This window comes from Cyprinodon tularosa, unplaced genomic scaffold, assembly GCF_016077235.1.
Source record: "Cyprinodon tularosa strain WSP-4 unplaced genomic scaffold, ASM1607723v1 ctg100, whole genome shotgun sequence".
NCBI classification, from domain to species: domain Eukaryota; kingdom Metazoa; phylum Chordata; class Actinopteri; order Cyprinodontiformes; family Cyprinodontidae; genus Cyprinodon; species Cyprinodon tularosa.
In genome coordinates, this window is record NW_024037783.1 from 378,195 (window position 1) to 500,697 (window position 122,503).

Consider the following 122,503-nt stretch of genomic DNA (forward strand, 5'->3'; position numbering starts at 1 on the left):
TTATCATTCCTAGCTGGGAGCTGACCCCTGAGAAATAGGAATGCTTATTTTAGCGTCCATAGACTTTGGCTAGTCTGGCCTTTGGGGGCTGTAGACCACCAGAGAGAAACCCATATCTCTTGGCCCACAGAAACAGCAACCCACCATTGGTGGACACCCCTGTCACCAAGGACAGACAGGATATAGTCCATCCAGAAGACCTGCGTCCTTCCTAGTCTCCTCCCATTGGGACGTCAAAAACTTCCAAAACAAGGTTTTAGGGAGTTAAACCTTCCCCCATACAGTGTTTTTTCTCAAACAGATTATTTGCTTTACTTTTTATCACAATTACATCAATGTAAAAAAAATCTACTCTATTATTGGAGAAAGGAAAAACTGAGAAAATATAAATGGTTAATTTCAGACGATGATTTTATTGATCAATGCTAAGTGGTTTGGGCACAAATCCTAAGCATTTATTTTCTGTTTGTAAATCAGAATGGGTATTACACAAGTTACACATTCTTAGCAAAGTTTAGTTTAATTAGTTTAATGATGTTTACAGATACTTAGTGCAGATCTATGTGTAACCTTATAAATCCAAAGATAATGGCTGCATTACAGCAAAACAGTTACAGTAAAGCTTTACAAACAGTTTTTAGTAAAGTCAAAATAGTATTCTTATATGGCTAAAAGCTGAACTTTTACAACTGCAGCTATTAATTACAAAATCAAGCAAAGTTTTAAACAGCATGGTTACCATAACATTAAAATAAATTAAGTTACCATACTTAATTTAATTTAGATGGTGTAGTTCCCTTTCAAGCTTACATAGTTTGTCTACATCTTTACTAAAGTTCATTTGAAGAAACAAAATACATTTTGAAATAAGATAAATGAAAATAATCCATTAAATTCTATTGAGGGGAGTATTGGCCTAGTGGTTAGAGCAGTGCGCTTGTGCTCTGAGAAAGGTGCAAGTACACGGTTTGCTCCGCACAGCCTCCACTCTGGGTCTCTGAGCATGACACTGCACAATGGTAGCCCAATGCTCCCCAAGGGAATGGGGTTAAATGAAGAGCTACATTTCTACAGTGTTAGATCAATCAAGTTAAACTACCGGTATTACTATTATCATTAAACTATTGTTTCTTTATTCATAGATGAAAATATTAATAGAAGCAAACATTTGACTGCCTGGAGAGCCTATCTATAGGTAGCCTTTCTGATGTGATGACAACAATGACATTAAGCCTTGAAACTGTAACAAAGGAAGTTTTTAGGCTCTGAACAGTGTCTGGCCTCTACACTGCCAGTGCTGGTTTTTGATAATGCACCACAGTGCTGCTCCTGGGTTGGACATTGAGGCATCTCAATGTTTGATGTGTTTCCCCCATTCACCCACAGCCATTCATCACCCAGGAAACGTAGACCGGTCCACACCTGCGAGAACAAATAATATCATTAGGAGTTTTATCTTAAGATCAAAAAAAAGAAGAAAAAAAAAGATAAAGAAGATCTGACATTTGGTTTGTTTACCCTTTCAAAACATACACGTCAACAAGTTTCAGTAACACTTATGAAACACATTTTGTTGACATCCGTCAGTGCTTTGGAGAGCAGTGACCACTCCTAAGATCCCAACTAACAGGTTTGAAATCCCAACACAAGTATCTCCCCTCCAACTGGACCCCAACAAGCCCTCCACAGCACCAAGCTGAATCTGTCCATTCAACATAACCTCAAACTGTACGAGAAAACCGCAGGGTTTAAAATTTCACAGCTCAAGATGTGTTCTTACACTGTGCTATGCTTAGACCTAGACCTAGACTTAGACAAACTTTATTGTAATTTTATATACACAGAGTGTATACAAAATGAAATTTTGATGCATACTGCTTACAACATTGAATAAGCAGCTTACAACAGTTAAATAAAATGAACATTACCATTTATAAAGTTCAGCAGTGATTAAAGAATGTTAACAGTGTAGGAGAAAAGGAAACCGGTTTAAAAGTCATGGTGCAAAAGGCATTGAAATTGAAAGATTTAGTGCAATGCATAAATATGGTGCAAAATGCAGTAGAATGTTGTGATGGGTTTTTTTGTTAAGTGATTATACAGCCAGATGCTTTGATCCGATCAAACTGCTCACAGTGAATGTCCAAAAACCACATGTCAGACTAAGCAGCGTGGAATTGCAATGGTTAGACTTGTTTGCACATGTACAGGGTGCAAGGTTCAGGTATAAATCAGCTCATAGACACTCGTAGCTCTTTTTCAAGAGTTGGATTTGCTCATAAACACCTCACGAGGGTTTACTGTATTTCAAACATGCTTGTTTTTCTCCCGACCTTACGATTCCCGATCGGGAGGTGGTCATGAGAGTCTAATCGGCCCTCTTTACCCACTGTATACTACACGACACAGGATGCACGATGAGGCCAAAAGTAGATGGCTAGATGAAAATAATTAGATGTCAATTTTATTGGAGATCACATCTCCAAATAAAAATTTTCTCCATCAGAGCAGACTGTATAAAAAAGGATGATGACTCATTACTCTGTTTAATGATTCACTAAAGGGTAAGAAAAGTGATCCTCTGTGACTTTGAATCTTCTGTATTCTGGCTATCCAAGTACAAGGCCCTGTTCAAGTAGGGTGACCAAACGTCCGTATTTCCCGGGACATATCCGTATTTCACGTCCTGTCCCGGGCTTCCTGGTTTTTTTTTTAGAAAGTGAGGAAATGTCCTGATTTCACTGCGCACGACGCTCCATGTGACCGAATCCCTGAGCCGCGTCAGTGCGGGCAAACCTGTTCTTAATCAGGGGCTCTGTTCGAAAACCTGGGCTGCATCCTCCAAGGACGCGGTCTACCTAGACTGGATCCTTCGAAGTCCTTGAAAATAAGGAGACCGGAAGAGTTTTGGCTGTAAATTCGAACAGGTCCACCCTTCGGCGGGTTTTACCGCCGTATGCTCTGTTGCTTAGCAACCATGAAAGTTGACACACAAAGCAGGAAAAGAATGAATACCGAGGTTTTCAAAACTGTTTGTTTATTTATTTATTTTTTTAAAAGTTAAAGTGAACAAAGACTACACTCACAAGAATCCAGAGTGGAATAAAGATTCCAACCACCGGGAGCAGGAACAAATAGAATCAAATGTAATGATAGAAACCTTAGTCAGTTAAATAACATGCTGCTGTCATTTTGCACATCTCTGATGTTGCTGCTATTTTCAAATATCCATTACTGTAAAAATGTCCATAGCTGCATATTGGTTATTAATTCTCCAGTTTTATATTGTTAAAACACTTTACAGAATTTTATTTTTTATATTTTAACTCTTCCCTATTATGTTATTCTTATACATTTTTCTAAGGTCCTCATTTGTGTGACCATTTTCAATAATCTTTCTGCTGCTGTAAATCTGCCCATTGTGGGACAATAAAGGGATTTTCTATTCTATAAAAGGGTTAGAAATTTATAAGTAAATCTAAACAATGTATCTACAAAATATATCTGCAAAATCTCTAATATTCAACAACAAAAAATACTTAGTTAAGCATATTGTGCAAAACAACAATAAAAAAATTAAACTCCTAGATTTATAGTCCCCACTCTGCAGATATATTAGAATCTGTCCTTAAATTACATCCAAACTCATTTACAAAGTAACAGATAAAAACCTTTAGATAAATCAAACATTACCGCCACATATCTGACTCAATAACCATTAAAACAACTATTTTCATTCATTTCAGACGGAACTATTCACAGAGTTGTATTATATTAAACCGAACTTCCCATTTTCACCACTGTTCTGTGACAAGTAACATTTCCTCTGATCACGGAGCAAATCCCGATGATGAGACATTTGTTCTTTCAATCCACCCCCCACCCCCCGCTCCAAGGTGTCCTGGTTTTCCCTAATGAAAACATGGTCACCCTAGCTCAAGCAATTTCTTTGAAAGTTTATGAGCCTCTGGAGTCCAAAAAAAACTTCTTTAAGGAGTTCTATGAACTTTTATCTGTGATAGTATTGTACATGACAACTTAATTATTGTGGGGGACGATAATTTACTTGTTAATAGCCCTGAAGACGGGCGTGCAAAATAAATGTGTGATATACTTAAAGGATTTGGTTTGACTCGACATGTTAAACACAATCAAGGACATATTTTAGACCTGGTCATAAGTAAAGGTCTAAATATTTCTAATGTTTTTGTAATTGGTGTTGCCATATCAGACCCTTTTTATATTTATTTTGAAACCATCTTTCAATTTATCTAATAATAAAAAAAAATGTTATAAGAAAGCCGGTTATCATGTAAAAATGTATAACTGTACCCAGGCTTACCATTTTGCTTCCACTTTCCACCGTGTATCCTAAGAAAAGCTGAATGAAGATGACAAAGAATGGACTCAAGGTTCCCTTTGAAATCCATAAAGAGAAATTTTACAGATATAATTTACTACTAAAAGATGCAAGAGAATCTTTCTTCTCTGAGATTATCAACAAAAACATCAACAATGCTCATGCCTTATTTGCTACAGTCGACAGGTTAAAAAACCCTCCTATCTCCCTGGCTGATTAAATCCAATCAAAAATGCCTGCAATGATTTTGCAAAGATTTTTAAGCAGTCAGCACATCAACACCAACTCCAGTACCAGTAATCTCCAGTTAGAATAAACTGTTGGTGTGAGGGATTAGAATAAACTCTTAGAGTAAACTGAATAAACTAGAATAAACTCTTACAATGCCCCAATGTTGCCAAAAAATAGCAAAACTGTTCAGTAGCTAAGCTCTTCTTCCTGTTGTCTTAATGTTTCACCCACAGGTTTTATTGAGAGTTTTACCTGTTTTAGAGTCTGATTTGATTCAAACAATAAGTCTATCCCTTATGTCAATTGTTTTTTTCCCCAGGCCTTAAAAGCAGCACTCATCAAATTATTGTTAAAAAAGTGAAGCTTGGACAAATTGTTCCTTCACAAGGCCCATCTCAAACCTCCCCTTCATAAGTATAGACTGGTTTTCACACAGAAACTAGGTCGTCTGCGTGTGTGTCGCAGATATACCACTGCCCCTTCCACAGACACTTCCACAGCAAATTTACATCTGCTCTACACTATGCATATTTCCTGTTTAGTACCTTACCGGCTTGGTTTGTTTGTATGACCACCATTGTGGAACACAACTCTTAAAGATGGACCAGCCAGAAGAGCAAGGTGTGCGAGAACGCTGGGACACTTTTTCCACCTGGATCCCCGCTCTTTTTCACCTTGATGGCCATTGTTGTTTAATCCTCCTCCTGCCGGAGGGTGGAGCTCCCCTTGAGCCTCGGGTCCCTGGGGCCCATGACCACTTCGGGGTGGCTGGCTGCCGGCGGAGCCCGCGGACTCATCGCTGCGGCTCCCGGGAGCTCCTGAGTTGTGGTGGCTGGGGGATTTCCTCGGGGTCGTCTCTCCTCCTCTCTTGGTGGGGGGTTGGATTTCCTGGCTTGACCCCTCCTTGTCACCTTTGCTCTTGGGGTCCCTTGGGGCGTCTGGGACTTTGAGTTCCTCGCCTCCGTGCTCTGGAGGGGCGCATCTTCAGCTCTTCACAACCACTATTGCGCATTTTTCCTTAGGATAAACTTTACATGCACAAGTTCACTCTCTCAAACAACTACAGGTGCTTTGGCTCCAGGTACTTAAAGATTCACTTGCATGCAGAACACCCATATTCTGATCTTCAGCTACCACAGTATACATGTCAGATTCAATAATACTACTTATACTTCAGCGATAGTATCAAGGTGTTACTTTATAGTATCTCTTATACTATATACGTTGGTTGTGCTGTTCTTTTTATATCTCTTTGTTTTGTCTTTATCTCCCCTTTTATCTCCTCTTTCTTTCATCTCTTCTTTTTAATTTTTTTCTGTTTTTCCTTTCCTGTTCTACTTACATTGTAGTGTCCATATAATCTGTAATACTTCCTGCATGAATTATAATAAAGCTATTTATATGCATAAATCAAGCGGAAGACTGTGGCGATAGCCCCACAGCTCCACTTGAAGGCAAAACCTGTTGGGCTCTTTTTGGCATCAAGACAATTATTCTTATTGCCACATTGCCAAACAGGACACTGTAAAGAAAAAGTAAAAAGAACTGAAATTGCTGTGTTTACAGTTTGTGATCACAGGTGGGGTCATACTTTATTATTTACAGGTCTATGTGGTCCCGGGTTTTAAATGAGAATAATGCTGATAATGGGCCGAATCTCGGTTCTGAACTCTACGGGTGCAGGCTGATACATTTTTTAAAAATCTCACCAATGCAGGACCATCTTTAGCCTTCACAGCTTCATGAAAATCAAAAAATCCTACTCCTATTGCGTCCACCTCAGAACAACCTGGTAAAGCAGCATCAAATTACAAGTTTGTATTATTTATTTTTAATTTTGACTTTATTATCTAATTTAATTGGTTTCAATGTTATTTCAATCTGTTTTCATTTTTCTTCATTATATAAAAAAAAAAGTCAAAGACAATCCTATTTATTTATTTTTTTGTGTGTTATTATATAAACTGGTATTACTGTAATGCAGGGAGGGCACAAACTAAATCTTGCCTAGGACCTCAAATTGGTTAGGGCTGGCCTTGCCTTTAGGTGTGCAAAACTGATGAAGACTTATCCAAAAAGTCTTACCGCTAAAATTGCATTTGAAAGGTGCCTCTCTAAGGTGTTTGTACAAATGTGGACTTTACTACTTAAATGTGACTTTATATGTATTACTGATTTTTTATGTGTAATTCCCTAAGCCTTGATTTAAATTTTGCACAATGATAAAATGCAGATGCAGGTTACGTTGCATTGCAGACAGCTGCAACCCCCCCTGACGGATTCAGCCAAAGAAGGAGTTTGAGCCTAACAAAGGACACCCTGAGACCTCCTACTGTGCTTGCTGTATAGACTTGCAGTCTACACTTCAATTCTTCTTTCCATGGACCAGGTAGAGATTGCAACGTTAGGTAGATCTCACAAGGGTTGTTCCTGGAGGCTGGGGAAAGAACTTGTAATACTTTTCAAAGTTAAGTACGTTAAGCTACTTGTAGAACCAGGTTGCTGCAAAATATTTTGTCTGCAACATTCTCTCCTTGTTTACAGGAATAACTTAAAGCTTGGAGTTGTTGTAGCTGTGTCCAACTTTTTTTAAAGAGCGAAAAAATTTAAAAGCTTATTTGATGTGTTTCCATGAGGTTTAACGGGGATTAACCAAGCACTGCAAAGTCTGATGTCATTATATGCCATACTCCACATAACGTCATCACACATGACTGTAATAAACAGGAAGTAGTGTCATGATCTTGGCACCATAGGCTGGGTTACTCTTCCTCCTCTCTCTGCTTTGCTCCTCCCCGGCCTAATTATCTCTTATCAGATCCACCTGTTTCTTCTGCTATTTATGCCACTGGTTCCCAGCCCATGGTGCCAGAATATTCTAGCTTCGAGCTAGACTAATTTGAGCGTTTCTCTGTATAGGTTTTTTCCGCCTGATGTTGACCTGTTTCTGCCCCTGGACTTCTGAGTTTTGAACGCCCTTGTTCTGAATTTTACCTGTTGCCGACCTTGAACCTGTCTTTTGACCACGGCTTGGATAATCCATCCTGGATCCCTCGTTTTCTCTGTGTGCTCTGGCTGCTGCTGATCGCTACTCCTCTCTGGTACAGGCTCAGTTTCAGGATTTCCACTCCTCTGGACGTGACTTCTTCTGGGCACAGACTGAACTTTGCCAGGTTGTTGACTTTCAGCTCATTGTTGTTTCCCATTTGAGCTTCATAAGGAACTGATCTGAGTCTACATCCCCACAGCGTATCCAGTGTTCCCACCCCAGCTGATGAGCAGCCGCACACAGCTTTTTTCAATAAACGCCTTTGAAGTTATCACTGTCTGTCTCGTCTGAATTCTGGGTCCAATCCTCTGAGCTCCTGACAAGTAGAGGCTGCAATCCAGGTGAGCATAAATATTTTTCGTGAATTTGAGTGAGAACAGTGGCGCATGAGTAGCACTGCTTGATTTTCTGATTGGATACTTAAAATGCGCATTACAAAAAGCTTATGGAAACGAACCTATTTACACTGCGTTGAAGTTAATTTTAAGTTGGACAGACATTTGCTATGGTTAAATCTTTTCTTCGCTATATTTGACACCCAGTGCAATAGCTATATATATAAATATTAATATGCATCCATATGAATATCCACGTAAACACTCTGTGCAATGATGCGGTATAATGATCCTACTGTTAAAAAAAAAAACTTATATGTATACATCCCATTAGGGTTAGGAATTGATAAGATTTTCACGATTCCGATTCTCTTATCGATTCTGTGAAACAATGAACTTGGTAACTGCATGGTGACATTCGTCTACTTTCGCCTGGGACATTCTATTTCTGCCTGCCTCGGTGAAAACAGAAGGCAGTGAACGGGAGCTGCCAGCCTCTGAGCCAGCCAGGCTACCTGTCTCGTCACAGTCATCTAAATCTAATGGAGAAGGCATCCTTTTAATAAAAAAGCATTACTGTACAATTTCGGGAAATAAACTCATCTCCAATCGGTTTTAAATAAACAAGCGTCACCTTTCTCTCGCTCCCTGAACTGCGGAGCAACTTCGTAACATGTTTAATAACCCCAAAGAGAGGTAGGAAATTGGTTTATTTCCAGAAATGGCATATGATTTACAAGGAACCACATTAAGCACAGCCAGTGATATAAAACTAGCTACTTACTACTTACCAGAGTTGCCTTCCATGCTGGTCGTAACTTTAGCTTCTGTCCGGAAGCAATTTGCAATTATTGGAAAGAGCCTTGTTGCCATCTTTCTCTTCCTTAAAATGAAGCCAAACTTTCGATTGCTTTACCCCATGGGACAACATTTTTTCTGTTTCGCTTTTCTAGACTTACACCTGGACACATCATACTTGCTTACCAAATGCCGTGCGGGTAACTTGAGTTACAAACATGACGTAAGTCGTGCTGCCCAGCGCTAGGCTCTGGTGCTGCCTAGAACCGTTAAGAATCGTTAAGCGAGCTGCCAAAAGTTGCCATGGAATTGGAACACACGGAACTGGTTTTCGATTCCCATCCCTATATCTCATGCACCTTTTTCTTCCTTTGGCACATCCTTCTTCTTTGACAATTTGAGCTGACGTAACAAGTACATTTCTCCACTGTGAGATCAATAAAGTCAATCAATCCATATCTAAGGAAAACCAGTTGATTGCATCGACTCATTGACTCAAGGCACCAAGCTTGAAGCGACAGTGAAGAAGAAAAACTCCCTTTTAACAGGAAAAACCTCAGAAAGAAACCAGCTCAGGGTGAGTGGCCATCTGTAGAGACCGACTGGGGTTTAAAGAAAAAAAAGCATAGACATAGACAGAAAAAGCAGCAGAGATAAAAAGGCAACTGTAAAGCAGGTCCACAGGCGGGCCCATGAAGCATTAGATAAACAGGACTACAATTGATTTTGTAAGAGAATGATTGATCAGTTAAATCCTTGACACTAATCAAGAATGTGATATTTCTCAGCTGCTGCTGCTGCTGTGATTGACTAAAAACTTGACATGGGAGGCAGGTACCCAATCTGCTTGAAGAATTTTACTAAATTTTCGTCAATATTGTGAACATGTTCTACAGGAGGCTTCCCAGATTGATACCATGCAGGATTCAATCTACATGTATCAATCTTGCTCAGCATTTGTCCTTGGCCTGTGTTTTGGTGGTTCCATTTTGGTCTCATTTATTTGCTTGCTCGTTTTTTTTTATTTGCTAGTCTAATTTATGAGTTTGCATGATCGTTTAATGTTCATTTCAAGTAAGTTGCTCATTCACTGTTGAAAAGATATGAGCATCAAAATTTCGTTCTGTATACACCCTTTGTATAAAACATGACAATAAAGGTTGTCTAAGTATAAACTTGCTGGGAAATCATGTATACACATCCTGTTTGCACCCCTTGGCCACCCCATTTTTTCCCTACTAAACTCACTTCATCTGTGTTGGCTTCCATGACCTTGCTCATCATGTTCGCATAATCGTCTTCAGACTCCACACTGACTAAATCGAACTGAAGTCCAATATCATTCAGGCTGCGGCAGTGTTCCAGGGCCTCCTCCCAGCTCTTCTTCTCCTTTACCAGTAGAAAATTTTTATTTCCATTCCAGAAACAGATGAAGGGAAGACGAGTGTCACATTTCTTTGTATCCATCAGCTTGGTCAGTGAGGAGATGGTCACACAATCACCTTCTCCACTTGGCCCAGTTTCCGTCCAGTTTACATAGTATGCATTTAAGCTCGAATCTAAAACAGAAAGAAAAGCTTAAGCTCACTAAGAAGCTGATGGTCTGTGTCTAATGTAATGAAAGGAAATATATCCATGCTATCCTATTTATGTGCCTCATGATTAATGATAAAATGGAAAATATTTAAAGAAAAGAAAAAACTAATGAATTCCAAAGCTTGCTGTAGTTTTAGAGTTCTGGATCCTTCCACAGATGCATATTATTGGGCAGTACATCGGATGAATATGGTGTGACTGTCAATAGCATTAAGGGTGAGCATCATCTGTCTCATCTGGTAGAATAGTTATAAACAGATTTTGAGTGAGTGGTTTTGGTTCACATCACCTAAAGTTGTTGAAGAAAAACTTTAACTTTGCTACTTTAAAAATTCTTAAAAATGGCTTAAAATTGAAGGAAAAATGAGTGTGCCTCACATCTCCAGCCTATTAGAGCTTCTATCTCTCTCTCTCTCTCTCTCTCCCTCCCTCCCACAACTCTGGAATGGCCTCCGAGAGTCCCTTAGGGCCCCACAAAGTGTGGAGGCGTTCAAGAAAGGCCTCAAGACATTTTTATTTAAAATGGCCTTTGAACATTAGTTAGTACTTTATCTGTGTGATTTTATGGTTATTTTACTGTTTTGTTTTTACTACGTATGTTATTTTATTGCAATGTCTCGTTTTAACTATGTTTGCTGTTTTTATTGTACGGTTTTGTTTTAACTATGAATTTTGTAGCACTTTGAGATTTTGTTGAAATGTAAAGTGCAATACAAATAAAATGTATTATTATTATTATTATTATTATTATTATTATTTCTATCTATCTATCTATCTATCTATCTATCTATCTATCTATCTATCTATCTATCTATCTATCTATCTATCTATCTATCGATCTATCTATCTATCTTACAGGCAAGTAAGTGCACATTACTGGGTGAAAGGAGAAGAGAATGTATCTTTTACAATACTGCTAAGCATGTTAAAAATTAACTTTATTTTTTTTGTGCTTTCTCTGAATAGCATTAGGGGCTAGACTCATCTGTCTCATCTAGTAGAGTAGTTTTAAACAGATTTTGAGTGGGTGGTTTTGGTTCACATGACCTAAAGCTAATGAAGAAAACAGTAATTTTGCTATTTTAAAAATTCCTAAAAACAATATGAGAAGGCTTAAAATGGAAGAAAAAACGAGTGTGCCTTATATGTCCAACGTAGTAGAGCCATTTCCAACAGATTTTGGGTCAGTGGTTCACATTACATAGAGCTATTGAGAAAAGAAATCTGAATTTTGACAAATAAATTAAATTTAGATTTGTTTCGATTGTTCATAAGATAAGAAATATATTTATTTTTATTTCTTATGAGTGTTTGGTTCGTAAATTTGTTGACGGTTCTATAATAGAACCACCAACGGTGAGAAGAGGAAGCAACAGAGTGCAGCTGGCCAAAGTCTGAGCTCCGGAATCGCATTGACGGTGAGATAGGTGCTGCTTACTCAGCAGAGCTTGAATTTCCGGTTCAAACTAACTTTCCCACAGCAATTGACCACAGATTTTTGAAGCAGTCTTCGAGTTCACAAAGTTCGTGCTCTCCGCACATCCCATAGTGTTAAGTTCTTTCTATATTGTGCTTGTGTTTTAAAGCAACTTTTTCGAGAAGAGCCAATGCCCAGAATTCTGAAGGCACATGTTTTGACAGCTTAGTGACAGCACTAGGTGGCTATTTCATAATTTGGATATCTAAATAGTAATATTGACGAGTCAGAATTAAATTTGAGATATTTTGATTATAATTCCGAATATGTGACACTTTTGTGTGACACACATTGCAGGTACCATACCTGAATCTTCCCTGCTGCAGCAGGTTATTAGAGAATAAGGGAAATAAACTAAATTCATTTTTTCTCATTTCAATATTGTATTGGGGTGACAAGGTGGACTCTGTGGTGATAAATGATAAATAAATGAGTAAACAAATAGAAAAATATACAAATTAATAAATAAGTGATTAAATAAAAAAATGCAATTAAAACAATATGAGGCATTAATTTGTTTCTGAATTTAATCTTTATTATGTTAGTTTTTGCCGTTCAAAATATCTCAGCATAAACCTCGCACAAAATATTTCATATTTTTTCAATATTCTGGAAATTAATTTAACCTGGTTAATATGGGATGTTAATGACAAGTCTAGATGCCAATTTAATGCCATTAAGACCTAGTGACTGACAGAGCAGCTCCTTATTAAAAAAAAACTCTGGTCTAAACAAAATATATCTGTCTTGAGTTATTTAAAAAAGCAAAACATTTATAGCAATCAAGGTTTTTTATATCTTCAAAACATGCCTGTATTCTATTTAATAGGTCAGCTTCATCGGAATTTCTTGACAAATAAGATTTAAACCAACCTAGTGCTGTTCCCTTAATTCCTATAGTATTTTTAAGCCTTTCTTAAGGCATATTGTGATTGACTGTATCATATGGAGCACTGAGTGCTAATACTTGTATCTCTTTATTATTTCTTCAGGATTTGGCCAAATGTCAGCACAAGGTACACCGGCACATTCTGGACAACGGTTGTTGAGTCTTAGCTTTAAAGTCTTCATTTAAGTTATCGACTTCTAATCTAGTCCCCCTCTATGTTACCTGATATACAATCTTTTGCCCATTGAAGAGCTGGTTATCTTCTTCTAGTCTGTAGGAGAGTCACATGTCCATTCTATATGTGTGCCATATCATTAAAGCACAAAATATGTTTAAAAGTGAGGCAACCAGACCTCTGCTTGTTTTTGTTTTGTTTTGTTTTTTTCTAAACACCTGTCAAACCTATTCAAGACTATTTGTCAATTATGTTGGCACAATCCGTGGTTGGAAGAGGATGGCTTTAAGCACTTGGAGATGCAAGATGCAAATCAATGACCCATCTTAACCCTGTGTTAGGTTTTTCTAGTCCCACGTGAGTGACAAATACATTAACATCACTTAAAATAGGTAAATTTCCCACAGAAAGTTGCAAATAAACAACAAATTTGGATAAGTTTCCATTTAAAACCTATACAGAAGTTAACAACCAAAGTCCTTCTCAGATAAAACAATTGTCTAAAGTCCGACCTATTATGAGCTGAAGACTTAAACCCTGTACCCTCTCAGTTGTGTCCTTGGGCAGGACACATCAAATGTCAGTCTGCCCGAGGTCAGTCGGGGCCAAAACGAAGCTTACCACTGTCAGTTTATGAAAATGTGCATGAATGAACTAATTAGTGAATTAAGCTAATCCTGTATAAATCTTGGAACATCTTATTCCAGTACAGTCCTTTGCAGGACCACCTTGGACTAGATCGGGACTCAAAACCAGTTGTAGTTCTGCTAGACAAGTGACCCTTAAATGTTTATTAATTCATATCTGTGTTTTAATTTATGCTTTCATACCAGTTTATCTGTGACATTAAGATGTGTGAAGTACTGCTATTACCAATTCTCTTATTTCCTATGCAATGTACATGAACATGAAACATGTACTGGCAGGGGGACCAGGAGGGTGACAAAGAGGGTCTCTTGCCCACAGTTCAAACTTAAGCAGGGTTTATACAGGAATGAGGAACTCTAATTTAATGCTTTTTAATGCTCTTAGATTAGATTATTTCTAAATTAAGGCCAATTAAGGCATTCATTTAGAAATAATAATTTAATTATTTTTAGTGAACCACGGAAACACTGCATTCTTCTCACTCATGGTTCAAATTTTTGCCAGATTAGTGATAGGTCTTTAAGTAAATATGTTTAACCATATGTGGTGACATCATATTAGCAATAATCATTTTAATCATTATGGGTTGTAACTATGGTCATTACCTTGTTTTTGCATTCCAATCCAGATGGGAAAGTCGAACTCGGTGAAAATGTCATTCATTTCGTCCTTTGTGAAAGTGGCCAAATCATCATAGTGATCGCGGCAGTAGTCTAATGCCTGATCCCAAGTCTTTCCTTCCTTTACGAACGTATTGGTAGTTGTATTCCGACACACAGACATCAGATAAGTTTCACAACTTAGGGGATAAACTCTTTAGAGAAAACAAAGAAAAAAAATAATATAACACTAATCTTTATACACCAAAGTAGATTATCAATGTACAAAAAAGTATATACTCAATAGGATTTCAGCACATTGGCATTACAAATGTGACTTTTTCTTTCGGTAAAAGTTTGGTGGATGGTTTAAATCATCTGCAATTTATTGACATCTGTCTCCTTTTTTAGATTGGAAAGAAACAACCATATTACAGCTAAACCACTAATGACATTATATTACAATGATAATACATTGAGCATTATCTGCTTTTTTTTACCAGCTACATCATTTTCTGTAGAAAACTGGATGGAGAATTTAAATTTAAAAAGTAAGATTTTATCAGAAACAAGTTTTGTGTTAAATCTTAAATGTCAAATTAATGCACATTTCATAGAGTCTTCATAGTCTTCCTAAAGTTGGATAATAACAATTACATAAAAAGAAATAATGTTTTTTATTCTTAGATTGTAAGGATCTTTCCTGCAACAATAAAAAAAAATAGAGATTCAGAAAAATTAAAACCCAATAAGAGTAACTGGGTGTTGATAGATGGCAACCTAAATAACAGCATTTTAACTAAAATCTAAGTTATTCAAAGCTCATATTGTCTGGGAAAAGCTCTCACATTACTTTTTGTTATTAAACTGGATGGCAGCACAACCTCCCCACCAATTTCGATTGCTCCAGTCCCAGTTTATGGAACGATAGACTCCGTCAGACCAACCCCACTTCCAGTATCTGTAAAGGCCAATCCACACCAGATATGGCTTCAAGTCAATACTGTCCACATCGGACTTGGTGATAAAGGAGGCCAGGTCGGTGTAATGGCTTTTAAGAAAAGAAAACAAGTTTAATTTGGTAGATTTGCAGTACATTGACAAAAGGGGCGGCAACTTATCTACTTTTGTACACTGAAAAAAGTTACTTTTTGGTGCAGTAAACTCTATTAGAGTATTCGTCATAATCTCTACTCTGTATTTTCAAGCTTCAGTAAAAACTAGAGTTTCTGAAGTAAAATTAAACCTTTTTTTAATGTATAAATGAATTTTTGGGAAAGAGTAAGTTTTACTTAGATTTCCTTAAACTATTCAAATGTGTAATTCAATTCAATTCAGTTTATTTCTATAGTGCCAATTCACAACACATGTCATCTGAAGGCACTTTACAGTGCACCAGATCATACAGTCAAATTCAAAGTTTTCTATCTAAAGAAACCCAGTTGATCGCATCGACTTATTGACTCAAATGCAATCCCTCACACTAAGCATGCTTGTAGCGACAGTGGAGAGGAAAAATTCCCTTTTAACAGGAAGAATATTCAAGCAGAACCAGGCTCAGTGTGAGCGGCCATCTGCTGAAGCCGACTGGGGTTCAAGGCAGTGGCAGCTGGTGAAAAATATTTTTGGTGGGGCTGATATAGCCTAGTGTATGTCTCCAACTAATCCGGAATAAGGATTCAAATAAACAATTGGACAATACATACAATTTAACAGTAATGATTTAATTTACTATAAAATAAGAGTGACAGTGACGATTTGGGTCACTGTGACGGGGTTCTTTGGCCTCCAAGAATCCAGGCTCAGTCGGGTTACCTGTGTTGGTGATTTATTGTGCTCAAAAACTCAAAACAGGGTGCAAAAGAAACTAAACATATACAAGATACTCTGGGCCTCAGCCTCCCTCCAGTTACCAGCAATGTAACAAAGAAACAGAAAACAGAAATGTTCGCTCTTCTTCCCACAGCCCTCATTAAATAGTTTAAGCCCCTCACCTCAGGCTCTCTTATTTCTGATTTCTTCTCATAAATCTGTTTTGTCCATATATTACCTCCACAAACAATTGATGTACAAAAACAAATAATTTTTACAACTTAATTCTTTTACACAGATTCATTGACTTATTCAATTACAGTACACCAAACTGGGTTTGAACCCAGCAAAGACGCAGCCAGACTGAAGATGACAAGTCCCCGTAGCATAAACACGTACACACACACACACACACACACACACACACACACACACACACACACCCACACACACACACACACACACGGATAACCCCACTGAAATATTAAGTGTGCACCCTCAATACTCCAGCAGGTAACCAGGAACAGCTTGTGTGTTTTAAGTTAATGGAGCTATTGGGCTCAGCGCGAGTGTATTGGTCCTCACAAACACAGTATAACAGGAATGTGTGTGTGGCACGCAAAGTTTTAAGCGACGAGGTGGATTCGTCACAGTCACAATAACCATGGCATGAAATTTTCCTACCCTACAACAGGGATGTTCTTCTGGCAAACGGGTAGATAAATAAGCATCTCACGGAATTTGGTGGAAGCTGCATCTCGCTCGTTACGCTCGCCATCTTCCATCTAATTGTCTGCACCTGCGCTTGGGTGCAGATGCCTGTTAAAGCGCAGTATTTTCAGAGCCCCAAGACCATAAAGTTCTGGGACGCTGATTGGCCATTAAATTCACCTAGCAATAGTACATGATTGACAGATTCTCTGCAAATGTGGGGCTGTCTGATCAGCGCCCCCAGAACAGAGACGGTAGGAGCCTGTCTGTGGAAATCCACAAATGAATGACAGTAGATAGGGAAATGTAGTTTATATAATTTGTTTTGCTTATAGGTACACACTCTAGAGAGTAAAACTGACATTTATGAGTTAATTTCAAAAAATATATTTTACTTTTCTCTCTTCTTATCAGGGAGGGCGGTGCCCCAGCGCCCCCTATGGGCCGGCCGCCACTGGTTCAAGGAGACAGAAGCAGAGACACAAAAAGCAGCTGTAAAAGGCGGCCCCGTCCAGGAAACACACAGCCAGGCAGACAAGCTCCGAGCCTGCTCCCAGGTCAGAGGATTAATAGCAGTATGCACATAAACCTAAAAGTACTACATAAACTTTACTCTAATAACGTAGCGTGTTGAAATGCACGCACAGAGCAAAGACACTTTAGCTCACAGCAGAACTGATGTTGCTCCGAGTCTGTAATACAGTCTGTAGTACAACATAATGCATTTTTACTAATAATACTATATTTGTACATGCTTTTTTCATTTAAATAGAGGAATACATAATATTTACACCACTGTTCAAAGTTTAAGTGGCTGTTTCTTTACTGACCCTCACCTAGAAGTTGTTTTGAGCATGCTTGTGTAAGTTAAATATTCTTGATCTGACATATGAGTATATTTCTGTAACAAATGTTGAAACTCTCAGTTTCAGAGGGTTGTACAATTTTTATTGTGTATTGAAAAAGTACGATTCCAGTTAGAGGGCTGCACAGTTTGTAGCACTCCCGCTTTGCAGCAAGAAGGTTCTGTGTTTGATTCCCTGGGTCTTTCTGCATGGAGTTTGCATGTTCTCCCTCTGCATGCATGAGTTCTCTATTCCATATTCCTCCCACAGTCCAAAAACATGATTGCTTGGTTAAATGGCTTCCCTTATTTCTCCTTAGGTGTGAGTGTGTGCGTGAATGGTTGTTTGTTTTTGTGTTGCTTTAAGATTTTGAGTAAAATTATGTTTGTGCCTATGAAAAACAGTTCATTTTACTTCATTTGTTTAAATAAATCTAACTTAAATCTTCGATGTAATTAAGTAAATGCTATTTAATATCCTCACAACTGTTTTGACTTATGGAAAGTGAAGTAAAATTCACTTGATACTGGCAAGTGAGTGTTACTTGACATTGCAGCATTAAATTTTACTCAAATCCTTTGTATGCAAATACTTACAATATATTTTTTTAAGTAAATCTAATGAGCTGTTTTTTTCAGTGTACTGAAACGTCACTATTTAGTTGCTTATGACGACAAGTAGCCAGAGATGGCAAAAGTACTCACTTTCCATACTTAAGTAAAAGTACAGATACTTGTGTTAAAAAATACTCTGGTAAAAGTGGAAGTACTGATTAAACTTCTTTACTCAAGTAAAAGTAACAAAGTACAGGCTTGTAAATTTACTTAAAGTATAAAAGTAAAAGTAGAATCCACTTTTTTCATGCCGTTGCCTACATTTTAAATGGATGTCTGCCAATAGGACTAAATCTCAATTGTGTTCATTTTCAATCATCTCGTTGTCCATAATACTATGCTAACGCCACCGCCACCAAGCTGCAATGATTTGCCGCGAATGAATACTGCCGAATCTGTCGATTCATCTTGTAGTGGTGCGTCAAATGCAACGTAGATTCCCATCCAATTAGACTGAATTTGGTATTTGTGAGAAAACGGCTCGCCAGCTCCCATCTCACATCAGAGGAGGAGTAAGCAGATGACTTGCAAAAAGGTGGTAAGAACCAGCGGACAACAAAATTCCAGTTCAAAAGCGTGTAGCGGTTTATTTACTGGTGCAACGGTGAAGACAAAAAAAACAAAACAAACAAAATACTTACAAATAAAGAAAACAAAACCGGCCATTGCAGGCAATACAAAACACTGACAGCCTCACAGCAAGCTGACTTTAAATATAGTCTCTCTAAGCAGACCTTCAAAAGCAGTTTCTCCAACCAGTCTCTCCAAGCAGCCCCCTAAGCCATTGGGAGTGTGCTCATTAAATAGACCCACCAATAATCAGCCAATTGGGACAGCCCAACTAAACAGGAAGGCAAATCGCTAATAAAGCACAGTTAACATTGTAGAAAAATAAGTACAGACAATAGCATCATTCATACAAAAACATACATATTTATGAAATAATTTAACCATACTAACATTACCATTTCACCTACTTATTACCATGCAAACAATTATTACATACATTGAAATCCCACTTAACACCCCTGCCCCCTAATAGTCTTTTCCAATGCCCTGGGACAATGGATAAGAGACTGGCTCCGATGCGGTACGTGTTTCCACACGGACCAGTATGCTGACGGACTAAGGGAAGAGAATGTGTAATTTGACTGGTAAGTTTTATTGCCGACTACGGAATGTATATTAAAGCTGTCGCAGTGGTTACCTTCAGAGTTTGCTACGCTGGTGAGTAAGTAAAGTGTTGAATGAAAGGTGACGTTGTAATTTCGGAACTAGTGTAAATTACCGGGTGAATTGTTTGGAACTGCCGCCGCTATGACGGCCGGTCTGTGGTGCATGCTGGGAAATGTAGTGAAGGATGTGACGCTGTGTGTGATAGACGGCGGCTACACTTTGGGAACAGAGGGGGAAAACTGCTCCGTTTTCACAGTATTGATGACGTGAAAAATAATAACGGTAACTCCATTGAAATGATTCAAAACTAAAGTAACGAGCCAATTTTTTAAAATGTAAGGAGTAGAAAGTACAGATATTTGTGTAAAAATGTAAGGAGTAGAAGTAAAAAGTCGCCATAAAAATAAGTAGTAAAGTAAAGTAAAAATATCAGAAAAATCTACTTGAGTACAGTAACGAAGTATTTGTACTTCGTTACTTCCCATCTCTGCAAGTAGCTACAGTCAGACCCAAATATCAGAACAAGCTTGTTTCTTTTTTCAGTTTCTTGTTCTATATTAACTGAAGATAAGAAATTATAAAGACAAGAAAACCAAGGTTATCTAATTAATTCTTCCATTAGATAACACTGCTAGGTAAAATAATACATTTTACATCTAAATTGTTTCACCTTTGTTCTTCTAGCTGTTCTTTCCTAGCTGGCTCATTGTTTTGTTTTAGTTTCTAAACTCCCATAATGATTTTCTTTTATCAAAGCAACATTAAACTATCTTTCTTTTTTTTCGTTTTTTATTTACAATTTTTAACCAAATGTACATATTGATAATTAATCCATTCATACTTTCACCGAACAAGGTTAAACATCTTACCTCTGACAGTAGAGTTTTGCTTCGTTCCATTTCAACCCATGGTTGAAGACAAAGTATTGTCTCGACCCAGATGCCATTATGCTTATGAAGGCGAGTAGAATAAGTTGTCCAAGGAGGCTATTCTTCATTTTTAAAGAGCTTTTGTTTTCTTTTTCTTTTTACAACCAAAATAATATTTTAGATCTTGTGGGAAAAGTAATTTAGTTTATTTATGTGCTTTCAGGTTTCTTTTGCTAAAGAGCAAAAACACAAATAACTGACATGAGCAGAGAGTAAACACCAAACATTAATTTCCATTCTATGTGGTAAAATGAGTATGCAGTTAAAGTACCTGTCTTGAAACGCTGCTTTTTTAAATCTTCAAGTATTGTGGATCATTGATAAGCTGACAAAGTCCAAGTAGACAGCTGGTTATTTTAAGTCCTATGTTTCAGTGTAATTTTTGCCTTTGAAAAAGACTCAAGATCAACAATCACGCCCATCTCATCATTGCTTTTCCATAAGACATTTGACTGCTGGCAAATCAGTTGAAAGATTTACCTACATGAAGTACATGAAAATATTCTTCCTGAGGAAAACTAGTCAGGTTACCTAACCCTTACTGCTCCCTCTCCCAAGAACATCTCAAGTCTCAGCCCATTCCCGCCGTGCGTCTCGAGCGCCCCCGCCTGTCCTGGGGATCCAGCATTGCAGTGGCTGGGGGGTTTTCCTCAGGGCCGTCTCTCCTCCTCCCTTGGTGGGGGGTCGGATTTCCTGGGTTGGCCCCACCACTATTGAGCATTTTTCCATATCCTTTACATGCACAAGTGCACTCTCACAAACAACTACATATGCTTGGCTCCAGGTATTTAGAGATTCACTTCCATACAGAAAGCCCATATTCTTATTTTCAGCTACCACAGTATACATGTCAGATTAAATAATACTACTTATGCTTCAGTGATAGTATTAAGGTGTTACTTTATTGTATATCTTATACTACAGCCGTTGGTTGTGCTGTCCTTTTTACATCTCTTTGCAGGTGATGAAGCAGACTGAAGATGTTTTATCTTTATCTCTCTTTTATTCCTCTTTTATCTCCTCTTTCTTTCATATTTTCTCCTTTTTGTTCCTTTCCTGTTCTACTTACATTGCAGTGTCCAAAAATTATGTAATACTCCCCGCCTTAATTATAATAAAGCTATTTATTTGCATACATCACGCGGAACACTGTGGCAATAAGCTGTACTGCTCCACTTGTGAAAGCAAAATCTGTTGGGCTCTCTTTGGCATCATGACAATTATTCTTATTGCCACATTGCCAGACAGGACACTGTAAAAAAAAAAAAAAAGAGGTATACCAAAAATCATTCAAATATATACTTAGTTATCACACCAGTATATTTATATGAATGCCAACAACAAAAAACATTATAAAAATAATTTATAAGAACAAAACATAATTCCATGTACAGGTTTAGGTTTTGTATATAAATCTTGCCCTTTTGAGGCTTTCTTTCTGTTTTTTTGTATGATCCAATATGAACACTGTTTTGTATGGAGCAGAATACAGTGTTAGTCTCGCTCCATGCAGTTAGTCAAGCCTTGTAGCTTAACCAGGTCCTGAAAAAAGACAGAGGATGTTTTTCAATATGTGTTCTTGTGTGCTCTCATGTGCTCGTCTACTCCAAAAACCATCATCAGTCTCAGCCCTAGTATTGTTCCAATTCACAAGAACAAGAAGACAGAGAATGAACAAAGTCCCTGGATGTTGTTCTCGCCCCTCCCTCTTTACAGACTATTCATTAGAGCAGACTTGTCCATTCTCGAGATTGACAGCTGACAGCGGCAGCAGCAGCTCCCAGGTCAGCGCTTACAGAACTTAGAGTATTAAGTTGAAAGTGCTCTTTTCTGTTGTTCTATAAAAGTACGTTTTAAAATAATTTAAGGCAAGGACATTATACTTTTAAGCTTCACTATATGGCCCATTTAGTGGATAATTTAAAAAAAGATCTGATGTTGAGAGGACCACGGCAACCAGCAGGTTTTGTACGCAATGGAGATCCATTTTAGTAAAAAGCTTTTCTCCCAGAATCTGGTCAATAGCAGAGTTGATTAGAGGAGTAGTGTAACAGTTCTTAACCGTGATATCATTGAAACATTTATAATCTATGCAGGGTCTCTGAGACCCTGCATAGATTATAATTGTCCCTGTATAAGTCTAAGAGAACCATCCTTCTTGCCTACAAAAAAGAAACCTGCATGCCTAATTTGAGCTGAGATATACTTTCTTCTATCCCCGAATGGCACTGTCTGTCTGCTGATGGGTCCATGTTTGGCCAGATTATTCTGTCAGGGCTCAGAACAGAGGGCACAGTAATTAAGGCAGACAGGCAGTTAGATTTATTAAAAAAGTGTTTATTGAAAAACAGTGGATCTACAGTGACTGCAAGGAAGTCTAAGTCAGGAATCTGTGGAGGGGGAAAACTCAGGTTAGTGACCACGTAAATCTGACAGAGGATGATCACGAACATGTGAATCACAGAGGTTCAGAGGCAGAACAGGTCAGGATCAAGCAATCAGAAGACAATCCGGTACGCTAGAGAATTCTCACCAAAGGCTCAAATAGTTATGAACTGATGATTGATAGCAGGCAGGTTAAACAGAAATGGTGGCAGGTGACAGAGATGAATGGTGATGAGAAACTGGATGGAACTAGACAGGTAAATGAAATGAATAATCAAGCCAGTTATCAGCGCTAAGATCATTACATTATTAGCTTTATTGATCTTTCCATAGCTCCACTCTCTTTCTTCAGCCTTTAAAACCTAACTAGATCATTTCTAAGTTACTTATGGAATGAATTTCAACTATATTAAGTCCTAATTTTCAAGTGTCTCTGGGTAGCACACAAATAAATACAGGAGAAAATATGGATTAAAGAAAATTGTGGATTTCCTTCCAAACTGATGAAACATTTCCAATTCATACGAAGATCTAACGGACATAAGCCACACTAATACATGTAGTTGAATTTTACTCCAAAGAATCATCTGGAAAGGCTCCTGTGGAAAGTGTTAAAACAAAAGATATAGAGTTTCAATTCTTCTAGCAGATTGGGTAAATAACCAAGTGGCACCTGCCTCCAATAAGTAGAGCTTTTAGCTAATTACAGCAGCAGTAGAAGCTGTAATTGGCCGTTATCACATTGTTGATTTGATTTGCAACTAGCAGAATTAATTGATGTTGAATCCCAAAGCACCCCCTAAGTACTAACCCTTAACTATCAAGTGTGACTCCCAGGGAAGTCTCACTTACAGCTGTGGAAGGCACCTCGATTGAAAGTGTGGGGTATAAACAAGAATTGGAATGGGATGGCTTCCTCCCTCCAGTGGAAAAGCAAAGCAGTTATGGCAAAACAGTGACTCCACATGAGCGTGGCTGTAGCTCTGTGGCACAGGTTGACAAGCAAACATGTGCCCAATTCTTAAATAAATCAAGAGGAACTTCCCTTTTAATATTAATGATTTGTTTTTTAATTTTTCCCAACTTGTGATTTTCTGTCAGTGTGACAAAGATGAAACTTATTTGCTGGATTTTTTTATTTTCTTAGTTGCATAAAAAAATAAGAGCTTTATAATTTGAAAAAGTCTGCAAAAAGATTAATTTTCATTTGTTTTTAAAGAACTCCTTATGTCTGCCAAACTCCAAGTAGACAGCTGGCTATTTTAAGTCCTAAGTTTCAATGTAATGATTTGCCTTTGAAATAGACTCAAGATCAACAATCACGCCCATCTCGTCATTGCTTTTCCATAAGACATTTGACTGCTGGCAAATCAGTTGAAAGATTTACCTACATGAAGTAAATGAAAATATTCTTCCTGAGGAAAACTAGGAACACAGAAATGAAATACATGTAATTACTTTACTCTTTAGCAGTTGGGGCTGGTGGAGTTTTCTCCAGGGGGGGCTATCAATTCAAAATAGAGGTATACCTCTATTTCTGGAGGATCTGGTTGGGTGGCCTCCGCGGGACATGTTGGCCCTGTCCCCGGGGGGCTTTAACTGGGGGTCGTCAGGGCTGATTGCGGGTTAGGGGGCCGTGACCAAAGCATGAACTAGATGGGTTAGTGTGGCTGTGACACCACTCCCCTCCCCTCTATCTGGATTTTATGTTCACCTATTTGGTCATCCGGTAATCCCGGGACCAGCCACCGGCACCGCCGGGTCCTCGGTCCTGGGATTATTGGATGTGAGTGTTATGTGTGAATGTGCGTCTGCAATTTATTTATTCACGTCACAGAGACGAGTGGGGGCACTGCTTTGTTTATATATATATATACATATATTAGTGCTGTCAAAATTATCGCGTTATTATCGCGTTAACGCGAGGCCATTTTAACGGCGATAATTTTTTTAACGTGAGATTAACGCTATGTGGTTTTATGGTACAATTTTCCAAGAACATCCCGCTGCAGCCTGCGGGAAGGCGGGGCTATTTTCGCCCAGTCTATGCATTTCTCATAGGCTTCGAGAGCGGAGCGCCTCAAGGTAAAAAGACGCTCATACACTGGATAGCGCTAGTGCCTTTTCTTTAAGCCCCACCACCAACAAACAAGTTGAGTGTCTGGTGCCTGGTAGCAACCTGAAATATGCTGAGAAAACAGATTACTGAGGTGAAATGGAATCTGCTATGGCACTCTTGCTGTCTGTGTACGCCACAGGTCAGTATCGTGTGTGTGTGTGTTCTCATTTTTGTTAAGAGGCTGAAAAGTAACTTTCTAGAGCATAGACTACCTCCATCTAGTGATGTCGGTCTATTGATTTTGATGTATTGATTGAAAATTGTTCATTATTATCTTGGTTAATTAACATCTAATGTTAACTCTACTACATTTTATAGCAGTAGGGTAAAATGCTTGTCTTTGTTCAAAAGACTGTATTAACTGTAAAGACTGTCTTTTACATCAGCCTGTTTTCAGGGCCTTTTTTTTGGCTACATATTTGTTATTTTTGCTACATGCCTCCCCATCTTCTTGCCATATGTTTCTATGGCATAAATCAGTGTCTGTGACCTGTTTTCATTTAAAAAAAAGAACATTGGCACAAACCTAGCCTGTATGTATTTTTTGTATGTCATCGAGAGTATTTAAATGATTTTCAATCAGAAAAAAAATGTGCGATTAAAATTCAATTCAATTCAGTTTATTTATATAGCGCCAAATTCACAACACATGTCATCTCAAGGCACTTTACAGTTCAACCAGATCAAATTGATACAAAGTTTTCTATCTAAGGAAAACCAGTTGATTGCATTGACTCATTGACTCAAATACAATCCCCCAAACTAAGCATGCTTGTAGCGACAGTGGAGAGGAAAAACTCCCTTTTAACAGGAAGAAACCTCCAGCAGAACCAGGCTCAGTGTGAGCGGCCATCTGCCGAGGCCGACTGGGGTTCAAGGAGACAGAAGCAGAGATACAAAAAGCAGCTGTAAAAGGCGGCCCCGTCCAGGAAACACACAGCCAGGCAGACGAGCTCCGAGGCAGCTCCCATGCCAGAGGACGAAGAGAGCACATCCACTCAGTCACGGTCAGAGAAACAGGACCACACTGGAAAACAGGCCGATCTCCAACATCTATTAACAAGGGTGTTGATAGAAGCAGCACAGCTGATATTTTTTTCCAGGATGACGTCACAGCCAAACAGGAACAGACGAGGCAAAGCTACTCTGAGGAAAAGCAGAGAGAGCAGAAGGTTAGAGATTGAACTAACAGATTCTGCAGAATAGGAGAACAGAGAGAGAATGAAGCAGAATGATGAAATGGGGGTCCCTATGTCCTCCAAAAGTCTAAGCCTATAGCAGCATAACTATAGAGATAGCTCAGGATAACCTGAGCCACCCTAACTATAAGCTTTATCAAAAATGAAAGTTTTAAGCCTAGACTTAAAAGTAGACAGGGTGTCTGCCTCACGGACTAAAACTGGTAGTTGGTTCCACAGGAGAGGAGCCTGATAACTAAAAGATCTGCCTCCCATTCTACTTTTAGAAATTCTAGGAACCACTAGTAAACCTGCAGATTGAGAGCGAAGTGCTCTGTTAGGAACATAAGGAACAATCAGATCTCTGATATAAGATGGAGCTTGGCCATTTAAGGCTTTATATGTGAGAAGGAGGATTTTAAATTCTATTCTTGATTTAACAGGAAGCCAATGAAGAGAAGCCAGGATAGGCGAGATATGATCTCTCTTTTTAATTTTCATTAGAACTCTGGCTGCAGCATTTTGGATCAGCTGAAGGCTTTTAACTACAGTTTGTGGACTTCCTGATAGTAAAGAATTACAATAGTCCAGCCTTGAAGTAACAAATGCATGGACTAGTTTCTCAGCATCACCCCTGGACAGGATATTTCTAATTTTTGCAATGTTCCTCAGATGAAAGAAGGAAATTCTAGAAACCTCTTTGATGTGGGATTTAAATGACAGGTCCTGATCAAAAACAACACCAAGATTTTTTACTTTATTATCTGAAATCAGTTTAATCCCATCCAAATGAAGTGACTGGCTAATCAGTTTCTTTTTCAGAGACTCTGGTCCAAAGACTATAACTTCTGTTTTGTCTGCATTCAGAAGCAGAAAGTTAAGAGTCATCCAGGTTTTTATGTCTTCAAGACATGCCTGTAATCTATGTAATGGGTTAGCTTCATCTGGATTTATAGACAGATATAGCTGGGTATCATCAGCATAACAGTGGAAATTAATCCCATGCTGTCTAATAATTCTACCAATTGGGAGCATGTATAAAGTAAAGAGAATTGGTCCTAGCACTGATCCCTGTGGTACTCCACAGGTAACCTTTGAGCGTGTTGAAGATCTATCATTAACATGAACAAACTGAATTCGATCAGATAGATAAGATTTAAACCAGTCTAGTGCTGTTCCTTTAATTCCAACAAAATATTCAAGTCTTTCTAAAAGAATATTATGGTCAACTGTATCAAATGCAGCACTAAGATCCAACAGGACGAGCACAGATACAAGTCCATTATCTGAGGCCATGAGAATATCATTAGTGACTTTCACCAGAGCTGTTTCAGTGCTATGATGAGCTCTAAAGCCAGACTGAAACTCTTCAAAAAGTTCATTATGGTGGAAGTGATCGCAAACTTGTTTGGCAACTACTTTCTCAAGAATTTTGGATAAGAAAGGAAGATTGGATATAGGTCTATAATTGACCAAGTCATCTGGGTCAAGAGACGGTTTCTTAAGCAGAGGTTTAATTACAGCAACCTTAAAAGCTTTAGGTACATATCCCTGTAACAGAGATAGATTAATCACATCTAAAATGGAGGAGGAGATCAAAGGGAATACCTCCTTAAATAACCTGGTTGGAACTGGATCTAACATACAAGTTGAAGGCTTAGATGAAGACAATAATTTTGCTAATTCAGAGAGTTCAACTGGATCAAAGCAGTCTAAACCCAGTTCAGATTCCATGACTACCTCAGGTACAATCGCGGATAGAGGAGTGCTTATGATCTTATTTTTAATAAGATCAATCTTATTTATAAAGAATCCCATAAAGTCATTGCTGCTAAGAGCAGGTGGAATGGACGGTTCAACAGAGCTATGGCTCTGGGTGAGTTTGGCAACTGTATTAAAAAGAAATCTAGGATTATTCTTATTCTCCTCTATTAATGAGGAGAAGTATGCTGCTCTTGCTTTACAAAGGGTCCTCTTATACAGCAGTAAACCATTTTTCCAGACTAGGAAGGACTCTCGCAGGCCTGTGGAGCGATATTTTCTCTCCAGTTTCCTAGCATTTTGCTTCAAAGTACGCAGCTCTGCATTAAACCAAGGAGCAAGCTTTCTATTTTTAACGGTTTTCATTTTCAAAGGAGCTGCGTTGTCTAAGGCAATACGCAGAGAACTAGCAACCCCATCAACAAAATCATCAACCTGGGAAGGGGAATAAGCTAAACTTTTGCACTCTGCAGCACTGCTCAGTGACACAGAGGAGAGAGAAAGTGAAGCAGATTCTTTAAAATTTATAACTGCACTATCTGATAAAGATCTACTAAAATTGAACCTTCTTTTGGGGGAGGAGAACTCTGTTAAAGTAATCCTGAAGGTTATTAGAAAGTGGTCAGAGAGGACAGGGTTGTGAGGAAATACTGTTATTTCTTCACATTCTATGCCGTATGTCAGCACAAGATCCAAAGTATGAAGATGAGAATGCGTGGGACTATTCTCATTTTGAACAAAGCCAATAGTGTCTAAGATAGCATTAAAGGCTGCTCTTAAGCTATCGCCTTCAATGTCAGCATGGATGTTAAAATCTCCCACTATGATGACCCTGTCAGTATTTAATACCAAATCAGAAAGGAACTCTGAAAACTCATCTAAAAATTCAGAGTAAGGACCTGGTGGACGATACAAAGTTACAAAAAGAAGAGGTTTTCTTGCCTTGAAATTTGGATCAGGGAAATTAAGGGTTAAATGTTCAAAAGAGTTGTAGGTATTAACTGTTTTGGGAGTAATCAGTAAGTCAGACTGGAAGATTGTTGCTACTCCTCCTCCTCGCCCAGAACATCTGGGGATGTGAAAATTTAAATAGCTTGAAGGAGTTGCCTCATTTATGCTCACATAATCCTCTTGCTGCAGCCAGGTTTCTGTAAGGCAAAACAAGTCAATGTGATTATCACAAATCAAGTCATTAACTAGTAGACTTTTAGAGGAAAGCGATCTTATGTTAAACAGACCGCATTTAATTGTTTTAACTTTTTCCCCAATGCGATTAATCGCGAGTTAACTCAGGCATTGATGCGATTAATCGCGATTAAAAAAATGTAATCGATTGACAGCACTAATATATATATATATATATATATATATATATATATATATATATATATATATATATATATATATATATATATTATATATATATATATATATATATTACTTTTTTTTTTTTTCACTTGTCAGGTTCAGGTCTGAACTGTTCCCTCTCCCAAGCACATTTCAAGTCTGCGCTAATTGCGTAGCCCTGGGGTGCTTGGTGTTTGGGGGTGGAATTGGAATGGGATGGCTTCTTCCCTCCAGTGTAGGTTCCTGCGATGCAACTGTTAACCCATATGCTAAACCCAATGTTTTTCTAAGAAAATATACAGCTTCAAAACAATGGCCGGTTTTGCAATTTTCTGCAGGCTATAGGTGGTTGTTGCCGAGCCTCTCAGACTTTAGATGATAATTAAGTGTTGTAGCTGTAACAGAGGAAGTTTTTTCTCTCTGAACAGTCTCTGGCCTCCAAAGTGCCAGTATTATTCTTTGATAAGGCCCCACAGTGCTGCCTTTGGCTGGGACACTGTGGCAGGTCAGTGTACAGCATATCTGCTCCATTCATCCACAGCCATTCATCACCCAGGAAATGCAGGGCAGTCCACACCTACAGGAACAAATAAAATGGACCTCAGAGATTTGAGAAAAAACACATTTCTTGATTCTTTGTAATGTAAGCATAACTTTCTAAAGCAATATTAACATATCACAGAATTTTCTTTTGGCATTCAATATCTTTTATCTTTAAATGATATAACATTCGACAAATTACATGGATTGAAATGCAATTCTAAGAAAAGAAAAATCTACTTCCACGTATTGAAAAAAAATGTTTTTGCTTCTGTCATGTAAATATAAAGAAATAAAAGGTGATTTAGAGATGTTTTAATCTTTATTGCAAACAGTTTTTCTACTCTTCATCTATGAAATTTGCATTTTAATTTCCTACTCCCAACTTATTCGTTCCTGTGTACTCTACACAGGTAATGTCAATAATCTATGCAAAAGTTACTACTTATAAAGACATTAACATTTCCATAGTGGATGAACCTATTAATGGTGAAAAAAGAAATCCTACGGTATCGCAACTGTGAAGGCCACTATTCAGAAATTAAGAAAACATGGAACAGTGCTAATGAACCTTTTCAGAAGTAACTGGTCTATTAAAATTATTAAGAGCACACAAACAACTCTTACAGGAATTCCCAAAAGAACCCAAAACAACCTTTAAATTACTACTAGTCATCATAAGCCAGTGAACACCAGCTATGTTTCAAATATCAAAACTTATTTCATGCCCTAAACATCTAATTGTGATAAAAAATTAAACTGTGTGAATAACATTTACATGGCAACAAACAGATTTACATGGCTCAACAGATTGAAGTGAAGATTGCTGTCAGAAGATGATCCAAGGCTGCGGCAGTGTTCAAAGGCCTCCTCCCAGCTCCTTTTTTCCTTTACCAGGACTATATTTTCTGTTATGCAGAGGAATGGAAGCACAGTCTTGCAATCGTTGGCAGCCAGCTTATTACTCAAAGAAGAGATGGTTACACAGTTGGTGGGATTACTCAGAATATCGAAATTCTGCATATTGTCCACTTCAAGATCTGAATCAAAGTTCCATGATCCACCTGCAGAAAGCAAAGAAAAAGTGGTCCATCTTACCACTGGGCTTAAAAATAAAAAGTTTAACTAACTTTTAAATTAAAACTAACAGCATTATCTGTTAAATTTCTGGCCGATCAGCATTTTTCAAACCTCTGCAAGTATCCAGGTGCAAATCAAAGGTGCAGCGTGTTTAGGATGTTACAAAAAAATTTATTTTCCCCAGCCTGCCTTACCTGGCAGGCGGGGGTTGGTGTTGAATAAATTAGTTACTGTTCTGCTGCCTGTGTCCCTCCTCAAATTCTAATGGCCAAAGTAGCCTGGTCTGTCCCTTTCTCTGACATGCGTGCTGCCGCTGCACCGGCAGTCTTAAAAAAAAACAAAAAAAAAAAACAAAAGAGAGAGAAAAAGGGAGAGAGAGAGATGCAGGCTAGCGGGCCAATCCCAGGCCTGCGCTTCGGTAATGATCCCGATTCTCCCTATGGCCTGTCCGGGTATATGGGTCACATTTACCTGCAAAGTTAATGTATCCTTAGAAACAGCTAAAAAAAAGAACAACTGCTATCACTGTGCCCAAGTGGTGCTAAAAGACCCATTTTTCCTTTAAACGCAGAGCAGAAATTGTCTGGGATGTAAGGAACTTTGCCTAACATCCCAGTACCTGATTTTAGAAAGAGGACATGCTGTTCACTGGGCAAATGTGCCACATTCAAGGTAAGGGGGAGCAGGTAATCCCTGCTCTACGTAGACTTGTCTTGGCCGCTATTTTTTTTCCAGGACAGAGGAGCACTGCTGCTCAGCGAAAAGAATTTGTGACTCTAACAAGTAATAGTATTACAGCAATGTGGAAAGCTAGGAAAAAAAAGTTGAACTTTGCATAATATAAGACCTTTAACCTGAAATCTAATAGACTAATATGATTAATCTGGTTCACTATCAATCATTTTTAAACAGCAACTAGAAGCATTTTTCTTACCATTTTCTAGAAGCTTGATCCAGATGGGAAAGTCCTGCTTATTAAATGATTCCATTTGCTCCTTTGTAAAACGTGCCAAACCATTATAGTTATAATTCCTGCAGTAATTCTCTGCCTGATCCCTACTCATCATCTTGTGTATGATAGGGAAGGCTGTGAGGTTTTTAGGCTGACATGCGACAAACAGATTTTCTTGACAAAATTTTCTCTCAACCCTTAAAGGAAACATAAATCAAAGATTAAAAAAAGTTAATGTTGTAAACCATCATGTGAACATTTACAAAAGCATTGTAGTTACCTGTGATAGAAAAATCATATTAGGATGGCTCTATAAAAACTAAACACATTTTACAAGCTCTAAATCCTCTTTACCTGAAAATATTATGATATCATTCTATCATATGTATGTATGATATGCAAAAATACTAAGGGAATCTCTATACGGTGCAATAAATTTTATGTTGATCCTGTCTGAAGGATGGAACAGATATTGATTCATCAGCTACTGTTTTTTTTTTACATATTTTTGTTTGTTCTTATAATTTGTTTCAAGACAGATGTGCTAAATTCTTCTTCTAGCTGTGGGCTCAGCTATTAATTCAATAGCTAACACAGTTATCACACAAGTAAATAAAGTGTATTGTAACCTACTAAAACTAACACCACAACACATTCTCAAGCTATATAGAGACAATCTGGATTTTTGAACATTTTCTTCTTTACCAAATTACTGTCAAAGAAAGCACATTAATAATAGATGAAGGCAATTACAATAATGGGAAAGATTTCTAACTCCTATTTGTTGGTTGGATAACTGAGCGTTACAACACTGCTTAATATCTAAAGCTAAGTGCAAATATCAATTTATATTTAACTTGGGAATTATTTATATCACATGGGTCATTGGTCAGACATCATGTGGCAGACAAATGCAATGTAGTTAAAAGTTTAAAGTGAAAATAAAATAAAACAGTTTTATTAAATAAAAGCGAGTGTAAAATCATAAAATATACACACCCCAAAAAAATTTGCAGGTTGTAACTGTTGGTAATGTCTTGTAGCCACATTATTTAGGGTTTGAATCCTGGCCTGGGGTCTTATTTACTTAAAGCTGAAGTCTGTAAGTTTTTAAAAATCACTTTTTTGTCATATTGGCTAAAACTGTCCCTATGCTCAGACAGCAGTACATGTGATATGTAACCTGTGAAAAAAACTGCTTCAATTGGTCCCGCATACTGCCTGTATTTCAATCTGGAAAGAATAATTCGGGACGAGTCAAAACAACCAATCACAGCCAGAGGAGCGTCTGATGGAGTGTCAATCACAGCTCACACACGCTGAATCCCGCCCCCCCCTCTCACCGCTTAACCTGCCGCTGCTGCCCGGCTGCCGCAGTCAGGAGGACGCGCGTGGAAGTCATGGCGGAGCGACAGCCACCAGCGAAAGAGAAACTGCCCTTACTGCCCCTGCCGACAACTGCTTACACGGCAAACTTCGGTATAACCAGCATCTTCTATCTAGCTGCTTGGAGGTGAGTGTTATCGCTCCTACCGGTTCACACTCCATGCCGCGTATGCTGCTTGGACGCTTCTGGTCGCATGCGGTAGCTGCGCAGATGCTGTGAGAGGGGTGGAGCTTGGAGGTGGGGCATGAGTGAAGCAGAGAGGGTGGGGGAGTGGCGTGAAACCTGTTTTTCTTCAAATTTTCAGTCGAAGTCTGCTCTCTTCTCAATGTTACAGACTGCAGCTTTAAGCATAGTGTGGAATCCATGCTTAAAGTGTACATAAGCTAAACACCCGAAAGAAATGCCATTTATAAAACTATCTGTTTACACAAAACCATGCAAATGTCCTTTATAAAGCACAGCGGCTTTGTTCAAGCCTCCAACTCGTGTTTTGGCCTTTTCCCGTCCAACATTCAACCATAAAAGGTCCATGAATTTCACTGGGTATTTAAATAAGAAAGAAAGATGATTAAGAATATTCAATGGTTAACAAAGGTAACCGCAGCCATGTCAGTGGAAAAAATTTTTTTTTAAGCCAGATGATTATGTTTGTGTGAGTCAGATAAATATATTTGGTAGCAACAGTATACTGTTATAGTTATTTTAAATTACACCTTCTCTCTCCGGAATGTGCACATCATTATGGATGTTGATCTTAAGTTTCATCTATACATTACGTGTGCAGATACAACATTTTCATTTTGTGATACAATACTGATACAGTAGTAGCCCTTGGCTGGTCCCCAACAATTCCTTTTTAAACATCAATGTTAGACTAAAGTATTCTTTCTGTCATTGTTTGTAGCATTAAGATCTGAAGAGAAGCACCATCTCCTGGACAGATCCTGTCATCCATTGAAAGGGTGGAGTCAGAGTCAAGTAAATATGAACGCCCAAGAGAAGGATGGGGTCACTCCGGTGGCTGGTGCGGGGAAGTGGGCTGCCATTTGGCTGGCGTTTGACTGGGAAGAGCAATTTTGAAAGGCTGCTTCTGTATTACAGCTTTGATAATTGACCAATACTCGTATTGAAACGATATCGCATTAGCATTATTCATACATGCTTTTATAAAATATTTTCTAGTGCAAAATGTCAGAAATGGCTTTATCAAGTGATGGTCACCAAAAATACTTATGAGAATACTTGACCCATTTAAAATTGAGCAATGGTTGCAGTAACAGAAGCAGGGTGTTTCTTTTGCCATGTCAATATTGGAGATTTAAGTTACAGGCCGCTATAATCCAATATTAGATTTCTGGCTAATACTGGACTGATATGCAATATAAATATTGGATTAGGACAACCCTAGTTTCACCCTATCACTTCTGTGTTTTGGCCACATGTACCTATACCCCAATGGAAGAAGCAGGAATTTACCATCCTAGGGGTGGCTCTGATTCCCCAGGATGGAAAGGGCTTTGCTAAGAATTCTGAACTGGTAAAGAGCAGGGAGGTTAATACCAGCAATTTTATTTGTACTATGGCTTGCAGTCTATTTTTGTTCCTGCAGGAAATAAAGCTGAACAAATTAACAAAATGAAATAAAAGTATGGATTTAATGAAACAAGAATAAAACATTCTCATAAAACTGCTGTCAATATTAAAGCAATAAAACCCAAGAAGCTGTGGATAATATATATTACAAACCCTCCACTGCTGAAAAATTCCTGTAATTACAGGAAATTGGATTATCTCTGTTATAAAACCTTACATATTGCCCATCAAACAAAGAACAATAAACACCCCAACACACACACACAAATGAAAAATGTTTTCGTAAGAATAAAACAAACTCTGCCACCAAGGCGATCTGGACTCATTAATGTTTTCTACTTGCACTGTTCATTCAGCAATGATCAGGAATTGGCCAATTTTTAAGTGATCAGTCCCAATTGGCAACCGGCTGGTTATTATGAAGATGACTTATTTCAAGTGCTGGTCATTGCGTTTTTTGATTCGATTTTTCTTTCAGCGGAAACGCATCTCTCTCCTACGTTTGGTCCATGTTTGTGAGAGAGCACCAGAACTGGGACAAGGCGGCCTACCGCCACCATTATTTCCAAAGGTGTCAAAAAGAGAAGTTAAAGTGATTGACATGTTCATGGTGACAAAAAGGGGTGCCAGAAATTTAAACAAAACAAAGACACATACAGTAAAAGTTTTCATAAATAGAGATAACGTTTTTAATTTTCAAAACTGAAGAATATTCTCACATTACCTTCTCACGTTGTAGTTTACGTAGTGAATTGCAGCACATTCTCTATCGTCATCATTTTCCAAATGGAACTCAACATTTTCTTCATCAGTCCAGACCCACTCCCTACTTGTTGGTTTTCTGTGCAGATCGATCCAGGCAACATAGCTTTTCAAGTCTATATTCTTTGCATCTTCCTTGCTGTAGATCGTGGCCAAGTCGTTGTGATGCCTATAAACACAAAGTGTCAGATGTGGTTTTTGTATTATCTTTTGACAAATACCTGAAATTTATTAGTTTAGGGGTTTTCCCAATTTTTTGTATTTCTTTTTGAATAAACTATTCTAACGAATTAATATTTGTTAACCCAGTTAAAATGGAATAGAAAGTTATATTACTGCAAATTACAATCAGAAGACAGAAGGAATATTCCTTGCATGAAACTAAATATAGTGCAATGAATTTCAGAAAAGAAAAAAAAATGGCTGCATTTCAGTTCAAGACATAACAATTTGTTATCTTTGCAGTTGGTAACCAAAATTTTGTTGACATAAGAAAAGCTTGGAGATCAACCAAAAAAAAAAGGATGAACTAATCAGCATTAGAGATTTTTTCCTTGACAATATAGATATTCTTTTAAACTAAATTAAAGCTATGACCTATATGATTAGAAACTCAACCAAAAAACATCTGGTTCAAGATTTTGAGAAGACTGAAGGGATTTTTAAAAATCTAATTGAATGATGGCTGATTTTTGTTCCATCAATAATAATTATTACAGAATAAAGCCATTAATACAAAAATTACCTTCTACAGTAACGTAGTGCATTTTCCCAGGTGTGACCATCTTTTCTAAGTACATATGTTTTGTCCAGCACTGATCCAAGTCCTGTTGTGCTGGGGAAGAAGAGGAAAATCAACAGTCCAAAGAGGCCTCTCTTCATCTTCAAACCCCCTTTAGCTTTTTCTCCTTTTCAGAATTTTTAATTTTTTTTTTAAACATCAATTTAAAAGCACACTGGCAGATTTTTTGATATTTTTCAGGCTCAACGAACTATAACTGTCTCCTGTTTTTTTATGGCTGCGTTTATTAGGTAGCATACTCTGTCTTATGCTGTAAATGTGACAGATTCCACCACAAAACCGCCTTTAATGTCATTTGCATAGCCAACACCAACGATAGGCCAATCTTCACATCCTTTTGTTGAAAGCCTCTCCCGGAAATATTTTCCTGAAGGAAAATAAAGCCATGATTTACCTACTGTTTTACCAACCAAACAGCAGGCCGGGTGTTCCAGGCAGGGAAACTGAGTCATCCTTTTGAACTACTTTTATCCCATCGACTAAATCTCATATATGGTTGAATCTTTTTCTTTCTATTTGGCTCTTGGCCATGCATGAACAGCAAACCTATGAACCATGAAATCTCAACCTTAACCTTTCCATTTGCCTCACAGTCAGTGTGAGGTCATGTTGAATATATTAGTCTGGGAGTTCTGTGTACAACTACTATGTGGGAAGCTTGACCAAATGAACTTGTGTTTCTTCAACTGTATCACTGTAGTGAATGAGAAAATGGAAAAACAGTCACCCATCAGGTCGTTAAATAAAATGAAAATATTTTATAAATTACTCTGGCAGGGGCAGACAGCTTTTTACTAATGCCACTGCAAGTCTTGTAAAATGAAACACCAACATTTTTTCCGCTTTTTAAATAACTTTAAAGCTTTCCACATCCCCAAATCAGTGTGCGTTCTTTAACATCATTCTATAAATCAACCTGCGTTCTGAAACAAGGACTTATCCCGGAAAAACAGTTTTCTTTTTCCTCCAAAAGGCTCAGACTTTTCAAATTCGGTTGGAATGGCTTCCCTGTGCCTCATCTTGACGTCACTCATCATGAATCCATTCCCTCATCTTTCTGGATCAAATCCACAGAGACTGATATCTTGCATGAGACGCTGTCTTTATGGCACAGCTGGCAGCACTTAATGGGTTTTGAGTCTCTGTGCTGACACCTAGAGCCAGGAACTGAGCTGAACCATCAAGACAAACTCAGATGGATTTGTTTTAACCTGTTTGGTAAACTTTTATGTACCTCAGTTTAAATTGAAGTTTAAAGAGGTTATAAAAAGCAAGGTGTCCTTGTGAAGACAGAAAAAAACATTGAGCAGATAATTACATATTAAACTAGCCTGATTACAAAGAAAGAAGTAAGAAAAGTCAACAAAAGTTGAATGAGGTTCAGTTAAGGTGAAATAATTCACCTGCATACACTAAAAACCTTTCACTGAAGTCACTGCACGTGACACCAAAGGGGATTTTGAGTTATAACATCTGGTCTTCATCTGCCTGCCTGTCTGTCTGTCTGTCTGTCTGTCTGTCTGTCTGTCTATTTATCTTAACAAAATTTTCATGATAACAAAAGAAAAGTACACCTTTAATGCCTCCATAGGATTGGAGCTGCAAATCAAAAGCATAAAATGTTTGTAGCTGCGTATGCACCATGATTGCTTTAAATGAGGACTATATTTGTTTGCTGGTCATTTGTCCCCCTGAGACATACACGCATGTACACTAAAAGCCATTTTTACAACTTTTGCTCTGTTATTTTATAGATTTTTTATTTTTTTTTTGCAGTGGGAAACACTTAAGACATTTAAATGACATTAAATATTTTTATATGACAAACATAAAAAAAAACAATGTAGCCAACAACAACAAAAAAAGCGTATTCAATGTTTGTCTGTTGCAGGGGATTATGTAAGCTGTTAATTATCAGGGTCTACCTGGTATTTCCATGTCTCTATTCACTCTAAAGTTTAGGTTGGATTTTGAACCTCTGACTGATGTTTCTGGCTAGATTGTTGAACTTGATGATCCGTCCACCATAGTCTACTTCACTGTTTCAACACAAGCTCTGTGTTGAGAGCTGTGGGAGTGCTGCCATGGCAACCATTTTGTGAAGTGTTTTAGGCTCCTTCGAGATTTTGGGGAGGGAATGCAAAAAGCAGCTTGTGTATGTATGTGCCTTAGTGTGGAAATCAGTGTTGGCTGGAAGTGCCTGGGTGACCTCATGCACATCTGTGTGTGCTCCACTAATCAGCGGAGAGTTTTTACTGGGAAAAAGTTCCTCTTATATCACATGCTGGAACAGACTATTAAGCTTTTAAAGCTTTTAAGCTGAAAATGGTAAAAAAAAAAAAAAAAAAAAAAAAAAAAAAGGAAATAAAAAAAAGAATTATAAAACAAGAGTCTTAAATGTCATCAATTGTTTGACTGGGATCAGCTTGCTGACTCCAGCAGCTGCTCCTGTTCCTAGTTGCCATATCTTATTCATAATCTGCAGAACAGTAACTAGATCCAACAAACTCATTTGACTGCCACGGTTGTTTCTCGGCTGCCGCTCATATGTGAGTTTGTTCATGAGTTCTGCTGAATTACTCAGAGATACTTGTTGCTATTATTATACTTGTGAAGAATCAAATATTACTTTAAGTGAGTGAAGCATCATTTCTATCACACTTTTAAAGCCCAACCCAAAGTACAACAGAAAATGAAACTATAAAAAAAAATCAACAGAGTGATACAAACAATGCAAACAGGAAGTATCAAAGCATAGTTTAAAAGCTTTCAAAAAGTCTTTTGAAACTGTCAATACAATTTGTTTTGAGTCTGGATTGGGTTTTTTATTTGAAGTGTAATTTACAGATCATCAGTGTAAGAGCTTAGCAGGTCTGCTTTTATAAAAACTCAAACGTTTTACTGATCAGCTATCATCTTGGTGCCATGAAACAGAGGTTGAGTGGCGACTAAATATCTGTAATAACTTAAAATAGCTAGACTTTCAACACATTTGGTTAACAAATGTTAGCATGCTATAATTTTAGTATATTATTTTAAACTAATAATTAAAATATAAAATTTAAATGTAGATACCAGAATGCATAGTAAAGGTTGTCCAATGATACAGAATTTAAAATACATAGATTTAAATTTGATCAGTCTTAGCTTTTAACTTAATCATGGTGTTTATTCCTTCTGTCTAAGATTTGTATCATTTAAAAGCTCTGAGGCAAAATACCATGAAATTATTTATATCTCAAAAGTAGGCTCCACAAAAAGCCCAAAACTTTTATTGGAAAATTGTCTCATTTCTTTATTTTCATCATTCCTTTTTTACACTTTTTTTATTTTTTCCAGAGTCTGTAACTCAATAGCACATCTATTGTGCAAAGAAACATAGCCCTTCCATTGGTTTCCTTCTGAATGTTTTTCTTTCTACATATTTATTTGAGAGTAGAAACAATTTTATGACATCCATTAAAGGCAATGAGTTCATATACTTACTAGACATTTCATCGCTGTGTGTAAAAACTTATGCAGAACATATCAAGCAAGCATGTTAAAGAATGTTTACATCTCCTAGGGGGCATACAAAAATATAACATGTTAAGAATATCATCCAGCCTTACTTAGATAATCAAATGTGTGTGTGAAGAAATACATAAAAAGTATATTTTTGCACAGATTAAGCAAAATAGTTCAAAAGCTCCTCATATGGGTAATAGAGGTATTTATACTTCTTGAATGTTTAGAACTTGCAGAGGTATAATAATTTTTAATCCGCCAAAAAGTTTATTCCTAAAGGAAAGCAAGACAATTTCTGACTAACAATGAAAAAAGTTCATAAATATGCATGTTTGTGTTTATTTTTATTGTATTTCTAAACATATTTTTTCTCTCCTGCATCATCACTGGAAATTTTTTAGGTCTGTTAAACCTTTCCTATCGCTGCTATTTTCCCACTGGTGTTTTCCTTTTTAGTGAACTTCAGGTCTTTCAAGGTGAAAGGAAATCTTTCAATCACTTTAATTTGTATCTGCCTCAACAGCTTATCATATACAAGTTTGGTCTCCTGCAGGGCCCCTTTTAAGTGCCAAAGTTAGTGTTGTATCAAAGAAAGATTTTGTCAGAGAAAATATTTTTAAACCTCTATCTGTTAGCTGTATAAATAATTTTGGTTTTAATGCATACGGCTTTCTTAAGCTTTATGTTTATTTATAAATACTTCAGCAACCAATGTCTCACAAATTTACAACAATCAAACAAGGAAAAGTTAAGGACCTATTTATTCCAATAGGACTATATACAGAAAATTCTAATGAGTTTTTGTGAAATCTGATTCTTTTGCATGGTTGTTTACATTTCCAAATATATGCGACTTGTACAGTATGTGATGAGCTGCATTCATTCTACAACTTAAGGTGTCATTAGTAGCGAGCTTGTTCTGTGTTTATGAAAGTAGACATTGATTGTAGTACCAGAACACATCTAGCAGTCTTTTATTCATCTTCCAACCAGCATTAACAATATAATATTTTAAAAAAGATCAAAAAGAAATACCATCTCCACAATATCATCCTCCATGGCTGTTTGCCCCCTTCTCCTACATTGCAATACGCATAATAGAGACCTTATTTGAGTATTAATTACATTCAGATCAGATTAATGCAACCTGGCCCTTCGGACACATGTTGGATTATGAAAGATCAGATTTGTATCAGATTTGGGTCACTTCAGGCTGCTGTGAGCCCATATGTGACCTGTATCTGATCTTTTCTAACATTCTGGACAACATAGATCAGATTTTTTCCAATGTGTCCCAGGCCACTTGGTAATGTGCTCTGGAGAGCAGTCTGTTTTTCAACAAATATTGTGTTGTTAATCTACTGGCTGAGGTTGAGAAAGAAATGAAAGATTGCATGATGCGCTCCAGCACTACCATCTATGTTTAGTCTGGATTGGATTTCTCAAAAAAAATTTAATTGAGGATTAAGGCCTGCAGTGTGAACATAGCATTAATCATGCAACAAAAAAATTTTTACTCAGACATAGTAAAACAATGTACCTTTTGTGTCTATCACCCCAATATAGACACACCATTCAAAATGGTGGATTATCATAAATGAAACACATAAATCCTAGACACTGAAGCACCAAGTGTTTTACAAAATATCGGTATGTGCCCTTTTTTCATCTTTATAGCTATGTAAAATATGTTGTTAGATTTACCAGCGTGGTTTATTTTACGTGTTTTTTTTTTATCATCTCGTGAAATTCATGAAACAATTCATGAAAAGAATTGTTCATGTAAAGTAAAATGAAGAATAAAAAAGCCTTTTTATGAAAGTTTCAATTGAATTTGAAGAGCATGTATGAAACTGTAAAAAAAAAAAAAAGAAAAGCTCTGTGTTTACCCCTTTAAATTTTCTCTCTTCGATTCTTTCCTGAGAAGAGATCACCCAGGACAAAGTCTTTAAACAACATCTCATAATGTATATGTGTTAAATAATCATGAGACATGACAACAGATTTTGACAGAAATTGTAATCTCACTCAGACCAGAGAAATTGCTAAGGGTTGCAGGAGGCATCGCTTACCAACTGGCAGAGATGGGAAGTAATGAAGTACAAATACTTCGTTACTGTACTCAAGTAGATTTTTCTGATATTTTTACTTTACTTTACTACTTATTTTTATGGCGACTTTTTACTTCTACTCTTTACATTTTTACACAAATATCTGTACTTTCTACTCCTTACATTTTAAAAAATTGGCTCGTTACTTTAGTTTTGAATCATTTCAATGGAGTTAGCGTTATTATTTTTCACGTCATCAATACCAAATAAAATCTAATTGGATGGGAATATACGTTGCATTTGACGCACCACTACAAGATGAATCGACAGATTCGGCGGTATTCATTCGCGGCAAATCATTGCAGCTTGGTGGCGGTGGCGTTAGCATAGTAGTATGGACGATGAGATGATTGAAAATGAACACAACGGAGATCTAGTCCTATTGGCAGACATCCATTTAAAATTTAGGCAACGGCATAAAAAAAGTGGTTTCTACTTTTACTTTTATACTTTTAAGTAAAATTACAAGCCTGTACTTTGTGACTTTTACTTGAGTAAAAGTATCTGTACTTTTACTCAAGTACGGAAAGTGAGTACTTTTGCCATCTCTGCCAACTGGGTTCACTTTTCCAAACAGTTGGCCCCTGAATCACATTTAAAGAAGCATTTTATACAACTCCAGTATGCCACATGGTCACATCATTACATCATAACATCATACATGTTTGTAAATAGGAGACATTCCTTGCTCCAGCCATATCAAAATAAAAGTGTTTTTAGATCAAGGCTATTCTGAATGCCCTGTGAGAAATAGCTTGGTGTGAAGAGTCTTCCACTCTGTCTTTATACTCTCATTCAATTTTCAAATCGCTGTTATGAACATGATAACTGTATATCCTGAAAGAGCAACTGTCCTAACTAGATATATAACTTTTGAATACATTAGTTTAGACACATAAAGGGCAGGTATTATTAGGGGTAAACAGACTCACATGTAATTGATCAAAAAAACAAAAACAAAACATTTCCTTCATTAAGATTAAAAACATAAATATAAACATAAATATTTGTAGTTGCCTCATTAACAGGTGATCCAGCATGGTGTATATGGCATTCATTGCTTCTGCAGCAAGAACACCAAGGGTCAACTTGAACTTCAAAACTTGCTGAATTTTTTTTTTTCTTTTTTGAGCACAAAACTTGAAGTTATTTGATTGGAAAACTTTTGGAGTTCCCCATTTTAAATTCAGAAAAAGGACTTTTTTATTTTTGCTTTCAAACCGAATCTTCAAAAAGTCACAAGATGTCAAAATGTAGAAAGAAAGCAGCTTCAGCAGAAGAGCCACGTTTTCCTCCATAATTATTCTTCCCTCTGGAATTACAATATACACATGCACAACAGTGTGCACATATCCAATGTTATGATATCATCTTACTATCCCCTTGGGAGAGTCACGTGACTTCTGTTAAGATGGGGGGTGGAGGGTCAAAGTGTTTCAATGAAAACCACATGTAGGGAGGGGAGAGCTGTGACTAAGTTGAGAGGGATAACCCAACATGAGCAATAGAGCAGAAAACTGGGGAAAGGAGAACAGGAGCAAGGAAGCACTAGAGTGAGGTACCAGGACCAAGATCAGAATTGGAGCCACGGACCAGTTGCAACCCCTGCCAACATGTCAGAGTCAATCAAGAGGAGAAACTCGAGTAAGCAGCTACTGCAAAACCTCATCAGGTGAGACACCATGCCTGATAACTATGGATCATCACCTACAGGATTAGGCAATAACTTAACAAAATAGACATTTGGGATTTTTAAAATGTACTCCAGGAAAACATCAACAATCAGAAAAAAAAGTTTGCTTGTTTAACCAGCTAAGAGAGAAAAAAAGGACATGGTCATAAGAGCATGGTTTTTCCGAATTATCTTTGTACAGTAGCCCTTTGTGTATAAAAGTAAACAACTTATTATTTACATAGGAAACCAAACCCTGAGAGTTTGGTTTTAGACTTTAAAAACAAATGTATTTTTTAAGGTCCCAGAACAACTAAATAAATCTTTATGTATTCGGGTGCCGGTATGATTAGAATGCATCAAATGAAATCTAATGACAAACATTTTCAAAGAAATACAAAAAAGGAAAATTTTACTATTTTCTTTGTTATATAAAGAAAGTATATATATTGTTCCATCTATGGTAGGTCAGATATACCGAAATTATTAGAAGATAGACATAGAAAAATTTGAAAATAAAAAGGCTTAAAGAAAAGTTGGATCCTAAAGCTGCACTCTGTAGTGAGACACTCATATCCCACTTCATTTTCACACAGACACACCCCCATACACACCCCTCCCCAGATATACACAATACAGATTGCACACAAACACATCTGCTGAGAAATAATCATGAACTTTGGTTATGATTTAAACTAAAATTTCCAAGTTACAATAACTGATTATCAGAAATAAATGGCTAAACAATGCTCATTTCTCTTTTTCTTAAAATAAGTGCATTTGTTCATGGATTGAGGAGGTAAAAGAGACATTTTGCCAGTGGAACAAGACAATTTGCACTTAAAATAAGAAAAAAACAATCACATTGTTGTATTTCAAGTGCATATCATCTATTTATCTTATTTTAAGAGTAGAAATACTCATTCCATTGACAAACTATCTCATTTACCCACTCAAATCAAGCGTAAATACACTTAATTTAAGATTTTTTTTACTTATTTCTAGATCGTTTTTTACAGCGTACATGATGGAGTGAATTTCCACACATGGTTCTCAGCCAACCATAACTGGACACCTTTGGCAGTGTGGACTGGGTGCAACTTTATATTTCCAATGTAGATGACTGCGTTCATTTTGATTATGACAAAACATACTCACAGAATCCAAGCAGATCATTCCAATCCATTTTCCCCAACATCTCAACACAGTTCTGATGTTTTGACATTTTCTGAAAACATCTGTGTAAATTCGCTTTTGAAGCTCTAGGTCCAGCTGCAGTGAATCACCCCAAAACTCTTAGATACACTTTTTTTCTAACTTTTAATACTTTAACAGCTCTATCCTTGTTGAAACTTTTCACACAGCATATTTCCTTACTCCAAACTCTCTATCAGTATTCCGGATTGAATACTGTAATCATCAAGCTTTTTTATCAGAGACTCATTATGACTTATCCTCATTTCTATGACTTTATGCTGAAATATTGCCAGCTGCAGGTCAGGGGGATTTTCCATGATTATTAACTTTCGTAACAAAAAAGTTGTAGCATTTTGCTTTATTTTGCTGTGAAAGTGTTTGAGAACTAGTAATTTAGTTTTTTTTCTATTGGTTATGAGAGTAAAAGCATAAAAGAATAAAAAAGAAAATCAGAAATGATCGTTTAGGATTACTCAAATAAACATTTTGAATCTTAGCTTTTGATTATATTCTTAGTGATTTAACCTTTTAACAGTGGAAGACCAGTTTTTTAAAGGAATTCTACTGAATTTATACAGAAATTGAATAGATAAACAAAACAAAATTTTTGTATAGAAACGTTTTAGGTGTTATTATCAGGGTGTCTACTCTAATCCAAATATGGTCACTTCCTGTTCCAAAACAGACCAACCAGTTGTTGACTAGATGCATTAAAGATCTTAAACTCTATTAAGGAAACCATTTAGATTTGTTGGAGAAAATTGGTCAAATGTAATCAAAACAGCTTGAATAAAACTTTTACTTGCCTTTTTAACTGTAAAATGTTTTACCATTAAAAAAAGACATTCAACTGTCAAAAACTGTCATTCGGTGCACATTGACAAAGCATTATTCTATCAATTTTATTCAAAGAGAATTTAAAGTAACAGTCCGTAACTTTTGACTAAAGTATTAATCTAGTTTTACTTAAACTGTTCTCTGTGTATTGTTACTTCCAGTCAACCCTCATCATTGTTACTTATCTAGCTGTTGAGGACAATTACTAGATAACTATAATGAAAATGACACACAACTCTCCATTCAATGGTTTCCTTTGTAATTTGCGTCCTCCTTAACAGCCATGACATCATCTGGCTGGGTCCAGAACCCCCTTCTGTTAACACACACACAAAGAGAAGGCCGTTCCCAAAGACTTCATTGCCTCATTGTTGAGGTGGTGGAAAATGTGATGTTTGTCGAACAGATCTCCTCTATAATTTGCTTTCTGCACATAACAGCTCCACATCATCATGTTAAATGTCCCAGAATACCTTAGGGACAACTGGCAGGCCAGACTGCCATGCACTGTGATTGTTGCTACATGTGCCCTGCAGCCCTGCATTTTTTATAAATGACAACGTTAAATAAAAGAGACAATAAACTGAGCACAAACTGCCAGTTTTATAGAACAGATGTTTTATTATACATTAGCCCATACAGTGTGCAGGTAATTTACAAGGTGCAAACACGTAGGTTGGTGTCACATTAAGTATGTAGCTTGTCTACAGATAAAGTGTTATCAACCACAAATCTTTGCCACAAGAAGAAGTCCTATTTGAGATTATTTTAAAGTTTAATATGACTTAGTCTTCATTTCTCCTTAACTGTTAAATAGGCTTCTGCTATTCTTTATGTTCCATCAGCTTCTTTCAAAAAAATTAATAAATTTGACAACATCTGTGTTTGCTGCAACCGCCACTACATCATTGAATATTGTTTTATGTTCAAATGTTATGAATTTGGATGTTATGCTAATTATTTAGGAACTATTATGTAAAAACAAATTTGAATTTCCATTGCTGTGAAAAGCTAATGAATAACTAAAACACCAAACTAACAAGAATTCATCGTATTTTAAAAAAATTACTACAAATATAGAACTTTAAACAGTGTCTCAGCATATTTTCCATTGACCATATCCATATCCGGAGATCTATTAAATGACACCTGACCAAAGACTATGTTGTTCAGAAGTTTTTAATCATTATTTGCTCAGTATGTAATTTGATAATGTGTAAAAACTAAAGCACAGATTCAGGTGCTATTAAAAATGTTTTCCTGGGGAAGGTTTATTGTGAAGTGATGTTGTGAACAGATTTAGAGACACAGCTAGTAACCTAAGAACAAGTATTGAGACAGAAGTGAATAAGTTAAGGGAGAAAAGAGCCAAATGGTAAGTTAGATCTGACACAGGCAGTAAACACAGCTGGTAGTCTGAAGGTAGCAGGTCAGACAAGTGATGCGGGATTTCTCATACCATAGCTTTGCCTTTAAATTAAAAAAGATGAAACTAGTATAAAGTTATCACACAATGGAAACAAAGCAATTTCCATACAAATTTTGAATAAGACATTTCATGACATATGGTCTGTTTCTGTCATTATGAAAACTAATTGAATATCTGGTGATAAAACCAATGGTTTCTATTGGATCTGATTAGCCACATTATTAAAGAGTATATTTAAATAAACTAAAGGCTGTGTTTCTAGACACAGAGCAACAATATGCAACTAGTCATTTAAGAGTTACAAAACTGAAGTAGATACAGAAGCAAAGAAAGGAAATCATAGAGGTGGTTCCAATCAATAGAAAAACAGAACCGCTGTTATTCTGGAAAATGAGGCATTATCCCCAAAGATTGTTATCCTTTTCATGTCTACAACTTGTTCCAGACTTCTTTAGACTGAAATAAACCAGTAGGGGAAAATCATTATAAAAAATCCTTTCTTGGAGTGGTTGGGCATGGAGTGCGTTAGGTTGTATGTTTAGTCACTCATCTTTTGATGTAGGAAAGAATGCATCCTAAAGAGAGATTGTTAAGAATACTCAGAACTTTAACTTTTAACCTGCCTGCCTACTGTTGCCATCTGTGAGAGACATGATACTTTTCCAACCAAGCCTAAATTATATTCTAAAAACTTTTTTCTTGAACATTTCAATTTTGGACACACATTTTTTAATTCTTTACATTATCTTCACTCTGTATCCTGCAAGAAAATAGATAAATATTACTGCTAAAATGACTTTCTTTGCAAATACTTTGAAATACATGAATTTGATCCCTAAGAACCTTTGTCATGCTTTGCAGACATGCCTTATGTCTTATAAGTGACTATAAATCGTAGTGACTGGGTTAAAATGTGAAACCAATCAATATGTGCTTCATGCTTCCATCCCTTGGAGATTATTTCTGTCAGCTGTGAAGAGAAACAGACCAAACTTTATCCCCAGTTGACCCACTAACTCCCACAAAATGGGCAATGCAGCCCTCTTACATCAGATTCATTTAGTACGGTTTTAGTGCCATAATAATATAACATAACAGCCAAACCACAAGTTAAATTTTCTTACCCATTTTGTCCCATGAAATCTCCTCATCAGTGACCATGTAAGCTAGCAGGTCTCACGTGGTGCTAAGCTACAGAGATTTTCTTAATTATGTTTCAAGCCATTTAAGATGCTTTTCATAATACTTGTTTTCCACACCAAAGTGTAATAGAGCCCAACACCATCCTGCTTCTACACAATTACCTAAGGTACCACTCCTTGTCCAGTTCCTGCATTGCTTTCTCACAAGGTTCAGATTAAGTGAAACTGCTCAGCAGCTGAATCAAGTTTATCCAGATGTGCTTGAACAATGAAGGCTGTTATTGTTGTTTAATTTCTCCCAGGAAACCAACACCAAAAGAAATGTGATGATTTTTCTCTTAAAACAAAATGTCGTCTTCTCACCTTTTAACTAATGGAAAAGATTTTCAAACAAAAACTTTTCCACTAATGCATTTGTTACCCAACAGAATAGAAAACAGATATTTTTTAGGATATCGTTTTATTTTATATCTTAATTTATAAATAGTTTCTGAGTGTGAGTACTTGAGAATCAGACTTTTTTTTGCATAATCTTTAGCTCTATCCAAAGGTAAGCAAGTTAGTTTTGGCTTTCATTATTTATATTTATTTAATTGCAGCTTTGGGTCAATATAAATCTGCCTCTAATCAAATTACATCACCTAAACAAATCCTAAATTTCTGTTGATTTTAGTTCTGACTACTCTTAATCAGTCTGGTATACAGCTTCCTGCTGTGGGGCTCTATGTAACTTTCTAGCTTATCCAGAGTCGCCATATCCTCACTCATTATCCTTACTGGATTTCTGATGCTTTCTTTGTTCTATCTTTAAATTAGCATATCTCCTTTTGCAAGTGATCAAAGTAGTTCTCACCAACTGGACGATTCATCATTGCTTTTGACCTAATAAAAGTGTTTGTTTTAATGCTCAAAGTGGGGAAGATGGGTGCATGAATATCTGTGGGCAGACTGTAGACATATTATGGACAAACTGTAGAAATACGTCTTAAAAAGTTGATAACAGCACCACTAGTTGCATGGGTCCAATTTGCCCCTATGATAACCTGTTTTCCTCAAACATGAGATGTTGTCAGACTTGGCATGTGCAATAGTTTTTTGTTAGAGAGAAGTATTTAATTTATAAAAGTACAGTTTTTACCATAAAACTGATCAGTACATGTCTGTTGGTGGTTGCTTTTGTCCTTGCTGGCTGTAGGGTGACAGCGCAGCGAAGCCAGGAGGATGCAGAGGAGATTGAACGAGAGCGAAGAAGGAAAGCCAGGGAGAAGCAGAGAGAAGAAGGGATCCTCTGTTTCCCAGAGCCCCAGCAACATGGAAATATTACTCACAACGAAGAGTGAGTATAACAGAACTGTACTTGTTTGAGTCCTCCAACTGTCATAGATTCATAAGCAAAAGATTGTGACAAAAAATTCAAAGACATTTCTATCATTTCAGAAACATTTTACAAAGAAAACGTTACAAATCTAAGCCTCTGTGTCTTAACATATGCTACTAAAAGCCATATTTTAAGATAGAAAACATTACTTTCTTCTTATTATTATTATTATTCAAATAACCCAATTGAACGCTTGTTCATTTCCCTTTTTTTAAGGGGTCAGGGGAGCTTTTTTACCTTTTTAATTTCCTCACTAGATAGAAATAAGGATATTTGTTGAGATTCATCGCCTTTTAGTCTACAAGCTTTTTATCCTGACACCTTTATGGTTATTAGACATTTGGGGGTCCTTTACTTTGTATGTTTGTTTTATGATCGGGTCGTTTAATTTCTTTGCCATCTTCTGCCTTTGTACAATTTTACTCATCTGCTGCAGGACTTTTCATAGTGACCATGCATCAATCTGCATCTAGCTGTCTCGATCTTAAGAAAATGTTAAATTCATACTTACAGTTGTACCGGTATATGTGACATCTCCCAGCAGGTGGCAGGCTTGAATTATTCTGGTGTGATTAGAGCACATTGATATTTGACAAAAGCTAGCTGGCTCAAATGGACTCGGTACCTAAACACATGATCGTAAGGCCTTATAAAGCTTCCTTCATAATTATTATTATTCTTTTTTTCATCTATGGTATGGGTTCTGAGATGAGGCTTTATGCTCAACAATGGTTTTAGTCTTTGAACTGATGCATGCTCCCATTTCTGCTCTTTCTCTTTCTTATGGCAAAGTCAGGAACACAGACCATAACTGAGAACTGTGGATCTTTTATGACCTCTTAGATGCAGGGATGGTTCTAGAGGGGTGTCCAGGGGGGGCATAGCCATCCTAGCCAATCATTGGCCACCCCTGTGGCTACCAGTACCAGGCTCAACCTTCCAGGTTGTTGTTCCCCCTGGGATGTAATAAGATAATCCTGGAACAAGCAGGTCTCGTATAAGCCTGATGGTGGCAGCAGTGATACCATCATAAAGAATTTCCTTTTTTGACATTTTAACGCTGGTATATTAACCAATAACTGAATAAAAAAATGTAGCAAAAAATTATTCAAAATGACAACAATTAAAGAGAACTAACACAGAATGTTTGCCCTTTTATGAATTAGTTTTTAGGTTTCATAGGGTAGAGTTTGTCTCCTACTGTAGAAGTCTTCTTTAAAGATGAAAAACATTACTCAAACCATTTAAATTATATATTATGTACAACCATAAATTAACCTAAATGGCACCAATGTGCAAATAAATTTATCAGCAGGGACCTAATTAAATTCTGGTCTCTCTTCAGTTATTTATTTAGAAAATGCCCTTAATCAGTATATATTAACTGTAAGAGGTTTTTGGTGCCTATCAGTTTTCTGCCCCCATTCAGTGCACCTTAGCCCTTACCTAACCACCCCTATATTCATGAACCATCACTACTCATATCAGTTTGCACTGCTCTCTTGTTGTAAATTTAGTAACCTGACCACTCCTGGGAAGCTTCACCACGTTCACTGTTGTCGTCATTAATTAATAATGACCTTTCAGTGGTTTGCTGGAGTCCCAAAGCTTTAGAAATGGCATTGTAACCCTTTCCATATTGATAGATCTAAATTACTTACATTTTTTACTTGTTCCTGAATTTCTTTGTATCACTACAATTATGTTTAGTTTTTTGAGGATCTTTTAGTGTACTTCCCTTTGTAAGGCAGGTCTTATTTGGGGTTTGCTGATTGTGAAAATGAACTCAGATGTGATAAATTAAAAGTAACGTTTTTACACATTGCCATGTGAGGTTTTTTTCATCTTAATTATAATAACTATTCTTCCCTAATATAATCACTACTGTTACTAATATGCTTTAAGATGTTAGTAAAAAATCAAATGTTTCTACATTTATTTACTAATGTATGGGTCAGTTACAGACAAAGAAAATTAAAAAGATTCAGCCAACTTGAATTAAACCAAATACCAGTTTTCATTATCATTATCAGTAGAGGCACAACAAAATGAAGGGTGTTCACACTGGGCCACAATGCAACATAGAAATAGAAACTGTCGTTAAAGTGCCAAAAAAAAAGAATATCTGTCAATATATGTGAATCTAAGGGATTAACTGTTCTGAAAGGAGGTAAGCTACATTTCCAACTTGCCGTCTGATATTGAAACCTTAAACTGCCAACTGTTTGCTTCTCTTTTTCATGTTTCCATGGTTACTGTCTCTGTTGATCGCACAGGCCCTGTCTACCATCTGCATTTCCTCTTTCAGCTCCTTCACAACCTTTGTGCAACATTAGAAAGCCTTGGATCTGTGATTAAGACATTAAGCAATGGCAGGAGCAAGTAAACATTTAGACAGTTGAAATTACTCTCATTATTTGTTCAGCTTTAACATGAAATTCTTCAAAAACAGGAAAGAGAATAGTGGATATGGAATTAAAGAAAGAGCTGTTACCATTTTATTTCAAATGTCTTTAATAAACGCTATTCAATACAAATGAAAATAATAAAAATGGAGCAAATGAAAATAAAAAATGTCACTGATAAAAACACACTTCCTCCTCCAATCAGCTCTCTGGGTAGAGTTTAAAGCACAAATTTAAGCCTATTGTCTAAGTAGCTTTAGCCTACATCTTTGTGTTTTTATTTAGTTGAAACAGTAGCTTTTCAGTGCGTGTTTATTTTATCAGAGTCTTGAGTAATTGTAATCCAATGGCTGATGTAATTGAACCCAATCCGTGAGGTTTGTTGTCATTAATCCTGCAGGTGAAAAGGCAGTTTGGTTCCTCAAGGATGATTTTAGTTTTGTTAGAAAACATCATTGTTTAGTTTTTAGTAGCATCTTAGCTCCTTTTTGGGTGCACGCTGCTGTGCATTTGATTATCTTTCAATAATCTGGCTTCATACTACATACCAAAAACATGGCTGTAGGGTTAACTGGACTCTCTGAATTGCCCTTAGGTATTATTCTGCTGACAGAATTTCTGTCAAGGCTATACTCTCTCTTAATAAGAGCTGGAGCTTTTACCTCTAAGAACAAGCAGGTAAGTGGATGGAATTGATGAGCATTAGGTGCATCATCACCACCTTGTGGTAGCAATCATTAATCACATTAAGCTGATGGAAAAAACAAGATGGTCATTAGTAAAACATACAACATCAATCTATGTTCTTAATTAATTATTAAATTAATTATTATTGATTAATTATTCATTAAAGTCACGGCCCATACCTGAAAATACCCTTACCTTGCAGGTGATAATTAACGATTTTGCAAAGAGAATCGGGGTAAAATCCTTTATAACCAGTTATCAGAAATGCTTAATGGCAATTTTGTTTCCAAGGATGGAGCTAAAATCACTGAGAAAAATTACATTTTTAAACTTTACCAGATTAATTAAGATCAAATACTTTTATTTATTTTTTTAGATTTTAGGTTAATCTGATATTAGATGAGATTTATCTAAAAATTGTGAGACAAATGCAAACTTACTTTCTGGTGGTATACTGTTCAAGAGAAAGAACCATAACATATTGAGAAACTTAGTGTGCAGCGGTAATTCTTATTTTCTAAGTTGACATGCCTACTTACATTATAAATCCCCAGGGAATCCTGTAGGTAATGGGCTTATTGAGTTTTCTGCAGTTAGTTGCTTTTACCTGAAGGGAAAACAGAACCTAACCGCCCAACACTTTTGCTCTATTTTTAGGTCTGATGAGGAGCTGAAACCCTCCTATTTCGTCCTGGAGGAGGACGAAGGTTTCAGCGACTGGAGCCAGAGGTTGGAAAACCGTAATGAGCAGTATGCGCTAGATAACTTCAGGACGAAGGAAGTGAAACCCACTGCAGCATCAGTTCCTGGGGACTATAAGCATGAACATAATGAAGAGGAGGGCAAAGGGGAGCATGGAGGAAGGGAAACTGAGGACGCTTCAACACAACGTTCAGAAACGGTTTACCTTTTCTTCATGTTGGCCTTATTAAATGATCCCCTTACAGTTGGATGAATGCAAATTTAACCTTTTTTTGAGATATAAATTTTAAAAAGCACCTCTAAGAATAAATGCAGCTGAGATAAGATCAGTTAGTGCAGAACTAATTAAAGCTGAGTTTGATCACAAAGAAATGCTGGTGAAGGTTCTCAGTCATCCAGGTCATCACAAAGAATCACAAAGAAATTTAGCTTAATATGTTCACCATTAGTTTCCAAGAAAAAGCCAACAAATCACTGAGTCTGTCAAAACTCAGCAGTCCTCTCAAAACTTGCTTTTGTACATTATTGAATTTTAGTTTATGAATTACCAAATTACAAAATTATCTTCATTGCCTCTTTGGTGTATTCCAGATATTCAGCTCTAAAACTCCAGCCAGGACATCATACAGCTCCTCTGTCTTCCTGTCACAGGATACAAGGCAACACCTTGCTGCAGGACACTCTGCAGACAGGACGTCATACCTGGCAGCAGGGACGATGAAGACACGGTCAGGACTAATCACAGTCTAACCTCTTGTTAAATGTCTGCAACTTTTCTTCTGGGGCTTCTCATTATAATTGTTAACATACTCTGTACATAAAAGCAGATAATAACCTGAAGTAACTGCTGCAGACTGTGTATTTCAACTGTGGTAGGTAGACTTAGAGACATGAAAATTAATGTTGTGTTTAAACATTTAATCAACTGACTAAAGTACGACAGCTCCATCTAAGTTTGGTGAAATAACATAAGGAACTCAAATCCTTTTCAAACCACTTAGTAAAAGTGCATATAATATTTATTTTGTTATTTTTAATTTAATTTCTATCTCAGGAACTTGGACCAAGGTGGTGGACCCAGCAGGCTGGAAGAGGAGCAGATGAGGAAGGATGAGGATAATGAAGAGAATGTAAAGCTGACACTGCAGATGGAGCGACAGAGCTCAAACGAAAAAGTGCAGGAGCAAAAAGAACTGATCTGCACAGTTGAAGAAAAGGAAGACATCAGAACAGAACAGGCGCACTGGGCAGCAGAGAAGGAGCAGGAGGAATATTATGCACTGAAAAACAAGGTTTGCAATACCTACGTCTGAACTAATCCTGATTATATTAGTTTCTCCAGATGCAAAGACCATTGGCATATCATGTATTGCATATGCATTTTCCTACAGTAGATTTATGTTACTCAAATATCTTAAGGCAGGAATGTATACTGTAGATACTCAATGTATAGATATTCAATGTCAATGTTCAACAACCAACACCAAAAAGGTGTTGGAATTATTGGGTTTTTCACCCATTCCGTACATTTTTCACATGTTTTTATTTTTTTAAATATGACCTTTACAGGTACTTTAGAGTAGCCTCTAAAATAGTTAACTATAAAAAAAGGATTCAGTTTATGCTAAAACAGAATTCCCATTACAGCTTTAACCTTAACAAAACTGTTATGAACCAACTTACAGTACTGATCTTGTCTCTCATGAAGCCACGCAGTCACAAAGCAGCAGTGAAGGAAGCAGCTAAAAGTTTCCCTTTCCTAAGTGTAATCATAAAACAATCATGTATTTCTCATAACTGTCACTTGCTCTGCAGTGATGTGCTTAAACTCATTCTGTCTACTAAAAGCTGTTTTTTTGGTTTGGTTTAACCCTAAAACTTATTTTAACCTAAAACTGAATATGAGATCAATGAAAAGAGAGAAGATAAGAAATTGCAATTAGATGGCATCTGCAGGTTTACTTTTACAAAAAGATATTTTTAAATCGCTTGGAAAACATGATTTGTGAATAATTTTAAATTACAACTATCAAGAGATCCCCATTCCTACAACGTATATAGTTAAAAAAAAATTTAAATATGTAAAAAAATAGGTTTCTGTTTGAACTTCACTTGTGTAGAAATATATACTTTAGAAGTCAAGTGAAACATTTAATGAGCTACCCTCTTTTCTCTCCTGTGTTTCATAAATGACTTAAACACATGTGGACCTGTTGTAACATGCCCAAGTCTGGCTTCAAACTTGAAAGTAATAAAATCGAAAGAATGCCGCTTTGGCTCACGGAAAGCCATGGATAATGAAATGTTACCTGACAAACTCAACAATGATGTAAGATCCTGGAGCAAATTCCAGTATTTTTTCTTAACCACCAGCTTGCTTCCTGTTATTCATTAGTCTTGTGCCCCTAAACCCAACAGTGCACATAAGCCAAATGAACACATCTGCAAAGCTGCTTGTTTTATGCCATACTCTGGCTTTCATGAGGTTTGAATTTGGTTTCAAATAATCATGGATGAGGCCTTCTCACAAAAAAAACAACGAAATACCAACAGTTAAGAATCAACTCTTTGTTTCAGAGATGTGAGGAGAGCCAAAGAAGATGGAGTGAGGAGATGTGCAGTGGGCTGGCAGGGTTCAATGATGGCGAGGAGCCATTAAACTGCTACGGCCCCATGAGTCCCACATTCAAGGTAACCAGTTAAACCAAAGGTTGATTATTGCAACATCACCTGAACAGAAACTGATCTGAGACCAATTGATTTGTTCAAAAGAGCTTAAACCTCTTTTCTTTATTTTTATACATTGTTGCCCTGTTTATTCTGCAGAAACTCCTCGTACAGTTCTACCCAGTAAGTACCAATTAAGTGTAAATAAAACACAAATCTGCAAATAAATGTTACTCTGACTAAAGTATATCTATCTATCTATCTATCTATCTATCTATCTATCTATCTATCTATCTATCTATCTATCTATCTATCTATCTATCTATCTATCTATCTATCTATCTATCTATCTATCTATCTATCTATCTATCTATCTATCCCTATATATATATCTATATATATATATATATATATAGAGAGAGATCTATATATATATGTACATGTGTCTGTAAAGCCATATAGAAATCAACTTTAAATCAAAGTTGGTAAAAGAAGTTTTGGTTTGTTTTTCCTTTCAAGGATTCGTCTGTATTTTGCATGTTTGCCTGTGTCCTTTAACTCTTAAAAATATAAGCAAAACAATAAAATCCATGCGAAACAATGTGTGTTCGAACACAGGTTTGATCCGCAACTGAAAATTTGTATCTCACAATCCAAAAAGACCCATGAAAGACTAGACACGAGACCTGGGACATACTTGTACATCAATCCCTCATCTATACTATAAATTAGAGAGATTTGTTTGAGAGGTTCAATGAACAAAATAGTGGAAGATTATATCACTGCAAGGTTATGCAATATGTCAAAGAGCAAATCAGACTGACATAAAAAAGAAATCCCTATAAAGATGGACTGGTAATGAACTAAAAAAAAGAAAGAATAAAAGTCTGAATTAAAGAAAAACTACAAAACCATCTGAGTTTCTGAAGAACAAAAAACTAAATCAATTGGGGACAATGCCAGACAGGGAGTTCTTTATGGGGAAGCTTTAGAGAACATGCAGCATTACTGTTGCATCTCAGCTCTTTGTGTCTCTTAACAGGATGAGGTGAACAGTCGAGTTTCACCAGATGGAAAATGTAAGGTGAGTGCTGCTTGGTTGATGTTATTCTGAACTGATAGAAAAAAACAACTCTTGAGTCTCTGAGCAACTACCGTAATTAAAACATTTACTAAATGTAGATTGTCAAGATCTCCACCTAAGTGGTATTTTTTTTTCTGCCAGCTGCAGTTTTAGGCTTCTAGAAATCTGAATAGCAGTACATTTTAGATAAACCCTAGAGTATTATCTCTTCTTTATTTCTCCTTAGATAACAGAAAGGACAGAGTCTCTCAGGAGAAGGTAAGTTAAACTTTGAAAATACTGAATAATAGACAAAAAAGTCAAGCATTGATTAATTTTAGTTGTCTTTTCAAGTGCTGTTAGAATTACCAGGGCAAGGGAAGGAACGTCTATATAGCACAATTTACAGTACTACAAAGACTATTCTAAGTACTATACTGTATATGAATTACCAATTCATTTCTTTAGAGAGCAAATGTTTCAAATGCTTCAACTGGTTTTGTGGTAGTTTACAGATGATTACCAATCATTACATGTGTTGTTTGTTGTTGTTTATTAATTAATTTTTTTAACATTCTTCCCTGTAAAGCACCAGCACCATAAAGAAGACATTGCCACCTATATCTGTTTCTAAAATCGATAAAAGACTGGAAGAATACACACATGCTCTCGAGGTAAATTAAAATTCTGGGGAACAACACATGCGTTTTTGATTCAAATGAACTAGTTTTAAATTAATATGAATTTAGAAACCATAACTACAAGCCTGAAATGTATTTTTATCCATATAGTCATAGGAAACTTAAGAACTTATTAACACCTTGTTGCACCAACTCTGAGGAAGGGCTTTTGTCTATATTTTCACATTGTTGTTGAAAGATATTTGGCCTCCATAATTGTGGTTTGGTTCATGTGTGTTTGCCTATATCTCCTTTGGTCTCATCCCTTGATTCTAATCAGGTTTAGATATAGACTTTGAACTGGCCTTCGCAACACCTCCATAAATTTGCCTCAAATTCCAGTTTGGGTTTCAGATGAGTTTGTGGTTAACCCATTGAATAGTATCTCCTATGGTTGTAAGACACCAAGATCATAATCTCATCACCACTATGCTCAGTTTCTAATTTGACCATATCTATGTGCTGTTCAACAAGTAAACCCTCCATTCTTTGTCTTCTGCATATCAGAGGCCAAACCAACAGCGGACCAATGTAAATTGTTCCAGGTGATAATGCTCCTCTAATTATATTGAGTGAGCCCCAAAAACATGGTCCATCTTGTGGCTTTATAAATAAGGGGAAACAACACAGTCAGACTTTTAACCTGTAAGATTGTCTTCTTTACTGACCGCTTTCTTCACCACAACAGACTGGAGTAGAGTCTGAATAACCTTTAAAAAATGTCCTAATCCTTTAATAAATCTCAGTCTATTCTTCCAAAACTACAACCTACCAAGTTTGAACAGAAAACAAAAAATGACTCAAAAACAAGATGACCCCTGACCTTAAGGTAACAGTATACCACGCAATGGCTGAAAACCTTGGCCTGGGAGTGCCAAGCATTGCCTCATCCTGGTGGTTTTAGATATAACTGAGTCAATCTGAAGCTCATGTTCTGAAAATTTTAACAGAACCCAAACTTCAGCAAAAAGCAAGAATGATATTGTAAAGCTCTACACCAAATGGTCTCCTTTTCCAGCTACCTCTTTAAATCCTGTCAATAAAACACCACAGAGAGATTCTGTGGAACCATCCTCGGGAAGGTTTAGAGGTACTATTTCCCGATTTAAAAGATTTGACCAGCTTCGCTACTCCACAGTTGGTACATCAATTTTCTGCATAACACTGGAGATTGAAAATTACTCACAAAGGCCCAATACCTTTTGCTTCTGAAAATGAAGATTGGCCACTTCTAACACCCTGCTAAAGGGAGCTTTATGTGTTTACAAAACACCTTCCACAATGGCCTTCTAAGTAAGTGGAATCAAAACAATAATATAAAAGAAAAGGTAATCAGGCTCCCATACACATCATTTCCAGTATTTTTGTAGAGCTTTACAAATATGAAGTTGTCAGAGTCTAGGTTCAATGTCTTTTCTGAAATCACTATAGATCTCCTGAGAACATTCCACATTGCATGGATATCTCTACATCTTCAATGTTTTCTTGCATTTTTGAAGGTCGCTTCAAAGGAAGGAAGATCAAGTTTCCAGGTTCTAGCAGACCTTACAAGCCCCCCTGAACCAGTAGCATCAAAGAAGAACCTGTTTGAAGCTGGGGAAGCCTGGAACCAAAACATCATCTCAGTCACATCGTGCAAGGTCAGGAGGAAAACAATGTGATGCTGAACATTTATTATATACAGTAAAGAAAGACATGGTGGACAAGTTTTCTAGAGATTTACTGTTTGCAGCTTAATCTTTTTACATGAAGTTGATTATGCAGAAAACTAACTCCTCATTTATATTCTAGGATGCAGATGGTTTAAAGGTTGGTGTGGCCGATCTTATCAACCAGTGGGTAAAAGGAGGCGAAGATGGTAGCAGGAGCAGCTCACCGTCAAAGACAGCAGTAAGCTAGAACTTCCATTTATTTGAACCATAAAGTCAGTTTTTTTTTTGCCATAATTTTTCTCGCATTTAATAAAAAACAGAAGTTAATATTTAAAGACCAGAAAGAAAAGGGAAGGAGTTTCCCTCTGTATTCTCAATAAGAAAGTTGGGGCCTGATGATGGATTGATATTGGAAAGAAAACCCTTTTCAATGGAAAAAATACTTTTTCATTAGTTGCTGCATTCGTTTTCAAGAAAGGGAACTACTGTAAGAAGCATCCCCCTTTTTATTCTACAATTTAACAGAAGGTAGGATATAAACCCTCAAGTAAGGAAATGTACTGTAGCTACACAAACATTTGAATGAAAAACTTTGAACTGAAATATTTAGAGTAAGAGTGTCATTTAAAAAAAAAAGGTCCTACAGCAAAAGATACACGAGTGGAAGTGGGCAAAAATCAATACTTAGAAAAGAAAATCTAGATTTTTGAGGTCATAATTAAGAAAGCTGTACATAACATCTAACATAAATTAAAAGGTTTTACTGCAAGTTTGCAAAGATACGAAAATACCAATGCTGTTTGAAAACATCCTTTTCCCAATAAACTATGAATGGTTTTTCTGAGCTATGGAGAAATGAGGAAGCTCTAATGTCATGTAATGTTATGAAATTTTTTCAGATTATTAAATGCAGTGTATTTTTCGAAATGTCATCTGTTATGGCAATCTGGTCTTGATCAAACTACACATTATGATCTGTTCTTGTAGGGGTTTTCTTTAATGTCGGGGGATAAGAGCTCTTTCTCTCTTAGCCTGCTGCTTTCATGTTTAAAAATGATGACAGCTGGATGATATAACGTCGAGGTGAAGCCATTTCCTGAAACGTTGCTCATCATAGTCTAAACATTAGAGAAATTTCAAATAATTAAATTCCCTTTCAAGTGGATAGGTGCGCATAATCATTGGAAAAAACAGCACAGTTTCCAACTTGCTACAAGCATAAGCATAACAAGTTTATGGGCATTTCCCTGCTTGAGCTCAAGTTTTCCAAGTTTATAGTTTCAATATGAGGAATTCATTTTAATGTGCCCTTTGTCAACCATAAACACACTGACAACACTCTGCTTCAGATGTTCAGCATCTGCAGTAACTTGAGGCACAGGAGGTTGTTTATCTTACTCAAAGTACCTAGACTGGAAGCATGTAGCCTCTTTTGCCAAAACAAATATAAATAAAAAATTGAAACAGCTCCATCTTTAAACCCTCATGTCATATTGATTTATCTGGAGGTTGCTCTAAGCCATCATTGCTTTGTTACTCACTGCCTCGTTCCTCCACATCTGGCGTAAATCAGTCTCAGAACAGAACTGTTGGAGGAAGCTTATCTTCCAATGGCAGAAAGTTCACATTCAGTTGAGCAGTTTAGTTAACTTTCAGTTCATTTAGGCAAGGAGGACCAAACCTCAGCCTTTTATTCTCCTTTATATTTAGGAAATAAGACCTGGTGGGGTTTTAAGCAAGAAGAATTTATGGGAAGGCCTCAGTGACACTTTAACTTCAACAAAAGATGGAAAGGTACAATCAAATCTCCAATACTTAATTTCTATATAAACAAGATTAATTTACTTTTGTGTTACCAAATCTACTTCCACAGTGTTACGAAAAAAGGTTTAGTTTGATATATCTGTTCATTATATTATTCATATTCCATTTTCTACTGGCTGATATGAATGACTAATATGAATGATGATTTATAATTTTTTTTTTCCCTAAAGTTTAACTCTGCCTCTACGATAATTCAAATCCAAGACATTTAATCTGGAAATGTTATGATAAGTACAGAACATACTTCATTTGAGGAATCTGTGTAAGCCAAAAATTTTGGCTGTTAACTATACAATTCAGTCATATACAAAGACAGTTTAGCTATTTTTTCAGCTGAACAAAACATACAAAGCACATGTTTTTAACTCCTGGTAAGGCACTGTTTTACATTTCCTCAGTAAAGCATTGTTAAGAGTATAGTGTTATATTTGCAAACATTTGCAGCTTACACAACTTAAATTTATTTGATTTAGATTTATTTGCACATACAAAATATATTAACATAACAATTTACAGCAGCACAAAAAGTCAAGTCAGTTCATCAATATATTAAATATACAAATATAGTACTATTTGTAATTAACATAACAAACCCTTGGTTCCAAAATGCACTTAAGTAATCTGGTTTGTATTCTTAATGTTTTTTATTTAAATCTTTAGAGGAAATATTTAACATATAGTATAGATGTGTATGAAAATTTAGCTTGTCACTTTTTTTTCCTCTTAATTTAGGAAAACTCCACCAAAAGATATAAATATGTGGTGACGGGTCACGGCAAATATGCAAAAGTTCCAGGTCACGGCTGCAATGAAGATCTAAACTGCCAGGCAGGTAAGACAGGTTCTTAAATACCAACCATGTTTGATAGGAAATCATATATTGACTTTAAATATTTACTGGTCAAAAGTTTATCTGTATTTTATACTTTTATGATTCTTCAAAATCTGTTCATACTGATTTGGATTATTTTAGCAAGTGTAGCTAAAAAGAAATGGCAAATGGCATGTACCTATATAGCGCCTTTTTTCAAGTCAGGTAACTTGACCAAGGCGCTTTACACTACATTCATTCACCCATTCACACACACACTGATGGTGGCAAGCTACATTGTAGCCACAGCTTCTCACTGACAGAAGCGGGGCTGCCATACACTGGCGCCACCGGGCCCTCTGACCACCATCAGTAGACAATGCAGGTGAAGTGTCTTGCCCAAGGACACAACGACAATGAGTCAGAGCTGGGGCTTGAACCATCAACCCTTCGATTTCAGGGCAAACTCCTACATCCAACGCCACTGTCGCCCCACTGTCGCCCTCACTGTAGCTAACTCAACAGCAACAAAATAGTTGGTCTGTGTGTAAATCTAAAAATAAACTCAGCGACATTATCCTGGGATGAAGCAAATAGAAATATAATGTTCACAGAAGTAAAGGAAAATCAGTCAATTTACTGTACTTCTTTTTTTATTTTAGATATGATAACATTTTAAAAAAGACAAACGGACACATAGGTTTGCACTTTGTAATTTCAAAAATAGACAGTGAACAAGGTTACATTAACAATGATTTAATAAACAGGGTTTTGCTAATTTTATAGACTTTTCTTATCATCATCAAGGAAACTGAAAATTGATCTTCTTCTTAAATGAAAAACCCAATTTTTAGGAAAAAAAGGACATACGGTAAAAAATAACTTGCTTCAACATTCTATAACAGGGTATCATTCCCTGATCCTTTACACTTCTATTTACACCTCTTCCTCAACCCCTTATTAAATCTTCTTTAGCTTTCTTAGAGCAGCGCTCGTCTCTTTCGTCTTTCTTCTTCTTTACATGTCTTTATTTATTTTGTTTACCATTTAAATGATATTGATAATATTTGTCTTGGGGTAAAAGCATATTACTAAACTAAATTTCTAGCCAAATACAACCTGTGCTTACAAGTGATGATAAAGGAAACCAGTGCTAACATAAAAAAAAGCATATTAGCCTTCAATTAACTTTGTAGCCATAATCTAATGATGTGTTAGCAGACTGTAGGTCAATATATACCAAATAAGTACTAAATAAATTACACTGAATAGAAATAAAATAAAAATATAGTACTCCTCTTCACTCAGCTTCAAGATGGAGCTATGGTCTTCCAACAGCTTTTGGAAGTCTGTTAAACATATTTGATTTTATTCTCAAAATGTAATCTCTAGACTTAAAAGACTATTCCTTTACATTTAGGACTTTTTGATCAAGTTGTTAGACACTTAGGGTAGCTTTTTTTTCATATTTCATGCCCTCATTTTGAGAAGCACCACCATTTCATTTGCTTGAACATTTAGAACCCTGTGATAATTGTTACTAGTAAATTACATTTCTTCCATGTTCTCATCTTTCTCAAACCCTTTTGTCCTGTTAATTCAGGAAGGTAAATGCCTTTTTTTTTATCATAGACAACAATATCTGTCTGTCTACAAAAACCATAAAGCTTATTTATTTTGGACAAAAGGAAAAGTGGAACAGTACATTTTGTGTTCAGCACATGTGTTCCAAATCATATCAAAGGCTTCATTAACAGACAACAGAACTTAGCAATGAACTGCAGGGTAACTTTCCTTATATTCTTTTTTTTTTTTTCGTTTTTAACAAATTTTATGATTATTTTGTATTAACACTTTAAAATGTTTTGTAGTTCAGATAACCAATAACTTCTTTTTTAATTAAGTTCTGCAAAATTTAACTTTCAGGTTTCTGTTTAAAACTATTTCACAAGTAGTTTAACATACAGAGTCACCTTTTCTATATGACTTTCTAGACTTTCTCAGAATTAATGAAAGCAACAGAAATTAAACGTATTTTGAAAAGTGATTATCAAACAGTTTTAAATATTATCATTATTTTTAATATTCATTTTTCCTTTTTATAGTTTTTTTTATCTTACTGTACTTACTAAGTACAACAGTTTTGATTTAGTGAAATTATCTTTCAATATTGTGCTTCAAAAGTCCAATTATATAAGCTCACCTTTTCCAGATAGTCCTTCCTATATGACTTTATCTAAAATTATTCAGGATTTTAGTTTGTGGTTAACCACCAATCACATCATCCATGAGCCGCATCAGTCACATCTTCATTTTTAGTGGGACCAAATCCTTTGGCTGTTCGATTGAAATCCTTGCGTTCCTCTTCCTGAGATTTTCGCTTTATCAGCCCTATTTCAAAAGCTGCTGCTATTTTAGTTAGTGGCTTTTCTGCAGCTTCCTTCAACTTCCTGGCATTAAAGCGAGGGCTGTACAGTAATACTGGAAGCCGGTTGACAAATGATGGAGGCTCTGCCTGATGATCTTTGAGAGATGTTTTCTTGTCTGTGTCTTTTTTGTTGGAATTGATCTGGTGCATGATTTTTTCTTTGGTAGAGAACATTTGAAAGAGGAGTGCATCCCACATCTTTAGTGCCTTGGGCCCTTCTTTGTTCTGAACAACATCTTGGTTCATATCCTGATCAGCAGAAGGCATATTGATCTTATCAGTTATTTCTTCATTCATACTAGAAGTGACCTGATGTATGACCTCTGGATCAGGAAATTTGGGTTCCTCAGGCTCGATGACCATGTGCTTTTTCAGCCGTGTCCATCCACTAAGCTTGCCCTTAAGACCTTTTGATTTCTGGGCTGTTTTTTGTTCAGTGGTTGAGATTGATGTTCCTTCAGGTTCCAACTGTTTTTTAGTAACTGAAGATGCAGTTGATATCATTGACTTCATGGAGGATTCGACTGCTGGAGTTTCCTTTGGTGTGCTTATTGCTTTCAGAATATCCTTGCCTTTGAATCCATTTTTTCGCTGAGATGACGGTGATGTTCCTCTGTTTGGAGATGGAGCTTTTACTGAGACTGAGGCCTGAGGCAGAGAGGCAGGAGTGGCAGAATCAATCAAAGCATCTTTTACTGTGGAGGATTTCATGACAGTGTCTGTTATTGACTTTTCAAGGGAACCATTGTTTAAAGTTTCCCCATTGGTCAAAAATGAGCTAGCCTGGATTGGATTAGATGGAGAATCTGAAGACTCTGGTTTTATTTTTGGAGATTTGATTTCTGCAACAACAGATGTAATTGTTGATTCTACTTGCTGAACAGAAGATTTCGCTTTTACAGTAGGTGCACTATTCAAAACTAAGTCAGTATATTGGCTGGCCATGCTACTTTTGGTAACTGGTGAGGATAGATTTTCCTCTTTATATATGTTGGACAATTTGTTTGTTTTTGAGATTTCCACTGGGGAATGTAATTTTATCTCAGAAACTGAAGAGCCATCAGCTGAAGATATTTTATTTTCTAGTTTTAAGATATTTTCTTCAAATAACTTCTCATCCTGCTGAGCTGCATTGTTTGGCGTATTATTTTGGAAAGGTGTATCTAGTGAGTTCCTAGGTTGTGTTGTATTAACAAGTAGTGGGTTTGTTTCCATAGAATTGGCCAAAGATCCAGGGCTCTGATTGGACTGGGTTAAAGCAGGACTATCTATTTGTTTTGGTGTAAAACACATTCTTGGTTTAAATAATGGGGAGGCTTTCATTGCTGGCCATGGTTTATTTGTAATTGGTGGACTAATTGGATCTTTGAAATCGCTTGGAGTTTCTTCTAGAGGCTGGATAATTTTAGTAGAGTGATCGTTTATGGCAGCATGTGGGACTGACTGAATATTCTCATTAAAGGCATTGGTTTGTGATGTTGTTAGAGGTTCATTGGCAATGCAACTCTGGTGAGATGTGTTTCCAATCAAAGCTATTTGATTGGTATTTATTGGTTGTCTGTTTCCATCTTCAAAACTAGCACCAAATGTTTTTATATCACTCTGACCAGATGCAACTAATGTTTGAGCTTTCATTTTTGAAGTTATATGATTTCTCTTTTTTGTTGATGGACTGTCTAGATCATTACTATCCACGATTTTCCCAAAACCAGAGAAGTCATCTTTTGCTGTAGCATTATAAATTTGTTGCATAGACAAGTCTACTGATCTATTCCCATGTTGAAGATCTGGAGTGAGTTTACTACCAAAAGTCCAAATATCGGATACTTCATTCAACGGAAGCTTTTCTGCAGATTGACTTTCTGGTCTATCCGATTTTATCTTTGGGCTTTTTGGTGGAGCTTGCCTCATTGTTGGGCTAGAAGACATCATAGTGGGTGTTAGAATATAAGGTTTAAGTGTCACTGCTGAGCCTGTTAATTTTTCTTGGGCTGTAAAGTGCTGAGCCTGTTTGGATGAAGTTGTGTGTGCTAAAAGTTTTGGTTTGTCTGCAGATAGCTTATCAGATAATTTAGTTTCACTTATTGTTATATTGGGATTTTCTCTTTGTTTTGGCTCAGAGCTTTTTGTTGCAGTATTTGCTGTGAAACAAAGTGGATCTACTTGAGTGTTTAGACAATTTCTTATTGGTTGTGTAGGGGCTTCTATCGTTTTGTATGACGTTACACATATATTTTCTTCTTGCACGGTTTGACTTTGAAATTTCCATCCCACGTTTTGTTGTTTTGTTGCTAATACATTTACAGGCATCTTTTTTTGACTTTCTACTTCTTTTATTAGCTCATGTGATTTATTTGTCTTTAATGGAAGATTAATCGTTGTTGCAGTTTCAAGTTGGGCATGGGTTTTTGTTTCTGTGGTAGGTTTACCTGGTGAAACATTTCCAGCAGGTATATTTAATACATTTGTTGGCAGCAAAGCAAAGTTGTTCAGAGCTTGATTTTTTGTGAAAACTTGCATATCTTTGCTGTTTGGATGATTGATTTTTGTGCTTATCTTTGGTGAGCTAACTTTACAGATGTTGTATTGCCCAGAGCAGAGTGACGCTGTGACAGGCTCATGTGGGAACATCAACCCACTGGTAGGGATACATTGCTCTTCTGTCATTTTTTCTGGGAAATGTAGGTTTCTGCTTGTAACATCACAAGTTTGTTGTGTATTCAGAGGTACAGAAGACACAATATGGACCATATTTGTTTTATTTGGTAGATTAATACTTTTGCTTTCCTTAATTTGGCATTCAGTCCTATCAGCATGTCTGTCTGGAATACCTTTGTTCTTTTTACTTGGCAGGGGAATTTCTGACTCCTGTTTAGTAGACTCTTTTTCCAGAATGCCTGTGCTATTCAAAATTTGTTTTTCTGGGAATGTACCCTTTACATGGGCTATAGTTACTGGAAAAATGTTTGCTTCACAGTCTGCTGATTTTGTAATAGAGTTGGCAGAATGTTGAATATAGCCACCATGAAGTAATGATTGACTGACCTTAACCTTATCTTTGTCCAGTAATCCAGAGTTTTCACCTATTTTTTTAATGTTGGACAGTGCATTGCCCTTTTTATCAGATACAACATTAGTTTGATCCAGATTTGATTTTAGGGTAATATTTACACCTTTTGGTTTAGGTTGGGATTCTGTATTTAAATCTCTTACGAAAGGTGAGGAGTAAATACTTGAGCCCATGCTATCAGTAGGATTTAAAGCTGGTTTTTGCCCTGCCTCTACTGAAAACTGCACTAGACCTTTTGTGTGTACCTCACCTGCTTTAGGTACTGGTATTGGAGCCTCTGAGTATGAGGCTTTTAATGCGGATGCATCACTTGTAGATTGTAGTATTGTTTTCTCTGTCAATCCAAAGAGAAGGTTGGGTTTTATTGTTTCGACTGCAGATGTTTTTGATGACTCTATTCCGACATTCTGAGTTCCATTCAGACCTTCTCCTGTGATATCATCATTACAGTCTGTGGAAACCCATTCATCTGGAATCTCTGATTGAAATGATTGTTCTCTATGACCCAGAGAATTTAGTTCCTCGAGTCCATTGAAATGTATTTCTTGTTTTGAGACATCTGAGTCTTCTAAAGGTTTACCCAAATGTGTTATGTTGGAGCTTTCATCAATGAGGGGAAGTACATCACTAGGATGTGACACATTTGTCCTTATTCCACCATATGCAACATACTCAACTGGAGTTAGTCCGTAATATGTCGAACGTGATTTGGGTTTTGAGCCTGCTAATGACATTTGTGTCTCCAAAAGTGATGTCAAAGACTTGCGTGCCTCCACTACAGGAGGCCGATATGTAGATAAAACCAAGCCTGGACTTTGTGATCCTTGCATCGGGGCAGGGCTAGAATTTTTTGGCATAGAAAAAAATGATGGCACCTGGGGCAGCGATAAAGCTTTGTTTTCTAAAACCTGGTGTGTTTTGAGGTTGACAAAGGGTGCTATTGTAGCGGTACTTATATTCTCTCTGTGGTATGGCTCACAACTGACAAAACCTAGATTCATTGTACTTTTCTGTGTATTGTGAATCTCTATCTCCCTATGTATGTTTTGTTTGATGAGGGTTGTGGTATTGTCATTAGTTTGCTTGTGTTCTTCTGTCAGAGTTGGAGGTTTACCTAAATGCTGGTAAGAAACTGTTGAATTGTCTTTAAGCCCTTCTTTCTGAATAACCGCTGCTTGCAAATCTTGGAAGGAACTGAAAGCAGGGTTCACAGTGGATATGAGTGGGTTGGGCTTTAATAGTTCAAAAATAGGAGTTGATATTGGAGCTGGTGTGTAAGCTGAAGGAGGAGGTCTCACACTCTGGATCCAAGGTGACGACAGTTCCTGATCCGCATTTACTGATGGCACAGGGGCTTTTTGACTAAACCCTGTAGATGTTGGGGCTCCTTGATTGGTTGGTTTCATAACTGTAAGTTCCTGGATGGAGGAAGGTTTGGAGATCTCATAAACTGTTGCCTTAGATGTATACGTCTTAGCTTGCATGGCTTCAATCATTGGCTCTTTCACTGTATCCACAAGGGATATTTTTGAGGCAGTTACTTCAGAAGATATCTGTCGAAGAGCACCGTTGGCAGCGATGCTGCGTGCATTAGTTCTGGTCGATTCCTGTCTCTGAAAGTCATCCTTTACATTAGTGTGTGTCTCCCTCTGGCTTGGGATAAATGGTTGTGTATGAGTGTTTGAAAGTGATAGGGGCACTGGAACAGGAGATAGAGCTGCAATATGAGAATGTGCTAGGTCTGGGGCGCAGTTTGTGGCATTGGAAAGGGTCAGGCTGTGGGTTGATATTTTTGGGCTGCACTGTGACATAGCAACTGGAGAGACTGTTGTGACTGACCCATGGGAATTTGATGTCACTCTGAAAGCAGGAGGAAGACTTGGTGCAGAAATTTGCTCATTTAGTGCTGAATTTGTCAAAGGTGGAACTATGAATGTGGAGGCATCATCAAACAGGAAGGAAGAGCATTCATACAAAGGTGCAACTTGAGGTTGAGAGTTTTTCATTCCAAGTGGGTTTGACGGAGGGTTTAAGCTCCTAGTTTGTCCTTTGGGACTGCTTTGAGGATGAGAAAATCCAGGGACCGAGTGATCGTAGACAGAGCCAAGGGGTAAACCTGAGACACAGGAGTCAGCAATATAGATGGAATCCGGTGTCCTTGGTGGGCTGCACATGTCACTGTGTTCTAGGTCTGTGCTTGCTTCATTGACAGGCGACAAACAGGAACGGAAGGGAATAGGCGTCTGAGAAAGGCTGCCCTTTTTCTTGGCTCTCTTCTTTTTAAGCTTCTGAAGCCTCGCATTATCTTTGCCAGGTTTTGGCAATAAAGGGGGTGGATACTGCTCCAAAATGTCAGGCTGCAACCCGTGAATGTAACAAACCTCCATTAGCATTGCAAGCTCCTGCCAGAAAAATGAAAAAACAAGAGATTATTTGATCACTGGAAAGGTGATAAACAATGAAGAAGCAACTGTCAAAGTTACTTTAAATGGTTATTCTACCCAGAAATACAACATAATTGCTTTGACTGTTGTTGAAACAAACTAACCAGTAACTATATTTTTACCATCTTTCTTTCTTCTTTTACAGCTGGACAGTTCAATGAAGAGTTGTGAAGCAGGTGTTGTTGAAAACTGAACTACAAGCCACAATCTCTTGACCATTCTGTCTTTGTTGAGCTATAGCTTGGATAATTAGCTAAATCACTATTATTATGCTTTGTTTCTGACTGATCCACTATCCAGTATCTGTACTTATTGTATCTTTAAATTCAATCAAATAAACCAAATGAAAAAAAAAAAGATTCTTGATTCTAGTGTTTCTTTATAAGTTATCTTCTTGACATTTTTATTTTGCTTCCTGAATATACTGCTATAACAGTTAAAATGGCTTTAAGACAAGTTGGCCATTGAAATGTATGAGCTCTTTTAACACCAGATTAATTTACAGAGCTCAAAGATCTTAAGTGGGTCCTAAGGGTACTTCTCGGCTATAAGAGGCACTTGAATTGGAAATAGGATGACATTTAAATGTGTCTTATACTAACTCAGTTTTAAAATGATGACAATGTATTAAGATAGTTAAGCAAAACAGCAAACTGGTTTAAAACTGATCTGCAGTAAATAGAAGTAGACCCTAACAGAGTGATTGGTTTTGTGCAGGAAGGATGGTGTGTGAGAGTGATTAAAGCCTGAAATTAGACAAATCGTGATAACTGACATTTCACTGTCATTATATTGACAGAGAAGTTGTAATTTGTTGATTCTCAATCTTTAAACCATATAACTGTGAGATACTTTAGTGGACCTGCTCTTTTATCTCAAGAGGCGCAAAGGCTGAATAACTCCCATCCAAGATCAAAGGCCTCTTCACACCAACACGGGCTCTCTACAAAGTTAAGCTTTTCTAATGTAACTGCACCATTGGCCTGCAAACAAAATGTTTAAGGAAAGACAACATTTTTATTTTAATCATTTAATATGTTTTTTAAAGCTCATAAGCAATTATATTGTAGTTTGTGCTGTATTCTAGTCCTATAAAAACACAATCGTTATATTGTGCTATGGCAAAGGAAAGAGGGGGTAGAATGACATCAACAGGTGCATGAATACATTTTCTATGAAAAGGATGAGTCACAAGCAAGCGGAAACCAGGGTAACAGCAACAGATCACTGGACAATGAAGGGACAGAAAACAAAGCTTAAATACAACAGAGATGAAAGGAAACTACATGGACAGAAGTGAATATACAGTAAGTAACACAAACACAGGACAGATATGATATGTTCAGGTTACATCCCACATCCAGTCTGTAGCTGTTGCTATCTGTGAGCTTAGATATTAATCTCACAAGGGTGTGAACCTCAATGACCATACCAAGACAACCTCCTTCAAACTCTATTGTTACAGTTCCAAAGGAACTCTAGAGTGGTTCAGTTGTGGTGTTAATGTAATCTAAACTTGATTCAACATAGCTACCAGGAGTTTGCGTTACCTAGCTGCCGGTACTTAGCCAAAGTAAACTTAAACAAGGGTCAAGCACATTTTCTGTAAAACATAAAAGCCTATCTGAACTTTAAAATATCTTCTGTTAAACTATTTCGGATACATCTCAGATGTATTGACTAGAAAATAATAATAAAAAAATGTAAATAAGAGAACTGTATACCATTTTTTCAACTGATGAGAACAAAACATCAACTTTAAGTAGTTATAATTGGTACTCCTGAAAAGGACTACAACTGACCAAGAAATAAATTGCTTTTGCAAAGTTTTGTAATGACTGGTTTTGACTCGCTTTGACTTCTCTTTTTATAAAGAAATTAAAAACAGTAAAAGTTTGCTATGGATGTGTTCCAGGAAAGTAGCCTGTAAGTTCTGGAAATTAACCCCTAAGGTCCTGCAAGAAAAATCTGTAAAATTGCATCAACATCTGGCACAGTACAATGAATATTTATTTCAATGTTCATATTTTAACTTATCTCACGTTAGATAGGTTCACATCAAATCATACTACAACAATAGTTTATATGTAGCTCGGACCTCACGCCTTAGCTCTAGCCATTAGTATTTTGATGGATTCACTATAAACTACAACCAAATAAATAAGAGCAAGCTGTGCAGTGTTAGAACCATCGATATTCTCTATGAGGAAACTCTATTAAACTATCTTGATAGTTCTGGGTATTTAAACTGGCCTAAATAATCCAGAAAGTAATTTGTTATATCAAAAGAGTAACCTTATGACTTAGGCAAGTTACAAAAGGTGACCCTCAGATTCCTTGCATTGAAACCTCAAAATTCCAGAAAGGTAAAGGAAGGATCATATATTGCTTTTGTGTGTGTGTGTGTGTGTGTGTGTGTGTGTGTGTGTGTGTGTGTGTGTGTGTGTGTGTGTGTGTGTGTGTGTGTGTGTGTGTGTGTGTGTGTGTGTGTGTGTGTGTGTGTGTGTGTGTGTGTGTGTGTGTGTGTGTGTGTGTGTGTGTCTGTGTCCTTTTTAGCTAATATAGCTCTGGGAATTAATGTCCCACAGTTAGCTGATAGCCCAACAGCTTTGCTTTCACAAGCAGTCCAGTAAGACTATTGCCGTAAGTTTCTGCTTGATATTTGTATATTAAACTTTACAGAATATTATTTGGGGAGTAAAATCGTATACAAAGGACACCGAAAGGGAGGTGAGAAAGAAAGGGGGGAAAAGAACTAAGGGGAGAGAGGGAGGGAGATGGAGAAAGGAACAAGGGCATGCAAACAGAAAATCAGCAAAAATAGATAACACAGAAGATATACAGTACAGTAACCATCTAATCCTAGAAGTCTGTTTCCATACCCGTATGAGATAAGAGGAACAAAAAACATAGGACAGCAAAAAGAAGACAACACACAACCAAAGTAAACTTTAGGGGAAAAAAAAGCTTCAAGAGCAGCGGGTATTCTTTTCATCTGTGTCAGAGTCAGAGCCTGCGGTGATTACACAATGTTAAGGGTGGTATCTGTAGCTGCACCTTAGTATTTAGTATTAGTGTGTATCCTGGAAAAATGCATGAGAATACTGATGTAGAAATGATTCAAAAGTCCTCTTCAGGAGGAAAGTATGCTTAATAGCAGGTGTGGGCGGCCCCGGACCAAACCTGCAGGGGCCAGGACAGAAAAGTAGTCGATGCAAACCCCTTTATCCATATATGTGTTTTCCCATAGTTAAAACTTGAAACAAAATTATCTATTTGTGTGCATTTTCACAGAATGATAAGTAGATATAACACAATATAAAGACATCCTAGTTAAAGGATCTGTTTCTGGTTTTAGTACTGCAAGGAAAATGTAAACTAAACCAAAAAAACGTTTTATTTTTGTTTTTGTTTGTTTTAGACAAACAAAAATAAAAAAATAAAAACTTTCCGACTAAAAATGTACATTGTGTAAAAGAAAACCCTCGAAAAGGGGAAAAAAACAAGCATTTCAAATCAGTCAATGAATTGGACGCAGTCTTTTTTTTCATTTTCCCTGCAGGCAATTGTAAAACTAGTTTTTCAGTAATGGCTATGCTATTTCAGAAAGGGGGAAAAAAGTAAGTAAAAGAATTCTGAATAAGTAATGCAGGCAAGCCATTAGAGTGTTTGCGAGGGACTCCAGAAGAGAATCGCGTTCTAATTTTAGTGTGATGGAAATAAGAACAGCACCTGCTCCCTGCTGTCCTGTACTCAGTGGAACCGCTTCAGTTCTCCTGTAATCAATCTCAGCCTCAAATCCTCTCAGGGCTGCTCTGACTGCTCGCTGAGCCTCATGTATCCGTGTGAGAATGTCTGTTAAATTTTAACTTGGGTCATAATCTCCCTACTCTCTTTTAAGGAGCAGAATGTAACTTTAGGATAATATTTTTCTTGTCCTGCAAGGTGAAGCTTTAAAAACTGTGTTAATTTAATTTAAATTCTTTTAAAAAAATTCAAAACATAATCCTGTTTTTTTTTTTTTTTTTAAGTTAAAATGAATCTCTGCTGTCAAAGTGACTCCTGTCATCACAGAGACAAAAAGCTCCAGCTGCAACATGAGACGGGCCCTATTTAAGGCTCTGGGTTGGGACATCTGGGACGTTTTGAATCCAGGAGCTCAAAAGAGGAAAGTATAAGATTAGCTTTCTGTTAAATGTGGGCCATGACCTAAATCCATCTACTTTTAAACCAATTAATTTGATGAAATGAATAGTTATATATGGAACTAAAGTCTTACCTTTTTTGTACAGTTGTGTTAGTTGTGCTTTGTTTGATTTGCTGTAAAGGAAACAACAGTCTAATGTTAGAGAAGATCTACCAAGATTTCATTGATTAAATTTGAGACTAAAAAGTCAATATACATGACTTATGTACAGATTAAGGTAATATCATAGTCATGCCTACATTTACCTCTCAAAGCACAAGTGTGTGCGAGGCATGCAACATGTTAGGCGCCTTTTTGCAAGCCCACCCTTCTGAGGATGGCATCATACTGTTTGCTTTTCATCAAGCATTTGAAATTACAAATCATGCTCAAGCTAGTATCAAACTCTCCATCATGTTTGCAGGTCAGCACCTGGTCTATGTATGTCAGGTTCTTTCAGCAGAAGCACCAGCAGACTCCTAGTTTGATTGGATTACCTTCAGCTGACGGAGACAAAAAACTGTTCTTTGCTTGTTAATCCCGGCTCAAAGTGCCACAGGGCCGCCTCAGCCTGAAGTCAACTGGAACCTTGGGGAGCAGGCAGTGGTGCCTGCAGACACTCCAAAAATAAAGCTGTTGCCTTCAGTGTGTGTTGCTGGGGGTTTCCAGACCACCTGAGACGGTGAAGGTGCAGCCCCTACAGGCAAGCGAAGGCCACCTCCACCTGGAGGAAGGTGGTTAGAAGTGTAGTAGCACCGAAGTTTCAGCAGAATAAAGGGACTTCTAATTCTTCTCAACAAGCTGACCCTGAACTAAGAAAGGATGTTGAATTTTATTCTAAACATCTCAAAAAGAGAGAGTTATCTAGAAAATATTTTGACCAGGGATTCGGGGGAAAAAACGTATAGAAACAGTTACCCTGTAAACATACTGTATGCAGGTTGTTGCTCTGAATCTTTTAAAAGTAAGAACTTTAATATTTTATTATTTCCCTAAACTTCTGTTAAAAAAGTATTTTACTATGAAATTAAGACAGCTATTGACATGATAAAACCGAAGCATCTCATCAATTTTCAAATGTGGCTGAGTTAAATGGGGGTGTGAATGCAGCAAAAAGCCCAAGGTTGACTATTAAACCCTGCACAGCTGCTTTAATGGAGCATTGATGGGACACACTCTGCCTTTTCACAATGTACTCCGCTTTCTTAATTACTTTAATAGACACACAAAATACTTTCTTTTGCCAACCTTATTGTAAGTTATGGAATAATGTCACCTTAAATTTTTTCCTGAAGAAAAAAATTGAAATATCAAATGATAAAGTACTTCTTTACTATTTCCATGGGCAGAAAAATAAATCCTAACTATTACAGGAAGAATGTGAATATGTGTTTTTCTTAAAGCCTCTTTTTCCTCCTAGCTATTGATAAATGTACCAATACAGCCACTAGATGGCTCTATGATTTCACTTCATCTTAAAGGGTTGGCTGGGTTTTCTATAGATCTATAAATGTCACAAAGATTACGTTGTTCCACTAAAAGTATACTATATGAGGATATTAGATTAGAAGATGTAAAATCAAATGTTAATCACAGTAAGCATTAAAAAAAACTGACAAATTTCTATGAGCTTTTTTTTTAAACAAGGGAAATTATCTCATACCGGTAAATAGAAAATATATTTTTTAAACATTCTGAAAAAAACAGTTAATGTTTCAGTAACAAAGGTTGGAAGGTGTTGTTTAGTTAACATAACTTTTCCTTTAATCTAAATCTGGATTAGACAAAGCTGTACAGATCTGAGTTCAGATGCACATTTAGATTAAATGAACTCACTATATACATATATATATATATCAGGAGGTCTTGGAAGTGGGACACAAACCAGTTGACAGAAGAACATGCTCCAAAGAGTTTTAAACTAACAAGTCTTTCATTTTTTCAGGTGCACGACATCAACCAAACCACAAGAACGATGGCAGACATATTTCCTATATAGAGGTGGAACTAAATTGGAAGAAACCATGTTTTGAAAGGATGTGCAGCTGCAAAATAACAAGAAAAAAAAGAAAGTTTGTTTTATATGAACAGCTAATTAAGAAATACTTTAACCAATAAATACAAAAATCAAATATTTCAATTCAATCCAAACAAATACTCTTAATATAGAAAACACCATACAGGAGATCAACCTCTCCCCTTTAATTCTCCTATGGTGCAGTCCTCCGAACACCTGTTTGGAGAGTGAAACAGCAGAGGTGAGTATTATACAATGAGTTTTTGATGTTTTAACTTTACAATTCATGCGTTTCTCTTTTAGGAAGAGTTAAACAGAAATAAAATATTGTGAAGTGAAATCAATTTACCTTTTTGCAAAAATGAAAACAAGATGTGGCCTACCAAAGCAACCACATCACAAACAAATCCACTACACCCAAAACAACAAAAATAAACCAATCTACAAAACCAGAATCTGTGTTTAACTGTTATTTTAGCCAATGTACAGGTAACAATGGCTCAATGTTATGAGCGGACAGTGTTAAGGAATGGATAAGAAGGTTTTAACTTAGTCCATTTAAAAGATTTGAAAGTGCTAAAATTTAGCTTTTTCATGTATTTTCAATTTTAAAAAATAGATTAAGATAAAGGTGTTTAGATATATTTTCTGTAATGTTATAGGTCTAACAGCAAACTGGTTTGGGTTTCTAATCTCCAGGGATGCAATGCCAGAGGAGAAGAAATTTGTTGTATCTGTTGAGCAATTTCTGTCATTAGAGAGTTGAAAGCTAATGAGGACTTAAAGTAAAATACTTAATATTTTACCTGTTCTTGCCTCTCAAACAGTTGACAATGTTCTCGGACTTCGCCCTCAAGTATCTTTTTGTCTTGAAAAAGATACTTGTGAACCTCTCTGATTAATGAAGCCTAGGCGGAAGTTCAACTGAATAAATTATTACTTACGCATGCCCGCCTCCATCACAGCCAATCGGTTCTGAACCACGCCTCCACGAAAGCCAATCAGCATCCTGCGCTCATCTTAAAAGGTCGCCAAACCCACATCTCAGTCTGCTACCCAAGCCTTGGCAGTGGTTTCACCATGTCGGACCTTGACTCAGATGACCCAATTCACCCACCTCCAGCCCCTTCTTCACCATCGTAGCCAAGCTTCATCAGAGGGCCATTCTTCCCTGACTCTTGTTGCATTCCCTTACTCATCCCAACTGGTCTGGCAGAAGACCGCCATGTTGAGCCTGGTTCTGCCAGAGCTTGCCTCCCAACAGGGAGTTTTTCCTCTCCACTGTCGCTCCATGCTTGCTCATCATGGACAGGTTCATGCAACCTGTGTTATCCAAGCTGGATTCTCGTCTTCCAGGTCCCAGAGTGAAGCTCCAGTACCAGCTCATGCAGTTCACTGGATCTCTTCATTCAGCAGTCATGAACTCTCCAACTCATCCATCTCTACTCCAACACCAGCCTCAGGCCTGGGGGGAAACATCCCTACTTCTACTCCTGTTCATGCATATCAAAGCAAAATAATTCAACCCTAATGTTTTGCCAAAGCCTGAGCACCAAAGACTTAAGTAAATGTATCAATAAAACTCTTCTAATTGTATTCCTTTTTGTGAGTTTTTCAGATTGAAATGAACACTGACCGGAGAGAGAAAATCCTTTTTAGTACGTTTGATAGATTAACACATCCTGAAAAGATTTATCCTTGTTTCATCTTTTCTTCATTTGTAATGGCTTAAACTCAATAGGAAAAATCCTCGCAATATTGGACTATGAATGGACATTTTCTTGCTTGTTTGATATCAAATTTTTATCTGATCATGTCAGACATATAATTGTGAAAAAACAAGCCTTCAGTCCCGACGGTTATACTGTTTTTAGCAATATATGTAGACCCTTATTGAGTGTTTTTACCTTGGCCCTATTCTTATTCTAAATTCAGCATTCTGCCTCTCTGCACTCAGCCAATGACTGATGGACCTACTTGTTGATGAATTGGTCAACAGGCACACACACATGCACACAGACTTTTCTTCCATTGTCTGGATGCCAAGCCAATGTGTAAGCCCAGCTCTCACCCTTCTATCACTGTAAATTTAGCAACAGAGGCTTCTCAGCTGCTCCTTTCCAAAATTTGAGCCCTCCTCTTCCATCCACAGTATTCTAACCTCCTCCTTCTCCAGGGTCGGGGATGCACTTCCCCCAGCCTCTCCACCTTTTCCGCACATAAACATTCTCTCACCACACACACTCGCACACAAAAGCACACACTCCATTTTGATCCTAGCCAATAAGGGGCTGATGATCTCAAGTATCACTATAGCACCAGGACTTATTCTTTGAGCGAAGCATTCCGATTCTTACAGACCTTCACCTTCACTGCTGGAGGAGCTGCTCTACCTCTTCGGGGTAAGTTGCTTGCAGCCCAAAACTCACTTATCAATCCTAATAGCACTCTTCTGTTAATTTAGATTCTCATTTTCTGTAAAAAAAAAAAAAAAAAAAAAATCTTAAACTATTGGTTAAACAGTACGAAATATGACAATGCTTTTGGAAGACACGTAGAAATATATCTTTAAAAGAGATAATGAAAGTGGCATTATCAGAGATAAGACGTGTCTGTTTCTGGCTAAAGAAAAAGTCTCCATTCGCAAAACAAAGAGAAAAATAACATTTCTTGATCATAAAAATAAATAAGGATATGAAAAGTTTAATTTGTCATCAAAATTATCCATACTATTAAAAAAATCTTTAAAGGGGAACAGAGGTACGGTAGATATATATTGGAACGTGAGTGAATGTAAATCCTGCTGACAATGTTCTGGTCAAGGCTCCCTGGAAGGCAGTTGACAGGAGCGCTATATCTGAAGTCTTTTGTTCTGTTATTCTAAAACCTCAATATGTTATACCATTAAGAAACTAATCAATCTGTAATACATTTCTTGATTTACATTAATAAAAAAAAATGAATAACAAAAATTATCTAAAGAATAGCAAATCATTTACTATTTGGATATTGATCAATATTCATTTACTTTTTTTTAATAAGGTATCTACTTCACAGTTGTTGGCCAGTGCTTCAGAGTTTAAACTGAATCCCAGTCAGCTGTTTAACTGTTAATAAGATTGACACCTTGAAGGCATAGTGTTTTGTGATGTCCAAGATTTTTGCTTTCTCCATTATCTCCTTTCCTCCCTGAGGCAACATCTAGAAGGATTTTAGTGAGTGTCTAAATCTGCTCTCCCATTAGGCTTATAAGCTGATGTATCACCTGTTGCCTCAGTTTCAGCACCAAGTTTTGGTTTCAGAAAGACTCAGGACAGACTTAGCAGCCTTTGGGGTCCACATGCTTAAGAAATGAAGTGAGCGCTCACTAAATATACAGCATGTTGAAATGTCGGTATGTACAGAGCGAACGCTGTGCACACAGAGGCGAGAACGCTGTCAGCTGTGAGTCGATCAAAGAGCTTGTTTGTTGGGGGTGGCCTCTGATTGGCTGTTTGGATGCAGAAGATCCTCCTGCTGGACCAAGAAGAGGGATTAGGCAGCTATTTGAACACTGTTCCTCAGCTGATGGGTAGACATGTGATCCAGAGCTAATCCACAGAGTGCTCTGCAGCTGTGCCTACCATGAAACGGGAAGGAGTCATCCAAAGGCACTTTATTTATAACAAATATCACATAGTTTAATACAGAATATATGTATTCTATTATATCTCCCACTTAAATTGTACTATTTTCTGGTTTACTCTTCCTCATTTTCCCCATCACAGATCTTTAATAATATTACAGCAGCAGCCATTCAAAATGGCCCTTCCCATTCAAATGCCAGCAGAATGGCAGCCCACTTCCCTCTATCTCCCAGCAAAATCCCCTTCCAACTTCCAGCCACTGGAGTGACCCCCTCCATCTTCTGGGCGTGCCTATTTTTTTTACTCTGACTACACCATTTCACTGAATTACAGGGTCTGACCAGGAGATGATGCTGCTTTTTAGATTTTAATGTCCACAAATCATGACAAAAATAATATTTGAGTGCCAAGATTGATCTTTGAAAAGGAATTGTAAGGGGACCAGCCAAGGGCCCATCAAGGAAAGTGGGGATATTTTGAATGGCTACTATTGTAGGTCATCCCTGGCTTAAAAACATTGCACAATATTAACTGGTCTAATTCGTGGATCATATTCTGGAGTTCCCATTGTCTATCCAACCTCCTCATCCTAGCTGTCACTCCAGCTCTCTTCAAAGCTCCCTAGTCTTCTCACTCACTCATTCTCTGGTATTTAGCAAAAACCCAGTTCTCACTCTTCTACCTGACCACCCCTAGCCTCATCTTTCTCTGGGTAGCTTCTCTCATACTTGCAACACAAAGCCATTGAAACGCATAAAACTGAGTCACTGAAGCAGGCATTTTCTCATTACGATACCTCGTTATTTCCCTCAGGATGCAAATGCACCAGCCAGTCTACCAAGACTGATGTTCTCAGAGATTCTCTGATTATTTTGGTATTTGTCTTACATGATGAGCTCCTAAACGGTTCAAAGAACCTAGACTAACATAGCTTAATGTCAATCCACACCTTCTGGAAAAGCACCTTTTTGTAAAATCAGAAAAATGTTAGTTTCATAAAACATGCTCAATCTTTCTTGGTTAGATGTCAAAGGGCTGATAGATGAAGACAGATCTGGAGACAATTGAAGCAGCTCAAGTTTGCCCAACACTAGAAAACAGATAAAATGGTTCTTAGGGTTTTGCAGTGTTTTTATAAATGCTTTATCAGAGATCTCTGTCTAGTTGCTACACGTGTCATTATCTCAGCTCCACCAGATACACCTTATTTTAGTCTCCTACAAACAGAAAATGCATTTTCTGAACTACTTGATCTCTGCTGGATCCATCCTGCTCTGGATCTGCTGTCTGTAGCCAGTAACCCAATTCTAGTAGACACGTTCGACAGTTGTGGGAAGGGATTATTATTCCAAAGGGCTCTTTCTGATAATAAGCTCCATCTTTTTGTTTTCACATAATTTGTTTTTCATATGTAACTATGAAATACTTTAGGGAACAGCCCAGATACTTAGAAAGGTTGTTTTTTTAGGCCTGTTAGTTAATCTCTCGTGTTCGAAAGGACTGCTCTGCATTAGGTGGCAAATTCTGATTTTTCTTAGGTTTATTCAAACAGATCAGTTGAGTGCATGCACAGAGAATTCAATGAATGTACTCATCAAACCTGGCATAATGTGTAATGCATAATTTTCACCATTTATAGCCTCCACCCACCCTCCTGTGCTGACTATACTCTTCCATCTGTCTGTCCCATCTCACAGGTCATCCCTTACCCTCTGTTATTGAAGGGTTTGGGCATGTGTGTCTTTGTGGCCAGGGATTCACACAATCAGAAGGACTTTAGGAACAGACCCCCTGAAGGAAATCCTAGATTGTTCTTGTTCCATGTTACGTTATTGTTTCTCCTTTCCAGGAAACCATTATTAGTCCCTCCTCTATAAGGGAACAATTCAGAATTGGTGAGGTCACCTTGGAATTCCCTTCACAAACTTCCTTATCACCCATTCTGGCCGCTGCTCTATCCACTTCCTTGGATCCGAATGTCTGGACACTTCCACAATCAAACATTATCACTTACCTCCCTCTCCCCCGTTAAAAGCTACCCCATCATCACCATCTTTCCTTGGAGAGAAAGAAAACAATCATTTTCACCTGAACTGTGCACCAAACCGGCCATTCTCGCTCTGTAGGAATAACATAATTGCCATAGTCCTGGCAGGATTGTTTACTACTATATTGTTTGCTTATGAAGTCATTCTTCTGGCTTATAAAGTTTATCATAACTGTTACTGAAATCAATCTCATTTTAGCACAATTACCTCTACTAATAATATGAATATCTATCATCTATTTACTTGTATTGCAATGCATAATCTTTGTTTTTAATTTTATCTTTTAATTTATCTTACTTATCTTTTCTTATTTAGAGAAACTGTGGAACAAGAATGTTTAACATTGACAATGACATTAAGAATGTTAATGGAAACATGTGTTTCCATTTTTTTTAATTCAACTTGAGATATTTCCACTGCAACAAAGCATACATTTCTGGATGTATGATGCAATACTGCTCTGAAAAGGTTCCAGTATAATGTATATTACAGAGGAACTTTCTTATAACATAACAGTTATGATCTGCCAAAACATTGCATATTAGTCAAACTATTGTTTTAATAAAACCTGGCAGTAGAAATATTTATTTTTTCAGGTTGTTAAACTTCACAATAGGTCTACGGTTGCTCTAAATTGAAAGTAGAAAGGGATTAAGCCCTTTAAGTTATTGAGAAAGTCACCAAAATCAGTGCATATTTAATCTTAAATATCTTTATGCTGGTAGAGATATGACAGTAGACAGTATGGTAACTTTTCTTTGCCTTTCTCCTCAGATTTGAAATCTGCTGTCATCATGTCTGACACTGAAGAAGTGTAAGTAAATATCACTACAGTTAGTGATACAATATGCAATACATTTTAAGATGAATTGGATTAATATTTTGCATTTCTTATCTTTGCAGGTACGACGGTAAGTGTGACAACTACTTGGTTAACCTTACAGATTATCTTGCTGTGTAGCTACAGAGTAGACATGTTATGATGTTTTTGATAACCACCGAGTGTAGTTTAACTAATATTTGCTATTTTTAAACCTTTACATAGTTTAAAAATGTAGATAAAGGTGGGAAAGCTGCTGACATTATTTGCTCTTTTTTCAATAGATTTTTTGTTTATCTTTTTTTTTCTTACATTGGCCATAAGAGCCCTGATGATTAGCACATTCGTTGAGCTAGAATAAGCCTAAGTTCTAATGTGTGTTCATTTAATTTTGCTTTTTTTGTTCCCACATATGTTTTAATTTGAATGTTGCAAAAATGAAGAGGAGGAAGGTAAAGATGGACGAATCAACTTTACATCCATTACTATTTTTCTCATTCACACTAATAAGTCAACTATCTTTCACCCTTAACTTGAAGTATTTGACATTGACACATATTATTTTAACCAACGGTTACCTATTGCTTCTAAAGATTTATAAAGACAGCTAATGATAAATATGTGGTGTTTAAGGAATAAAATTGTAAAGCTGTCATCTTCTTATTTCAAGATTTCTTAGAGGATTTGAATGGACTGCTTCCTTACCCGCCACACTGTTACTCATTGCCAGGGTTGTGCTTCATTTAATAGATTTGGTCTACTGTTAATTAGCTATTTTGGCTGTCAACCAAACACTTACAAGTTAATGGTGACTTTTGTCTTCTGAGTGATGATTTGACTCACATGGTTAGGAAAGAAAAAAAAAAAACAGCTCCTTAAACCTTTTTTCTTAACATGTGAAAATTCCACATTGCCGTTTATTATTGTCAGTATTGCTGTCATTGGTCTGATTCATACAATGGTCATATTTGAATTGGTGAATGTGGGAAAACTAAGTTGCAGGAATACCTAAATTAAAGACTTAAAAGATATAAACTGCTCTCGACATTGTTCACAGGATAATAGCTTGACAAAAAAGCCTTTAGCAAAAGACATTGGGGATTAAAGACTTAGGAATTGTCTCTCTACATGAGGTTGTTAAAAAATTATCTGTATGTAACGGAAGCTGTTCTCCCTTCCCCTAAAGTGTCTTGAGGAACATAAAAAAAGTACATAATTGCTTATTGGAAGCTAAAGTCCTGTAAGTATGCCACAAGAGCAACTTAGGATGTTAACCAATGCTGCAAGAAGAAGGACCAGTAAGGAAAACTCATACTTCATAGAACTAAAGTGTAGAATTCCCAAGAAACTTTCATGGTTTTTACTATCTTAACACACTTCATATTTCTCAGACAATGCAGAGAAAAAGAGTTATTCTTAGAATTTTTGAGTTTAAACAAAAAGTATACTTTGTATGAATTGTATTGTCCATCCATCCATCTATTATCTGACATGCTTGTCCCATTTGGGGTTGCAAGGGGTGCTGGTGCCTATCTCCAGCTGTAAATGGGAGAGGCGGGGTACACCCTGGACAGGTTGCCAGTCCATCGCAGGGCAACACAGAGTGAAACGCACACACTCACACCTAAGGAGAATTTAGAGAAGCCAATGAAGCTAGCAGTCATGTTTTTGGACTGTGGGAGGAAGCCGGAGTACCCGAAGAGAACCCACGCATGCTCAGGGAGAACATGCAAACTCCATGCAGAAAGACCCCAGGCCAGGAATCAAACCCAGAACCTTCTTGCTGCAAGGCAGCAGTGCTACCCACGGCACCACTGAGCAGCCCTGAATTGTATTGTATTAAAAAAAAAACTATTAACATTTGTTATTTGAATCCAAATCCTTGTAATATCTTTCGATATTTATGATGCTTAAATGTTGAGAAGCACCTTAATAATAAATGGAAATTAATTGTGCAACACATAAAAACTCATTATGTTTTTTATGCTTACTCATTCTTTGCAGCCTCAGTTTTGAGGGTTTTTTTTAAATTGCATTTATTAATCTTCCTCTTTTTCAAACCAAGACCCCAGAAAAGTTAGAGAATAATTATATACTTTAGCCCCGATAATCTGTTCCTGCAGTAGTCGCACACATTAACAGTTCAATATGACTTTTCTGTATGAAAGACCACAGAGTTTCTGCCTCCATCATCTGTTTTTCTCTCCATTCTCCAGCAGTATCCTTCGCTCACCCATCCATCGTTTCTGTGAATTTCAGTTTCACCTTTGGTCTCTAATGGCTCTGTTATGTCTTTTGTCTTTAATAATTGCCTTCTCCGGCACCTCTATTGTGCAATTTGGTGCATGCTGCGTGCCTTTAGCCCAGGAGGAGGTAGAAGTAGAAGTAGCCCCTGAGGCGGAGGCCCAGGTAGAGGCAGAGCCAGAAGTAGAGCCTGAACCAGAACCAGAACCAGAGCCAGAGCCAGAGCCTCAGGAGGTGGTGCAGCAAGTGGTTCGTGAGGAGGAAGGTACGTGGCACGGGCAGTGCGTTTATTATATTGCTGCAGGACATCCGGCACTCTGCCTAACAGGGTAGTCCTGTTTGTCAACAGGTGCTTAAAATCATCGAATTTAAATCAATATTTATTTCAAAGTAAATTTATATAAAAAATGTTTAAGGCAGTAACTCTTGTTTTTTTATTTTCTATGTGGCAAGTTTTTTCTTTTTATTGCCCTAAAGTAAAATGCTGAGATCGTAGTATTTTGATGAAACTCCTGCAAAATTGTTGCAGTATGGAATGACTGCTCTTGGCAACGATGATTTTTGACAACTTCAAGTGGTCATTTTGAGAGAAGGACGCACTGTATTAATGAAGTATGCAAAACAGCACTTAGTTGATGTATATCTTTACAGTGAATCTCAAGATTTGGGAACTAGATCGTTTTGCAGTTCATTAATCTAACTAACTAGCTAAACACACAGTAGCTTTTAGTGTGTGTTTAGCTTCCTCTTTGTGACTGCCTCCCTTAATCAAAATAGGTTGGCAGCATCATTAAAGAATTAATAAAATTTTAGGCATTTGGACTGATGAAAAGGAAAAAAAATTACATAAACATTTTGGAAAAAGCAATATTTTCCACAACATATAAATAAAATTCCCTACATTGCTTAAATTGAGTTAAAACGTTGCTTAATCTGAATTAAAACATTGCTTAAATTGAGTTAAATATCACATTATTTTCCAAGACTAGGCCTTCTACTTTTTGTCAAATCTCCTAGAGCATGTTGGGGCAAGCATTTCATTATAAAACACCCTCAGCTGTCACATCATCTTCATCCCTGTTGAAGCACTGTCCACAGTCAAACAGTCAAAAATTGTTTTGTCCTGTTTCCAGCATTATTGTTCACTGTCATTTGTGTTTTAAATATAAGCTGTGCATATATGTTAAAAAGGGAGAACAAGAAAGGTGGTTGCCTTTACATGAATTAGTTGCCTTGCATCATCCTTGGCCTTCTATACATTTGAATGACTCATTTCGCTTTTAATGACCATCATCATTATTTGCATTTTGGAAAATTCATGTGACCCAGTTAAAGGCCACAGCAGAAAGGATGATAGGTATTTTCTTGTCATGTAAAGTCAATTCTTCACTTCCCTTAAGTCCATGTTTAGCTTTTATTTATTAGTTTATTTTCCATGTGCAAGTAAAAATTAAAATTTGCTATTTGCAAAAAAAAACCAAAAAAAACCATTTACATTGGGGTATAATGATGTTTAAGAACTGTTTCACTATTTAAGTTGATCAAATTCAAGTAAATTTCCCATTAAGATGTGTTTCGAGTTCCTTGTAACCAAAGGGATCATGGCAGAAGTCCCAGGCTTAATGTCTATGCTTGCTTGACTAATGCTTTATGTCGTTAGCAGCAACAATTTCAAACTCCTTTATCCAACCACTCAAACAATGTTGGAGGATAAATCTGCAATCTTTCTGAAGATCAAGTTTCATTTAATACCCATCATGGAGAACATTTTTTCATCAAGATGACAACTTTTGAAATATGTGATTTGGTTAAATTAACTGTTAGAAATTAGTTAATTTAGTTGAATTCACTGTTAAAAATAAGCGTATGAATCATAAATGATAATAATAGAAAATGAGTCATATTGAAATCGACAGTCAGAATTGATCCACCTATCCAAATCATAACTTTCAATTTTTTAATCACCAGTATGGTACAGATGTAAAATCCAGCATCTTGTTATGCTGCTTAATTGTACTAACATTTGGAAAAGGGTCCTTTGCTCAAAAACTTAAATACCACAATAGAATACCACTTGTGCAATAAGTCTAATTTTAAAATAAGGGATAGGGATATTTTTATAAGTGGAAGTGCAACTCATCCTGAGAGGGTAGGCCAAATAAAATCAAGAGAAGAGTCAGTAGGTGCTGTTTCTGATTTCTACAGAAGCAATACTTACTGACTTCCAAACTATAAGGGGGTTTAGATTACTCAACTACCTTATGTAGATGGCCTCATGTGATGGATTCCCATTACCAGGCGGCTGCATTTAATAATAATAATAATAATTTAACCTTATTGATTTCACATTGGAGAAATTTAACTAATCTCCTTAGGGAACAGTGGGCTGCCATTTCGGGGTGCCCGGGGAGCAGTGAGTGGTTAAGGGTGTTGTTCAGTGAAACAGAGTGGCAGTCTGTGAGCGTGAGGCTCGAAGTCAGAACCTCTTGATTCCAAGCGCAATGTACCAAACCATTAGGACGCCACTCCCCAATTTAAGTCTCGTATCACTATATGAAATGTAACAAGTCTGATGCAGTAGTGTAAAAAAAAATGTACCACCATTTACCACGTCACTCCATTCACTCCAATGGGCAAAAGTCATGTTTTAGCCTTTGACAGAAGAACGAGACTTTTTTATGGCATTGCATTGTGCAGAGTGGATTATGTTGCTGAGTCTTCAGGAGTTAGTTTCCTAAACCCCAGCGAAAATAATGTTTAGTTCTTAGGCGGACCAAAACCATTTGGAAGAGTTTGTGTAAGAACTTAATAAGAAAAAGATCTGTTTGCTGTTAGGAAATTGAGTTTCTCGAGAACTAATTTGTAATTTGCAAGATACTTAATTTTAAATTACTCGTTTCCATTTACTGAACTGCACCTTTCTATGCAATGCTGTGTTTTTAAGAGCTGGGACCATGTTGGATAAGAACCATACTGTAAGTGGTCCTCAGACCAAGGTAAATATATTCTCTTATTAGAAATTTAACAAAAAGTACATTTTGCTTAGGTTTTACAAGGAAGTATGACAAAATGCTAAAGATGTTTTGCATATAAAACCTTGTTCAGATTATTTAAAAACTGAAAACAAAGGGGTGACTGGTTTAGTTGGAAGAATAGTCATTGAGCAGTCAGAAAGTTGTGCATTTGTTTTACGTATCCTCCCCATAACCTGTGAAGATGCCCATAATCAAGGCATTTAACAAAATATCATTCCAATCAGGAAAAAAACAAGATGCAAATCAAGCTATCACACTGAAAGGCCTTTTTGTAGCAGTACCCTTTAACTGTTAAGCAGAAATAAGTATTGGGCCCCTCAAATAAAAAAGCTTGGTAGTAGAGATACACAGAGCTTCCTGCTGTGTAAAAACAGGACTGATGCATGCCCTGTCAAGGGACTTCTGCCATGACTCCTTGAAGCTCACCCCAATCAAGTAAATGTGCTTTAAAAGCTATGTGCTTTTTGGATGGTACATGTACAGGCTGCTCAGTTGGATCACTAATGATCTCTGTTCTGCTCTTGCTTTGGACGCTTGCTGCATGCAGAGGCCTATGAAGAGGAAGGTATGTGGATCTGCATTCTTCTCTGTTCTTCTGATTCGACCTTTTATGCTTCCCAGTTGAATAAGGGATGCCTTACACCTTATTTAATCAGTTGGCAACAGTCCACGGTTGAAGAGATCAAGGTGATATAAAGGAGAAAGCCGAAGGATTCATAAATGGCGAGTCGGAGTTATGGGCCCCACTGCTCATCTCTGCTTCTTCTCTTTTTTGCATGAATGTCCTGCCAGGGGAAGATGGAGATCAAGATGGTAGTTTGTATTTCATGCTGAGTCATTGTTGCTTGGCTTGCGATTCCCACCCCTCTTTTGTCCGTTTCTTTTAATGTTGTCGTAGTTTAGGGGTCACCTAAAATGAAACAAAGTCTAATCACACACCTCCCAATCCTGGTTCTGAAAACTATTAACAGTAATTACAAATCCAGTCCTTCCTGTTGTGTAAAGTGTGATTTGGTGTACTGTATGCTTGGAAACCTTAACTTTTAAATAGTTAAATGTGGTGATTTATATGACAGCATACTGATCTTGATTAGCATTTTAAATATTTCTGATGAAATTGGTTTGATTTACATACTAATTCAAATTAAATTAACAGAGATAAACAGAAAAGTCGGTATAACTTTACTCTGGTATACAGTGTTGTTAAAGGTATCTACACTCTTACATATTTGTTCTTTGTCCCTTCATGTTTTACATCCTCAAACAGATTTTTGATAGCAGAGAAAACAAGGCTAAATAATTTTACAATGAAAATAACTTTTATTAAGCTAAAAAACTTTCTAAACAAACTTGTGTGAAAAGATGATTATCCCTTGCATAAATAAAGGATTTTTCAATAACTGGCAAAAACTATTTTACAATACACTGGAGGAGTTTTCCCACTCTTCTTTGCAAAGTTCTTTTGATTTCAGCCCCAGTTGAAGGTTTTAGAGCATGAACAGTCTTAAAAAGATTTGAGTCAGGATTTAAATAACATAACTCAGGACATTCTCTCTCATGACGTAGTAAACAAAAATTAGTGAACAAGTTTGCACAGACCATCACACTACCACCACATTACCTTAATGTATATAAATTGTCTATTTTTTTGGTAATTTAATGCCTGATTCCCAAACATCATGAACACAGAAAAGGAGGTCAGCAGATATTATCTTTAGATATTATTCTGGATTGTTTTCTGACCTGCTGGATTATATGTTGAGGCACTTTTAATTGGCCAGTCACTCCAGAAATGGCTGCGTTTAAGAACATTGCCTTACTATTGCTTTTTCTAACTCTTTTAACTGGTGGATTTTTAAAGCTTTTACTCTGTTTTGCTCTGGTTTATATCAGAGAAGATACAGTTTATTCCTTTTTAAAATGCTTCAACCTAGCATGTGTCATCAGACAGTTCTTTACTGATCGTAAAGGTCCAGCACAGGTCTGCTCTGATTTGTTACCTGAAATTTATCATAGCTTTCTAAATAAATGTAGTTAATCATGGTTAAGTCTATGTTTTTGTTGTTTGTTGTTTTTCTAAAAAGAACTGGGCTAGTTTAAAAAGAAAAACTTGTTAAATGAAATCTTCATTGGATATTTGTCTGGTATTAAAATATGTCGAACAGTCTTATGCAAAAGCAAAAGCAGGAGAAATCTGTAAGAGGGTGAATACTATCTATCAGCACTGTATGGTTATTGAAAGAGAATGCACAGTAATACTGCTGCAGTAAGGTAAATATATATATACATTTTTTATGATATATATATAAGTGGACTAAATAAAAAAAACAATAATATAAAGGTATTAATAAGCTATTCTTCATAGTGTTGATTTGTTTAACTTAGTTTAGAAACTGTAAACAGTTATCCTGGTTTAGAAAAATAACATATAAAGAACCTTACATATAAATTTATTTTCTTACATAGTTTTCGAAACGGAGATAGATTTGTCCTGTAGGCTTTGTAGTCTTGCACTAAATGTAAACAAGTAATAAAATGTGAATTATCTTAACTGAAGTTTGTCCTTATCTCTTTGACCTCAGCCAGTATTACTGTGTGTTTACATAACTTCAAACAGATGCTTCATTTAATTAAATAGGTCACTGTTGTTGGAAAGTATAGCTAAAATTAAAACTCACTCTCACATTACGACCGGAGGTGTAACCTGCATCCCTGAGTCATCTACCTATTCTATTCTAATTTTTCACTCTTCTGTCTTTTTATTTCTTTTTTTATTATCTTTTTTTCTGATTAGAGGAGAAGCCAAAGTTCAAGTGAGTATGTGTGGTCCTATTACTACTACGTTAATCTTCTGTGTTATTTTACATTTTTTATTTATAATATTTAATTTCTTATCATGTCTTTGAACAGACCAACTGCCCCAAAGATCCCTGATGGCGAGAAAGTGGACTTTGACGTGCGTACTCACAATTTCCATTATTTAAAAAAAACATTTACATAAAAACACTATTATAAAATATTTCACACTTGGTAAATACCATGCATTTAACCTAATCGCTGCAAAAAAGGGCTACAATTAAAATAAATACCTTCTTTGCAATAATATTTAATAAACAAATCAGTGGGTGAAAAAAAATCTGGGTTTTAGGAAAATCGTTACACCGTGGAATAAATCTTTATATGAAATATCAAGCAGAAAAAAAACATAATTTAACTGATACAGTATATCAAAGCCTAATTTAAATAATGAAAATCCTTCCTTGTGATACCATCTAAAGTTTCAGTCCTACTCTGGGCAATATGTCTGCAAATTTTTTGTCATGATGTGATCAATCAAAAGACGGCTACATGCAGCTTTTCAATGCATCACAAACATCCTGGAGAATTAAAATAAATAAGTTGAGCTAATATTTAGTCTTATCTAGAAATATGGTTTAAGATTTTGAACTGTTCTTCCAATAGCTCTACAGTTAGCATAGCAATAATACCTAAATTATAAAAGCAAGTTATGATATTGATAGTAGCTATAAGAATAAGTATCTATAAAGATATATGTTTAGATTCTGCACTATAAAATACAAGAACACAATTGTTAAAAAGAAATACAAAAAAAGAAAAGTTACGATCTCAGGGATGTAATAGTACTCTTAAATTATAGTCAGAATTAATTGTTATGTTTTATTGCATGGATCCGAATGTAAATGTTGTATATAATTCTACAATAAAAAAGAGATAATTATAATATTTTGAAGCACTTATTCATCATTATTGATTGTTGTTGTTGTTGTTGTTGTTTTTTGCATAATCTCTATTGATTAAAATAACAAAAAAATAGCTAATGAAACATTTAAGCAAAATAAGACAAATTAATCAACTTAAGAACTGCTTACAGTAAAATTACATATTTTATTTTTTACTTTCCTTTGTACTTCTATTAGTTTTTTTATTCATAATATTGATTGAAATATATGTTTTCTTGCTCTGTCCATTATTTTTATATAATTAGGCTTTTTAAGGTCCTAAACCTTTAATATCTGTATCATTATTAATACAAACAAAGAAATAACATTTGAAAAAAGTTTATTTGCTCATCATTGTATATAAAGTTTTCATACAGAATAAAATGATAATAATTTTTAATAATAAAAAATAAATAATTTTACCTAATCTTAGGTAAAGATTGACTCTTGTATTTAATGTAAATACCAGTGAAATCTAATTCTAGATTTCTGGACCAGAGTTTTCTAAAGTATTTATTCAAAAGTTACGGACTATGACTTTAAGATTACAGAAATGGTTTGCTGTGAGTGATCTCTTGTATTTGTTTTCTATATTTTTGGTTGCCTTTTTATCTATTTATTATTGACAACAACCTGCCTTATGTTCAGCTGCAGGTCCTTCCTGACAAATCTTTTGCATTCTTCACAGGACATTCAGAAGAAACGTCAGAACAAGGATCTGGTTGAGCTTCAGTCACTGATCGATGCTCACTTTGAGTGCAGGAAGAAAGAGGAGGAGGAACTCATTGCTCTCAAAGAAAGAATTGTGAGATTTCTATAAGAATAAAACAAGTTGTGCAGTTATGCTGTTCACTTGGAGTGAAACTGTTACATTTGACCCATTACTGCTAGAGGTCATAGTGTTGTTGGTTTATCTTATCAGGAAAAGCGACGTGCAGAGCGAGCTGAGCAGCAAAGGATTCGGGCTGAGAAGGATAAAGAGCGACAGGCGCGGCGTGAGGTACAAAAAACAATTTATGTGAAATTTGAACATTTTACATAAGGAAGGAAAAAGGAAGTTCTCATTGGAAGGAATCAATCTAATCAGGTTCAGTGCTGGCCTCTTCTGGCCTAGAGATGTTTGCACATATTTAATAAATCTATTAACAGCCGAGGTGGGTAGAAGGTTTTTGTTGGAAATATTACTTAATTTATACTTCTTGCTTCTTTTATTAACCATTTACCAGCTTGAGAGGATGAGAAAAGAGGAGGCTGATGCTCAGAGGAAGGCTGACGATGATGCCAAAAAGAAGATAGCGCTCACCAATATGGGATCAGGCTTCAGCAGCCACCTGCAGAGGGTATTTAATTATTTCATTTGGTCTCTATCACTGATACAGATTTTTGTTCAATCCCATCAAGCCGATTCTAATACTCTTCTTTCTTTTCAAGATTGATGCAAAGAGAGGCAAGAAACAGACTGAAAGGGAAAAGAAGAAGAAGGTTTTGGCAGAGAGAATCAAACCACTGAGCATTGACAGCCTCACAGACGACCAGCTGAGGTAAAATGATCCAACCTTTAACATTTGCTGCCGTGTTGTTTTATTTCTTTTTAAACAAGCACAATTTCAAATTCATTTTTAGCAGATAAATCTGAGTGTGCTAATTAATTCTCAGGATAAATAAGCAGTTGTGTTAAAAATATAAGCCATTAATCTGGATAATCATCATTATTCATAGAAAAAGTATTTTGTTATGGTAAACAAGATACTAGCCTATGAAGCTGAGTAACATTTTAGTAAGATTGTTAAAAAATATAAAAATAAATAATAACAAAAAAATAATAATAACAAAATGTTTAAAAACAGAATATAAAAATGGATGTGATTTATTAGTTAAAGAGACATCAAACAGACATTTAAACTAAATAATTCAACATGATTATTATCATGGATTCAACATTTAGCAAAACTGATAATACTGTAAGTGTAAGCAGTGCAGAGCTAAATGTAGCTAAGATAAAGCCTAATTCTTTACTATAGAAACCCAAGTCAAAATAGCGAGGGGAGCGAAACGTCACTGCACTGATTAAAGAAATTGCTGATCCATCCCAAACACAGAAAATAATCCATGACACCGTGTATTTGTGTCTTTTAGGGAAAAGGCCAAAGAGCTGTACGACTGGCTTACTAACCTGGAGGCAATTAAATACGACCACTGTGAGATGCTCAAGAGACAAAGATATGAGGTGAGTGATGAAAAAACACCAACTGTTTCTGCTTAAAAAAATAAAAATAGCAAGTCATAGTTAAGATTTGAAAATTAAGGAAATCTCAAAGTAGTTATGAGGTAAGTTTTTTGCAGTAGTTATATTGTGCTGCAGTGGAGGTACACATATGGCATATATGCCTATTTTACAATTCTCCACATTGGTAACTAGGATTAGAATAGATTTAATCTCAAAACAACAATAAATTTGTAAATTGAGGAATAGAAATATAGGAAGTATGTTTCACAATATTTTTTTTCTACTTTCAAAGGCTATGATTTTAACTTAAGCAGGGTGAAAGGTTTCTTTATCTGCTTAACTAGAAGTTGTTTCTTTCAGGTCATCTCTCTCAGAAACCGCATCGATGAGCTGCAGAAACAGTAAGTAACAAAGACAAAGACTAAAAGACAAACCAGCAGCAGTATAACATATAATTCACACGACATACAGTTACACTAAACACTGGGTTCCTGTACAGTTTGAAATAAACCTGGAGAAAGTAAAAAGATATGGGAACATTTTAAGACTTTATTCCCTGTCCCTTAACTTGTCGTATCCATCGTCCATCCATCAGTCCGTCCATCCATCAATCCATCAATCAATGCATCCATCATCCATCCATCCATCCGTCCATCTATCTATCTATCTATCTATCCAGCCATCATCCATCCGACCATCCATCCATCCATCCATCCATCCATCCAGCCATCATCCATCCATTCATCCATCCGTCTGTCCATCCATCCATCCATCCATCCATTGATCCTTCCATCCATCCATCTATCCATCCATCCATCTATCCAGCCATCATCCATCCGACCATCCATCCATCCATCCATCCATCCATCCATCCATCCAGCCATCATCCATCCATTCATCCATCCGTCTGTCCATCCATCCATCCATCCATCCATTGATCCTTCCATCCATCCATCTATCCATCCATCCATCTATCCAGCCATCATCCATCCGACCATCCATCCATCCATCCATCCATCCATCATCCATCCATTCATCCATCCGTCTGTCCATCCATCCATCCATCCATCCATCCATCCATCCATCCATCCATCCATCCATCCATCAATGAATCGTTTACATCTCATCACTTATCAGCAGAGGGCGCTGTTCCTCTAAGGATTATTTGGTTCAACTAAACCTCTCTACCGTTTTGTATTCTAGTCCCCACCATTCTATTTAGTTCTGAATTTGTGTCGCTCTTTGCGTCCTGCAGCAGCAAGAAGGGAGCCGCCTCGCGCCGCAGGAAGTGAGCATCGATCCTCCAAAGGACAGCAGCTCAGACTCTGGGGCGACAGCTTCAACTGGATGTCTTAGTTCCTGCTTAAATGCAGTGGTTTCAGCATAAGAATAGCTTCAATAAATAAAGTGTTTTAAAAGAATAATGTCAATATTTTTGTTTAAGAAATACTATTCTCTTTGTTCACCTTAACTGATGTGGTTCATGAGAATTGAAAAGTCACTTTAATAAAGGCATGAAAGACATAATAATATAAATAAGAGAAACATGTTTTCTATTATTTATGCTTCTCATTTCTTTTTCTAAATACATTCATTTTTTACATTTTGGGACAACTGTACAATTGTAGAACAACACAGAGCCACAGAGAAGACACCCATGCATGCATACTATTCCTTCAACAATTGTAAAGCTCAGAAATAATAATTATAAATAAAATAAAACTTTCGGTCTTTAAATATTTATTACATTTAAGTCTTCTTTACAAAAGCTTTAGGTGATCCTGCCATGGTCACTCTTAAACATTATGGTCAAAGCTGGTGTTGTCCGTATTAAGCCTAGCCTCACTATGTCATACAGATATTTTATTTAAGTTAAAAAAAAAAGCTCAAACACCACACAGCTGGCTTATAAAAACACTGCAGCCATAGAACAAGCAAACACTGTAAATAATGTTTCATAAGTTGGTTGGAAATTAATGGGCACAATGAATTATAATGTTGCTCTAGAAAGAGCTGGAAATTATAGATATATTCTTCAGTTTTTTGTTTAACTCTAAGAACTTTTTAAAAATCAAAATAAATGAAGAAAACAGGAATACAATCAAATGTGGTGGAAGCCATGGTTGTGAAAACAAGTCACAGTATAAATATGTAGCTATTTATCAAGGTTTCATCAGCTTTTAGATTTTATACCTACATTGACACCAATACTTTTATGGTGTTTTTTACCGTAGCATGAATATTCAGGTGTATTAATGGTCCTCAGTTCTAATCAGCAAAAATCTTCTGAAAAAAACTTTACCAAGACTCCTGGATTATTAAAAACAGACAGCAGAATTTCTTTGTAAGCTAAAAAAGTCCAGGCAGACCAATTGCATCCACAAGAAAAGGAGTCTATTTAAGTAGCTTAATTCAGAAATCAGGAATAATTTAGTGTTCTCCTCCTAAAAAATGGAGGCAATCTTTCTGTCCATGCCGAAAAGGATGTTCTGTTGACTCCATCAGGATGAAATTGGCTCATAGATGCTGCTGGGATCAGCAGATGAAGAAGATACACCACAGCTGCTGTGAGGGGATTCAGTGCCTTGGGGGACAACGCTGTCTCCAACGGGGGCCACTGCTTGATCTGTGCTAATGCGTTCCACGATGCTAGACAAGCAGTCCAAACTGGAAATGAGCGATGTTTTGCTGCTCTTGCAACCTTCAGACAAAAATTTAAAAACCCATAATTAAAATCAAGGAATTAGTTTAAAATTAATTAAATTAAAATATACATTGATGTATCTGATCCTAAGGCAAGCATTTGTTTTAAAACTGACTTTTCAACCTCTAATATTGAGTAATTGCACATGTTCACCTGTCGTTCTTTTCATTTAGATTTTTTCTCCTAATGTAATGGTATTTAAATATTTAGATTTGAATCCTGTTACGAAACTATGAAGTGTAGCTAATGTAACAATAAAAGGCTAATTGATCTAGAGTGATCTGTAAACAAAAGTTGTTGACGTGGCTGTAATCCCTCATAAGCAAGCATGGGGGACAGTGGAGAGGAACTATTCCTTCATGCAGGTGTTGGTAGCAAAAACTAAAATGTATGCTTTTTTAATTATTTCTCAGTTTATATACTTGTAACCTAGCAACAGTAACGTTTTGGCTAAGAATAAATGCCTTCCACTTATCTAGTCTCTGGCTCTTTAAGTAAGTGGACTTCAAAGCTTTCAGTCATTCACACAACAATGGTGGCAAACTGCTGTGGCCCCTATATCCACCATCAGTAGACAACAACTGAGACTGAAGGAGCTGGGGTTCAAACCAGCAACCCTCCAATATGGTAAAGAACCACTGCATCCTACGCTACTGTCAACATGAGCTGGAGATCCAGGAAACAATGACAGAAAGCTGATTTAAAAAAAAAAGTTTGCTATGCACTCAGTGGCAAATCAGTCATTTTAACTATATAACTTATGCTGTAAAATATCAACATGCAGAATTTAATCTACCTTCTAACTATCAATCTGTTGTCTTCTTATTTGCGACCTGGTAGTGGGGATTAAAGGGGAACCAAGACTCTGGGGATCCCAAGCTCTCAGTAGGTAAATATAAACATTACAACAAACTCTGGGTTAGCCGCAGAGCCTTCTCCAAGTTACACGTAATGCATCTCCCACCCCAACCTTACCTCATTCAGAAAAGACACAAACTCCTCGGTTTGTAGAGATTAAACCTCACACCTGGTGAATCAAACCTCTGTTTTTCTCTGCAGACAGTGTCCCCTGACTTATAGCAGCACTCATCCGAATTAAGTTTAAAACACTGGAGCAGAGTGAAAGTCATTATTTTGAGGACAACTTCATTTGCAAAAAAGGGAAAGATGAAAACACAGGTTTCCCAAAACAGACTCCTTTCTCTCCAAAATTCTGCCTCAGGATCTTATCTATGGACACCATCACAAGGATTGGGAACGTAAGACAACCATGTTTGAGTTCAACCTGGACTGTTACAGTAACTGGCTCAACTTTGGGCTACAGTAAGTATCTTGAATCGCCTCATGCTTTGGTTTATGCAGATAAAACATCCTCGGCAAACCAGACTCATAATAACTCTTATATACAGCTTGTAAGGATTTCCCCTAAAGATCACATAAGCCTCCGCTGGACTCACAAACCACACGGTTCATTGAGGATAATTATATGCTCCTAAAGACAAACCTTTAAGTAAAAAATGAATTAATAGAGACAATGATTAGGAAATGACATGATTTCCTACAGAGATAGAGCCTAAATTGAAGAAAAAAATATACATGCAGCTACATTTGAACTTCAGCATAATGAGTTCCCTGTGTTCTGAATAAATATACGATTTGATGATTTTAATGAACTGGATTGATATAAAAAATGTTTTGTTGAGGATATATGAATAGAAGACAGAATGTCAGATGTGAATAAATGAAAGAAAAAACAAAACAATACCACTCACCCTCTGCTGTTTGTTTGCCATAGGAAGAGTTGCCGTTTTCACTGCTGGTCGAACACGGAGAGATGAAATCCATCTGAAAATTATATGTTATAATTTTATGAAAACAAAAGGATGTAACACAATTCATCCCAATTCAGTTTCTTCAAAATACCATTTTATGATTTATTTTTTTTCATTGACAACATTTAATTTTTTAAATGGAAATTATAAATATATATATTTTTTTTTAAGTTCAACAAGAACACTATTTGAGTATGCACTTACTGGGTTTGAATACAATTCTACTGGGTTCCATTCTAAAGGCACCATTCATCAAAAGTAATCACTGGAGCCCAAAATAAATCTCTAGTTACATTCCTCACATTTCATTGGGCAGCACATGAACTGTTCAGCTGTTCTTGGCCTCACCGTGTTGTCTGAGCAGTTGGAGTGGGGGCTGGAGGAGTTGGACTCCCCGCTGTAGTGCTCGAGCTGTGGGTAGAAGCTGTCGTTTTGGCCGGCCCGCAGCAGCGCCTGCAAAGACTCGATGTAACTGATTGCATTTCTCAGGATCTCCACTTTGGGCAGCCGCTGGTTTGGGTTGGAGGCAGTGCAGCGCTTCAGCGTCTCAAAGGCATCATTGACTTTACTGAGTCGTCGTCTCTCTCGCATTGTTGCTGCCTTCCTCCTGTCTGCATGCGTTGTCTTCCTCTTGCAGGCCTTGCAGGCCCACAGCAGGCAATGCCCCCCCTGGTGGAGGCCCCCAGGGGCCCTCACATGCTGGTCCTCCTCCTCTGCTGTTGGCACATGGTGATGAAGATGGTCCTCTGACTTGAGCAGCCCACCATGTGTCAGCCTGGCGTCCAAATCATCAAAAAAGTTCAGATCGCTGGTGTTGAAGCAGGGGTCGTAGAGGTCATCAGCTGACGAGAGAGAGAAGGGAAAGTCTGACAAATCCATCGGCCCCTGCCGATGACTCCTTGACGAGCAGAGCGAAGACAATTACGACGAGGACTTTAAAAAACTTTTAAAATCTCCCCAAAAGTCTTCTCTGTTTGTTTACTATTATTTAGAGCAGGTGACCGATGAAAATAATCAAAATGTCACAAATCTGATGTGAAAGGGAGTTTAAAGAGTTTCCTTTGCCATGGACTGCCTTTATAAAGGGGTCAGGGTGGAGGCGGACCAATGATATAAGTGACCAATGGCCTGCAGCAGTGTGTGTAGGTGTGTACTGTGTGACTTTGTGTGTACTGTGTCATCAGCGCAGGGAAAGAGGAAGCAATGAAAATGAAAGTCAGGTTCATGTTCACAAATCATCCAGAATGATCCTCCACTTTACGCTGAGGTATAAGAGATGACCATAAAATAGATCTTCATGTGGTTTAATATGACTGATTACTTCATTTAAAGCAGTTAAAAGCCAACCCTTACGATCAACCCAAAAATTGTAGTGTGTTATGCATAGAGGCTTGCTAAGTCCAGCACGGTGCAGCAAATGTTTAAAAGTAGTGGTAGGGTTTTGCATTACAATGGGGCCTACATAAAACAGAAATATCTATTTTCCAATAAATTAGAATACTTTAAAAGTAAAACTACTGCCCTGTGTGTTGTGAGTAGCTTCTTTGTCCCTTTTCCTATTTGCTGTCAGCAGTACTCACACTGAACGCTGCATGAGCACATGGAGATCAGTAATAGGATACAGGGTCTATCATCATCAGTGACTGAAATGAATCTGAAAGAGCATTTCGGGGAAGGTGTTAAACATATGGTTTTACGTGCTGTGCATCAGGGTTCCCCGGTTTTAATGATCTGTCATTCATCTGCAAACTAAAAGCTGGTCAGAGACTAAATGAGTGAGAAAGTGTGATAGGCCATTTTACAGAAACAATACCAAAATAAATAAATAAATACATAAATAGGGAGAATATTTAACTCTTTAAAGCTTTAAAGGAATAGTACACCCAAAACATGATTAGCCTTAATTTTCTACTCACCCCCATGCTGAACAACACTCTGGAGTACTTTTTTGATATCTCAAATGCATCTGGAGATCTGGGAGGCTTCTTGCTGTCTGCTGACATTCAAATAATGGAGGTCTGTGGCGCCCGAGGCAGAAAGGTCCATAAAAGTCCACAAAAAACGTGTCAATATTCCTCCATACTGCTCGTCCAATGTATTCCAAGTGTCCTGAGTGGGTAGCATCCAGAATTTACTCGAAACGAAGTCATTTAGAATGTTTTTAGAGCATAAACAGTAGTGTATAGGATTTCCTGAAAGCGCGCACATGCGCGATCACGACGCTACGGAAGCCGGCAGACCAAACCAGCGCATTCAGCTCGGCAAAGAACTCATGCTCTTCCTCAACACTGAAGTCCTCAGACATTTTTCTTTCGTTGTTTCTTTCTTTGCACAGGTAAACAGCACATTTCTTCTTCTACGCTTGCATTATTGGCAGAGCAGACGCTGAATGCGCACTTTCATCTGGTTTGGTCTGCCGGCTTCCGTAGCGTCGTGATCGCGCATGTGCGCGCTTTCAGGAAATCCTATACACTACTGTTAATGCTCTAAAAACATTCTAAATGACTTCGTTTCGAGTAAATTCTGGATGCTACCCACTCAGGACACTTGGAATACATTGGACGAGCAGTATGGAGGAATATTGACACGTTTTTTGTGGACTTTTATGGACCTTTCTGTCTCGGTCACCATAGACCTCCATTATTTGAATGTCAGCAGACAGCAAGAAGCCTCCCAGATCTCCAGATGCATTTGAGATATCAAAAAAGTACTCCAGAGTGTTGTTCAGCATGGCGGTGAGTAGAAAATGAAGGCTAATCATGTTTAAGGTGTACTATTCCTTTAAGACCAATTTGGTATGTTTTCAGTGACTGAGAATCATTTACTTTAAATTAAGTGGTATAAAAGTTTAGAAATCATTTTAATCTTAAAGAAATTATATGGAATTACACAGTTTAAATGGAGTAAATATCTAAATAGTAAAAGGAAGGATCTAGCCAAGAGAAAACCAATCAGTGGGAAATCTTCAGTCAGTTCTCATCTCTAAGTGCATTAAACAAGCAGCAGCGAGACGTTACTGTAATATTTAAATTACAGTTCAGAGGCAAAAATGCATAAATAATATGCATTGTTGGTTTAAATCAATCATGGTTAAATTACATTAGAGACTCACTACTTCATTTAGTTTTGATTTCTTTTGCATTTTAAACCCAGCCCCGAAAAGCTTTATAGTCATTTATTATAATTACATTTATAATGCATTCATTCCAATTATGGTCAAGGACAAAGATTTAAATGTGAAAAAAAATAAAGTAAAATAAAAAAAATTGTGTTATTTAGGCCCCGAGAATATTTTGGGGGCCTAAATAACTATTCATAAAACTATTCTAAAAGTTTGGATGCCATGAAGTCTGTTTGAAAGGCACATTCAGTTAGAGAGGTTTTAAAATTTGGCCCAGAAGAGTGTAGATAGGTTGGAAATGATCTTTAAAGCTAAAACATCGGAACATCCATGGAAACTGTGTATAAAAGAAAAGTTTAACCCTAATATATATCATTATGTTTACATTAGGAGTAGTTGTTTGAACAACTGAATGAGCCAACTTTAGGCATTTGGAAATGCTCTCCAATTCCCCACCTTCCTGATTTTTCTATGATGTCTCACAAGAAAAGAGCTCGTCTCAAAAGTTAGACTAATCCTAGCTGAACTGAAACAAGAAATGTTTTGCTTTATCCAGTTTAAAATTTTTATACTTCTCTCTTTATACTTTGTAATAAAAACAAAAACTCATATAGAAAATAGCAACATGAAAAATTACATTTGTCTTAAAGTTTATTTTGTTTTTTTAAAACATAATTTTTATCTGCTTTTGACATTAAGAAACATGATTATATGCAGTAACCAAGAGTAAAATGACAGCAAAAAACCAAAACTATTGCTTTTACTTTGGGATGGCTTGTTAAACATGCTAGCACTATTGGAACTACAGTACAGACTAGGTTCTCTCTGAATTAAACATTCAGCAGACGAAGGAAAGAAAAGTCTTCTTAAGCTGCCGATGACAAAGCCAGACCTGGACCATCAGCTGATGAGAAAAAGGACACAGAGATGAACACGTTCCCATCAGGGAAGAGAGCTGATGAATTTTGCACAGCAGGAGACGGTTGGACTGACATAAACTTTGACCTCAGATGTAAGGTTTGACCTGATCTGTTCTCAAGACTCGGTAAAGCTACCCCAGGCAGGATATCTGTTTTGTTTTTGTTTTTTTCTCTCTCTCTATTTTGGTGACTATGCTTCAGATTTGACAACATCTCAGAAATCTATAAGATTATTCAGAAACTATGACAGACAATTTAGACTAGCCAAATCCCAAATAATAAAAATGGAGCAACTGAACCTTTCAGCCTAGTTTTATTGAATCTCCTGTGCTTATAACAATGCAATATGAGTCACTTTTGGAGTTTTTTTTAGTTACACAACATCCTCAGTAACTCTAGTGGGGTGAGGCTACTTACAAGAAGAAGCCACTTGAGCAACTCATTTGGCTAAGCATGACTGCATGCTTTCTTGGAGCTGATTCTGCAAACATTTGTACTGTGATAAAGTTAATGATAAAAAACATAATCAACCAACTGTAAGTTGTCTGCTCAGTGTAGTTATTTTAGTGCCTTAATATGACACTGTTGTTGTTGTTTTTTATTTAGGGATCAGCTTGCAATCTTTTTTACTTACTGGCAATGGTAACTGCTTTTTCTGTGAATTGTTCACAATAGGATTTTGTACCTGGACTTTACTTTGTTTTAGGTTTACCTTCATCAAAATGCTGTGTGACATGTAATTGTTTTGCATAGATTATGCAAACTATTTCAATGCAGTAATTGGGTAAAGATGTGTGTGTTTTTCAGACTCACCATTTTCTACTTTTAAAAACCATATTTACAAATTACAGGTATTTGATTCCCTTAAAAAGGAATGATTGGCAATAAACAAAAAAAAAAAGAAATCCAACACATAAATATAAAAATTATAATGTCTGGAAAATATATGCTACATTAAAATTAAATTTCAAAAAACAAAACTGAAACAAAAATGTGTTTCACAGGTAGAACAGGAGCCGCCCACAACTTCTGAGCCATAAGTTTAAATATTAAAGCACAGTCATTAAACGCTTTTAAAAGAATTGAAAAAAGGAAGACAGAAACACTTTTACTAAATAAATTTTAAATGTAGAAGGAAAAGATTCAGGTTGCTATTTGAAGCTCTGCAGCAGCAGGTTGACTGGGTTCTGGGCAGAGTTAGGCTGTGTTTCACTTGCACCAGTTTATAGGTTTGATGCTTCGTATAGAATTACATTCAGGTTAAAGACTAAGGTTTGACATCCTTTAAGTGATACAATGACACATCCTAAATTAAGAATATTTGCCATTTATGTTCCCATAACAAGCAGGCTTAACTTTCTTCACAAATTCAAAGTGCACAGATTTTTAGTATGATTATATAAACCTTTGTGGATATAAAATAAGTAAAAGGAACAATTTGTAAAGTGATGTAAATTTTCAAACCCGTTTGAACAAGCTGAAAAAAGGCTAAAATTAGACTTTAAATCACTCTGCCAAGTGTTGACCCAGGTTCACATTTTTGATACCAACTGTTTCACTTTAAATTAATAACCATATCTGGCTTTATTATTTTCAATATAATCTCAATATACTTGAATAAAACACTTCTACAGTAGTAGCCATTCAAAATTTCCCCACTTTTCTTGATGGGCTTTTGGCTGGTCCTCCACAATTCATTTTTAAACATTATTCTTTGTACTATCATATTCTGTCCTTCATGATTTGTGGACATTAACATCTAAAGAGAAGCGTCATCTCCGGGTCATACCCTGTAATTCAGTAAAAGGGTGGAGTCAGAGTAAAACAAATGCACGTCCAGGAGAACGCCAGTGGCTGGAAATTGGAGGGGATTTTGCTGGGAGTTGTAGGGGAGTAGGCTGCCATTCGGCTGCCATTTAACTGGGAAGGGCAATTATGAACGGCTGCTACTGTAACAGATTCTTCCAAATTTGTATAGGTTGTAGCTTATTTTAAACTTTTGTTTGGTTAAATTCATTTTCATAAACTCTATTGTAGTTCTCTCTAGTTTTAGTTCTGGATTTCCCGTCACATACACTATATTGCCAAAAGTATTTGCTCACCTGCCTTGACTCACATATGAGCTTAAGTGACATCCCGTTCCTAATCCATAGGGTTCAATATGACGTCGGTCCACCCTTTGCAGCTAGAACAGCTTCAACTCTTCTGGGAAGGCTGTCCACAAGGTTTAGGAGTGTGTTTATGGGAATTTTTGACCATTCTTCCAGAAGCGCATTTGTGAGGTCGCACACTGATGTTGGACGAGAAGGCCTGGCTCTCAGTCTCCGCTCTAATTCATCCCAAAGGTGTTCTATCGGGTTGAGGTCAGGACTCTGTGCAGGCCAGTCAAGTTCATCCACACCAGACTCTGTCATCCATGTCTTTATGGACCTTGCTTTGTGCACTGGTGCACAGTCATGTTGGAAGAGGAAGGGGCCAGCTCCAAACTGTTCCCACAAAGTTGGGAGCATGGAATTGTCCAAAATGTCTTGGTATGCTGAAGCATTCAGAGTTCCTTTCACTGGAACTAAGGGGCCAAGCCCAGCTCCTGAAAAACAACCTCACACCATAATCCCCCCTCCACCAAACTTTACACTTGGCACAATGCAGTCAGACAAGTACCGTTCTCCTGGCAACCGCCAAACCCAGACCCGTCCATCAGATTGCCAGATGGAGAAGCGCGATTCGTCACTCCAGAGAACGCGTCTCCACTGCTCTAGAGTCCAGTGGCGGCGTGCTTTACACCACCGCATCCGACGCTTTGCATTGCACTTGGTGATGTATGGCTTGGATGCAGCTGCTCGACCATGGAAACCCATTCCATGAAGCTCTCTGCGCACTGTTCTTGAGCTAATCTGAAGGCCACATGAAGTTTGGAGGTCTGTAGTGATTGACTCTGCAGAAAGTTGGCGACCTCTTCGCACTATGCGCGTCAGCATCCGCTGACCCCGCTCCGTCAGTTTACGTGGCCTACCTCTTCGTGGCTGAGTTGCTGTCGTTCCCAAACACTTCCATTTTCTTATAATACAGCTGACAGTTGACTGTGGAATATTTAGGAGCGAGGAAATTTCACGACTGGATTTGTTGCACAGGTGGCATCCTATCACAGTTCCACGCTGGAATTCACTGAGCTCCTGAGAGCGACCCATTCTTTCACAAATGTTTGTAAAAACAGTCTGCATGCCTAGGTGCTTGAATTTATACACCTGTGGCCATGGAAGTGATTGGAACACCTGATTCCAATAATTTGGATGGGTGAGCAAATACTTTTGGCAATATAGTGTATATAGTATCTTGTAACGTGTTAAATCTTAAGTTTAGTAAGAAAAAAATAAAAGAAACTGCATTTTGGACACTATTGTAAAACAAATAAACAAAGTCACATCAAGTCTTTCTTTCACATCAAAACTTTTATTTTATAAAATAATCTCTTAAAAACAAACATTTGCTTACTTACCTACTTTAGTGTTCTGTAGACATTAGTGTGGATAAGCAGGTGTCCAAGCAGGTTTGTTACAACAGCAATCAGTCATGGCCATTTTGTAGAGTTCAGAGGTCAGTTACCACATCAGCACAACAGGATGTAGTAACCAGCACTGGAGGTCCTGAGCTATGCACCTGTTGGGTTCCAGGTCTGTTCTTCGAGAACTTTACTTGAGCACAAAGCTGCTACCCAATGAAGCAATATGTGTTAAGGCAGAACTGTAGAACATAAATATAATAATAGAATAGAAAATCCCTTTATTGTCCCACAATCTGGAAATTCTGGCGTTTGCAGCAGCAGCAAAAGGTTATAGAAAAAAATGGTCATACAAATGTGGACCTTCGAAAAATTTATAAGAATAACAAACTAGTGAAGCGTTAAAAGATAAACAATAAAATACTTAATGTAAAGTGTTTAACAATATAAAGAGATGTGCAAAATGATAGCAGCATGTGGTTTGACTGACTAAGACAGAAACTGTGCAAAATCATCATGAATGTAACAACTTATTTGGGTTGTTAGGAACAGTGATGGTTATAAAGTCTTGCAGCTCCAGGGAGGAAGAAAATGTGATAACGCTCCTTAGTGCATTTAGGGTGCAGCAGTCTGAAGGAGCTCTCCACTTCTGCAACAGCTTCACGCATGGGGTGGGAAACATTATCCAACAGAGATGTTAATTTAGTTACAGTAGGATTGGGGGGTGTTTGGGGAAGTAGGCTTATTTCATATTTGTAAGAGCAGGTGAGGGAGTGAGGCGACAGATGAATCTGTATGTAGGATTTTTATGCCTTAGATCTTTGGGAGTCAGTGTTTATATACAAGGTATAAGAATGCAAGTGAAAATAAGTCAGGTTTTTTTCATGAAGCAACACCTTTCATGCAAAAAAAATGAGTGCAATATGCTTTCACGTAATATGAAAACACTAATGACTATATTCCATTTTTTTTACACAAAAAAAAAAAATAACCATAATTTTTAATAATAGTCCACAACAATCGTCCAGCCTACTTATGAATGCATTTTTCACAAGTAGGCAGGTCTGATTTTCCAAAGTCATTGATTGGAACTTCCAACTCTTTATTCATTAAATAATAAAATATATATTTTTCAATACTAACATATTGATTACTGCATCCGAGTTTAATGCCAGATCAATACATTTGTATGTGACAACAATGAATGGAGAGTGTATGTCCAGTATGATGGATTCAAAATATGATACCTTCCAGGGCATTTAGGGTTTTCTACACCCTTAGAATGCAACGGATTGAAAACAAGAACATTTGATGGGCCGAAGACACAAAATTTGCTTTGGCTGTTTAAATGGGCATAAATCTTGATAAGGGGGAGTAGAAGTTGGGATCAAGCTCAAATTTCCATTCAGGTCCATCCAAACAGACCTGAGTGTACCAAAAGCATCCCATCATATTGGGGTTTTTTGAGGTTTCTTCATTTGGCCAAAGTAAATTGGAATATTCTAATTTACTTGAGCTAAAATAAGACACACATCTTGTATCCATGTTTTCTTTTCAGTGCACCATACATTTTGATATTTATGTAAAATATGGATGATTTTTTTAGAATAATTAAAAAAAGGTCCTCTTCAACTCTTCATCCTGGATGGTTTTACCTACTCTAGTTCTTTGCGAAAGTATTCACCCCCCTTGAACATCTTGACCTTTTGCCTCATTTCAGGCTTCAAACAGTATAAAATTGTAATTCCATTGTAGTTTTATCTTTGGGATCATTGTCTTGTTGGAAGCTAAATGTCCATCCCAGTCTCTAGTCCTCTGCAGACTCCAACAGGTTTTCTTCTAGATTCCTCCTGTATTTGACTCCATCCATTTTCCCATCCATTTTAACCATCTCCCCTGCTGAATAAAAGCAGGCCCAAACCATGATGCTGCCACCACCATGTTTAACAGTGGGGATGGATGTTCAGGGGGATGTGCTGTGTTGCCTAACATAATGTTTTACATTGTTGCCAAAAAGTTCAATTTTGGTTTCGTCTGACCAGAGCACCTTCTTCCACATGTTTGATGTGTCTCCAAGGTAGCTTGTAGCAAACTTTAAACAGGACTTTTTATGCATATCTTTAAGAAATGTCTTTCTTCCATAAAGGCCAGGTTTGTGCGGTGTACAGCTGATTGTTGTCCTATGGAGAGAGTCTTCCACCTCAGCTGTCAATCTCTGCAGTTCATGCAGAGTGATCATGGGCCTCTTAGTTGCATCTCTGATCAGCTTCTCCTTGTTTAAGCTGAAGGTTTAAAGGGACAGTCGGGTCGTCGTTGATTCCCAGTGGCCTGATATTCCTTCCATTTCAACATTATCAATTACACAGCGCTCCTTGGGATGTTTAAAGCTTCGGAAATCCTTTTGTATCGAAATCCGGTTTTAAACTTCTTCACAACAGTAACTCGGACCTGACTGGTGTGTTCCTTGTTCTTCACGAGGCTCTCTGTGTTTTAAACAGACAATCACAGAGAAGCTGCATTTATACGGAGACTTGGTTACACAAAGGTGGATTCTATTTATCATCATCAGTAACTGAGCTCAACATTGGATCATTTCTGGAGAGAGCTTGCTGCAATGAAATTAAAGTCACAGATACATCTTGCATGCCCCACTCTTCGTTTTTGTATTTGTTAAAAAAAAGTTTAAAATATTAAATTATTTTTTTTCCATGATTGTTTGAAGCCTGAAAAGTGGCAAAAGGTTGAAAAGTTCAGGCACTGTATAACTTGTTTCTTAGTCTGAGCCACATAAATATTTGTTTGGCTGCAACCACTGTGTGATTATAAATTACAACTGTATTTTTACCTATCTACTACATTATTGTACCATTTAAGGGCCAAATGTTTTACTGTAGAAAGAAAATAACCAAGAAAAAGACTTTAAAAGAGTTTGATTTTAATGAGGGATGGGGTTCCTTGGTATAAGCATTGACACCATATTACTGTGAGTCAGTTAAAACATGAGAACAGACACAAAAAGGAGGGAGGTAACACTTTGAGCCATAAGTTTGCTAATATAAAACTATTCTGGTGAAACAGCGGTTGGTTAAAAAGGGAGTCCTGGTGTATAGATAGCAGTCTAAATCTTTCAAGAACTTGATGTTTTAAAAAGTAAAAAGGTTTTTCAGGAGTGATCCTTTGCCACTTTGAGCAATGATTTTCAGTTTCTATATATTGACTTGGATGTTTATCATCTACATCACTCCCATTCAAGACACATTTGATAATAAAGGATGACAAGATAGGAGTAATTTTCCCAGTAATCACACACTAAGGTATGTATGCTAGGATTTTGAAGAATTAGGGAGGAATGAGATAATCAGTGACACAACAAGAAATCACACAACAAGAACAGCTTTGACTCACAGATGGGCTTATAACCTAAAAAAAGGATTTTAAGCTTTCTAAAAAAAAAAAGGCCTTACTGTAAGTGTGTTAAAATCTTCCATTCACTTGTATAATATAGGTGTCCAATTTCCCATAATACAGAATCCTTGCCATTAAGAATAAGCTTTGTCCTACGGTAAATAAAATAACAGCTAAAACTGATAATTAACAAATAATACTTAATTGTTAATCACATATAATTAACCAATGCAGTTATCGTTCAGACGCCTGATTCTAAGTTTACAAAGTTTCAACATACTTTATTTAAACCGACAGGTGATCTCAAAGCTTGATGATGTGAGAATGTGATGACAAGTTGTTGACATTGTTCATTCCTTTGAATCAGCAAGGAATCATCGAGGAAATGCTGATCAGTGTGTGAAGATGACCAGGTTTAGAGAAAGAGATCAAATATCCTTATCTAAAGATATATCCTTTAGTTTATTTATGTTAAACCAATCACAGACAAATTATGTAAACAAAAAGCTAATGTTAGCAAAGGCTATAATTAGCTTGTTTCTGTTTGAAAGTTATTTTCCTTTTTTATCCTTTTGCAGATTTCATTTAGTGAAATAAATTAATAGGTTACATTTATACCTTTATAATGTTTAACATTAGAAAAGTAACAAACAAGCAAAAAGACGTAGGCTATAAAAATGCCCTTGATCTTTTTTTATTATCACTGGCCACTGGAGTTGACTTAGAATCAATGAAAATACACTTGTCAAATTGAATAAGGACAAGTTCAGTTTTTTGTTGTTTTTTTGTTTGTTAAATTTTAAGGTAATTTACATGTAAACAATTAGGGCTCAGTTTTAATTTGGTAATAACAAGTTAGTATCGTCATGATACAACATGGGCTATAATTAAAGGTATAGTGGAGGATGTTTTATTCCGTGTGGATCATGAAAATGAGTGGTCCTCCTAATTGTTAATCATTCTGGTGATATGTTTACTTAAGGCCGTCCTACGTGCTCGTCAACATTTTCACTTACCAGTGACAAAAAATGCAAATCTTCCTTTAGAAAGTGAACTTGTATGAACAAGACAAACAGAGCGTGCATGAGGAGAAATTGGCTTGTGCATGCTCTCGCTCTGTTTAATAGGCGTTCCCTCTTGGCAGCGGGTGCAGGGTTATGCATGTGCAATTCTTTTTTAGGTGGAGAGTGTGAGTCCTCCACCATAGCTTGTATAAAAACCTAGTAATTAGGTAGCACGGCTTTCCCATTTCTTATTCAAATAAGAAAAAGGACCAGAGCTCATCATTACCCTGAGAGTTTCAAAAGATGGAAATTTGAAACATTAGAATTTTAGAGTTTTACCTTGCCTAATTCTAATGTCAGACAAAAGAGTGGAAATCAAATATCCTTTCTGGACATACAGCGTAGTGCAGCACCTCCAGTTTCAACACATTTCTATCAGCTTAGGTTTGGTGCTGGAGTCAAAAGGGGATGCCATTTAAAAAAACAGAACCTCAAGAGCTGTCCTGGGTTTGAGTTCTGAACCAGAGACCTTTCCTCCATGTGGTGCTTATTCTTGCAAATCACTTAATGATAAGCAAGTAGAATTATTAATTTGAAAACATTATCCATCCATCCATTATCTGACATGCTTATCCCAATTGGGGTCGCGAGGGGTGCTGGTGCCCATCTCCAGCAGTCAATGGGCGAGAGGCGGGGTACACCCCGGACAGCTCGCCAGTCCATCGCAGAAAATCTAGAGAAGCCAATAAACCTAACAGTCATGTTTTTGGACTGTGGGAGGAAGCCAGAGTACCCGGAGAGAAGCCACGCATGCTCAGGGAGAACATGCAAACTCCATGCAGAAAGACCTCGGGCCAGGAATTGAACCCAGACCCTTCTTGCTGCAAGGCAGCAGTGCTAACCACTGTGCCACTGATAGGATTTCCTAAAAGTGCGCGCCTGCGCGTTCACGAGTCTACGGAAACCGCGGCAGACCAAACCAGATGAAAGTGCGCATTCAGCATCTGCTCTGCCGATAATGCAAGCGTAGAAGAAGAAATGTGCTGTTTACCTGTGCAAAGAAAGAAACAACGAAAGAAAAATGTCTGAGGACTTCAGTGTTGAGGAAGAGCATGAGTTCTTTGCCGAGCTGAATGCGCACTTTCATCTGGTTTGGTCTTCCGCGGTTTCCGTAGACTCGTGAACGCGCTTTTAGGAAATCCTATACACTACTGTTTATGCTCTAAAAACATTCTAAATGACTTCGTTTCGAGTAAATTCTGGATGCTACCCACTCAGGACACTTGGAATACATTGGACGAGCAGTATGGAGGAATATTGACACGTTTTTTGTGGACTTTTATGGACTTTTCTGCCTCGGGCGCCATAGACCTCCATTATTTGAATGTCAGCAGACAGCAAGAAGCCTCCCAGATCTCCAGATGCATTTGAGATATCAAAAAAGTACTCCAGAGTGTTGTTCAGCATGGGGGTGAGTAGAAAATGAAGGCTAATCATGTTTTGGGTGTACTATTCCTTTAAAATCTACAACACAAGAGCAAGAACTAAGCAAGTTAAATGTATTGTTAATCTGATGAAAAATACTTATCTTCTCTATAATATAATTATATAACAAGCATATAATGAGGTAAAGCTAGTTTATGTATTTAAAGAGTGCCTCTTGCCCTGCCATCATGTTTGCAGTTGTACCAAAGACTAAATGAGCTTTGTGAGTTGCAGATATGCTGAAATGATACCACTGGTCAAGCTCTTTAGAAGGGTACACGTGTCTTAGATTTCATGAGCTGCTAAATTTAACAGAAAGTCTCCAGATGAAGCTGCAAGGAGGTTAGGGTGTGAGCTATTCTCTTCCATCCTGCAACTTTATCTCTCTTGAGCCATTTAAAGTGGAAAACAAACTTATTGCTACAAGAGGTTTATTAATGAATAAAACCATGTTTGAATTTGCTTGTATATAAATACATTTTCTGTAAATTTTTTCCAAATGTCTTGATAAATTGTCCATGGATACATTTTGATTTTAAACAAGATAATTTTCTTAGCAGCACTGAAAAATATAAGTTTAAAATTGTAAGCAGATTTGTCTTTTTCTGCATTACAGCAATCTAACACTATAAAATGCTGGTCAAACCCTACCTTAATCCAAAAAGATTTACATGCACTTCGCTACAAGTACATGATTCAGTTAATCAAACACATATCAATATTGGTCAAATACTAACTGAGTAAACATAGAATGCATCGTTAAACAATGATGTAATTTATTAAAGGTATAATGGAGGATTTGTTTAGCAAATCTTTGAAAAGACCAGTCCTCTCCACTTAAAAAAATAAACGCACATGCACAACCCCGTACCTGAGAGGGAATGCTTATTAAAAACTTGCAGGAGCATGCACAAGCCCATTTCTCCTCGTGCACTCTCTGTTAAAAAGTTGCTGTCTGCATCGCTCATACAAGCCTAAATTTTTCCACGATGTCCGACTCACCACGTCTAAGTGAAAATGGGGACAAGTATGTTGGACTGCCTTGAATAAACATATCACCAGAATAATTGACAATTAGGAGAACCTCTTATGTTGATGACCTACCTGGAAAAAAGAACATCCTCCACTATACCTTTAAATAAACAAGTTGTCCAAAACAAACTGGCTGTTAAAGCAAATAAAGTCACCCACAATCTTTCATCTTGAATAAAGTATGATTAATCACATTTTTTGGTTTAGTTTATTTAGCTAGACCAAGGACTGAATACTGAGGAGTTGGCAGAAATAAAATACATTTTAAACAGAACCTGTCTGTCAACACAAAGCAGGCTACAAAAATCTTACAATATCTTTAAGTTATGCAATGAGAAAAGGAAATAAAGAACAGATCACAAAAAAGACATGTCATCTATCAGTTTTAAGTGTGTTAAAAAATGTTTCTAATGTTTTGGGGCTACAGTGAACTCTTCTGCACAAACTAAGAAAAAAACTTGAAAGGTAAACTATTTTATGTTCTGAAACACCTAAATGTGACCAGGAATGCTGTAAAAGGGCAATTTGATTTTACAGCACCGACCTAAAAAAAACTAAACAGATTTCTATCCTACCATCACAAATGTAATTCCTCTGTTGTGTTTTTTGGTCAGATAAGAATGAGATAAAGAATGACTATGTGGAAAAGCACTTTGTGGCAAGATTCTGTGATTTTTGGTAACATTAATTAATTAAAATATCAAAGTTTAAAGTAACAATCTTATGACCTCTGAACTCTGTTTGGTAATCAGGCTCTGAATAATGAGGTAGAAGGTACTGTGAAATTAACCAAAGGTAAAAACATCAGTTTTACCAGATTAATAGGGAGTAAATCTGGCAAAATTCAGGCCATAAAACACCTACAGGCTGATGAAATTGAAATTAAACATGCTGATCTTTACCGCGTTAATTAAGCAAAATCATTCCAAAAAGGTTGGGGAACTAAAATGAAAATTTGTTTAAAGCAGCAAAAGCCTAAAAAAAAGATTTAAAAAAAATATCCAGAAAGCATAGAAAGCTATGGACCCAAATCATTTTAAATATTTACCAAAAAATTGAAGTATTTGAAAGAAAATGTAAGAAAAAAAGGTTCTGTAAGTCCTGTTCAGCAAAACTGTATAAGACAAGGATTAGCGACTGGGTTTGTGTGTGTGTGTGTGCGGGTGTGTGTGAGTGTGTGTCTGTGTGTCTGCAGCTGCTTCACACTTATCAAACTGACAGCTGGTTTCCACTGAAGTCACTGAGACTCAGAACCCACCGGGCATTTCTCACTGGCTCGATTTACCAACAGTTTTTGGAATATGACTGGTATTAATGGAAATCTCTGTGCTGGAGACACAAATCCCAAAATATTAAAAGGATTTCGGTTTCATAATTATCCAAACAGAGACCAGTGTCAGACTATTTATGATTTTTTTTTTTACATGGTTACATCATTATTTTCATTGTGTCATTTATGCATAAGGCTTTATTAAATTATCGACTTGGTTTATGGTCTTTTGTTTTTTGTTGCACAAACAAGAAATGTGACATTTTTTATTGCACACATCATAATCAAAGTTTCAAACAAGAGCGAATATATGTAAGCATATTAAAGGGGTAAAAGAATAGTTTGATTATATTATTGGTTAGCTTCTGATACATATGGTTTGAGTTATATGGATGCACATCTTTGGATGTATTTTAACTGAGGGGAAAATCAATCAGGCTGCTTCCTTGTGAGACTTAAAATAAAGAAAAGACATCAGCCAAAAAATTGATGGAACTTTCACTGTCTGTGTTGTTGTCAGACTCAACTTCTGGATTTTCTATATAATCTATTAAACCAGGTTACATGAAAGGAAATAATTCTGTTTCCAAACCAGAGTATCAAACAGAAATGGTTAACCTCTTACACCCTAAGGGTGTATAAATAAATTTCTGCCTGACAAAAACACACAAAAGTAAATAACGTATAGCCTCAAAGCTATTAGATTTAAGAAGAAACTTTTGGTACGTCTGTAAAGGTAAGATGTCATAGAATGGTTTTCTGGTGTCAGCACCATTGTAGCTTTGACCCTGCCTGAAATATTAGGGACAAAATACAAAATATTTTGCATTTTTTTAACCTCTCCAAAATTTTCTTTGAAATAAACATTGCAAAACACTACCAAAATATTATTTATAGCACAAAAAAGTAGTACAGACTTTCAAATCTAAATGTTGTGTAAAAATATACCAAATTTGGACTCAATCAGATGAATCATATTTATTTTAGAGTGGTATTAGTGAGAAATTTCTTAGGCGGAGAGGCCATTTTGGCACATTTATCCATAAATGTCACCAAACTGTGCCAAATATGTTTTTTACATCAATACTGGGGGTTTGGTAAAACTACGAGGTCATGTAGCAGCTGGACCCGCCGGTGGGTCCGTAGGGTTCAAGGGGTTAACAGACATGGAGGGATAAAAATGTGTTTGATATAATGCAAATAAATATCTATTTTCTGCACAGCCAATAAAATATATTTCTAATATAAAACTGTAATGTTATGGCCATGCTACAGCCTACAGGGAAGGCTTTTTTGGAGGATAAACAATTTTTATCTACACCTTCCGGGATGAGGATAAGCAACAAAAAGGCATTCATAAAAATTAAAATTAAAAGAAAATACTGGCTGTTCACATACATTGTTGCATCCAAGTATTTTAGTTTAAAGTTATGTGGAAAGAAGAGGATTCATAAATACTAAATGTAAATTATGGTGGCTGAGAGGTGATGCTTTATGCTTATGATATAGTAATTACTGTAGTTTGCAGAGAAATTTCTCACCAATTTAAATAATCAGCTGTGAAAACATCTCGTTAGCTACCAGTTGGTTGATCAGAGGGACAATTATCTCAAAGACATCATAAAATTGACAACAAGGTGGCCGGATGAGAGAATCATGCAGGCTTCAATGGGCCAGTCACAGTCCAGAACCTGATCAAAATCCTGGGCTGGGACCTTAAAAGAATGGTGCACAAACTGCTTATTCAACTTTTACAGAATGAACCAAAGCGCTGTTATGAAGAAGAGAGTCAAAATTCCTTCACAATGATGAGAGACACAGATAAAGTCATACTGATCATTTTAAGTATCATGCAGGACCAATGTGATGAATGGTGGGGACTACCTTCTGTAAGTCATGCAGTGGGAATAGAAGTCCATGCCAACAACGGAATGGCTGGTTTATTGCTAAGCATTAAAAAGAGAACATGACTTCATCCAGAAATCCCAACAGCACCAGTAAGAAGGGCAACCCAGTCGTAATGGAACCAACCTGATTCCAATCTTAATTCCTGTAACTGCCCACTTGGGCTTTAGATTTGTTTTGTTGCTGCAGATGCTGCCGTGGCGTCACTCAACAGGAGCTACATGACTGCTGACGTAAAAGTGTGTCCTTCTGGCTGCGTGCCAAACGGCTCAGTATCAGCAGTTAAAGCAGCAGCTGTGTCACTCTGAACTTTGTGAAATGCATTCTGATCAGATGATCACTGTGCGCACTTCTCCAGCCCTCAGTTCAGACTTACAGGAGCAGTGAGTCAGTCTGAAATCAGGTCAGACAAGGGCTGCTTCATCTCCCCTGTGCAATCTACTTATTGTTCCTTCTGTTGCTGCTCTCTCAGCCCTTTATTTATCTGGTACTGTATTCAGCCTAATGGTTAAGGCATAGAGCGTAAAATCCTTATGTTCTGAGTTCAAGCCCCACTCCCACAGACTGCCACTCTACTGTAGGTTTCTGAGAAAAAGACCCTTAACCCCACACTGCTCCCTGGGCGCCCCACGATGGCAGCCCATTGCTCACCAAGGGATGGATTAAATGCAGAGGTAAATCTCTCCAATGTGTGATCAATAAAGTTCAGTTATTATAGCAGAAACATCTCTGGTTCCTAAATAACCAAAGCAAACTACAGTGATGAGTGTCCAAAAGATTTATTGAAAAGTCAAATGTACATCTGTATTATACAAGTCTCCTTTAACTTAACTATCCAAGAGTTTGTGGGTAACAAACATTTCATCCACAGAGAAACACATCTTTATTGTTGGGAGAAAAACCATATAAGACTTTTCAATCATAGTGTTTGTTCTTTTTGGTGGAATGCATCTTATAGAACAGAACATCTGTGTCATTTCAAACTCCAATAAATAAATAAAGTGCTCAACAAACAGCTGGATGTCGATCAGTAAAAAATAAATCAGAAATGTTGATTACAGAGAGTTAAATCCACATCACAGGATATAAAGTTTAGGCGAGCCTTTCTAAGAGAGAAATCTAAATTATGCAAAGAGTTTTAAGAGCACTTGAAGTTAAATATTTACAGTAACAGACTAGGTTTTAGGTCAAATTTAAAGATGGTCAAAAGTGAGTCGGGAGGTGTTCTGTAGATAACAATGCTTTTCTCCCCATGGACCGCATGCAACACTTTTTGAAAGATAGTTTTTTTTGTGTTACAGTGAATAAGAAACAAGTGGCAGGATTATCTTCTAAAAGAAATATGATATGAGCTTTTATATTGGCACACCCTCTACAGGAGGAGAGAGAGGTGGAAACACAGCAAAGCAGCAGGAACCCAAGTTTATCTATGAAATAATGTGTTTAGTTATTAGTAATCACTTACATCTGCTCTAAAATTCATGGACTTGTATGTGTAGAAAAATGCTTTACATTGTCTTTTTCAGTGATGAGGTTACTTTAAGGACATAAACTGTTTTAGTAACAGTTTCCTATTAGAATTTGACATTGGTTTAAAGATATATTAGATATATTAAGATATAATTCCCCAGTTTAAATATTGTAGGGCCCCAGTCCTTTGCTCCCCATCCCCGAAATCCTCCCTCTGCCTGCTCCATCACTCGGCCACACATGTAGGTTTTTGGGGAGGGGGTCGTTACTGGAGGGCCACACCTTCTGATGACGTCCCCCACCCCAATTTTATTTTGCATTTTAGACACTTCCATCTACATCATTTTCACAACACACATCTATGTAGGGCATTTTCGGGGGGTGGGGGTCAGGGCCACCGGGGGGGGGCTTATTTTATGGGCCTCACCACGGTCGGCCTCCTCCATCCCCTCTCGCATCTAGACATTGAGGGTTGAGGGTTGTCGAAGGGGGAGGGTGTGCTGGCACCGTCTATCTCCTGGAGGGGGGGTGGAGTGTGCCGGACACCCCCTCTTGATACTCCCAGTTTTAATTGCATCTGAGAGCAACACGCAACAACACCACATTCGAGCGGGCGCAGTGAGGATCGGGGTCTTCTCACACCCCTGTTCTCCGGCTGCCGCCTGGAGTCTGGGGCCTGGAGGAAGAGCGGGCCACCTGGTCCGTGGTTTTGGCTGGGGCTGGCTGCGGGGCCTAGGTGGCCTGCTGGTGGCGGGGCTGTCACCTCTGCTCTCCCCAAAGAAGGTTGGATGGAGGGGCATGAAGTGCCTGGTTGAAGTTTTTTTTTTTTTTTTTTTTTTTTTTTTTTTTTTTTTTTTTTGTTTCTTTTCGGGGGGGGGGCGGTTCGGGTGGGGGGGCGGGCGGGGGTTGGGTGGGCCCCGGTCCCGGGGGGGGCTCTTGCTCGGGGTGGTCCGGTCCGTGTGCGGGAGTGGGGGGCGGGCTTGAAGCAGGAAAGAGATGGGTTGGTGTGGCGGTGTCGCCGCTCCCCTCCCCTCACATCCGGATTTTAGGTTCACTTATGGGGTCATCCGATAGTCCCGGGACGACCACGGTGTCACCGGGTTTTTGGTCCTGGTATTATTGGATGTGAGTGTTATGTGTGAATGTGTGTCTGCGTTGTTTATTTTCTTTATTTATTAGGCCCCAGCAGCAAAGCGTGCAGAAGGCCTATTGTATTTCGAAAGTTTTTATTGGCCCCAGCAGCAAAGCGCTGCGAAGGCCTATTGTAATTCGATGTTTATATTATTATTCTCCTAAAAATTTTTATTGGCTGGGGGGGGGTCAAAAAAAGGGGGGTTTTTAAATCACGGGGGGCTCCAAACCCCTAAAATTCCCCCTTTGTTAAAAACAAATAAGATGTTTTTTTAAAAATTTAATTAAAAGGGGTAAATTGAACCCCGGATACAAAAATTGTTTGGAGCCAGGCCCAAAACCCCCCGGGGGGAAAGGATTGGTTGAACCTTTTTGTTTTTCTATTTTTTTGGGGGGAAAGGCAATTTCCCCCTTGGGTTGGCGGCCCCCAAAAAACTTGTGGCCGTACTTGCTAAGGGGTAAAAAAAAAAGGGGCAAAAAGCTGGGAAGGTTTTTTTTTTTTTTTTTTTTTTTTTCTTTCGGGGGGGGGGTTTGGGTTTTTTTTTGGGGGGAAAAAAAATTTTTAAACCGGTTTGGGGTTCCCTTCCCCGGGGGAAAAAGTTTCAAAATTTTTTTGGGGTGGGTTTTTCATAAAGTTAACCGTACCCCAAAGCCCTTTTTTGGGGAAAAGGGGATGTGAGGTTACCCAAAAAAGGGATGCTGAAGGGCCCGGGCCCCCAAAGGGGGGATTTTTTTGAAGAAGGGGCAAGGGGGGGGTATTGGATGGAAAAAAAAAAATTTTTTAATGAGATTTTAAAAGGACAGGTTAAAATGAAAAACAAAAATCGTAGCGGAAAGGGGAGAGGAAGGGGGGATGGGCAGGAGGGGGAGAAAAGGGAACGCAGGTGGGGGGACTGCAAGGGGCAGAGGGGGAGGGAAGGGGCCGGGATAGCAGGAAGGGGGATGTGGGAGAGCGCTTGCGGGGAAATGGGGAGAAAGGCCAGGAAGAGGGAATAAGAACGGGCGCCAGACCGAGGGGGGGGGGGGGGGGAGAAGGGGCATGGGCGGGAAGGGGAGCTGGGGGGGCTGGGTGGGGGGCGGGGTCGCTTGGTTCCCAGGATGCACATAAGGCGGTGGGTTTTGAGGGTTATGTTGTGGTTTAAGTTTTTTCTTTTATTGAACGCATTTGGGCCCGGCCCGGGGAAAAGGGGGCAGGGGGGCCCCGGTAAAAAGGGGGGCCGGGTTTATTGGGGGCCCGCCCCCATTAGCCAGGGCCCTAAGGGAGTTGGGGGAGGATTTGGGGTTTGGTCCAAGGTTCTTATTTAAAAAGTCTCGGGGGTATGCTTAAACCCACAGGAAGCGCAGTTTGGGTCAAGGGGAATTTTGGCCCATTTCGCTCAGGATTTAACAAATTTTAGGGTTAGTATGGTTAATTTGGGTAATTATGGAGTAACTTGGGAGGTAAAATTATCAAGGTTTTCGTTTTAGATGTTGGGGCCCCAGGGCCCCAAGGGGCCCCTTTTAGAATTTTAAAGTTGAATAACTTTCCAAATAATGAAAAGTTTGGAGTAAGGAGCCTCTTTTCTTGAAAAACTGGGGTGGGCAAAAAGACATCACTAACCGGGCCCTCAAAGGAAAAGGCCCTTTTTGACCCCTGGGTGGTCCGTTCTCAGATTTAAAACAAAAAACCTTGGGGTTGTGTAAAAATTGTGATTAAAAAGTTTCAACTTGTTTAAGCTAAGTTTTTGGTGAGGCCATTGGCCTAAGGGTTTCCCATGGAATATTTTTCAATTCATAAACCCAATTGCAAAAGCCTGGTGGACCTTGGTAAAGGGAACAATCTAGGCCTAGGGCGGCTTTTTCTTAGGGCCCTAAAAATTTAAACCGCCCAGACCTTGCAATGATTGGGAAAAAGTTGGCAAGCTGTTAACACCCAAGGTAAAAAAGGCTTTGGCCTTGGCTAAAACGGAAAGTGGCATTTGGAGTGAAAAAAATTTTGGTAATAGCTTATAGCCTCAATTGCCCCAAATCCTGGTAACTTTGGTCCAAGGTTCAAAAAAATCCAATTGATGGGGCGGGGATTAGTTAAAAAGGATTTAAAAAAAGGGGGCCGCCCAGGCTGCAAATTGGATTAGAAAGGGAACAAAGAACCCCCGGGCTGCAATTTTGACTAGGTTCGAAAGTTGGCACTATGTCCCTTCAGTTCAAAAAAGTTTTTGGGCCATTCCAATTTAACGAAGTCGGCCTTTTGAAAAACACATTTGCTTTTTCCCTTAACCTATTTGGAGGAACTTTGAGTTAGTTACAGACTTTTTTAAAAGATGTGTTTGAGAAATTGGTTTTAAAAGTTAAAAAAAAACCCCCAAGCTTTTTGGGAGGGGAATAGGAAAATGGCCTTGGAAAGGACCAAAAAGCCGGGCCATGTTCAAAAAGGAAATTGGCCATTTGAACCCCAAAACCTCTTTTTCCTTGGCCATGGAAACCCCAAACGAGTACAGAATTTTAATAAAAGACTTGTTTTTATTCAAAATTTTAACAAACCCTTGCGTTTGAGAAAAGGGGCAAACTTTCATTGGCTTAAAACGGGCCCGCCTTTGACAAAGAAAACTTGGCATTTTTTAACCCCTGGGGGCCTAGAAAAGGCAATTTGGGGGGCCCTTTTGTAAAACAAAAAGGAAATCCAGGCCATTTTTTAATGAGATTTGTTTTTTACTCATATTTGAAACCACCTAAAAAAAGTTTATTGGGCAGGTTCAAACCCTACCGGGAAAGTGAGTTGATAAAAATTATCATTAGTTTTTCAAATAATGTGGGTCCCTCCTTAAGGGCCCTTTTGGGCTAAACCAATGCAAGCCAGCCTTTTTTAAGGGATATTAATTTAAAAAAAAATTGCTGAAAAAATGTTGGCATGGCCAAACCAAAATTTTTAAATTTAGCCCAATTGGGTTTTCTCTTTTAGTTTAGACTCCCCTGAGCGATTAGGAATTAACTTTAAGCAACAGGACTTAAGAAATTGGGAAAAAAAACCAGGCCACAAACAAGGAAGCCGGGTCCAAAAAAAATTCCATTTTCTTTTTTTAAGTCATGACATATCTGAGTGAAGGGCTCTTGGTTTTTTTTTTGAGTTAGAGACTTCAAATTAACTTTTCATGGACTATAGTCATAGCCGATTAAAAGTTATCAAAGGAATTTTTCTACATCAAAGCATGTGGGCGTGGCTAAGCATCAAACTGTTAACTCCAGTCATACAAAGCCATGCTTTTAGGAGGAGGAGAAGGATGATGAGGATGAGAAACAAACAGCAGTAGGAGACGCAGTGAGAGCAGCAGCAGGAAGAGGAATATGAAGAGAAGGAGCACAGGGGGAGGAGGATGATTAGGATGATAATAAGAAGAAGTAGAAGGAAGGGGAGGATTTAGAAAAGCAGCAGAAGGAGGGGAAGGATGAAGATAGGCAGGAGCAACAGGAGGATGAGGAGAATGAGCAACACAAGGAGGAGGAGGGTGGTAAGGAAGAGAAACAGCAGAAGGAGAATGGGGGAGGATGAAAAGAAGCAGGATAAGGAGGATGAAGAGGATCAGGAGAAGCAGCAGCAGGCAGGGGATGAAGAGAAACAGCAGCAGCAGGATGAGGAGAAGGAGATGCAGCAAGAGCAGCAGCAGGATGAGGAGAAGGAGATGCAGCAAGAGCAACAGCAGGAGGAGGAGAAGGAGACGCAGCAAGATAAGCAGCGGCAGGAGGATGATGAGGAGAAGCTGCATTAGCAGGAGGATGAGTAAGAGGAGGAGAGGCTGCAGGTGGAGGAGAAACAGTGGCAGCAGCAGAATAAGAAGGAGGGGGAGGATAAAGAGAAGCAGCAGCAGGTATAGGCTGAAGAGCAGGAGCACAGGCTGGGAAGGAGCATGGAGGTGGAGGTCGCTTGGTTCCAGCGATCGCAACATACCAGG

General features: G+C 37.3%; 5 protein-coding genes and 1 long non-coding RNA gene across 12 annotated transcripts; 2 read left to right on the plus strand and 4 right to left on the minus strand.

The window, feature by feature from the left end:
• Positions 1-1,185: 1,185 nt before the first annotated feature.
• LOC119775826 (secretory phospholipase A2 receptor-like) lies at positions 1,186-14,221 on the minus strand. Its single transcript, XM_038273954.1, has 3 exons — positions 14,164-14,221; positions 10,022-10,332; positions 1,186-1,422 (listed from the first exon to the last, which is right to left on the minus strand). The coding sequence occupies exons 1-3, from the start codon at positions 14,219-14,221 to the stop codon at positions 1,228-1,230; spliced, it is 564 nt and encodes a 187-aa protein (XP_038129882.1). The 3' UTR covers positions 1,186-1,227.
• Positions 14,222-20,346: 6,125 nt separating this feature from the next.
• On the minus strand, positions 20,347-20,710 carry LOC119798556. Its single transcript, XR_005282739.1, has 2 exons — positions 20,516-20,710; positions 20,347-20,417 (listed from the first exon to the last, which is right to left on the minus strand). It is a non-coding gene; the product is annotated as an uncharacterized LOC119798556 (long non-coding RNA).
• A 2,140-nt stretch (positions 20,711-22,850) lies between these two features.
• LOC119775894 (non-muscle caldesmon-like) lies at positions 22,851-70,213 on the plus strand. Its single transcript, XM_038274073.1, has 16 exons — positions 22,851-22,886; positions 43,277-43,440; positions 49,241-49,381; positions 49,937-49,989; positions 53,070-53,416; positions 53,809-53,945; positions 54,272-54,509; positions 55,795-55,908; positions 56,044-56,067; positions 56,927-56,968; positions 57,195-57,226; positions 57,537-57,621; positions 59,127-59,267; positions 59,419-59,517; positions 61,836-61,931; positions 70,002-70,213. Exons 1-16 carry the CDS (start codon positions 22,851-22,853, stop codon positions 70,047-70,049), a joined length of 1,797 nt encoding a protein of 598 aa, XP_038130001.1. The 3' UTR covers positions 70,050-70,213.
• LOC119771274 lies at positions 64,676-74,688 on the minus strand. Its single transcript, XM_038267164.1, has 4 exons — positions 74,540-74,688; positions 74,139-74,176; positions 68,527-69,816; positions 64,676-64,990 (listed from the first exon to the last, which is right to left on the minus strand). Exons 3-4 carry the CDS (start codon positions 69,803-69,805, stop codon positions 64,818-64,820), a joined length of 1,452 nt encoding a protein of 483 aa, XP_038123092.1. The 5' UTR covers positions 69,806-69,816; positions 74,139-74,176; positions 74,540-74,688; the 3' UTR covers positions 64,676-64,817.
• A 3,593-nt stretch (positions 74,689-78,281) lies between these two features.
• On the plus strand, positions 78,282-95,335 carry LOC119771363 (troponin T, fast skeletal muscle isoforms-like). 7 transcript variants are annotated; one of them, XM_038267261.1, is made up of 16 exons: positions 78,288-78,461; positions 82,508-82,547; positions 82,637-82,644; positions 82,997-83,005; positions 84,916-85,062; positions 88,380-88,397; positions 88,625-88,645; positions 90,627-90,645; positions 90,743-90,788; positions 92,261-92,377; positions 92,495-92,572; positions 92,799-92,912; positions 93,004-93,113; positions 93,709-93,799; positions 94,160-94,200; positions 95,055-95,335. In XM_038267261.1, exons 2-16 carry the CDS (start codon positions 82,528-82,530, stop codon positions 95,089-95,091), a joined length of 876 nt encoding a protein of 291 aa, XP_038123189.1. In that variant the 5' UTR covers positions 78,288-78,461; positions 82,508-82,527; the 3' UTR covers positions 95,092-95,335. The 7 variants fall into 7 exon arrangements, with proteins under 7 accessions (XP_038123272.1, XP_038123605.1, XP_038123358.1 ...); XM_038267344.1 differs by lacking the exon at positions 82,997-83,005 and having other exon boundaries at positions 78,282-78,461; XM_038267677.1 differs by lacking the exon at positions 84,916-85,062 and having other exon boundaries at positions 78,286-78,461.
• LOC119771705 (myoblast determination protein 1 homolog) lies at positions 95,284-99,396 on the minus strand. The gene is made up of 3 exons (XM_038267852.1): positions 98,684-99,396; positions 98,276-98,348; positions 95,284-96,500 (listed from the first exon to the last, which is right to left on the minus strand). Exons 1-3 carry the CDS (start codon positions 99,212-99,214, stop codon positions 96,301-96,303), a joined length of 804 nt encoding a protein of 267 aa, XP_038123780.1. The 5' UTR covers positions 99,215-99,396; the 3' UTR covers positions 95,284-96,300.
• Between the last annotated feature and the right edge of the window lie 23,107 nt (positions 99,397-122,503).

What these genes read in the sequence shown, in the direction of transcription:
- LOC119771274 (XM_038267164.1), bottom strand. Translation starts at nt 69,805, where the DNA reads ATGCTAATGGAGGTTTGTTACATTCACGGGTTGCAGCCTGACATTTTG. An exon ending in AGTTTCTTACCAGCATTTAG is followed by an intron (nt 64,991 to 68,526) that starts GTAAACCTCCAA and finishes TCTCTGCCTCAG; the next exon opens with GCCTCAGTCTCAGTAAAAGC.
- LOC119775894 (XM_038274073.1), top strand. Translation starts at nt 22,851, where the DNA reads ATGAATGGTGATGAGAAACTGGATGGAACTAGACAG. An exon ending in AACTGGATGGAACTAGACAG is followed by an intron (nt 22,887 to 43,276) that starts GTAAATGAAATG and finishes CATGAGCAATAG; the next exon opens with AGCAGAAAACTGGGGAAAGG. An exon ending in GCTCACCGTCAAAGACAGCA is followed by an intron (nt 59,518 to 61,835) that starts GTAAGCTAGAAC and finishes CTCTTAATTTAG; the next exon opens with GAAAACTCCACCAAAAGATA.
- LOC119771363 (XM_038267261.1), top strand. Translation starts at nt 82,528, where the DNA reads ATGTCTGACACTGAAGAAGT. An exon ending in TTGCTCTCAAAGAAAGAATT is followed by an intron (nt 92,378 to 92,494) that starts GTGAGATTTCTA and finishes TTATCTTATCAG; the next exon opens with GAAAAGCGACGTGCAGAGCG. An exon ending in CTCACAGACGACCAGCTGAG is followed by an intron (nt 93,114 to 93,708) that starts GTAAAATGATCC and finishes TGTGTCTTTTAG; the next exon opens with GGAAAAGGCCAAAGAGCTGT.
- LOC119775826 (XM_038273954.1), bottom strand. Translation starts at nt 14,221, where the DNA reads ATGAATGACATTTTCACCGAGTTCGACTTTCCCATCTGGATTGGAATG. An exon ending in GATTGGAATGCAAAAACAAG is followed by an intron (nt 10,333 to 14,163) that starts GTAATGACCATA and finishes TTTCTGTTTTAG; the next exon opens with ATTCGAGCTTAAATGCATAC. An exon ending in TGGAAGCCAACACAGATGAA is followed by an intron (nt 1,423 to 10,021) that starts GTGAGTTTAGTA and finishes TTGTTCTCGCAG; the next exon opens with GTGTGGACCGGTCTACGTTT.
- LOC119771705 (XM_038267852.1), bottom strand. Translation starts at nt 99,214, where the DNA reads ATGGATTTGTCAGACTTTCCCTTCTCTCTCTCGTCAGCTGATGACCTC. An exon ending in CCAACTGCTCAGACAACACG is followed by an intron (nt 98,349 to 98,683) that starts GTGAGGCCAAGA and finishes TATAATTTTCAG; the next exon opens with ATGGATTTCATCTCTCCGTG. An exon ending in TGGCAAACAAACAGCAGAGG is followed by an intron (nt 96,501 to 98,275) that starts GTGAGTGGTATT and finishes TTTTGTCTGAAG; the next exon opens with GTTGCAAGAGCAGCAAAACA.